The sequence below is a fragment of the Aegilops tauschii genome, chromosome 2 (assembly GCF_002575655.3).
Source record: "Aegilops tauschii subsp. strangulata cultivar AL8/78 chromosome 2, Aet v6.0, whole genome shotgun sequence".
In the NCBI taxonomy this organism is placed as follows: domain Eukaryota; kingdom Viridiplantae; phylum Streptophyta; class Magnoliopsida; order Poales; family Poaceae; genus Aegilops; species Aegilops tauschii.
In genome coordinates this window covers 596,096,869-596,241,047 of record NC_053036.3, presented here as the reverse complement: position 1 = coordinate 596,241,047, position 144,179 = coordinate 596,096,869, and the positions used below count along the sequence as shown (strand labels likewise).

The following is a 144,179-nucleotide window of genomic DNA, read 5'->3' as shown; positions in this document are numbered from 1 at the left end:
CGGGACTAAAGGGGGGCATGCGTACCGGTTTGTGCCACCAACCGGGACCAATGCGACCCTTTAGTCCTGGTTGGTGCCACCAACCGGGACCAAAGCCTGAAAAGAGGGCTTTGGTCCCGGTTGGTGGCACCAACCGGAACTAATGCCCACCTTTAGTCCCGGTTGATGCCACGAACTGGGACTAAAGACTTTGCTATATAAGTTCACACTTAGGAAATTTTCACTCTCACCTAGCAGTTGCCGCCCCGACGACGCCGACGCCGCCAGGCTGCCCCGACGCCGCCCGCCGCCCCGACGCCGCCAGGCTGCCCCGACGCCGCCCGCCGCCCCCGTCGTCGCCGTCGCCCATGCCCGTCGTCGCCGTCGCCCGCGCCCTCGCCGTCGCCCGCCGTTGCCCGCGCCCTCGCCGTCAGCCGCGCCCCTGCCCCGACGCGCGCCGCTCTGGCCCGTCCCCGTCGTCGCCGTCGCCCTGCCCCGCCCTTCGCTGCCGTCGCCCCCTACCCCGAGCGCGCGCCCACTGCCCCATCGCCATCCTCGCCGCCGACCCCGCGGTCCTCCTCACCTTGGTCCGGCCGGCGCCCTCCCTAGCATTTTTCATATATATGCTTGTTTTTTTATATATATGATGATATATATGCTTGTTATCATAATTGTTTTTGTTCATATATATATGTAATGATTTTTTTATAGAATATGATGTTTTTTTCATAGATGATCACATATATGATGTATGCATGGATGTGGATGAAATATGATGTTTTTTTGTTCATAGAACATGATGAAATATGAACAATGCATTAGGCAAAACCTTTACTTTTTTTCGAAATTTTCTATTTGAACATTTTTTTATGAATGAGAGGAAAAAGGAAAATAAGAAGAGGAAGAAAGGATAAGAAGAGGAGAGGAAGAAGAGGAGAAATAAATAAGAAGAGGAAAAAAGAAGAAAAAGAAGAGGAGAAGAAGAAAGGAATAGAAGAGAAGAAGAAAAAATAGAATTTTTCTATTTTTTCTTCTTCTCTTCTATTCCTTTCTTCTTCTCCTCTTTTTTCTTCTTCTTTTTTTTTTCTTCGATCTTCTCCTCTATTCCTTTTCTTCTTCTCCTCTTTTTATTTCTTCTTCGTTTTCTTATGTTTTATCGGGTCTGTCGTCGTCGATATACCCCTCTCCCGATAACTTCAACACGAGGGGGGTCGATATACCCCCTCCCCGATAATATTATTTTCCCATGTACTTATGTCGTCGTTGTCGATATAACCCCCTCCCGATAACTTCAACATGTGGGGGGGGGGGTTCGATATACCCCCTCCCCGATAACATTATTTCCCCATGTATGTATGTCGTCGTTGTCGATATATATAACTCCCTCCCAGATAACTTCGACATGATGGACGGTTGATATTTATACCCCCTCTCGACCGTGATAACTTATACCACGGGAGCACCCCCCGGCCCTCTCGCTCGACCAAAACTCTCGAGGACACCCAAACCCTAGAAAAAAACGATGTCGGTCTCCTACCCCCTCCCGCCGCGCCCCTACCCTTGAAGCGTTGCCGAGGCCACCCCAAACCCGGAATAAGCTAGGTATACGTTTGCACTAATATATCCACCTGCTGTCATGTTTGTGTAATAATTGCCATGTTGTAATATTTGCAGAAACAATGGAGCACGGACGAGACGAGCAAGCAGAAGAGGTGTTGGGGGACATAATCTTAGCCGGAGGTGATATCTTGTCGTATCTTGGAAGAACAGGGTGAAGAAGCAGGCTACGGTGATCGAAGAGTGGAGGAGGAAAGACATGATTATGATGGCTCCGGTGACCCAATGCTGGTGCAAGAAGGAGCCCGTGGTGACGGCTCCGGTGACCGAACAGAGTCCGGCCAGGTAAATATATTAGTTAAGCCTGTGCTGACTAGCTAATTGATGCATTCATTGTTTTGGTATGTACACATATTAATTAACACTCATCTTTCTTCTTTTTTCTAGCCCTCCGGATCGAGCACAACTTCGGTAAAGAGACGAGGCCCGAAGAGAAAGTTGCGCTCGGATGAAAGGTTTGAGATCACAGCAATCGCGCGCGACGGCCAACCGATTGAACCCATCCGGACAAAGGATGCGTTTGCTGCTCAGTGCGAGGTTCTAGTTAGGGACAAGATCCCGATCAGCATCCATCAATGGTATAAGCCTAAGAAGGAAGACCCTGAGGTGTCTTATGTCAATGATATGCAGAAAGATGATCTTTGGACTGAGCTGAAGGCAAATTTCACCCTACCGCCAGAGGAGGATCCGGAGAAGCCAGTTAAAGAGCAATTAATCAAGTCTCATGCTCTTAAGAAGATGGCAGACCTATTCAGGAGGTGGAAGAATGAGCTGAAAACGTTTGTCGACAAAGAAGAGACACCAGAATTCATCGGCTGGTATGAGAAGATCAGAGATCACTGGCCCGCATTTGTGGCCCACAAGACATCGGAAAAGAGTAAGAAGATGTCAGCGACAAACAAGAAGAATGCTGCGAAGAAGAAGCTTCACCATCGCACGGGGTCAGGTGGCTACCTCAAAGCCCGGCCTAAGTGGGCCAAGGCTGAGAATGATCTGCTTGAAAAAGGGATCGAACCACAGACAATGAACTGGACAGACCGTTGCCGGACTTGGTTCTTCGGGGCTGGCGGAACCTTGGACCCTGTATCAGGGAGGTACGTTTGGACGAACGAGCTTTTGAGAATACCAGTCAAGAAGATTCAGCAATATATCGATGCAGCCCAGGAAGGGACGTTCGTTCCAGACAGAGAGAACGACGAGCTCACAATGGCCCTCGGGAATCCTGAGCACCCTGGACGGACACGAGGCACGCCAGGCTCCGTTCCGTGGAAGGCTGGTTTTCCGGACGCAGGCGGTTACAAAAGCCAGGAGAGGAGGAAAAAATGGAGCAGACCCAAATTCAGAAGCTGCACGAAAGGGTTCAAGCGCTAGAGGAATGAGACGGCAATCGACATGCCGAAACTACCCCGCCATCTCAGCGGAGAAGCAGCGCGGCTTCCACTGAGCTGCTTCAGCCGGAGCATGTCTTGACGGCTCCTTCTAGCTACCCCGTGGATGCTATCACGGAGTCTCAACATTGCCACCTTATGGCGGAATGGCAGAACTTCAAAGTCAAGGCGGCTGTTGGCTCTGTTTTACCTCCTGAACCCGGCGCAACCTACCACTGCCGGCCGATTCCAGAAGGATATGCTAGGGTGATGGTGGATGAAATAACGGAGGGATTTGAGGACCTCCAGCTTGACCACCCTACCGGTGAAGGGGAGACTTGGCTGGGTTTAGCTCTGAAGACTCCGTGCCTATGGCGGAAGGAGCTCATTAACCTTCCAAACTGGACGCCTCCGGCGAGTAAGGGCACTCCACTGCCGCCTCCTCCTCCGGCGAGTGATCAGGGCACTCAGCCTCCTTCTCCGGCGCGTGGCGGCACTCCGCCTCCTCCTTCGGCGAGTGATCAGGGCACTCATCAGCCTCCTTCTCCGGCGCGTGGCGGCACTCCGCCTCCTTCTCCGCCCGCGCCGGCGTGCCAGAGCAGCCAGCCTCCTCCTTCTCCGCCTCGTCAGCAAGGGCGGAAGAGACCCGCCGCCGCTCCGGCTGCTCCGGTGCGTCATAGTCCTTCTCCTCCGCCTCGTAAGCATGGAAAGAAGACAGCTGCAGCCGCTCCGTCTGCTCTGCCGGCGTCTAGCAGTATAGCTGCCAGAGGCGGGAGGCAATACAGATTTGGTCCTTCTCTGAAGACTCCAGAGAAGTTACCATACGAGAGGACCGAGGAGGAGAACGCGAAGATCGTGCGAGCTGAATTGAAGAACTTCTTTGAAGGGGTGAAAGCAAAGAAACATCCACCTTCGGAGGAGAAGGTAGATCCGGTGAAAGCGAAGCGCACTCTGGATGCCCTGACAAAACCACCAAAGTCTCCGCCGAAAGGCAACTATGAGCGCATTATTGCAAAGACATTTGTCGAAGCGGAGCGGTTAGGAAGTACTGTCAGTGATCAAAGGTTAAAAGAACGACGAGCTAGGAAAAAATTTCCCAGCTCGGCGAACAAGCGAACCAATCGTGCCCCCCCGCTCAAGGTGTCTAAAGACATCGTCGCTAATGATCCGAGGATGGTGGCCGGTTATAGCAATCTTGGAGATTACCTGCCCGACGATGTACATTATGAAATCATGGAGGTGGACGAACACAAATACCATTACGGGAAGCCTCTCGTCAAAGATGAAAGATCTCTAACAACGATGATGCGAAGATTACATGATTGGTACATGAAAACCTGTAGAGAGTCTGATGGGATGAATACTTTGACGCTGAGAGTTAAACCGGAGCATGACCTCGTTGGAATTGAACTGCTGAATGTTCCATTTGAGGAGTTCTTCCAGTTTTTCAATCAAAAGGCCCTCGATAAATCAACGATCACTTGCTACTGTCTGTAAGTAGTACTACTTCTGTCATTAAGTCTCTCTATATAGGCCAGCTCTTTCATTGCATGTATTTATAATTATCCTCACTATATTATGCAGATTGAAGATCACCGAATTGAAGAAAAGACAAATCGGTGATATTGGGTTCATTAACACAAATCTCATAGATGCATATTCGGTTGAAAAACATGCCAAAGAAGCCGAGGCCAACTTGCTACGATCGTTGGTATTAAATCAAAACAAAGATATAATACTCTTTCCTTACAACTTCAAGTAAGTGTTACTGTCTTGTGCATATTCGGTTTCCCTTATTAGTCCAGGTTATGGTAATGTAACTGATGACTTATGCATGCATGCGCAGCTTCCACTATATTCTCCTAGAGATTAAGCTTGAGCAGGGAGTAGTAACCGTCTTAGACTCGAGACGAAAAGATCCCCAGGACTATGCGGACATGACTCAAATGCTCGAGAAGTAAGTTAAATCGATCATTATCCACCATATCAGCAACTTTGTTCATTTCCTGATATCAAGTAATTGTTTTCTTTGTCTGGCAGGGTTTGGAGAAAATTCACCACAAAAGCTCCGGGACTGCCGAAGAAGCTGCAATTTAGACACCCGAAAGTAAGTACTATAGTAGTATGTTCCGCACATCTCCTAGTGATTCAAGCGCTAGTTTCATCAATACCATTTAGCATGCTTGCTTATCAGTTAGATTGACCTCTATTTCTTGTAAAGTGGTTGTGGCAGGAACAAGGGAATGATTTCTGTGTATACTACGTTTGCGAGTCTATCCGCCACACGACCTGTGAGCGGGGCTACTCTGACGAACAATATGAAGTGCGTAAGCAATAATATTCACAATTTTATTTTATTACCATCATTTGTGTCGAGTTTCATTTATTCATATATATATGTATTGACCCCCTTCTTCAAATTAGATGTTTCGGATGCGGGATGAACTCCTAGCAGAAGATCGTATGCGAGCAATTCAAGAGGAATTGGCGGCATTCTTCCTTGACCACGTGATCGCTGAAAACGGAGAATACTATGTGGACCCTGTGTTCTTACAGTTTAATTAGGAGATTATATTGTAAGAGATAATTATTGTATATATATGTAGCCGGTAGTGTCAGATAGATATACGAGAACTTGTTGTTCGACCAATCTCTCGGAGAAGGAGAGGTGGTCGATATCACTTCTCTCTGTATGCATATGTTCATGACGATCTTCTGTTTCCTTCATTTGCTTACTAGCTAGCGTGTCTAGTCCTCTCCATACGTATATAGTACGTAGCGTCGACCAAGCACGGAGATAAGAGAGGACACTTCTCTCTATTAATTAGCTAGCTAACACAATATATGAAACACCTAAATTAACCCCCCAACCCCCCCCCCTTTCAAAAAAAACAAAAACCCCAGCCCGTGAAATGCTGACGCGTGGATGCCTATTGGTCCCGGTTGGTGACACCAACCGGGAAAAAAGGCCCTGCCTATTGGTCCCGGTTGGTGGCATCAACCGGGACCAAAGGCCCCCCTGCCTGGGCTGGCAGCAGTGGCCACGTGGAGGACCTTCTGTCCCGGTTCATGTAAGAACCGGGACTAAAGGGTTAGGGCTTTAGTAACGACCCTTTAGTCCCGGTTCGAAAACCGGGACAAAAGGCCCTTACAAACCGGGGTAAAAGCCCCTTTTCCTACTAGCGATAGCGCGCGAGTTCGTGCTGATGGTGTTTCTGCCATTGCTTTATGAATTGTTTCTAACAAATCCAAATGCTTGCAGTAAGGACCTGAGTAATTATCCACGTGGATTGTACTGATGTGCGATATTGCATCTATCACCGACTTCAAATAAATTGCGACGTTTCATTTAGTAGCGAACACATCATTGAAACATAAAGATAGTTGAATCATGAAGATTTGAACTTTTCAATCAAACTAGTAAACACACAATCCATCCCGAGGCTCATCCTTTTTCTCTGACGGGTGGGAACTGTTGTTGTGCTGCAGCACAACCACACAAGGATGGGCATTCTTTTTTTAGAGAAAAGACGCAACCGAGCCCGAGTATGGCTCAAGCCTTGCTCAATTTTAAATTAACAAAGCCATCAACCGGCGGGGATACAACTGCACCATCCAACGTAAGACAGAACAAACAAAAAACAGAAAGATACAAAGACATTGGAAAGCGACTAACTAAGCCTCAAGCGCTTCACGCACGAAGGATATACAAAGAAGCACAGAGCTAAATATGTCGAGGTCCTCAACCGCGATTGAACATTGAACATGAAGCATGCCGGCTCTGTAGAAAGAATGATGATGCACCGACAAGGTATGCCATCACCAAACACCAAGGACCTCAGCACGACACATCCATCCAACTCCATCTTCAAATGAGGCCACACCCTACTCGCCTGGATCGCGAGACGCCACACCATCAAAAGATCAGAAAGTTCCCCCAAGAACATGGATGGATGTCACCAGGTGGTCACTTAGAGCGGATAAACACACACCTGATGTGCCAACGAGCCTCTCCAAGAGCAGAATGAATGCCACACAACCCACGGCCAGACCATGCCAGAGGAAAAGCATAAGCTTAGATGCAGAAGGGCACGCCATATGCTGCCAACAAAGAACCCAATGGTGCCCACCACCACAAAGCTCTCAAGAAGACGCCTTCAAGAAAGGCACTGATGTCTCCATGAAGAAAAACAGTGCCCTCAGGAGTCATCGCTGTCACGGCCGGCCAGAGCCGACCAGGGATTTCTCCTGATCTGGATTCCCACCACTAGTTCTGCTTGCAGCCTGGGGGCTAGCGACGTTAGCGCGGCCAAGATCCATAGGAAACGATGCACACGGAGAAGGGAAGACGGGCAACCGCCAAATCTGGCCCCGTCAGCCGCCGAGACAGCCACGCCACGACCCCAACCCACCGGTGGTCCATCGATCGCCCGACAAGATCACCAGCACCACGCCAGCCCCGTCATTCATCGTAGAACAAGACGACCTCGCTGAAGGGGCCTCCGCCCCAGATCCAAGGCTCTTCACATCCGGACAGGAGCATCACATGCCCCGCTGCCACAATCCTTGGTTGTGTCTCAGGCTTGCCTGATGCTAGCCTCATATGGCTGCAAGGAGGGAGGGAGGAAAGAGTGCTATACCATCGTAAGGAGGGGATCACCCCCCGAGTCGCCTGAGAGGGGTGGGCGCACAGGGGGGGTATCCCTTCCCACGTGGGATGAGCATTCTCTGGAGTTTTCTTGTCTAGCAAGAGGGTGGAAGAATGATGCATGCTATCTTGTTCCGTGAAGTGGTTACTCGGTTAGTAGCCACTCTATGAAAACAATATTATCCCAGCTAGTGAATCATGCAAATAAATAGGAATATTCCCTGCCAATAGGTTAAAGGGGTGAATAAATGCAAGCATAATAATAATGGGCTTATGCATCATTTTATTGGAGAGTCTTAGTAACAAATTAATATAATTTGGTCCTATAATCTCCATCTTTTGGATATATAAGCCACAACAACCAGGGGCTAACAGGGCTTTAAACAAACGTAAGCGAACGGGATTAAGACGACTGACGATAGAGCCATTTGTGCCACCATTTTTTTAATAATTGAAGGTCGGTGCTAGGCGCTGGCCGGCCCAAACTTTTGGTCGGCCGCCTCCCAGCCATCAGATACAACGATTCATAGCCGCCCGATAAAGCCTCACTTCCACTAATAGCTTTGCCCCCCAAATCGTGTGAACACGCACAGATCGAAGCATGATGAATCTGCCCTAGCCGTCGGTTATCACCTGGCTCCCTCGCTGCCAATCAAACTCACCGTCAAGTCGGCGCGTCGGTTGTGGCCTTGCAACAAAAATCTCCTCGCACAGTGATACGTCTCCAACGTATCTATAATTTTTGATTGTTCCATGCTATTATATTATCTGTTTTGGATGTTTAATGGGCTTTATTATACACTTTTATATTATTTTTGGGACTAACCTACTAACCCAAGGCCCAGCGCAAATTGCTGTTTTTTTGCCTATTTCAGTGTTTCGCAGAAAAGGAATATCAAACAGAATCCAAACGGAATGAAACCTTCGGGAGAGTGATTTTTGGAACAAACGTGATCCAGAAGACTTGGAGTGGATGTCAAGAAAGAAGCGAGGAGACCACGAGGCAGGGAGGCGCGCCTGCCCCCTGGGCGCGCCCCCCTGAAGGAAATATGCCCTAGAGGCAATAATAAAGTTATTATTTATTTCCTTATTTCATGATAAATGTTTATTATTCATGCTAGAATTGTATTAACCAGAAACTTAGTACATGTGTGAATACATAGACAAACAGAGTGTCACTAGTATGCCTCTACCTGACTAGCTCGTTGAATCAAAGATGGTTAAGTTTCCTAGCCATAGACATGAGTTGTCATTTGATTAACAGGATCACATCATTAGAGAATGATGTGATTGACTTGACCCATTCCGTTAGCTTACCACTTGATCATTTAGTATGTTGCTATTGCTTTCTTCATGACTTATACATGTTCCTATGACTATGAGATTATGCAACTCCCGTTTACCGGAGGAACACTTTGTGTGCTACCAAACGTCACAACGTAACTGGGTGATTATAAAGGTGCTCTACAGGTGTCTCCGAAGGTACTTGTTGGGTTGGCGTATTTCGAGATTAGGATTTGTCACTCCGATTGTCGGAGAGGTATCTCTGGGGCCCACTCAGTAATGCAAATCATTATAAGTCTTGCAAACATTGTAACTAATGAGTTAGTTGCGGGATGATGTATTACGGAACGAGTAAAGAGACTTGCCGGTAACAAGACTGAAGTAGGTATTGAGATACCGACGATCGAATCTCGGGCAAGTAACATACCGATGACAAAGGGAACAACGTATGTTGTTATGCGGTCTGACCGATAAAGATCTTCGTAGAATATGTAGGAGCCAATATGGGCATCCAGGTCCCGCTATTGGTTATTGACCAGAGAGGTGTCTCGGTCATGTCTACATAGTTCTCGAACCCATAGGGTCCGCACGCTTAAAGTTCGGTGACGATTTATATTATGAGTTTATGTGATTTGATGACCGAAGGTAGTTCGGAGTGCCGGATGAGATCGGGGACATGACGAGGAGTCTCGAAATGGCCGAGACGTAAAGATCGATATATTGGACGACTATATTCGGACATCGGAAAGGTGCCGAGTGATTCGGGTATTTTTCGGAGTACCGGGGAGTTACGGGAATACGGGAAAGAAGTATTGGGCCTTAATGGGCCTTAGTGGGAAGGAAAGGCAGCAGCCAGGAGGTGGCGCGCGCTCCTCCCAAGCCCAGTCCGAATTGGACAAGGGGTTTGGGGCGCGCCCCCCTCTCCCTTCCTCCCCCCTCCCCTCCTTTCCCCCCTTCTCCTAGTTGGACTAGGAAAGGAGGAAACCTACTCCTACTAGGAGTAGGAATCCTACTCCCTTGGCGCGCCCCTCCTAGGGCCGGTCTCCTCCTCCCTTGCTCCTTTATATACGGGGGCAGGGGGCACCCCAAGGCGCACAAGTTGATCTGTTGATCTATTCCAGCCGTGTGCGGTGCCCCTCTCCACCATATTTCACCTCGGTCATATCGTAGCAGTGCTTAGGCGAAGCCCTGCGTCGGTAGCATCATCATCACCGTCATCACGCCGTCGTGCTGACGGAACTCTCCCGTGAAGCTCTGCTGGATCGGAGTTCGCGGGACGTCATCGAGCTGAACGTGTGCTGAACTCGGAGGTGCCGTACGTTCGGTACTTGGATCGGTCGGATCGTGAAGACGTACGACTACATCAACCGCGTTGTGCTAACGCTTCCGCTTTCGATCTATGAGGGTACGTGGACACACTCTCCCCTCTCATTTCTATGCATCACCATGATCCTGTGTGTGCGTAGGAATTTTTTTGAAATTACTACGTTCCCCAACAGTGGCATCCGAGCCAGGTTTATGCGTAGATGTTATATGCACGAGTAGAACACAAGTGAGTTGTGGACGATACAAGTCATACTGCTTACCAGCATGTTACACTTTGGTTCGGCGGTATTGTTGGATGAAGCGGCCCGGACCGACATTACGCGTACGCTTACGCGAGACTGGTTCTACCGACGTGCTTTGCACACAGGTGGCTGGTGGGTGCCAGTTTCTCCAACTTTAGTTGAACCGAGTGTGACTACGCCTGGTCCTTGAGAAGGTTAAAACAACACCAACTTGGCGAACTATCGTTGTGGTTTTGATGCGTAGGTAAGAACGGTTCTTGCTCAGCCCATAGCAGCCACGTAAAACTTGCAACAACAAAGTAGAGGACGTCTAACTTGTTTTTGCAGGGCATGTTGTGATGTGATATGGTCAAGACATGATGCTATATTTTGTTGTATGAGATGATCATGTTTTGTTGAAGTTATCGGCAACTGGCAGAAGCCTTATGGTTGTCTCTTTATTGCATAAGATATAAGTGCCAAATAATTGCTTTACTTTATCGCTATGCGATAGCAATAGTTGCAAGAGCAATAGTTGGCGAGACGACCATGTGACGACACATTGATATAGATCAAGATGATGGAGATCATGGTGTCATGCCGGTGACGATGGAGATCATGACGATGCTTTGGAGATGGAGATCAAAGGCACAAGATGATGATGGCCATATCATGTCACATATTTTGATTGCATGTGATGTTTATCTTTTATACATCTTATTTTGCTTAGTTCGGCGGTAGCTTTATAAGATGATCTCTCACTAAGATAAAAGTGTTCTCCCTGAGTATGCACCGTTGCCAAAGTTCGTCGTGCCGAGACACCACATGATGATCGGGTGTGATAAGCTCTACGTTCATCTACAACGGGTGCAAGCCAGTTTTGCACACGTAGAATACTCAGGTTAAACTTGGCGAGCCTAGCATATGCAGATATGGCCTCAGAACACTGGAGACCGAAAGGTCGAGCGTGAATCATATAGTAGATATGATCAACATAGTGATGTTCACCATTGAAAACTTCTCCATCTCACGTGATGATCGGACATGGTTTAGTTGATTTGGATCATGTGATCACTTAGATGATTAGAGGGATGTCTATCTAAGTGGGAGTTCTTAAGTAATATGATTAATTGAACTTTAGTTTATCATGAACTTAGTCCTGATAGTATTTTGCAAATAATGTTGTAGATCAATAGCTCGCGTTGTTGCTTCCCTATGTTTTATATATGTTCCTAGAGAAAACTAAGTTGAAAGATGATAGTAGCAATGATGCGGACTGGGTCCGTGATCTGAGGTTTATCCTCATTGCTGCGCAGAAGAATTATGTCCTTGATGCACCGCTAGGTGACAGACCTATTGCAGGAGCAGATGCAGACGTTATGAACGTTTGGCTAGCTCAATATGATGACTACTTGATAGTTTAGTGCACCATGCTTAACAGCTTAGAATCGGGACTTCAAAGAAGTTTTGAATGTCATGGACCATATGAGATGTTGCAGGAGTTGAAGTTAATATTTCAAGCAATACCCGAGTTGAGAGATATGAAGTCTCCAACAAGTTCTATAGCTAAAAGATGGAGGAGAATAGCTCAAGCAGTGAGCATGTGCTCATATTGTCTGGGTACTACAATCGCTTGAATCAAGTGGGAGTTAATCTTCCAGATAAAATAGTGATTGACAGAATTCTCTAGTCACCATCACCAAGTTAGTAGAACTTCGTGATGAACTATAGTATGCAAGGGATGACGAAAACGATTCCCGAGTTTTTCATGATGATGAAATCGATGAAGGTAGAAATCAAGAAAGAGCATCAAGTGTTGATGATTGACAAGACCACTAGTTTCAAGGAAAAGGGCAAAGGAAAGAAGGGGAACTTCAAGAAGAACGGCAAGCAAGTTGCTGCTCAAGTGAAGAAGCCCAAGTCTGGACCTAAGCCTGAGACTAAGTGCTTCTATTGCAAAGGGACTAGTCACTGGAAGCGGAACTGCCCCAAGTATTTGGCGGATAAGAAAGATGGCAAAATGAACAAAGGTATATTTGATATACATGTTATTGATGTGTACTTTACTAGTGTTTATAGCAACCCCGCGGTATTTGATACTAGTTCAGTTGCTAAGAGTAGTAACTCGAAACGGGATTTGCAGAATGAACAGAAACTAGTTAAGAGTGAAGTGACGATGTGTGTTGGAAGCAGTTCCAAGATCGATATGATCATCATCGCACACTCCCTATACTTTCAGGATTAGTGTTGAACCTAAATAAATGTTATTTGGTGTTTGCGTTGAGCATGAATATGATTTGATCATGTTTATTGCAATACGGTTATTCATTTAAATTAGAGAATAATTTTTGTTCTGTTTACATGAATAAAACCTTCTATGGTCATACACCCAATGAAAATGGTTTGTTGGATCTCGATTGTAGTGATACACATATTCATAATATTGAAGCTAAAAGATGCAAAGTTAATAATGATAGTGCACCTTATTTGTGGCACTGCCGTTTAGGTCATATTGGTGTAAAGCGCATGAAGAAACTCCATGCTGATGGGTTTTTGGAATCACTTGATTATGAATCACTTGATGCTTGCGAACCATGCCTCATGGGCAAGATGACTAAGACTCCGTTCTCCGGAACAATGGAGCGAGCAATTGACTTATTGGAAATAATACATACTGATGTATGCGGTCCGATGAGTGTTGAGCCTCGCGGCGGGTATCTTTATTTTCTAACCTTCACAGATGATTTGAGCAGATATGGGTATATCTACTTGATGAAACATAAGTCTGAAACATTTGAAAAGTTCAAAGAATTTCAGAGTGAAGTGGAAAATCATCGTGACAAGAAAATAAAGTTTCTACGATGTGATCGCGGAGACAAATATTTGAGTTACAAGTTTGCTCTTCAATTAAAACAATGTGGAATAGTTTCACAAATTCGTGCCACCTGGAACACCACAACATAATGGTGTGTCCGAATGTCATAACCGTACTTTATTGGATATAGTGCAATCTATGATGTTTCTTACCGATTTACCACTATAGTTTTGGGGTTATGCATTAGAGACAGCTGCATTCACGTTAAAAAGGGCACCATCTAAATCCGTTGAGACGACACCGTATGAACTGTGGTTTGGAAAGAAACCAAAGTTGTCGTTTCTTAAAGTTTGGGGTTGCGATGCTTATAAGAAAAAGTTTCATCCTGATAAGCTCAAACCCAAATCGGAGAAATGTGTCTTCATAGGATACCCAAAGGAGACAGTTGGGTACACCTTCTATCACAGTCCGAAGGCAAGATATTCGTTGCTAAGAATGGATCCTTTCTAGAGAAGGAGTTTCTCTCGAAAGAAGTGAGTGGGAGGAAAGTAGAACTTGATGAGGTAACTGTACCTGCTCCCTTATTGGAAAGTAGTTCATCACAGAAATCTGTTCCTGTGACTACTACACCAACTAGTGAGGAAGCTAATGATGATGATCATGTAACTTCAGATCAAGTTACTACCAAACCTCGTAGGTAAACCAGAGTAAGATCCGCACCAGAGTGGTACGGTAATCCTGTTCTGGAGGTCATGTTACTTGACCATGACGAACCTACGAACTATGAGGAAGCGATGATGAGCCCAGATTCCGCAAAAATGGCTTGAGGCCATGAAATCTGAGATGGGATCCATGTATGAGAACAAAGTGTGGACTTTGGTTGACTTGCCCAATGATCGGCAAGCCATAGAAAATAAATGGATCTTCAAGAGGAAGACGGACGCTGATAGTAGTGTTACTATCTAAAAAGCTAGAATTGTCGAAAAAAGGTTTTTTTGACAAAGTTCAAGGTGTTGACTACGATGAGATTTTCTCACTCGTAGCGATGCTTAAGTCTGCGCGAATCATGTTAGCAAATTGCCACATTTTATGAAATCTGGCAAATGGATGTCAAAACTACATTCCTTAATGGATTTCTTAAAGAAGAGTTGTATATGATGCAACCAGAAGGTTTTGTCGATCCTAAATGTGCTAACAAAATGTGCAAGCTCCAGCGATCCATCTATGGACTGGTGCAAGCATCTCGGAGTTGGAATATGCACTTTGATGAGTTGATCAAAGCATATAGTTTTATATAGACTTGCGGTGAAGCCTATATTTACAAGAAAGTGAGTGGGAGCACTACAGCCTTTCTGATAAGTATATGTAAATGACATATTGATGATAAGAAATGATGTAGAATTTTCCGGAAAGCATAAATGAGTATTTGAAAGGAGTTCTTCAAAGAAAGACCTCGGTGAAGCTGCTTACATGTTGAGCATCAAGATCTATAGAGATAGATCAAGACACTTGATAAGATTTTCAACGAGTATGTACCTTGACAAGATTTTGAATTAGTTCAAAATGGAACAGTCAAAGAAAGAGTTCTTGCCTGTGTTGCAAGGTGTGAAGTTGAGTAAGACTCAAAGCCCGACCACGGCAGAAGATAGAAAGAGAATGAAAGTCATTCCCTATGCCTCAGCCATAGGTTCTATAAAGTATGCCATGTTGTGTATCAGATCTATTGTATACCCTACACTGAGTTTGGCAAGGGAGCACAATAGTGATCCAGGAGTAGATCACTGGACAGCGGTCAAAATTATCCTTAGTGGAATAAGGATATGTTTCTCGATTATGGAGGTGACAAAAAGGTTCGTCGTAAAGAAGTTACGTCGATGCAAGCTTTGACATTGATCCAGATGACTCTAAGTCTCAATCAGGATACATATTGAAAGTGGGAGCAATTAGCTAAAGTAGCTCCATGCAGAGCATTGTAGACATAGAAATTTGCAAAATACATACGGATCTGAATTTTGGCAGACCCGTTGACCAAACTTCTCTCACAAGCAAAACATGATCACACCTTAGTACTCTTTGGGTGTTAATCACATAGCGATGTGAACTAGATTACTAACTCTAGTAAACCCTTTTAGTGTTGGTCACATGGCGATGTGAACTATGGTTGTTAATCACATAGTGATGTGAACTATTGGTGTTAAATCACATGGCGATGTGAACTAGATTATTGACTCTAGTGCAAGTGGGAGACTGAAAGAAATATGCCCTAGAGGCAATAATAAAGTTATTATTTATTTCCTTATTTCATGATAAATGTTTATTATTCATGCTAGAATTGTATTAACAGGAAACTTAGTACATGTGTGAATACATAGACAAACAGAGTGTCACTAGTATGCCTCTACTTGACTAGCTCGTTGAATCAAAGATGGTTAAGTTTCCTAGCCATAGACATGAGTTGTCATTTGATTAGCGGGATCACATCATTAGAGAATGATGTGATTGACTTGACCCATTCCGTTAGCTTAGCACTTGATCGTTTAGTATGTTGCTATTGCTTTCTTCATGACTTATCATGTTCCTATGACTATGAGATTATGCAACTCCCGTTTACCGGAGGAACACTTTGTGTGCTACCAAACGTCACAACGTAACTGGGTGATTATAAAGGTGCTCTACAGGTGTCTCCGAATGTACTTGTTGAGTTGGCGTATTTCGAGATTAGGATTTGTCACTCCGATTGTCGGAGAGGTATCTCTGGGCCCACTCGGTAATACACATCACTATAAGCCTTGCAAGCATTATAACTAATGAGTTAGTTGCGGGATGATGTATTACGGAACGAGTAAAGAGACTTGCCGGTAACGAGATTGAACTAGGTATTGAGATACCGACGATCGAATGTCGGGCAAGTAACATACCGATGACAAAGGGAACAACGTATGTTGTTATGCGGTTTGACCGATAAAGATCTTCGTAGAATATGTGGGAGCCAATATGAGCGTCCAGGTTCCGCTATTGGTTATTGACCGGAGACGTGTCTCGGTCATGTCTACATAGTTCTCGAACCCATAGGGTCCGCACGCTTAAAGTTCGGTGACGATTTGTATTATGAGTTTATGTGATTTGATGACCGAAGGTAGTTCGGAGTCCCGGATGAGATCGGGGACATGACGAGTAGTCCTGAAATGGTCGAGACGTAAAGATTGATATATTGGACGACTATATTCGGACATCGGAAAGGTTCCGAGTGATTCGGGTATTTTTCGGAGTACCGGGGAGTTACGGGAATACGGGGAAGAAGTATTGAGCCTTAATGGGCCTTAGTGGGAAGGAAAGGCAGCAGCCAGTAGGTGGCGCGTGCCACTCCCAAGCCCAGTTCGAATTGGACAAGGGGTTTGGGGCGCGGCCCCCCTCTCCCTTCCTCCCCCCTCCCCTCCTTTCCCCCCTTCTCCTAGTTGGACCAGGAAAGGAGGAAACCTACTCCTACTAGGAGTAGGAATCCTACTCCCTTGGCGCGCCCCTCCTAGGGCCGGCCTCCTCCTCCCTTGCTCCTTTATATACGGGGGCAGAGGGCCACCCCAAGACACACAAGTTGATCTGTTGATCTATTCTAGCCGTGGGCGGTGCCCCCCTCCACCATATTTCACCTCGGTCATATCGTAGTGGTGCTTAGGCGAAGCCCTGCGTCGGTAGCATCATCATCACCGTCATCACGCTGTCGTGCTGACGGAACTCTCCCGTGAGACTCTGCTAGATCGGAGTTCGCGGGACGTCATCGAGCTGAACGTGTGCTGAACTCGGAGGTGCCGTACGTTCGGTACTTGGATCGGTCGGATCGTGAAGACCTACGACTACATCAACCGCGTTGTGCTAACGCTTCCACTTTCGGTCTACGAGGGTAAGTGGACACACTCTCCCCTCTGTTGCTATGCATCACCATGATCCTGTGTGTGCGTAGGATTTTTTTTGAAATTACTACGTTCCCCAACACCCCCACCCTCGTGGGCCCCTCGCAGCTCCACCGACCTACTTCTTCCTCTTATATATACTCATATACCCCGAAAACATCCAGGAGCACCATGAAACCCTATTTCCACCGCCGAAACCCATGAGATCCCATCTTGGGGCCTTTTCCGGCGCTCCGCCGGAGGGGGAATCGATCACGGAGGGCTTCTACATCAACACCATAGCCTCTCCGATGATGTGTGAGTAGTTTACCTCAGACCTTCGGGTCCATAGTTATTAGCTAGATGGCTTCTTCTCTCTCTTTGGATCTCAATAAAAAGTTCTCCTCGATCTTCTTGGAGATCTATTCGATGTAACTCTTTATGCGGTGTGTTTGTCGAGATCCAATGAATTGTGGGTTTATGATCAAGATTATCTATGAACAATATTTGAATCTTCTCTGAATTATTTTATGTATGATTTGTTATCTTTGCATGTCTCTTCGAATTATCAGTTTGGTTTGGCCTACTAGATTGATCTTTCTTGCAATGGGAGAAGTGCTTAGCTTTGGGTTCAATCTTGCGGTGTCCTTTCCCAGTGACAGCAGGGGTAGCAAGGCACGCATTGTATTGTTGCCATCGAGGATAAAAGATGGGGTTTATATCATATTGCTTGAGTTTATTCCTCTACATCATGTCATCTTGCCTAATGCGTTACTCTGTTCTTATGAACTTAATACTCTAGGTGCATGCTGTATAGCGGTCGATGTGTGGAGTAATAGTAGTAGATGCAGAATCGTTTCGGTCTACTTGTCGCGGACGTGATGCCTATATACATGATCATGCCTAGATATTCTCATAACTATGCACTTTTCTATCAATTGCTCGACAGTAATTTGTTCACCCACCGTAATACTTATGCTATCTTGAGAGAAGCCACTAGTGAAACCTATGGTCCCCGTGTCTATTTTCCATCATATTAATCTCCCGTCAACTAGCTATTTCTGTCGCCGTTTATTTTGCAATCTTTACTTTTAATCTTTATCATAAAAATACCAAAAATATTATCTTATCATCTCTATCAGATCTCACTTTTGCAAGTGGCCGTGAAGGGATTGACAACCCCTTTATCGCATTGGTTGCAAGGTTCATATTTGTTTGTGTAGGTACGAGGGACTTGTGTGTGGCCTCCTACTGGATTGATACCTTGGTTCTCAAAAACTGAGGGAAATACTTACGCTACTTTACTGCATCACCCTTTCTTCTTCAAGGGAAAACCAACGCATGATCAAGAGGTAGCAAGAAGGATTTCTGGCGCCGTTGCCGGGAAGTCTACGCACAAGTCAAGACATACCAAGTACCCATCACAAACTCTTATCCCTCACATTACATTTTTTGTCATTTGCCTCTCGTTTTCCTCTCCCCCACTTCACCCTTGCCGTTTTATTCGCCCTCTCTTTCTGTTCACCTCTTTTTCGCTTGCTTCTTGTGTCCTGTGTGCCGTCATGGCCAGTCCTTTATCTACTCCTTTGTCTCCCGAGAATGAAGTTCATAATTTTAAATAAAGGGAGGGAGAAAATCTAAAAGATGCTTGGTACAGAATTTGCAATGCTCAAAATAGATCTACTAGGAAGCAATCTACTTCCGTTCTTCTTCGCAATTTTTATGTAGGCATCACTTCTTGGAATAGATAAATTCTTGATACCATTACCGGAGGGAATTTCTTGGGTAGCCATACTTTTGATTCTTATAATGCTATGATAGATTTGTTTGGCCCACCACCTCTTTTGGTTAATGGAACTATGCTAACTTTGGGACATGTGATGCAAAGGCTTGAAATTATAGAAAATAAAGTTGCCACTGTGGAATTGATTGAGAATTTGGGTAAAAAGATCCACAAGCAAATTACCCAATATGGATCTAAGGTAGGAGTTACTCTGAATAGTTTTAAAGAAAAAGAACCCATAGTTAATGAAAGAATAGAACAAGATTCCACTAGAATTGATAAACTTGAGGGTATTATTACCAACTTAGAGTCCACTTTTTCCGCCGTAAGAAATACTCCAAATCCTACTACTACCAAATTTGCCAAATTAATGTATGTTCCTAAAAATAAGGGTGAATCTTTTAGTAAGGAAATGCGGATCTCAAATCAATAAGTGTTCACCCCAATTTTTTTGCTATCATTAAGGAACCTTTTGCTACAAATGAATTCCTTGATTTCTTGCCTAGGAGTTTGATCATTAATAAAAAGAAGTAAACTCAAAGGGTTACAAATGTTCTATTGAAGAATTGCATGCCAAAGATGATAATACCTAGATTTATCCTTGCCTTTATGCCTAGCTAGGGGCATTAAACGATAGCGCTTGTTGGGAGGCAACCCAATTTTATTTTTGTTTCTTGCTTTTTGGTTCTGTTTAGTAATAAATCTTTGATCTAGCCTCTGGTTAGATGTGTTTTCATGTTTTAATTAGTGTTTGTGCCAAGTAGAACCTTTGAGAAGACTTGGGTGAAGTCTTTATGATCTTGCTGTAAAAAAACAGAAACTTTAGCGCTCACGAGATTAGCTGCCATTTTTTTTACTGGAGAGTGCTTTTAGGTTGATTATTTTTTCAGATGATTAATAGATAAATTCCTCACGTCCACCAATTTATTTCAGAATTTTTGGAGTTCCAGAAGTATACGTTTGATCCATATTACTACAGACTGTTCTGTTTTTGACAGATTCTATTTTTCGTGTGTTGTTTGCTTATTTTGATGAATCTATGGCTAGTATCGGAGGTTATGAACCATAGAGAAGTTGGAATACAGTAGGTTTAACACCAATATAAATAAATAATGAGTTTATTACAGTACCTTAAGGTGGTGGTTTGTTTTATTTCGCTAACGGAGCTCATGAGATTTTCTCTTGAGTTTTGTGTTGTGAAGTTTTCATGTTTTTGGGTAATTTGATGTATTACGGAACAAGGAGTGGCAAGAGCCTAAGCTTGGGGACTCCCAAGGCACCCCAAGGTAAAATCCAAGGACAACCAAAAGCCTAAGCTTGAGGATGCCCCGGAAGGCATCCCCTCTTTTGTCTTCGTCCATCGGTAACTTTACTTGATGCTATATTTTTATTCACCACATGACATGTGTTTTGCTTGGAGCGTCTTGTATGATTTGAGTCTTTGCTTTTTAGTTCACCACAATCATGCTTGCTGTACACACCTTTTGGGAGAGACACACATGAATCGAAATTTATTAGAATACTCTATGTGCTTCACTTATATCTTTTGATCTAAATAATTTTGCTCTAGTGCTTCACTTATATCTTTCAGAGCACGGTGGTGGTTTTATTTTATAGAAATTATTGATCTCTCATGCTTCACTTATATTATTTTGAGAGTCCTTTAGAACAGCATGGTAATTTGCTTTGGCTATAAAATTAGTCCTAATATGATAGGCATCCAAGATGGATATAATAAAAACTTTCATATAAGTGCATTAAATACTAAGAGAAGTTTGATACTTGATGATTGTTTTGGGATATGGAGATAGTGATATTAAAGTTGTGCTAGTTGAGTAGTTGTGAATTTGAGAAATACTTGTGTTGAAGTTTGCAAGTCCCGTAGCATGTACGTATGGTAAACGTTGTGTAACAAATTTGAAACATGAGGTGTTATTTGATTGTCATCCTTGTGAGTGGTGGTCGGGGACGAGCTATGGTCTTTTCCTACCAATCTATCCCCGTAGGAGCATGCGCTTAGTGCTTGTTTTTTGATGACTTGTAGATTTTTGCAATAAGTATGTGAGTTCTTTATGACTAATGTTGAGTCCATGGATTATACGCACTCTCACATTTCCATCATTGCTAGCCTCTTCGGTATCGTGCATTGCCCTTTCTCACCTTGAGAGTTGGTGCAAACTTCACCGGTGCATCCAAACCCCGTGATACGATACACTCTATCACACATAAACCTCCTTATATCTTCCTCAAAACAGCCACCATACCTACCTATTATGGCATTTCCATAGCCATTCCGAGATATATTGCCATGCAATTTTCCACCGTTCCGTTTATTATGACGCGCTTCATCATTGTCATATTGCCTTGCATGATCATGTAGTTGACATCGTATTTGTGGCAAAGCCACCATGCATATTATTTCATACATGTCACTCTTGATTCATTGCCCATCCCGGTACACCGCCGGAGGCATTCATATAGAGTCATATTTTGTTCTAATATCGAATTGTAAATAAATAGAAGTGTGATGATCATCATTAATAGAGAATTGTCCCAAATAAAAAAAGGAGAAAGGCCAAAAAAAGGAAAGGCCCCAAAAAAAGAAAAAAAAAAAGAAAAAAAGAAAAAAAAGGGACAATGCTACTATCCTTTTCCACACTTGTGCTTCAAAGTAGCACCATGATCTTTATGATAGAGAGTCTCTTGTTTTGTCATTTTCATATACTAGTGGGAATTTTTCGTTATAGAACTTGGCTTGTATATTCCAACAATGGGCTTCCTCAAATGCCCTAGGTCTTCGTGAGCAAGCAAGTTGGATGTACACCCACTTAGTTTCTTTTGTTGAGCTTTCATTCATTTATAGCTCTAGTGCATCCGTTGCATGGCAATTCCTACTCCTTGCATTGACATCAATTGATGGGCATCTCCCTAGCCCGTTGATTAGCCGCGTCAATGTGAGACTTTCTCCTTTTTTGTCTTCTCCACATAACCCCCATCATTATGTTCTATTCCACCCATAGTGCTATATCCATGGCTCATGCTCATGTATTGCGTGAAAGTTGAAAAAAGTTTGAGATTACTAAAGTATGAAACAATTTCTTGGCTTGTCATCGGGGTTGTGCATGATGAGAGCATTCTTGTGTGACGAAAATGGAGCATGACCAAACTATATGATTTTATAGGGATGAACTTTCTTTGGCCATGTCAATTTGAGAAGACATGATTGCTTAGTTAGTATGCTTGAAGTATTATTATTTTTATGTCAATATTAAACTTTTATCTTGAATCTTTCGGATCTGAACATTCATGCCACAATAAAGAAAATTACATTGAAGAATATGCTAGGTAGCATTCCACATCAAAAATTCTGTTTTTATCATTTACCTACTCGAGGACGAGCGGGAATTAAGCTTGGGGATGCTTGATACGTCTCCAACGTATCTATAATTTTTTATTGTTCCATGTTATTATATTATCTGTTTTGGATGTTTAATGGGCTTTATTATACACTTTTATTTTATTTTTGGGACTAACCTACTAACCCAAGGCCCAGTGCAAATTGCTGTTTTTTTTGCCTATTTCAGTGTTTCGCAGAAAAGGAATATCAAACGGAATGAAACCTTCGGGAGAGTGATTTTTTGGACCAAACGTGATCCAGAGGACTTGGAGTGGACGTCAAGAAAGAAGCGAGGACGCCACGAGGCAGGGAGGCACGCCTGCCCCCTCTAGGCGCGCCCCACCCTCGTGGGCCCCTCGCAGCTCCACCGACCTACTTCTTCCTCCTATATATACTCATATACCCCGAAAACATCCAGGAGCACCACGAAACCCTATTTCCACCGCCGCAACCTTCTGTACCCGTGAGATCCCATCTTGGGGCCTTTTCCGGCACTCCGCCGGAGGGGGAATCGATCACGGAGGGCTTCTACATCAACACCATAGTCTCTCTGATGATGTGTGAGTAGTTTAACTCAGACCTTCGGGTCCATAGTTATTAGCTAGATGGCTTCTTCTCTCTCTTTGGATCTCAATACAAAGTTCTCCTCGATCTTGACATATAGCGGCGGCTGTTCCTAAGCGTCCTTGGATCGATACAACCGCGTCCACATTGATTTTATAGATCCCAGGTGGATGAGGGATCCATTTATTTCCTGTTTCTTTGCCTCGTATATTACTTTGACGACCCTGCACATGTCCAAACCGGTCTATCTCAACCAAATCTACAAGAAAATTTGAAACCAAAAGGTGAGTCAACAAAGGACGCTCGTTGATTCTCGTGAATAAGCTTCTTTTTCGCCTTCCAAATAGGCCATAATGTCACAGTCATTTTGATCAACACATTATGTGATGGTGTCTCAATCATTGTGAGCAGCGAGGCCTTAGCATTTCATTCCCCATTCGCTATCAACTTCCCATGTTTGTTGATGCCTCACGTGGCCGTCCTTGTGGTAATGGAAAAGGCCCACTTTTGGGCCTACATAAACATGACAAAGTGGCATGGTCAAAGCATGACACACAAAGGCAAGGGAGCAACTTATCAAGGAATATCCTATTTGACGCACGTTGTGTCAAATTGTCGACCTTTCGCACAGACCCTACCGATCTAGCGATGACTTGGGCTGGCCCATTTAACATGTTGCAGTAGATCAAGTTTTGGGAACCTTCTAGAGTTTGCCAGCCGGGTTTCCCTAAATCGGTTTTTTCTGTTTCTCTTTGGTTTTTGGGTTTTTCTCTTCTTTCTTTTCCTTTTGCTTTTTTTTCTTTTTAGCTTCTTTTTTTATTTTCAACTTTTTTCCTTTTTCAAGTCTATATTTCTTTTTTTAAAATTTAAACTTTTGTTCAGATTTTAAAAATATGTTTCATTTTTTAAAATATGTTCACAAATTCAAAAAATATTCTGGATTCCAAAAAATATATAGGGATTTGAAATAATTTTCATGTATTTCAAAATTTTGTTCACAATTTAGATAATGTGCATATTTTCAAAAAAAATCCAGAATTGCAAAAAATGTTTGTGGTTGCAAATTTTGGTCTGAAATTAAAAAAATGTTCGATTTTGAAGAAGTGTTCAGGAAACTCAAAAAATGTTCATGGTTTCAATTTTTTGTTAGATATTTCATGAATTTCCATTTTCAAATTTTTTTCACAAACTTAAAAAATGTTCATGGTTTCAATTTTTGTTTGTAATTCAATGAAATGCTCCATTTTCAAATATTTGTTCAAAAATTCAAAAGAAATTCGTGCTTTAAAAATTTGTTCGGAATTTCATAATTTGTTCACAACTTCAAAACATGTTTCACATTTAAAAAAACATTTTCATAATTTTCAAAAAAATATTTCGCATATGCAAAAAAAAATGTTCTTGTCTATGAATATGTTCGGAAATTCAAAAAATGGACGCACTTTTTCAAAATATAGACTATGTTTCTGAATTTTTGAACAAATTTTAGGATCGAGAACATTTTTTGTGGAATTTTGAAAAAAAAATCAAAAACACAAAAAGAAACAGAAAAAAAGAAATCCTGGATCTACGTTTTTGTTGTTCTTATAGTCTTTGCGCTGGCATGTAATCACTAGTACTTATTATGTATGGTGGCTAGCCTGAAAATCTTGTTTGATGGAGGCCTCATGTTCGATCCTTGGTAAAGTTCCTTTTTTGCGAATTTATATAGTTGCTGCAGTAGTCGATCGCGTTCGCTAGTGGGCCGGCCCAGTCGAGGCCGGCTGTGCGTTTGCTCAACTGTCTGCCGCAATAAGCGGCAGGTAGGAGCTCCCACTTATCAAGGGGTTTACCTAAAAAGTAACTAAACAATGGGTACACCTTGCGCGGGGGGGGGGGGGGGGGGGGGGGCTACAAGGGCCACTTTTGCTGGGCCAAGACTCCCTGCCGCCGCCACATGTCGCGTGTTGGGCGCTCTCTCGGGATTTTTTTGCGAATTTATATAGTTGCTGCAGTAGTCGACCGCTGGCACATCTGCTCGCTTCGCTCATTCGCTAGTGGGCCGGCCCAGTCGAGGCCGGTTGTGCGTTTGCTCGACTGTCTGCCGCAATAAGCGGCAGATAGGAGCTCCCACTTATCAAGGGGTTTGCCTAAACAATAACTAACCAATGGGTACACCTTGCGGGGGGGCCTACAAGGGCCACTTTTGCTGGGCCGAGACTCTCTGCCGCCACCACATGTCGCGTGTTGGGCGGTCTCTTGGGATTTTTTTCTGTATGCGTTTTTCGGTTTTGGATTGTTATATTTTTTGGTTTTTCAATTTTTGCCTGATTTTCTCTTGATTTTGGACCAAAAATGGAAAACACGTATAAGAAAATGTTCCTAATGCATATAACAAATGTACAACGTATATAAAAAAAACTAGACATTAGAACATATATTGGAAAAAAATGTTAATCATGTACTTGTAAAATGTTGAATGTGTATATAGAAAATGTTCCTGATATATACGTAAAATATTGCATGTGTATGAAAAAAGTAGACATCAAAAGGTTTGTTTAAAAAAGGTAATCATGTATTTAAAAAATGTTAAACATGGATATAAAAACTATTTCTGATCTATACAAAAAATGTACAATGTTTATGGAAAATTGGACATAAAAATAAGTTTTAAGAAACATTAATCATGTATTTGAAAATGTCAAATGTATATATAAAAATGTTCATTGTGTATTTGAAAAATGTTGTCCGTATTAAAAAAGTGCACAAAATATTTATGTAAGAAAAGGGTACATCGTATATGTGAAAAATGTTCAACATGTTTAAAAAATAGGCATGTGTTAAAAAAACCAATGAAACCCGACAGACAAATAAAAAATAAAACGGAAGATATAAAGACCAGTGAAACAAAAATTTCAGTACAAACAAAGCAAAAAAGAAAAATAACTGAGAATACTGAGAAAAAACGACAATACCAAACAACACTCTGTGTAGCATGTGTAACTAGGCAATAAACAACAATACTCCAGGCTCATCCCAGCCGCACTTTTTTCCCGGACGCGGTGTCGAGGACACCAACCAAACTGGCCCTTTATCCAGCAGTTGGCCTAGTCTCGGTTCGTACTGCAGCAGCGTACGACGGCTGCTCGGATCGCCGATCCAGCGGAGAAAAAGAAGAGCTAATATCACTGGTAGTCATACAACTTGTGCTGGATGTTCAGTTTGGTGTTAAAACTTATAAAGTACGGATTTGTGGTCATCTAACTTGTTGATTGGTGCAAATACCGTGCATTCTACTATATCCAGCCGTACATCCTGCCTACATGCCATGCCAGCGGGCCACATGTCAGTGTGTAGGAGTAAATTTTTCCAAATAATTCCCTATATTTTTTTGTCAAGCAAAAAAAATCTTAACTTAGTGAACAGTGTTATATAAGAGAAAAGCTATAAATATCTTTTGGAGCAGAAGGATTCGAACTACAGATCTTCAAAAGCCGAGCACAGCAGGTAAACCAACAGGCCTAGCGCTGTATGTTGTTTCAGAAGAATAACAAACTTCTATTATATACCTAGAACACCTGGGCCTGCCAGCTCAAAAGGGCTATGATCAGTAGAGCCCATTTTCCACCTTTGATTTTTTTTTAGAAAATTGTATGTACATCATGATCTCAGTAATGATAGTATATTGATGGACTACAAAAATGTTTATATAATTTAAAGTAATCCAAATATTTGTAAAATTACAATTCAAAAATATTATACAAAACTTTAATGCTCATAGATGAGTGGATTTTTAACATAAAAATAAGGGAGCCGCTAGCCGTGACCAAAAACACTCTATTGTCTATACATACAGAAGATGATTTGTAAATCAAAAAGTTTCATATAAGCTTGAGGATTATAGAAAAATTATTTAGTAAAACATAAGTAATAAAATTACGTTCAAATATCTCTGTGTTGAAAATGTTATACATAACAAACAATGATTATTAAATAAAATATTTAAATAAACCTATGTATTATATTAGACACGACTGAATATTCATATCAACAATTTAAATTTTAAATTATGGATATGTAATTGCATGGAAATTGAACTATACAAATGTGCATATAATTATTGAAATGTTTGTAAAACTTAAATAATAATTTGGAATTTTAATATTACAAGTGTTATTTGAAATTATACAAACATTTTCGTTTTTCATAAATATTTTTAATATATAATATTTGTAAAATAATACATGACAGTTTGAGAGTAAGTTATTTCGTTTGTATTAACAATATTTATAACACAAATATTTGAACATTATTTTTCTGACCGAGACCATAATTTACATACTATCTACAAATTTCTAACAAAATCAAAGATGCAAAATGGGGTACACACATCACAGGCCATTTGAGCTAACAAGCCCACGTATTTCAAGATGAGGATATAAAACCTAGTTATCCGTAGCATGCATCTTGTGTCATTGATTGCGCTGGTTGACCACGTGTGCGTACCTTCTGAAGGTCACGAGTTCGAATCCCGCCCCCTCTAACCAAATGGTCATCTTGGTAAGCTATCAAAAAAATTGCAATCAATGATAAATGATTCCTCAAAAAAAAAAAATCCCGCCCCCTCTATATGACGATTTATCCTTTTTTCTCTGTCATTATTCAATGACATGTGGGCCTCACCTGAGCTTTTTGCGCAATTAAAAAATTCAGGGAGTTATCTAGAAACATTTATTCCAAGCCAATGCCACCCAGTCAACATGTACGTCCGGATATGGTAGAACACACTGTATTTGCACAGACACACCAAGTTAGATGATCACAAATCCGTATTTTTCAAGTTTCAGCACCAAACTGAACATGTAGTGCAAGTTCTATGACTCCCCGTCATATTACCTCGAAAAAGAACTCATGTCGATCTCGGCTTCTTATAGCTGCAGCGGAATCAATCTCCGATCTGGCAGATTGTGAGACTGCGACGGCGGACTGATGCAACCATAACTTCTCTCGAACTCAAATCTCGTATAAAAACTTGGCTCTGTATATCACTTGTTACACTATTAGAAAACAGGGCTTACGTTCGGGTCAGATAAGCCCATTAGTCCCGGTTCAGTCACGAACCGGGACCCATGGGCCCATTGGTCTCGGTTCGTGAGGCCAGGGGGCCTGCCGGGCCTCGTGGGGGCATTGGTACCGGTTCGTCTGGCCTCTTTGGTCCCGGTTGGTGGGACGAACCGGGACCAATGGGCCTCGCTCCTGGCCCACCACCATTGGTCCCGGTTGGTGGCTTCAACCGGGACCAAAGGCTGCCCTTTAGTCCCGGTTCATGCCACGAACGGGACCAATGATATGCCTAAATAAGTAGGAACAAAAGAAAATAAATAAGTAGAAACAAAATAAACTTTAATAAATAAGTAGAAACAAAATACACTTTAATAAAGTAAAATAAATAAACTTTAATAAAATAAATAAAAATAGCAATAGTAAGTAGAAACAAAACAAAATAAATAAAGCAAAAAAAAAAGAATTTTCATAAAATAAATAAAAAAAGCAAAAGAAAAAGAAAATAAATAAGTAGAAACAAAATAAACTTTAATAAATAAGTAGAAACAAAATAAACTTTAATAAAAAGGTAGAAACAAAATAAACTTTAATAAAGTAAAATAAATAAACTTTAATAAAAGAAATAAAAATAGCAACAGTAAGTAGAACAAAAATAAAATAAATAAAGCAAAAAAAGAATTTTCATAAAATAAATAAAAAAAGCAAAAAAGAAAAGAAAATAAATAAGTAGGAACAAAATAAACTTTAATAAATAAGTAGAAACAAAATAAACTTTAATAAATAATTAGAAATAAAATAAACTTTAATAAATAAGTAGAAACAAAATAAAGTCTAATAAAGTAAAATAAATAAACTTTAATAAAATAAATCAAAATACCAACAGTAAGTAGAAACAAAATAAAATAAATAAAACAAAAAAGTGCCACCTACTAGGTCACCACGGCCTGAATACGACTAGAAACCCAATCATGGGCCAGGATTCAGGCCCGCAAAAGGCCCAGTAGGCCCACATGCACATACTAACAGGTTAGGCCCGAAAGCCTGCAGTTGAGAGGAGCTCGAGAGGGTGGGCGCAGCCGCGCTTATAAACCACTCTCGAGCTCTCTCAACTAGCGAGGTGGGACTAAACTTTTGACGCGGGCAGCACAAGGCCTTTGGTCCGGTTGGTGCCACCAACCGTGACTAAAGGGTGGCATTGGTACCGGTTCGTGGCACCAACCGGGACCAATGCCTCACTTTAGTCCCGGTTGGTGCCACCAACCGGGACCAAAGGCCTCTGCTTCCCGCCCTTTGGGCTGCTGAAAAAAGACCTTTGGTCCCGGTTGGTGGCACGAACCGGGACCAAAGGTAGGCATTAGTCCCGGTTGGTGCCATGAACCGGGACCAATGCCTTTGCTATATAAGCCAACACTTAGTAGTTTCTCCAAAATCCATCACTTTCTTCTCCGCCCGACGCCCCCTACTCCTCGTCGCCGTCGCCGCTGAGCCGTGCCCCGACGTCGTCAGGCTGGTCCACCTCGCCGTCGCCTCCGCCACCGACGCCGTCAGGCTGCTCAACTTCGCCGCTGCCGACGCCCTCGACGCCATCTGCCCCGACGCCGGCGCCGCTCCCCGCGCCCCTGCGCCCGCCCCGACACCGCTCGCCGTGCCCCGCCACCCCCTGTGAGCACCTGCCTCGCTCCCGCACCCCTGCCCTGCCTCGCGCACCTGCGCCCCTGCCCTGCCCCGCCGGCGGCGCCGCCATGTCCCTCTGCCCGGCCCTAGCTTTCCTTTATTTTTTTGTTATATATATATATGCTATTTGTTTAGATGTTTTTAGATGTTCTGATATGCTGTTTTCAGATGTTTTTAGTTGTTCATAAAAGAAATTTATATGTAGTTATGTATGTGTGAGGGATCATATATGTATTAATTTTTTTAGATGTATTTTTTTATGTATGTATGTATGTATGAGGGATCATATATGTATTTTTTTAGATGTATTTTTTGTATGTATGTATGGGGGATCATAGATGTATTTTTTTCAGAATTTTTATCGTGCATAGACCGATTTTAGACCACGGGAGCACCCCCCTATCGTTGCAAAAGTGCTAAGTGATATTAAGAAGGAAGAAGAAGAAAAAGAAGGAGAGGAAAGAGGAAAATAAGAAGAGGAAGAAGGAGAAGGAAGAACGAGAAGAAGAGGAGAAAAAAAAGAAGAGGAAGTAGAAGAAAAAAAAGGAGAAGAATCTTCTTCTTCTCTTTTTTTTTCTGTTTCTTCTTCTTCTTCTTCTTCTCTTTTTTTCTTCTTCTCCTCTTTTTCTTCTTCTTCTTCTTCTTCTTCTTCTTCTTCTTCTTCTTCTTCTTCTTCTTCTTCTTCTTCTTCTTCTTCTTCTTCTTCTTCTTCTTCTTTTTATCGGGAACGAGGGTGTCGAGGATCGCCGAGGGGTCGAGGGTCGGGAACTAGGCTAGAGGGTCGCGAGGGTCACAGAGGGGTCGAGGGTCGTCGAGGCTGGTCGAGGGTCAAGGGTTTGAGGGTCGAGGGTTCGAGGGTTCTAGGGTCGAGGGTTCGAGGGTTCTAGGGTTCGAGGGTCGTCGAGGGGCCGACGGTTCGAGTGTTGGAGGGTCGTCGAGGGGTCGAGGGTCGAGGGTTCGAGGGTTCTAGGGTTGAGGGTTCGAGGGTTCTAGGGTTCGAGGGTCGAGGGTCATCGAGGGGCCGAGGGTTCGAGGGTCGAGGGTCGTCGAGGGGTCGAGGGTTCGAGGGTTCTATGGTCGAGGGTCGAGGGTTCGAGGTTCGAGGGTCGATGGTTCAAGGGTTCGAAGGTCGTCAAGGGGTCGAGGGTCGTCGAGGGGTCGAGGAACGCCGAGGGGTCGAGAGGTTGCCTAGTGTCAAAGTATTGAAGAAATCCATGGCTTCATCATTAGCCGGAAGTAACCAGGGCATGATGGTACGTAGTTCTTCAAAGTTATTCTGGAACGGAGCCCCGGATAGGATAATCCGCCTTTTGGTACAAATTTCAGCAAAGGCCTTCCAAATAGCGATATTCGGAAGGCTCTTGCTGTACTTTGTACCAAAAAGCGAATTATCCTATCTGGGATTCCGTTCCAGAATAACTTTGGAGAGCTTCGTACCATCATGCGCCTGTTACTTTCGCCTAATGATGAAGACATGGTTTTGTTGAATCCTTTGACACTAGACCCTAGATGCGCTGCCGAGGCCACCAAAATTTACCAAGTTAAAAGAGCATTGTCGTCGAGGCCACCCCGAACCCTTTAAGCATTGCCGAGGCCACCCCAAACCCTAGAGAAGTGTCGAGGCCATTAATTAATATAATTCCTTGTTGTGATTAGCTATAGCTAGGTCTACATTTGCCACTAATATATCCATCTGTCATGTTTGTATAATAATTGCCATGTTGTAATATTTGCAGAAACTGTGGAGCACGGCCGAGACGAGGAAGCAGAACGGGTGTTGGGGGACATAATCGCAGCCGGAGGTGATGTCATGTCGTATCTCAACGAAACCGATGGTCTGGAAGGAGAGGGTGAATCAGGCTACGGTTATCGAACAACAGAGGAGGAAGGACATGATTATGATGGCTCCGGTGACCGAATGCTGGTGCAAGAAGGAGACCGTGATGACGGCTCCGGTGACCGAACAGAGTCCGGCTAGGTATATATATTAATTAAGCCTGTGCTGACTAGCTAATTGATGCATTCATTGTTTTGGTATCTACACTGAAAGGATCGAGATGGACCTAGAGGGGGGGGGTGAATAGGTACAATTACAAATTTTAATTGTTACTTAGCAATTTTAGGCAATAATGCGGAATATGAAGGTGAGCCTAACAATTGCAAGTGTAGTACTAAGATCTAAGCAAGATAAGCAAGAAACACAAGTATGTAAGTAAGCAAGCACGATATGATATTAGTAAGTGCTAAGAGACAAGTAACCACAGGTAGAGAGTTAGGGTTAGGAATAACCGCAACTCCGGGAGACGAGGATGTATGCCGATGTTCACTTCCTTGGAGGGAAGCTACGTCACCGTTAGAGAGGTGGATGTTACCACGAAGGCACACCAACGGCACGAAGGCTCACCCTATTCTCCCTTTGAGACAACACCATGGAGGCGTTTCTCAACCACTAGTGGTAGACCTTGGGGTGGTCTCCAAACCCTCACAAACTTTCCGGGGGTAATCACAATGGTCGATTCCTCTCCGAAAGACTCCTACCGCCTAGGAGTCTCCAACCTCCAAGAGTAACAAGAACGATGGGGAAAAGCTCAAGACTTGCTGAAATCACGAATTCCTTTGGTGCAAAGAGGGGGAAGGAGTGGATCTATCACTTAATCGGACAACTTCTCTCAAATGTTCTCAAATCCCTTGGGGATCTGAGATTTGGTGTGGAGGAGTGAGAGAGAGAGTGAAATGTGTTCTAGGGTTTGTTCAAAAGTGAATGGTCAGCCCTCTCCCGTGGGGAAGAAGGGCTATATATAGTGTGAGCAAGAATATGGCCGTTGTAGTGTAAGTGAATGGGCAGGCCGGACATCCTGGCAGGGAGCCGGACATCCGGCCTGGCAAGGTACGTGGAACAGAACCAGAATCAGAACAGAAAACAGAGGAGCCGGACATCCGGGGGCCAAGCCCGGACATCCGGCATGTCAGGAAGGCCCAGATATCCGGCAGATGGCCGGACATCCAGCGCGATCACTAACAGGTAAGAGAACCTCACAGTTCTATGGGTAGAGGAGGCCGGACATCCGGGATACAGCCCGGACATCCGGCATATCAGGAAGGCCCGGACATCCGGGGAAAACCCGGACATTCGACATGCAGCACGGCACAAAAGTGCATTCTGGATGGCTAGGCCCGGATATCCGGCGTGAGGCCCGGACATCCGGCTTGAAGCCCGGACATCCGGCAGCCAAGAGACGGAAACCTGAAAGTTTGAGCATGTGCATGTATGGAAAGGAGGTTTGTGGCACGATCAAGCCTTTAACTAACCCTATCGGTCCCCTCTTAATAGTGCGGGATCCTATACTCAAGAAAACGAATATGAAATCACTTTTTATGCTTCATCCTTGAGTAAAATCACTTTGTATGCTCTTGATCCACACACTTTGATGAACCGGGGACTAACACCTGAGATTTACTTAACAGCCATTGTTAGTCCCCTACATGTATATTGTCATCAACATCAAAACATGATGTAAGGGCATGATTGCTCTTTCAATATCCCCCTTTTTGTTTGTTGATGACAACCATACATGTAGTATCATAGATGCAATAAATAATCTCAGCATTGACAAATATGAGAGCAAAGAGTACAAAATATGTTGATGTTTCTATTTGCTTTTTAGCTCCCCCTCATTATGAGCATGAGATGAATATGTTAGGATACACAATACATAGACTAAAAACATGTGAGAGACATGCACATATGAAACCACTATAGCACATAGACTAAAAACATTTCATAGCCACAAGATAATAACATAGTTTCACATGATCAAGATCAAGTACCATAGGTAGCAACATTAACAAGGCCGAACAATAGTAGCTAACACAAATAGCCAACACATCTTAGCATGACCCTACTAAGATACTACTTCTCCCCCTTTGACAGCAACAAGTAAAAAGGGGCGAAGAACTAAATGGACTCGGTCACTCCTGGCGGATGTCATCATCATCACTAAAGAACTCAGGGTACTCGTCACAAGACGGGAAACCGAAGGTGGAAGTGGATGGAGCCGCGGGAATAGGATCATCATCACTCACGGGGCTCCCACGGACACGGAGACGCTGCTTGAGCTGATTCTTGGAGATGATGAGGCGCTTCTGAACATCATGATTTTGCTGACAGCTGAAGGTGATTGCTTTCATGATAGCAGACTGAGCCTTGCCGAAGAACGAGGCAAGGCGTCCACGAGGAGCAGACGAGGAAGATGGAGCAGAGGAACCAGTTGGCGAATTCCCACTAGCAGACCTCCTAGGCTGAGTGGGAGCAGCAGTTTGGGCACGAGCCACCACACGCATGTGAGGAGGAGGCGTCCAAATAGAGTGCACAGCAATCTTAACCACCTCAAAGGGAGCAGTGTGATCAATCAGTGCCTGAATAAATGGAGCATGAGGAAACTGGCGCGACGGTATGAAGCTGCAAAGACGAATCTCATGCCAAATGAAATGGGCTGTGTCCAATGGCAGAGTGGGTTCGTCAAGCATTCGAACCATCAAGTCAATACAGTAGTTGCGAGCCCTTGAGCGATCTCCCTTCTTAGGATAGAGGGTGCAAAGTACACACTGATAAAGGATGAAGTAAGGAGCACGGAAGATGGATACCTCATTGAGAGGATATCCACGTTCCTCTTCAGTGAGCTGAGAGGTAGGCTTCACCAGAGGCAGGCAAGCATCAATCCCTTTGGGCTTATACTCTGGATCCATACTGTGAATGCAATGTCCAACTCCAGAGAGGCCCAAAATCTGAACAAACTGATCATAGGCGATACTCAGTGTAGTGTCATCGGTCATCCATGTGAGAGTGTTGTCTGGAACAAAGAAACAGGTGGCATAGAACTGAAGAATGGCAGCTTCATTCCAATCACACCTGAAGGTCATTGCAGGACCTAGGGTCATATCATCAATGATCTTGACCGGATTGTTAGGAAACATGGCTGGATGGTCGCGTAGGAATTGGAGATCCACGTATTTGTGAGGAGCAAGACCTCGACCATGAACAAAACTGGAGTAGAGATCCTGCTGCATACGAGTCCGGAACCGAGGATCCTCGGCATCAGCCACCATCTCATATTGATTGACATCCCGACGAAACGCAAGGTATTGAGCCGCCCCCACAGTGGTGACGTTGTGAGTGGGGCGATCCCCGCTGTCAGGAAGCTCCATGGAGATGCGACGGCCATGAACAACGGGCATTGCAGACCCACGAACTTGAGGCACCGGCGCCCTCCTAGTACCAGGCTTGGACTGTCCAACCGAATGTCTTGGTGCACGGTCATCCTCTTCCTCCCCAACATAGTCTGCATCATCTGGATCCGAGGCCAACGGACTAGTGGATGGTGCCTGCTTCTTCTTCTTCGTGGCGGTCTTCTACTTCTTAGGCCGAGCATGCTCATCGGAGTCGGTTGAGCCTTGCCGGCGAACAACTGGAATGGATAATGATAGGTCTTGATGAGAAGAAGCCAACAAGTATGAACACGGATAAAAAAAATTTAAACAATGGGATGAACATTTTTGATCATGACCATAGAACAAGTCCGGTGGAGATAAAAAATTGTGACATGTCCATGATTTAAATTGATTAGCCGTGTACATAGAAAGATTTTTAGGCTTACGCACGAGACACCAAAACTCTAGAGAGATAGAGACGCTAAGATATGCATGAGAGAATGAAACCCTAAGATTTTTCGGTCACCATAAGAGTAGAATGGAGGAGAGGTAGCATCCATACCCCGGGAGGAAGGCTCGGGCCGATTGGGACCGCAGTCCTTGGTTCGCGCCATGAGGAACTCCGGCGGTCACTCCCACAATGCACCGGTCCCTCCCGAGGGATTCTGTCAGGACCCCGATTCCAAGTCACATCGATCTAGCCGGTAACACCTCATATCACTTTGCGGCCTCACGCACGGTATTCCCACGGGTGTCGCCTTACCATGGCCCGGGACCGTTTGCGCCTTTTGGCTCAGGTATATGATAGTGTCGCTAGCATCCATATGACAGAGAACCCGGGCTGACATGACTAGTCGTGAACCCAAAGTGGCACTAACTTACGGGGACAGGCATATATGAATCAACATCGAGCATGTCGGTCAGCAGCGTGCGAATCCGGGCTGTAGCACTGGGCTAACAGGACTCCGGGAACCCAGGCTGTAGCAGGTTAGGTAGGATGCCAGATATCACCGCGTGACATCTCCCCGAAGGGACAGACACAGGAACGAAGTGAATCACGTGCCGGCCAGTCTAGGTGTTCCGGAGCAGTAGTGCTGGGCTAGCAAGACTCCGGTAAACCGGGCGGTAGCAGACTACCATGGCTTAGTGGAAGCACCAGACTACATTTCCCCATAAGAGAGGCTACCAAGGATAGACAACTAGGTTGTCGGATACCACACATACCAAGCATTTCAATCATACACACAATATGCTCGATATGTGTAAATACAACATGGCATCACAACGAAACTCTAAGACTCAGAGTATTTATTCATTAGGTCCCAGGAGCCAAGTATTACAAACATGGGTCTCATGACCCCAACTTACAGAGCATACAAGCAACAAGCACATGCGGAAGCTTAACTTGTCTGAGTACAGACAACTACAAATGAAGAAGGCTGAGAAGCTTGACTATCTACAAGACCCTGCCGAGGGCACAAGATCGTAGCTGAGGTTACAAGCTAAACGTCGAAGTCCACGTGGAACTACTAGCGAGACTGAAGTCTCTCTACAAAACATAAAATAGGCAAACGTGAGTACAAATGTACCCAGCAAGACTTACATCAGAACTATCTACATATGCATCAGTATCAACAAAGGGGTGGTGGAGTTTGACTGCAGCAAGCCAGCTTTGACTCAGTGGCTATCCTATACTACGACTGCAAGTAACTCTTTTGGGGTGGCGCACACGAGTCCACATATTCACCATATCAATACACCACTATGGATCCGCTCCCTTCTTCCTACGAGATCGCCATCCATAGCACTCACGCTTATCCTGCGTATTTTAGAGTATCCACTTTCACTTGTCTATGAACTGTACAGGCAACCCAGAAGTCCATTACCGCGGACGCGGCTATTTGAATAGATTATGTTAACCCTGCAGGGGTGTACTTCTTCACACACGCTCTCGCCACTTACCACCATGTACACGTTGTGTATCTTGGCAACCTTCAAGCGGAAGCCTGGCGAGGGAGTCGGCCACGACCTGACTAACCACACAAGTCTCTAGTCCAGGTTTATCGCCGAGGAGATCCGGCCGGGGTTTCGCTCACAGCCCCAAACGATGTGTGCAGGGTTCCCGAGACACCAAACGGGCGCTCGGTACACCGGGCCATGGTGTATCTACCGCATCATAGCCCACCCCTAGGGTCAGCGCTACGCACGGCCTCCAACACATATCCTACAAACACCAGAAACTAGTTGCAACTCCTGGATAGAGATCAAGGCGATTAATAAGTCGAGAGAGTCAATTAAGGATCCCAATGTGTGGTAGTAGCTGTTCATGGATCACAAACACAAAACTCAGTTCCTGAGGACGGTTTCAATGAGACAACCCACCATGTACTCCTACATGGCCTCTCACCGCTACCTTTACCAAATCGTGTTCACACACTTAGTTCTCAACAGTAGGACATGTTCACACACCTCCGATTCATCCCCGATGAATCAGACCTGACTCAACTCTAAGCAGTAGCAGGCATGACAATCAAGCATGAATGAGTAGGCACATCAGGGCTCAAACAACTCCTACTCATGCTAGTGGGTTTCATCTATTTACTGTGGCAATGACAGGTCATGCAGAGGAAAGGCGTTCAACTACCGCAGCATGTAACAGTTGAATCGTTGTTGTCCTAATGCAGTAAAAGAGAGCAGAAGCGAGAGAGTGGGTTTGTATCAGAATGAACAAGGGGGTTTTGGCTTGCCTGATGGAGTGGTAGTAGGATACTGCCCTTCAGTCGGATAATCGTAGGTATCCTCGGAGGCAGAACCTACCACGAAAGATACATCGAACACAATCAACACATGACGATATGCAACAATATGATGCATGCTATGACATGGCAATATGAATGTGTTTTGGGCTAATGCAAGCTAGAACAGATTGAGATGAGTCCATTTGAACCAAAGATTCAAATGCAAACCCATTTTATGAAGTCATAAAGGTGCATTAACTTGTTTCGTCTAAACAGCAAGGTTAGGTTGCTCTAAGATGCATGAAACCAGTACAGATGGATAGATTGGATTTTTCTGATCTTTTCATATATAAATCTTTGCATTTGGAGTTACAGATTAATTAGTATGAATTTTTGAAGTTTGTAGTATTTTCTGGAATTTCCTGTATAAGAATAAATCCAGATAATACTTATTGCGTCAGCATTGCGTCACTGTGACGCCAGCAGTCAACGGGGCCGGTCCAGGTCAAACCTGACCGGTGGGTCCCGCGTGTCAGTGTCATTAGACTAACTAATTTCAGTTAGTCCTAATCCTAGGTTAATTAGCAGGGCGGGCCCCACGCATCAGTGATGCAGGGTGGTCAAACCCTGGTCAGACGGGGTCAAACCCAGTCAAACGGGGCTAACCCCACGGGCGACTCGACGCCGGCGAGGCCAGATGCGGCGACGGATTGCGGGATCGTTGCCCCGGCGACCAAACGTGCGGCGGACAACACCTATGCGAAGCCCAGGCTCGCGCGCATCCAGTGGTGCCCTCCGTTTCACTGGGGACGGACTAGATCGACGGCGGCGACCACTTGGCGGCGGCCGGAGTTCGGAGGGGAGGGGAGAAGGGGCTACGGTGCACGGCAGGGGTCGGGGTTAGTCACGTTCATCTCCTGGAGACGTACTGACCACGGTGGCATGCTCAGTTGCAGGTGCCCGTAGGTGTAGCCGCGGTGCCGACATGGCCGGCGGCGAGGTGCTTCGGCTGTGGTGGGAGAGGGGCGCGAGAACGGAGGAACGGAGTGAGGGGAACGGAGCAGAAGCTCACAGCGGACTCGACTTCGAGCTCGGGGACGCACTGGAGAAGGCGGGGCGGCGAAGACGATCTCCGGTGGCCGGAGATGAAGACGACATCGATGGAGGCGCTCCAGGGCCTCCCGAGGCGCGTGGCTGGACGGAGAGGTAGCCGGTGACGTGGTGGAGCTTCTGGGCATGACGGAGGGGCGAGGGGACAGCGGTAGCTACGGCAACGGTGGCCGGTGGCGACGGCAGCGCTCGGGCGGGTCGAGAGAGAGGGATCCAGGGAGGAGGGAGAACGAGAGAGAGTGAGAGAGGTGCGGGGCGTGCGTGGCTGCACCAGGGAGGGCCAGGGCGAAGCGGCAAGCAGGAGGTGGCCGTCGGTGGCCGCGCGCGTGCTGGCGCACCGCGGGCACACGCCCGTGCCTACTGGCGCGAGGAGGAAGACGACAGAGGGGCTGCGGTGGTGGACTGGGCCAGCTGGCTGGGCCGCGAGCTGGTCTGCATGGATGAGGACAGGTACTAACTCTCTCTTTCTTTTATTTATGTTTTCTATTTCTTCTGTAACTTTGTGGCTTTTCTAAAAATGCTTAGGCACTTTCAAAAATCACCAAACTGCTCATGCCCACTGTTTAGCATATAACCAACATGGAACATTTCAGTTTAGGATTATTTGGACATTTAAAATATTTTATAGAATTTAAATGTCCAAATTCAAATACTTATGATTTAATTCAGTGACCTTAGGATGACCTAGAAAATTGTGCACCATTTTTGTCAGAGGTTTAAGACCAAGGCAAAGATGATGAACATTTTGGAAGGGCATTTCAGGTTCATTAAAAAAAGATTTTAGTAAACCCTAGTTGTTTTTAGGGGGGGTGCTGGGGGTTCTGTCATCCCCATTTCAACTTTCTGTGAAAAGTAAACATGATGCAACACCAGATGCTAGCACTAGGCATTGTCAGAACTAGGGATGTGACAACTCACCCCCACTAAACAAGAATCTCGTCCTGAGATTCAAGTCGTGAGGTAAGAAGACAGAGGGGACACTAGGTATCACAACTTCATTATCCAACTATCTTCTCGAGGTTGTTGATTTAAATTGATCTTGACGTCTTTGCTTTCGAGATCTTCATCCAACATGATGACGACAGAAAGAAACTCTACAGGAATCGATCTTCTTAAAGATCGAGCAACTCACGATCAACTCACGGAATGAGACGTTGAACATCTCTTGAGCTGAGACACAAAGTTCACATCAGGGTGATGGAAATCAGACAACGAAGATTCAAGTTGGTAGGCAGCAATTCCACGCTTGAGTAAGATGGTGCAAGGTTTCAAAGTTGCGAGGAGATAACTGTCATGAACCCACAACGGGGCACCTTGGGAGAGTGACACGTAGAATTATTCCCTTAAGTGGCAAAAGAATTACTTTTGATACAAAGATCATTGAAACTCTTCATACCAGCCTGAGGCAAATCACAATTGATCGTTTGGCTGAGTAAGAAGGGATGGCATACTCAGACTAGAATGGATGATGTGGGGTACCTTGTTGAAGACAACGCAAGGGATGATTTTGCTTGCGCGTACTCTCAAGAACTTGAGCATTTCCATATTCATCAAAGTTCTACCAACATCCGTGTCAAGGATCCTGGCAACACGACATACTACCATGATGAATAGTGATGGACGATGCAGATGCAAAGGAAGACAACATCTTCTCAGATTTCACCTTAGTGAGGCCAAGGAAACAAAATCTGGATGATCGACCGAGGGACATTTAGCACTCCGCTTCTAATGTTCTCCTTGATGTACTAGCGTAACCCATTTATAGATATGGCTTGGTATCTAGAACATCAAGTAAAAGGTCGGACTTCGGGAGCACCAGAATCCATAAGGAACAACTACTTGAGTAAATCTTATGAAATCCTTATGGGGAGGTGGCCAACTTCCTCAATCAAGATACTACAATGATAGATCTTCCGGCTGGGTGTGTCGGCCACGACATCCACTTTACCGGGTTACAGAGGGACCAATATTATAGTTCTTGGGAAACCCTCCAACCATCATATCTGCCTGAGATTCAGATCTGGTTGGTGTCAGGATATTCCAGACTCATCATGTCTGAAAGGAAGGATTGCAACACAAATCGACGAGATGACGTTGCAAGATTCTCAAGAAATGAACTACGATAGCAAGCTCCAAAACATGAGCGGGTTTTGCTACAACATGTGAACACGCTGTCCCAGACAAGCATGACCACATAGTAGTCTTATAATAACAATGCTATCGGGTTCATATGTGAAACCATCATCGAGGATATCAAAGTCTTGTGCACTTAAATTAGACTTCTTTACCTTGAACAAATCACTCAGTGGCTTGTGTGCTAGGAATTCATATGGAACAAAGATGATCAGTCTAACATACCACAGAATACTTTGCACGTGCATGGCTGACTTGGGATGATTCCTGAGGAAACAACATTGACTTTCTCGAATTCTCAGCGGCAACTTGCATCTAATGCACGTGAACTTGGAGAAAGTCACTTCTTTCACCAAAGCATATACCTCATGAGCGGAACACGAAGGCAATGCTTACAAAATTTCCAATACTAGCTGGATGTTCAACACGAATCATGGAAAAGATAACAATGTTGCTGATGGGCTCAACAACAATTCATCCAGGTTTCCATATAAGTGGGGTTCCACAACTATGTGAACAAGGTGATAGCATTGGTCAGACCCAAAAGATATAATGGTGTATGCTCGAGGGAACATCCACGAGTAAGACAACATTACGAACATCGTTGGTTCTGATTTGATTTGATGATAGCCCATACTCAAATCAAAGATTGGATAAGATGATAGATCCATTAACTGATCACGAGGGTCAATCGATGAAAATATCATCTTTCTTCAACACACACAGATATATCCCTTTGAAAATGAAGTAAATCAGGCAACTTTTATCCTCCAACTCTCCAAGTTGTTGTTCAGCTTAACCAACTAGCTCAGGGGCACCCGACACAGATTCTTGGAGAAGGGGTGGTTACAAGGAACCAACTTGATCATGAGCTCAACATAGCGGTAAGGGAATAGACTGGTGATACTTCCGAGAAGATATTCAGGAAATCACGAACCACCGGTATGTTACTAAGCTCGAGAACAACCTTGCTTTTCAGGGCAAATGATATGATCAAGGGAGCGAGGGATTGACACAATCCTAACTCATTGATCGAAGAGTGCACCAGAAATAAGGACTAGGTATCACGATCAATCTTAGGATGATGATTTAACAACCAACACGCTAAGAATGAGAATATTGTCCATTAACTACCAAGCAACGGAGTTGCTAGGAGTATTGATTTCACACATCATGACTCACTTGCCGGCATTCCGGTTGCAGCAACACGGGAACCGAGGAATGAACAATGATGGCGAGAGGTATCACTGTATCAAGATTTCATAAGATGATGTGCAATTCCCATGACATTCTTGACATAAGACGGTAATACTTCAGGGTAGAACAGAATCAAAAGTTGGATTGGCATTTTGATCTGCGATACACAACTATTTTGACCCAACCCTTCATATGGATGAGGTACTGGAGTTTGTTTCTCCTAGTCATTCTGAATTAGAATGGCTTGACGGACCACAGGAATAATAAGCATCGATAACACGGATGCACAATTACTCCTGACTATCAATTGATAGACGACGGCCGGAATACAAATGAAGAGGGACAACTCAAGGGGACATATATCTTTCTGAGTTGTGGATGCATAGATTAATATGCCGAACCAAGTTCAACAGGTTCCTTCCAGATAACCCATGCAGAAAGGTAGAACTGGCAGAATCACAATTATGAATGGAGAACTCCTCAAGAGTACTCTGATTGTGATCTTTTGGTTCAAAGAACTTCTGCCTTAATGGTTCATGGTATTGGAGGAAGGATTTACCATGGACCTTGAGGACTATCGCAAAGGTTACTAATATCCTAAAGGAACTAGCAAACACTATCAACATGAAGTAAGTAGGGTGAATTTTGGGCTCAAAAACCCATGAGTAGAATACCTACTACTAAGTAGCATCACGGGATGCTTTCGAGAGTAATGGCCAGAATCATCACACTGGGGATACAAACCATTGCTAGATTACTGAGTGGTTCTCTAAGACGACTGGGGTCATAATAATGGCTTCAACATATACGCCGAGGCAACGGAGTACCTCAACAGACCGTTTGGTGTGCTTAATCTGGCCAAAAAGGACATCGGAAACGGGAAGAAGGGATTTGCAAATGCATCAGACTATTTAGAGACCTGGGATGACTCGGACAGCATAACGGCTGTAAATGCTCAAAAAGATTTGAGACATCATGGAAAATGGTGGCACAACCACTTAACATCACAATATCAAGGTTCTGAGATCACCTAACAACACACAGAAGTAGTAGGAACTGAAATGAAGCTTAAATCCAACAGTCCTATGAGTCTATGGATTAGTAACACGTGATCCTGAAAGAAAGATGAGAAGCCTAGTTCTTAAACCCCGTAGAAGAGAAGAGGTTGATTCAGATCAGAAGGGCATAAGGTATAAGGAGTAAAAAGAGCCTTACGTTCCCTTCCACAATCAATTCCCTTATATAACTAAAGCATTTCTAGACTCAACTTCGACCAGTTTGGCTTGGTAATCCTACAGGCAGTCAGGCTCTGATACCAAAGCTGTCAGGACCCCAATTCCAAGTCACATCGATCTAGCCGGTAACACCTTATATCACTTTGCGGCCTCACGCATGGTATTCCCACGGGTGTCGCCTTACCATGGCCCGGGACCGTTTGTGCCTTTTGGCTCACGTATATGATAGTGTCGCTAGCATCCATATGACAGAGAATCCGAGCGGATATGACTAGTCGTGAACCCAAAGTGGCACTAACTTACGGGGACAGGCATACATGAATCAACATCGAGCATGTCGGTCAGCAGCGTGCGAATCCGGGCTGTAGCACTGGGCTAACAGGACTCCGGGAACCCGGGCTGTAGCAGGCTAGGCAGGACTCCGGATGTCACCGCATGACATTTCCCCTAAGGGACAGACACATGAACGAAGTGAATCACATGCCGGCCAGTCTAGGTGTTCCGGAGCAGTAGTGCTGGGCTAGCAGGACTCCGGTAAACCGGGCTGTAGCAGACTACCATGGCTCAGTGGAAGCACCAGACTACATTTCCTCATAAGAGAGGCTACCAAGGATAGACAACTAGGTTGTCGGATCCCACACATACCAAGCATTTCAATCATACACACAATATGCTCGATATGTGTAAATACAACATGGCATCACAATGAAACTCTATGACTCAGAGTATTTATTCATTAGGCTCCCAGGAGCCAAGTATTACAAACATGGGTCTCATGACCCCAACTTACAGAGCATACAAGCAACAAGCACATGCGGAAGCTTAACTTGTCTGAGTACAGACAACTACAAATGAAGAAGGCTGAGAAGCCTGACTATCTACAAGACCCTGCCGAGGGCACAAGATCGTAGCTGAGGTTACAAGCTAAACGTCGAAGTCCACGTGGAACTACTAGCGAGACTGAAGTCTCTCTACAAAACATAAAATAGGCAAACGTGAGTACAAATGTACCCAACAAGACTTACATCAGAACTATCTACATATGCATCAGTATCAACAAAGGGGTGGTGGAGTTTGACTGCAGCAAGCCAGCTTTGACTCAGTGGCTATCCTATACTACGACTGCAAGTAACTCTTTTGGGGTGGCGCACACGAGTCCACATATTCACCATATCAATACACCACTATGGATCCGCTCCCGTCTTCCTACGAGATCGCCATCCATAGCACTCACGCTTATCCTGCGTATTTTAGAGTATCCACTTTCACTTGTCTATGAACTGTACAGGCAACCCAGAAGTCCTTTACCGCGGACGCGGCTATTCGAATAGATTATGTTAACCCTACAGGGGTGTACTTCTTCACACACGCTCTCGCCACTTACCACCATGTACACGTTGTGTATCTCAGCAACCTTCAAGCGGAAGCCTGGCGTGGGAGTCGGCCACGACCTGACTAACCACACAAGTCTCTAGTCCAGGTTTATCGCCTATTTGGGTTCCATCTGCGAGGAGATCCGGCCGGGGTTTCGCTCACAGCCCCAAACGATGTGTGCAGGGTTCCCGAGACACCAAACGGGCGCTCGGTACACCGGGCCACGGTGTATCTACCGCATCATAGCCCACCCCTAGGGTCAGCGCTACGCACGGCCTCCAACACATATCCTACAAACACCAGAAACTAGTTGCAACTCCTGGACAGAGATCAAGGCGATTAATAAGTCGAGAGAGTCAATTAAGGATCCCAATGTGTGGTAGTAGCTGTTCATGGATCACAAACACAAAACTCAGTTCCTGAGGACGGTTTCAATGAGACAACCCACCATGTACTCCTACATGGCCTCTCACCAGTACCTTTACCAAATCGTGTTCACACACTTAGTTCTCAACAATAGGACATGTTCACACACCTCCGATTCATCCCCGATGAATCAGACCTGACTCAACTCTAAGCAGTAGCAGGCATGACAATCAAGCATGAATGAGTAGGCACATCAGGGCTCAAACAACTCCTACTCATGCTAGTGGGTTTCATCTATTTACTGTGGCAATGACAGGTCATGCAGAGGAAAGGGGTTCAACTACCGCAGCATGTAACAGTTGAATCGTTGTTGTCCTAATGCAGTAAAAGAGAGCAGAAGCGAGAGAGTGGGTTTGTATCGGAATGAACAAGGGGGTTTTGCTTGCCTGATGGAGTGGTAGTAGGATACTGCCCATCAGTCGGATAATCGTAGGTATCCTCGGAGGCAGAACCTACCACGAAAGATACATCGAACACAATCAACACATGATGATATGCAACAATATGATGCATGCTATGACATGGCAATATGAATGTGTTTTGGGCTAATGCAAGCTAGAACAGATTGAGATGAGTCCATTTGAACCAAAGATTCAAATGCAAACCCATTTTATGAAGTCATAAAGGTGCATTAACTTGTTTCATCTAAACAGCAAGGTTAGGTTGCTCTAACATGCATGAAACCAGTACAGATGGATAGATTGGATTTTTCTGATCATTTTTCATATATAAATCTTTGCATTTGGAGTTACAGATTAATTTCTATGAATTTTTGAAGTTTGTAGTATTTTCTGGAATTTCCTGTATAAGAATAAATCCAGATAATACTTATTGCGTCAGCATTGCGTCACTGTGACGTCAGCAGTCAACAGGGCCGGTCCAGGTCAAACCTGACCGGTGGGTCCCGCATGTCAGTGTCATTAGACTAACTAATTTCAGTTAGGCCTAATCCTAGGTTAATTAGCAGGTCGGGCCCCACGCATCAGTGACGCAGGGTGGTCAAAGCCTGGTCAGACGGGGTCAAACCCAGTCAACCGGGCCTAACCCCACCGGCGACTCGACGCCGGCGAGGCCAGACGCGGCGGCGGACTGCGGGATCGTTGCCCCCGCGACCAAACACGCGGCGGACATCACCGACGCGAAGCCCAGGCTCGCGCGCATCCAGTGGTGCCCTCCGTTTCACCGGGGACGACCTAGATCGACGGCGGCGACCACTTGGCGGCGGCCGGAGTTCGGCGGGAAGGGAAGAAGGGGCTATGGTGCACGGAAGGGGCCGGGGTTAGTCACGTTCGTCTCCTGGAGACGTACTGACCACGAAGGCATGCTTAGTTGCAGGTGCCCGTAGGTGTGGCCGCGGTGGCGACATGGCCGGCGGCGAGGTGCTTCGGCTGTGGTGGGAGAGGGAGCTACGGCGCGAGAACGGAGGAATGGAGAGAGGGGAACGGAGCAGAAGCTCACAGCGGACTCGACGGCCTTGACGGCGAGCTCGGGGACGCACTGGAGACGGCGGGGCGGCGAAGACGATCTCCGGTGGCCGGAGATGAAGAAGACGTCGATGGAGGTGCTCCAGGGCCTCCCGAGGCGCGTGGCTTGACAGAGAGGTAGCCGGTGATGTGGCGGAGCTTTTGGGCACGACGGAGGGGCGAGGGGACAGCGGTAGCTACGGCAACGGTGGCCGGTGGCGACGGCATCGCTCGGGTGGGTCGAGAGAGAGGGATCCAGGGGAGGAGGGAGAACGAGAGAGAGTGAGAGAGGTGTGGGGCGTGCGTGGCTGCACCAGGGAGGGCCAAGGCGAAGCGGCAAGCAGGAGGTGGCCGTCGGTGGCCGCGCGCGTGCTGGCGCACCACGGGCACACGCCCGTGCCTACTGGCGTGAGGAGGAAGGCGACAGAGGGGCTGCGGTGGTGGACTGGGCCAGTTGGCTGGGCCGCTAGCTGGGCCGGCCAGGTGGGCTGCATGGATGCGGACAGGTACTAACTCTCTCTCTCTCTCTCTCTCTCTCTCTCTCTCTCTCTCTCTCTTTTATTTATATTTTCTATTTCTTCTGTAACTTTGTGGCTTTTCGAAAAATGCTTAGGCACTTTCAAAAATCACCAAACTGCTCATGCCCACTGTTTAGCATATAACCAACATGGAACATTTCAGTTTAGGATTATTTGGACATTTAAAATATTTTATAGAATTTAAATGTCCAAATTCAAATACTTATGATTTAATTTAGTGACCTTAGGATGACCTAGAAAATTGTGCACCATTTTTGTTAGAGGTTTAAGACCAAGGCAAAGATGATGAACATTTTGGAAGGGCATTTCAGGTTCATTAAAAAAAGATTTTAGTAAACCCTAGTTATTTTCAGGGGAGGTGCTGGGGGTTCTGTCATCCCCATTTCAACTTTCTGTGAAAAGTAAACATGATGCAACACCAGATGCTAGCACTAGGCATTGTCAGAACTAGGGATGTGACAGATTCACACCACAACCCAAGAAATGGATTGGATAGAATCGTAGGTCGGGAGGAGGAGAAGCCGTGAGCAGGAGATCGGGGCCGGAGGACGAGGGAGAGAGCCGGGGCGGCGCCGGAGCACAGCCCGGCGGCGGCGGCTGTGTAACGCGATGGGGAAGAGGAATGGGATTGAATGGGGAAAAACTGCCCCCAACTCCCGAGTCCCTCCCCTGTTATGTGTGGCTGCGGGTGATGGGCCCGACATCCGAGGATAAGCCCGGATATCCGGCGTGTGAGGGTCAGGCAGCTAGAGGATCAGGGCCCGGATGTCCGGCTAGAGCCCGGATGTCCGGCCACTGGACAACAAGTCCAGGCAAGGGAGAGATTTTAGAAGGGGCCAACGAATATGATTTGATATAGACTCCGCCAAGGAGTTTTTAGAGAATTTTAGAGGTGAAGACCCGAGTAATACTAAGGCCATACTAAGATGTAATAACAACCCAACCAAAAATAATAACGAAAGGACACACAAGCAATATACCAGCGGTGACCGAGGTCACCATGTTTGAGCATATGGAATATAGTGCCGCAAAGATGTAGACTTTGGGCGCATAGTCACGACTCCATCATGTTAAAGCACCATAGTCCGAGAACCATGATAACTTTGAGAGTGTTTGTTCTATTTATGCATTATGTAGGGTGAGAATATTCATGAATTGAATGTCTCCCCCTAAATATATGCCTACATCAAGACAAGACATTAAGTTCATGCATGAATGGGTACTAAATTTCACATAATATTGTCAAGCTCCAAGATACCAAGTTCACGCCTAAGTTGACAAAACCTTGCTTTGTCCAATGGCTTGGTGAAAATATCTGCAAGTTGCATATCTGTGCCAACATGAGCAATGTCCATATCACCCTTCTCCACATGATCTCTCAAGAAGTGGTACCTAATGTCAATGTGCTTGGTGCGGGTATGATCTTTGGGGTTCTCAGCAATATTGATGGCACTTTCATTATCACATAGAAGAGGCACATGTCTATAGGTGATACCGTAATCCTTCAAAGTTTGCCTCATCCATAGTAATTGAGTTGCACAACTGGCGGTTGCAATGTATTCAGCTTCGGCGGTGGAGAGGGCAACACAATTTTGTTTCTTAGAGGACCAACTTACCAAGGAGCGTCCAAGAAATTGACATGCACCGGAGGTGGACTTACGATCCACTTTGTCTCCAGCCCAATCCGCATCCGTGTACCCAATGAGATCAAACTTAGCATCCTTGGGGTACCATAGACCCAACTTTGGGGTGTGAACAAGGTATCTAAGAATATGCTTAACCGCCTTATGATGACTTTCCCTAGGGGAAGCTTGAAATCTAGCACACATGCATACACTAAACATGATGTCTGGTCTAGATGCACAAAGATAAAGCAATGAACCAATCATAGAGCGGTATTTAGATGGGTCGAAGGGGATACCGTTTGTGTCTTCAGTGAGTACAATTTTGGTTGGCATGGGTGTCTTACATGGGCTAGCATCAGACATGCCAAATTTCGCTAGGATATCCTTGAGGTATTTTGCTTGAGACAAGAATATTCCTTCTTGAAATTGTTGAATTTGAAACCCGAGGAAGAACTTCAAATCCGCATTGAGTGACATTTCAAAATTCTTGGTCATTGAAGCCGTAAACTTCTTGCACAAATGAATGTTAGGAGAACCAAAAATGATATCATCTACATAGATTTGGCATAAGATCAAATCACCTTTGTCCCTCTTAGTAAAAAGAGTGGGATCGATCACCCCTCTCACAAAACCATCATCGAGTAAAAACTTCTTAAGATGATCATACCAAGCACGAGGTGCTTGTTTGAGGCCATACAAAGCCTTATGAAGTTTATACACATAGTCTTTGTGATCGGGGTCAACGAACCCAGGTGGTTGTGATACATATACTTCTTCTTGTAGAGGACCGTTAAGGAAAGCACTCTTCACATCCATTTGATGTAATGTAAAGCCATTGAAAGCAGCATAAGCAAGTAAGATGCCAATGGATTCAAGACGGGCAACAGGGGCAAAGGTCTCACCAAAGTCCAAACCTTCAACTTGTGAGTACCCTTGTGCCACTAACCTTGCCTTGTTTCGGATGATTACACCATTCTCATCTTGCTTGTTCTTGAAAATCCACTTTGTTCCAATGACGTTGTGTTCCGTAGTTGGCCTCTTGACTAATGACCACACTTGATTGTGCTCAAATCTATTCAACTCTTCTTGCATAGCAATGAGCCAATCGTTGTCCATCAACGCTTCTTGTACCTTGAGAGGCTCAACACTAGACACAAACATAAGTGAGCACAAAAGTTTGTCAATTGTTTATGAGTGACTCTACCTTCCGATATGCCGGTGAGGATTTTATCAACATCAACACGACCGGCCACTCAAGGCACGATGGAGGTTAAGGTTTCGCGAGGTTCAACTTCGTGGCCATCATCCACGTCCTCAACATATGGATCATTAATGTGTGGTGGAAAATCTTCTTCTTCATATTGCATTTGTTGAGGTTCATTGTCAATGATTGCACTTTCTTGTTCTTGCCCTTGAGGATGATCTTGTTCTTGATGATTATCATGAAGAGGAACTTGATCATCATTTTGTACTTGGACTACGGGCATTGGTTGAGTAATAGGAACTTGTGTTGGTGTAGATGTTGAAGTAGCTTGATGATGTGTGAAGCTTCCATCTTCTTCTTCATCATCATGAGGTTCTTGTTCCATTGGAAGAAGTGCACCGACACCCATGGTCAAGATATCTCGAGAGGAATCTTCTTCACCTACATCACTTAGATCAACTTGCTCCCCATGGGAGCCATTAAATTCATCAAACACCACGTCACAAGTTTCTACAACACATCCATTTGATTTGTTGTAGACTCTATAGGAGTGAGAGTTTGATCCATACCCAAGAAATATGCCCTCAGTTGTTATGGATTGAAATTTCCCTAACCGTTCTCTTTTCTTGAGGATGAAGCATTTACACCCAAATACGCGAAAGTACTTGACATTTGGCTTGTTCCCGGTTAGGAGCTCATATGGAGTCTTTTCCAATATAGTGCGGAGGAAGAGCCGGTTTGATGCATGACATGCGGTGTTGACGGCCTCGGCCCAAAAACTATGTGGTGACTTGTATTCATCCAACATGGACCTTGCCATCTCCACAAGTGTGCGATTCTTCCTTTCTGCTACACCATTTTGTTGGGGAGTGTATGGAGCTGAATATTGATGCTCAATCCCTTCATCACTAAGAAACTCTTCCAAGATGTAGTTCTTGAACTCAGATCCATTATCACTTCTTATTGCCAGAATTTCTTTGTCAAACTTGCGTTGTGCTTGCTTGGAAAAATCAATGAAGGTGATCTTCGTCTCGTCCTTGGATTTGAGGAAGAAGACCCATGTATATCTTGAGTAATCATCCACAATGACAAGCCCATACTTTTTCCCACCAAGACTATCCCATGAAGGAGGCCCAAAGAGATCCACATGAAGGAGCTCCAAAGGCCTTGAAGTAGACACAATATTCTTGGGTGGGTGCTTTGATTGATGTTGCTTCCCGGCTATGCATGCACTACACACACGATCTTTCTCAAAAGAGACATTTGTTAGTCCAAGGATGTGATTACCCTTTAAGAGATCTTGAAGATTTCTCATGCCGACATGGGCTAGCCGGCGATGCCATAGCCACCCCTTGTCGGCCTTGGCCATTAGACAAGTTGCATGGAATGTGCTCTTTTTCGAGAAATCAACCGTGTAAAGGTTGCCATCCAACTCTCCAACAAAGGCCACTTAGAGAGTATCTCTCTTAAAGACTTTCACACCCGTTAGTCCAAATAGTGTATCATAACCAACAGAAGCCAATTGACGAACAGAAAGCAAATGATATTTAAGGGATTGGACAAGCATGACATTTGCAAGAGGCATGTCATTTGTGATAGCCACCTTACCCAACCCAAGTACCTGTCCTTTTGATCCTCCACCAAACATAATGCTCATAAATGGTTGAATAACTTCCATGAAATCGTAGAGCAATTTGCTATCTCCGGTCATATGATTGGTACATCCACTATCAATCACCCATTTTACTCCACCGGAGAAGGCAACCTACACACAATTTTTACTTGGTTAGAGGCACCCATTTTGCAATGGGACCTCTCAAGTTAGTCACAAGGGTCTTAGGTACCCAAATAGCATAAAACCGAAATGCATTTCGAGGACCAATAAACTTTGCATAAACTTCTCCATCCTTAGTCTTACGAAGTACATAGGATGGAGGCATGAACTCTTTTGGCTTGTTGAGAGTGGGCATGCCCCTTGTGGCCTTCCCACTAACAACCTTACCTTTCTCCTTGTGCCCTTCTTGTACAAAAGTTTCTTTTAGAGGGGTGGTGCACTTTTGAGAGGACGTCTTCTTCTTGCTTGTGCTTGGGTCAAACCCGAGTCCCTCTTTGGCAAACACTTCATTGTGTTGGCTCAACACCTCATTAAGGTTCTTTTGCCCTTGAGCACATGTCATGAGCCCTTTCTCGATTTGAGCCTTGAGAAAACGATTCTCCTCAAGAATAGATGCTAGATCACTACTAGAGTTAGTAGAACAAGCATCAACATTGATAATAGGAGAAGAGTAAGCCTTGGCTAGAGTTTCAAGATAAGTAAGCTTGAGTGTCTCAAAACTCTTTGTAAGAAGGGTGAGCTCTTCTTCCTTAGTCTTGAGGGACACGGATAGGAGCTCACAATCCTTAGAGAGAGAAGCATTAGACTTCTCAAGCTTACCTTTATCATTCATCAACTCTTCGCAAGAGTCAATAGCCTTTTTCAAGGAGGCAAGATCTTTAGTATGAACATCAATGTTTGCACCAATTCTTAAGCATAGTTCATCATTTCGTGCTTCCTCATATTGGACTTTCCGCTCAAGGATTTCATATTTTTCCTTTTCCTCGGTGACAAGGGTTTCGAGTTCCTTGATGGAAATGGTGTGCTTACTCACCATCTCCATAAGCATACGAAACATAGTGAGCTTCTTTCCTTTAAGGGAGCACATGAACTTATTTAGTTTAGCAAGCATAGGATCATTTATATCCTCATCCTCATAATTATCCTCCGCATCCAGATACTCATCACTAGGAGTAGGAGGAGTGAAAAGAGGAGGGTTTGATCGTGGGGTTACCTTGACCTTGTCAGGAGAGTGTTGGTCCTCTCCATCTTCTACCACGGCCTTTGCCATGAGGCACTTGTGAGCGTTGCCCTTGTAGTCCTTCATGTAGTTGTAGGTGACAACATCACCACTCTTGTTGACTAGCCTCAATGTGTTTTGAGAATCTTGAGCAACTCCGGCAACACCACTAACATCATCGGGATCGGATTCTTCTTGAGCAACCATAGCTTTCCCATCTCTCTTCTTGAGCTTGGAGTTCAAAGGATTTGGCAACTTCTTGGGAAAGGTCTTGGGAAATCTTGGTTTATCCTCTCTCTTCTCATAAGGGCACTCGTTGGAGAAGTGGTTGGTTTCTTCACAGTTGTAGCATTTTCTTACTTTCTTCTTTTGAAATCTCCCCTTGAATTTTCCCGCGCTAAACTTCTTGACAAAGAGAGCCATGTCTTCATGTGAAGGGCCCTCATCGGATTCAACCTCATCACCATCTTCATCATCATCATCATCATCATCATCATCATCATCTTCTTCTTCTTCTTCACTTTGCTCATCTTCACATACATGCTTGGCCTTCAATGCAAGATTGATCTTTGATGTTGGAGTACCATGCATGGCAAGATGTTTTGTAGCATTTGCCTTCGACTCTTCAAATAGTTGGAAAGTGGATATGATGTCATCTGTAGTCATTTACTTGAAGGCATGGTGTTGTCTTATGTCCCACACCATTTGATGGTGATACGGGGCAAGAGCATGAAGCAACTTGTCCACAAGGAACCGCTTAGTCATGTTGAATCCATCTTGTGTCTTGTCACACTCACATGACTCAATGTCAGCGGTGAGAGTCATGAGACGGTCAAGGAGTTGATTGGGAGTTTCACCTTTCTCCATACAAAAGTTTTGCAATTGCCCCTTGGCAATTTCATATTGAGCACTCCGGAGGGTGGAGGTACCGGTCTTGGATCTTATAATACTTTCCCATAGTTCCTTGGCACTTGTGATGTGTATGAAAGGTCTCCTTTGCTTTTCAACCATACCTCTCCTTGTACACATGGTTGTAGTGTCATTGAGATTCTTGTCATAAATTTCTCTTGGTGTAGGATTCTTTGGATCAACCACATGGTAACCATACTCCAAGATCTCCAGCATCTCATCATTTCCATATCGAAGATGATCCTGCATAGCAACTCTCCACAAAGCAAAATCGGAAGTGGCATCAAGTAAAGGAGGTTTGCCTTGAGGGTTATATTTAGGTTTCTCAACTTGGGGTCTTGCATAAAGCCAAGGAACACTGGAGTGTTCATTGTTAGGAGGTTGTTGACCAAGTAACGGAGTAGGCAGAGTTGGCCTCGAACCCGCACCACCCGAAAGTGGTGCAAGCACCGTGGACAACGTGGCTATTATCATTTGGACCAAGGCCTCAAGAGAAGCATCATGCTCCTCTTTTTGCTTAGCAAGGGCCCGTTCCAGATCCTCAGAAGTAAAGGACTTGACTTCTGACGAAGCGTCGCCTTTATCCTTCGGATCTACAACACGGGGAGTCCCATCGGGGTTCATCTCGCTCTAGGGCAGTTAAGCCACAAGAATAGAGCACGAGGCTCTGATACCAATTGAAAGGATCGAGATGGACCTAGAGGGGTGGTGAATAGGTACAATTACAAATTTTAATTGTTACTTAGCAATTTTAGGCAATAATGCGGAATATGAAGGTGAGCCTAACAATTGCAAGTGTAGTACTAAGTGCTAAGCAAGATAAGCAAGAAACACAAGTATGTAAGTAAGCAAGCACAATATGATATAAGTAAGTACTAAGAGACAAGTAACCACAGGTAGAGAGTTAGGGTTAGGAATAACCGTAACTCCGGGAGACGAGGATGTATGCCGATGTTCACTTCCTTGGAGGGAATCTATGTCACCATTAGAGAGGTGGGTGTTACCACGAAGGCACACCAACGCCACGAAGGCTCACCCTATTCTCCCTTTGAGACAACACCACGAAGGCGTTTCTCAACCACTAGTGGTAGACCTTGGGGTGGTCTACAAACCCTCACAAACTTTCCGGGGGTAATCACAATGGTCGATTCCTCTCCAAAAGACTCCTACCGCCTAGGAGTCTCCAACCTCCAAGAGTAACAAGAACGATGGGGAAAAGCTCAAGACTTGCTGAAATCACGAATTCCTTTGGTGCAAAGAGGGGGAAGGAGTGGATCTATCACTTGATCGGACAACTTCTCTCAAATGCTCTCAAATCCCTTGGGGATCTGAGATTTGGTGTGGAGGAGTGAGAGAGAGAATGAAATGTGTTCTAGGGTTTGTTCAAAAGTGAATGGTCAACCCTCTCCCGTGGGGAAGAAGGGCTATATATAGTGTGAGCAAGAATATGGCCGTTGTAGTGTAAGTGAATGGGCAGGCCGGACATTCGGGCAGGGAGCCGGATATCCGGCCTGGCAAGGTACGTGGAACAGAACCAGAATCAGAACAGAAAAGAGAGGAGCCGGACATCCGGGGGCCAAGCCCGGACATCCAGCATGTTAGGAAGGCCCAGATATCCGGCAGATGGCCGGACATCCGGCGCGATCACTAATAGGTAACAGAACCTCACAGTTCTACGGGTAGAGGAGGCCGGACATCCGAGATACAGCCCGGACATCCGGTGTGCAGCACGGCACAAAAGTGCATTCTGGATGGCTAGGCCCGGATATCCGGCGTGAGGCCCAGACATCCGGCTTGATGCCCGGACATCCAGCTTGAAGCCCGGACATCCGGCAGCCAAGAGACAGAAACCTTAAAGTTTGAGCATGTGCATGTATGGAAAGGAGGTTTGTGGCATGAGGAAGCCTTTAACTAACCCTATCAATCGCCTCTTAATAGTGCGGGATCCTATACTCAAGAAAACGAATATGAAATCACTTTTTATGCTTCATCCTTGAGTAAAATCACTTTGTATGCTCTTGATCCACACACTTTGATGAACCGGAGACTAACACCTGAGATTTACTTAACAGCCATTGTTAGTCCCCTACATGTATATTGTCATCAACATCAAAACATGATGTAAGGGAATGATTGCTCTTTCATACACACATATTAACTCTCGTCTTTCTTCTTTTTTCTAGCCCTTCGGATCAAGCACAACTTCGGTAAAGAGACGAGGCCCAAAGAAAAAGTTGCACTCGGATGAAAGGTTCACGATCACAGCAATCGCGCGCAATGGCCAAACGATTGAACCCCTCCGGACCAAGGCATTTATTGCTCAGTGCGGGGTTCTTGTTAGGGACATGATCCCGACCAGCATCGAGCTATGGAATCAGCCTAAGGATGAAGTGCTTCAAGTTTCTTTTGTCAAAGATAGATAGAAAGAGGATCTTTGGAAAGCGCTGAAGGTAAATTTCACCCTACCGGAAGAGGAGGATCCGGAGAATCCAGTTATGGAGCACTGATCAAGTCCTTTGCTCTCAAGAAGATGGCAAATCCATTCAGGAGGTGGAAGAATGAGCTGAAAGCAAAGTTTGTCGACAAAGAAAAGACACCAGAATTCATCGGCCGATTTGAGAAGCTCAGAGATCAATGGGACGCATTTGTGGACAACAAGACATCGGAGAGGAGTAAGAAGATGTCAGCGACAAACAGGATAAATGCTGCGAAGAAGGAGCATCACCATCGCACGGGGTCAGGTGGCTACCTCAAATCCCGGCCGTTGTGGGCCAAGGCAGAGAATGACCTGCTTGATAAAGGGGTCGAACCAGAGACATTGAATTGGCCAGACCGTTGCCGGACTTGGTTCTTCGGGGTTGGCGGAACCTTGGACCCTATAACAGGGAAGTGCGTTTGGACGAGGGAGCAACTACGAATACCCCTCACGAAGCTTCAGGACTATATCCTGCATCGTAGGAAGGGACGTTCGTTCCAGACAGAGAGAAGGACGAGCTCACAATGGCCCTCGGGAATCCTGAGCACCCTGGACGGACACGAGGCACGCCAGGCTCCGTTCCGTGGAAGGCTGGGTTTCCGGACGCAGGCGGTTACAAATGCCAAGAGAGGAGGAGGAAAGTGGAGCAGAGCGAACTGCAGGAGCTGCACGCAAGGGTACGGAAGCTAGAGGAACGAGATGCAGTTCGAAGCAAGCGACCTGCCGAAGCTACCCCCGAAGCTACCCCGCCATCTCAGCGGAGAAGTAGCATGGCTTCCACCGAGTTGCTTCAGCTGGAGCCTGTCTTCACGGCTCCTGCTAGCTACCCCGTGGATGCTATCACGGAATCTCAACATTGCCACCTTACGACGCAATGGCAGAACTACAAAGTCAAGGCGGCTGTCGGCTCTGTTCAAAATCCTGAACCCGGCGCAACTTTTCACTACCGTCCAATTCCAGAAGGATATGCTAGGGTGATGGTGGACGAAATAACGAATGGATTTGAGGAGCTCGTGCTTGACCACCCTACTGGTGAAGGGGAGACTCGGCTGGGTTCTGCTCTGAAGACTCCATGCCTATGGCAGAAGGAGCTCATCAACCTTCCGAATTGGACGCCTCCGCCTCCTCCTCCTCCGGCGAGTCAGGGCACTCCGCCTCCTCCTCCGCCTGCTCCTCCGGTGAGTGATCAGGGCACTCCACCTTCTTCTCCAGTGCGTGGCGGCACTCTCCCTCCTTCTCCGCCTGCGCCGGCGCGCCCGACCAGCCAGCCTCCTCCTTCTCCGCCTCATCAGCAAGGGTGGAAGAGACCCGCCACCGCTCCGGCTGCTTCGGTGCGTCGTAGTCCTTCTCCTCTGCCTCGTAAGCAATGAAACAAGATAGCCGCAGCCGCTCGGCCTGCTCCGGCATCTAGCAGTACAACCAGAGGCGGGAGGCAATACAGATTCGGTCCATCTCTCAAGACTCTACAGAAGTTACCATACGAGATGACCGAACAGGAAAACGAGGAGATCTGTCAAGCCCAAGTGAAGGACTACTTCGAAATGCAAAGAGCTAAGAGACATCCACCTCCGGAGGAGAAGATAGATCCGGTGAAAGCGAAGCACACTTTGGATGCCCTGCAACGACCACCACTGTCTCCGCCGCAAACCAACTATGAGCGCATTACTGAAAAGACATATAAGGAAGCGAAGCGGTCGGGAAGTACTTGCAGTGACAAAAGGTTACAAGAATGAAGAAGTGGGAAAAAATTCCCCAGCTCGGCGAACATGCGAACCAATCATGCCCCCCGCTCAAGGTGTCTAGCGATATCGTCGCTAATCATCCGGGGATCTTGCCCAGTACCAACCTGCAGATTACATGCACGACGGCGATGCACATTTTGATATAGTGGAGGTGGACGAATTCAAATACGAGTACGGGAAGCCTCTCGTCAAAGATGAAACTACTCTAACAACGATGATGCGAAGATTCCATGATTGGTACATGGAAACCTGCAGAAAGTCAGCTGGGAAGAAAATCGATACTTTGACGCTGAAAGTTAAAGAGGATTAGCACGACCTCGTTGGAATTGAGGAGTTGTCTGTTCCATTTGAGGAGTTCTTCCAATTTTTCAATCTAAAGGCCCTCGATAAATTAACGGTCACTTGCTACTGTCTGTAAGTACTACTTCTGTCATTAAGTCTCTATATATAGCTTAGCTCTTTCATTGCATGTATATATAATTATCCTCACTATATTATGCAGATTGAAGATCGTCGAATGCAGAAAAGCTGAAATGTATGATATTGGGTTCATTAACACAAATCTCATAGATCAATATACGGTTACATTTCATGCCAAAGAAACCGGGGACAACTTGCTACGATCATTGGTAATAAATCAAAACAAAGATACAATACTCTTTCCTTACAACTTCAAGTGAGTGTTACTGTCTTGTGCATATTCGGTTTCCCTTAATTATTACTCGAGTATAGTAATTAATGTAATTGATGAGTTATGCATGCGTGCGCAGGTTCCACTATATTCTCCTAGAGATTAAGCTTGAGCAGGGACTAGTAAACGTCTTAGACTCGAGACGAAAAGATCCCGAGGACTATGCAGACATGTCTAAAATGCTCGAGAAGTAAGTTAAATCGATCATTATCGCACCATATCGGCAACTTTGTTCATTTCATGATATCAAGTAATTGTTTTCTTTGTCTCGCAGGGTTTGGAAAGTATTCACCGCACAAGTTTCGGGACTGCCGCGGGATCTGCGATGGAAATACCCGAAAGTAAGTACTACTAGTTAGCTAGTTCCGCACATCTCGCGTTGATTCTAGCTACTTTCATCAATGCCATTTATAATGCTTCATTATCAGTTTGACTGACCTCTATTTCTCGTAAAGTGCTTGTGGCAGGAAGCCGGGAATAATTACTGTGGATACTACATCTACGAGTTCATCTACAACGTGACGGCCAAGAATAGGCGGGGCTACTCTAAAAGACAATATGAAGTGCGTAAGCAAAAATATTCGTAAGTTTATTTTATTACTATCATTTCTGTTGAGTTTCATTCATATATATGTATTGACCCCCTTATTCAAATTAGATGTGGGAGATGTGGAATGAACTCCTACCACAAGATCGCATGCGAGAAATTCAAGAGGAATTGGCTGGATTCTTTCTTGACCACGTCATCAATAAAGCCTGAGAATACCATGCATGTGGAAGTTGAGTTCATATGTTAGGGTATTGTAAGAGATCTTACACATTGTATATACATATGTAGCCAGTACCGTCAGTAAGATATACGAAAACTTGTTGTTCGACCGATTTCTCAGAGAAGGAGAGGTCGAGCACTTCTCTCTGTATATGTTCATGACGATCTTCTGTACTTAATAGTTTCCTTCATTTGCTTACTAGCTAGCTAGCGTGTCGAGTCCTCTCTATACGTATAGTACGTAGCGTCGACCAAGCACGGAGATAAGAGAGGACACTTCTCTCTATTAGCTAGATAACACAATATATGAAACCCCTAAATTAACCCTACAAAACCCCCCAAACCGCCCCAACCCCCCCCCCCTTCAGAAAAAAAACAAAATAACCCAGCCCCTGAACTGCTGACGCGTGGAAGGCTTTCGGTCCCGGTTGGTGGCACCAACCGGGACAAAAGGTCCCCCTGCCTGGGCAAGCGGCAGCGGCCACGTGGAGCCCCATCTGTCCCGGTTCCTGGGCGAACCGGGACTAAAGGTATAGGGCTTTAGTAATGACGCTTTAGTCCCGGTTTGGGAACCGGGACAAATGGCCCTCACGAACCGGGACGAATGGCCCTTTTTCTACTAGTGTTAGATAAAACGAGAACGTCTGATCCTAAAAATATGGAGGCCCCCGCGTCGCTCCTCACGAGCGACTCTTGTGGCGACCAGCCTCGTCGGCGCTGCCCTTCTCTTCCTCCCCTTTCCTCCTCGCCGCGGCTAGAGAGGGCCGAAGGGCAAGCCCTCAAGGCTCCCAAGGACGACGGCGGTGTCGGACGACAGCGCGATCAAGGGATTCATCGAAGGCGCGGTTGCGAGGCGGCAACATGAAGGCATGGTTGAGGCATGATGGTGGGCGTGCTCGGGCCGGGCGTAGTGCTCCGGTCGGGAGGCGCGTTGTTGTTTTGGCGGCCGATGCACCCCTGATCTAGCGACGGCTGCACTTCGCGTGGGCATGCATCGGTGATACGGATCTGCTTTTCGTGCTCTAGATCTGGCCATGTCAGCCTGTGGGTGTCGGTGGTGATGTGCTCTGCCATCGGTATTGGTCCGAGTGTTGACCACTCTGGCGTGCAGCAGCGGCCTCACTGCGGATTGCGGTGGCAACTGAAAGTCTTCGCGAGGGTTCCCTTTCAGATCCGGTGATTGTCTTCGACGATGAGATGCAACCTATGAACGACGGCTTGACGCAGAGGGTATGGTCATTCAGCGGTCGCGGTCGCAAATCGCATGTAGCTGCTGGGATAGCGGAAAAGTGGCAGTGACAACATTTGAGTGACTTTGATGTGGTGCTACTCAAGCACCCGGTCTCGAGCTCCGAGGGTGAAAATCTAGGTCGCTGCTAGCGGAAAAGTGGCGGACTCGAGTCGATATTTTTGTGTTGCTACCTTGTTGAAGGCATTGCTCGGATATGCTCGGACTGACTCTTCAGGACGAAAACCTAGAATCTGACCTTTGGTGGTTAGATCCGGTGATGGCGGCGCTTGAGCGGTGCTTCCATCTTGAAGGCGTTGATATTGAAGAACATCACCGTCCTTGTTGTGTCATGAGATGATGTGGTGCGGATAAGGTTATTGTTGTAGTTTATCAATCGTTGATTTCGTCGCTTAGGTTTTTTTCCTCGCCCACGCATAACTTTGGTCTTAGATGACTTTGCTATTTGTCGATGTTCTTTTTTGTGTGTGTTGGTGTTGGCTGTGTGCATCCTACCTATGCAGAGGCCCATCATTGTGTTTGTGTTCTCTTGATACTTCATTTTGTGTCAATAAAATCCATTATTTATTGAAAAAAATAAAACGAGAATAAATGAGACACGAATTTAACGTGGAAAACATTTGCAAAAAAACCCACAGATACACGAACACGCAATTCACTATGACAGATGAATATTAGAAGCACAAGTCAACAGACCGTCTTTAAGTGCAACTAAATGTGGTATATATGAGGGATAAAGCATAAGAGTCCTTGAAGAATAAGTAATCAAGTTGTACTCATACGCGTAATAGAATAGAACAAACTTGGACAAGAAAGAAGGATGTACTTACTTAGTTTGATGTAGCAGCTTCTATAGAGCAGACAATATGGGAAAATAGGAAGAACTTGAAGAAAAAAATCAAGTAAGATGCAAGTAACAGCAGAAAAGAATTCGTAGCCTCAAGCAAATCTATGTCGCTCACTCAGTCCCAACTCCTCCATAAAGACTTCCGATGAACATAATAGAACAAAGTCCCGTGTTTTGCCACAGAACAATGGCTAGTTGCTAGAATTACTATTTTCCCCTTCCCTTTCCTTATCTCCCGCTCCCCACCAACAATAAAGTGAAACTTCTTATAAAGCCAAATTGCATAGTCTGCCTCTTGAAAGGAAAAAATGTACTACAACATGAAGTGATGTTTGACACAAAGCCTGGCAAACAAATAAAGATTAATTTGGTCAAAACTAAGGTCAAATTCTACCTGACTCCGTAATATTATTCCTCATACACAATTAATCTTTTACTCTAATGTGTTAATACAAAACACTTAAGAAATCACTTACACAACAACATAACCATTAATAGTGATAGAAGAAGATTGCTTGAGAAACTACATGTTGTAGATATTCCCACCACTTTGTTTGATTTGCAAAGATTCATCTATATTTAAACAGATTAAACTTTCAAATTAACACTTCTGAAATAAAAAGTCATTTTCATAAGGTCTAGAAATCCAAGATTTACACAAAGAGAACTAACTTAATTTGATTTATAGGTGAAGGAATTTTGCTGGAACTATCACATTGCATCAGATGATTATACTGTGAGCAAAGTATGTATATATATATATATACTACTGCTTGAACTTTGCGGCCATTGAGAAATATAAGCAGAGTTAAGTGCAGTTACATGTAACATGCCTGTGCGTTGCAACGGGAGAAAAACATATAATGATATGCAACCGGAGAAACAATATATCTAAATCTCATACTAAAACATGGAAATATGACGTAACTTACGAAGCTTATTTTTTTCCGATTCTCCCAAAATTAGTACCTGAATAACACATTGAATAAGGGCAACAGGTCATAGAGAAGTCAAATGAAAAACAAACTGAATTTGCTGGCCTAATACATGCATGGAGCTTCTGAAGAATCAGAGGGCCCCAATGTCTCATTTCCTGGATCTCCTGCAAGGCTACAACAATCAATAGAGGATTTTGCTTTTCTTATATTGTAGTAGTCAACTTCACTCGCTCTAGCGCTCCGCCCTCGCTCCTCGCTCCGCCCTCACGCCGTCGGCCACTCCTGCCACGGCGGACACCAAAAATCGCCGGGAGATCTGCTACGTCCATCATCATGTCTCTGGATAACCTCAAGTTCGATCAAGGCCAAGCTTTTGAAGAAGAAACCTGGAAAAAGCAGGGTGTTCGTACCAACTTCACAGATGAAGAAGGACAAGAGGAATTTCTTTTGGTGGCGGAGTTCACCAGATCTAAGATCCGTCTTATGGAAGAATCTGTGGGTACAATTCTCCTTTCATGTTTTGGAGGCAGGGCATCACTCTATCGAGTGCAACAACTTCTCAACTGGACATTTAAGTTCTCTGTCTCCTCCAAAGAAGTTGGATATTCTATCATCAAAGGAGGTAACATCTCGGTTGCTGAATTCAATCTCAATTTCCTTCTTTGGGGTAGTGGAGGCCCCAATTCCAGTTATGAGTTAGATCTTTATCTCAAAGAGAAAGAGGATCAATGGACATACATTTTCTGCAAACATCCTAGGAAATTATATGCTCAAGCTCTTACCACGTGTGCTGTTTTCCAAGATCATCAGGCTCCTCCTACGATTAATCCAAATCGTAAATCATCTTTAGAAAATTCAAATTCCGCTTATGCAGGGAGGAGTAACGGTCTCCCTAATCCAACCCAAGGTTTTAATTCTCAGTTTAACTCCGCGTCACACGCCCCCACCAATCACGTCATTACCCGTGGGCTGGCCATGCATGGGCAACCATTAACATCTCCGACGCCATATTGTGTTCGTTGCCTTACGCAAGGGCACTACAGGCCAGATTGCACTAACAGGATCAAATGCAGGAATTGTAAACTCTAGGGTCACATAGCCCGGGACTGTTTTTCGGCCCCTCAGCCCACCAACTCCACTTCTGCTCAGCGGCCCACAGCTGAGAGATCGGCCCCGTCACCTTCCTTTGAACAGTGGAGGTCTGGCTCGATTCTCGCGACCAAAAAGGCAGGCCCCACAGTCAGCGCCACTAATCGAGGCAATCCGGTGAATCCAACCAATTCTACCTCTCAGCTGGTTGGTACTAGCCATTACGCTGCCGCTCTGCCTTCCTCTTTGCATCTTCCCAACGCCCCGCTCACTCTGCTCCACCGCACCTCCTCACAGGCCACCACTATCATTCATCCGTCCTCGTGCTTTAGCATGGCTTCCTTCCCCTTCGATTCCACTCCTTTCATCCCTCCAAATCATCAAGCCATTGAAGTTGAAGGAAGACCAACAAGGATTAGGTTGTTGGCGGGCGCATCTGCTCCTGGGCATGAAGAGTGGGTGATTACCACAATTGTCCCGATGCCAAATCTGCTAGTTCCGTTCAACAACATCCGCGAGGTAATCTCAGAATTTCTGACACATATCAAGCATATCGGCTTTTCTGAGATCAACCCATGCCCATTTGGGCAGGCTTTTGTCAAGCTAGACAGTGTATTTGATAGAGATACTCTGCTGAGAGATAATCCCCACCCTTTCAACGGATGTTCATGTGATTTTTCAAAAGCACAATGAAGGTTTAAACTGGAGAAATTTGACCCTCAACAGAGAAGTTTGGCTTCTCCTTTGTGGTTTTCCTTTTGACAAAAGATGCATGCATGAAGTTGCAAATGCTGTTAGGTGCTTTGGCAAGTTAGTACACTGGGACATAGTTAAGAGCACTAAATCTAATCTGCTTGTCAATGTCAGAGTTGAGGAACTCAGAGATATTCCTGCCAGTGTTGTGATTGGAGAGGGAGATGATTTTCAGACAGGATCTTGGACTGTTGAAGTTGTTATTCTGCAGCAGAGGATATTGGGACTAGAGGCACCTGATGAGGACCCCATCCCACCTGATGGTAACCCACATCCCATGCCACTGCAAGAGCATTTCCATGCAAACCAACACAGCCATTTTGTGGGACCTCTCCAGCACCATGGGCATCATTTCATTCATAACAATCATGTTCCAGACCATAATCATATGGATTTGCTGTAACACCCCAGATGTAACTTTCCATATTTGTAACTCCAACTCTTGCCATTTTCGGCTATGTGTTATGATATTCCCTTCATGGTCGGGTTTTGTTTTCCGTTTTTCATTTTGTTCATATCATGCATATCATATCATGTCATCATGCACATCTCATTTTGCATACGTGTTCGTCTCATGCATCCGAGCATTTTCCCCGTTGTCCGTTTTGCAATCCGGCACTCCCACCTCCTCCGGCGCACCCCTCTTGTTTTCTTTTCGTGAGCGGGCGTTGAACATTCTCGGAATGGACCGAGGCTTGTCAAGTGGCCTTGGTATACCACCGGTAGACCACCTGTCAAGTTTCGTGCCATTTGGACGTCGTTTGGTACTCCAACGGTTAACTGGGCAACCGCAAAGTCCTTTTGTGTGTTGCAGCAAAACCCCTCTCTAAACAGCCCAAAACCCCTCTAAGTCTCTTCCATGCTCTAGGTCGTTCGATCACGATCGTGTGGGCGAAAACCGCACTCCATTTGGAGCCTCCTAGCTCCCTCTACCTATATATATGCATCCCTCCCGAAATACATTCGCAGTCCAAACCCTAAAAAAACTCCTCCCGTCGCCGCCGGACACGTCCGGTTGCCGCCGGACGGATCCCGCCGCCGCCCCGCGCGAATCGCAGCGTGCCACGTGGCGGGCCGTACGCCGGCCGCAGGCCCCCGAGCCCGTCCCCGAGCCCGCGCGCCCCGCCGCCGCCTCCCTCCGCCGCTCCCGCGCCTCCACTGCACGCCGGCCGGCCCCGCCGCCTCGCCGTCCTCGCCGCGCCGCCGCCTGGCCGCCGGCGCCCCTCGCCGTCGTTCCCGCGGGCCGCGCCCACCGAAGCCCGCCGCCCGTCGCCCGCGAGCCCCGCCGTCCTCCTCGCCGGCGCCGCCGCCTCCTCTCCTTCATCCCGCGTCGCCGGAGCCGCGCCGCGTCCTCCCTCCTCTTCCCCAGCGCCGGCGACCACGAGCGAACTCCACTGCTCCAGATCTCGATCCAGTCAACGCCGAGGTTGACTTCTCCTTCTCCCCTAAAATCTCCAAGTCCTGTGATTTTTACGAGATATGGCCCTGTTCATCGCATCATAACTCTCTGCATATAGCTCCGTTTCGTGCGTGTAATATATTGAAATGTTCGTCTCGTGATGCTCTACATTTTGTTCCATTGCACCATGTTCATTTGAGTCCATATTTATGCCCAAATCTCTGGTGCAAGAGTGCTAGTTGCTGTTATCTGCTGTTACTTATCAGAACTTGAGTATTTGTTATTTTTGTTGCATTTAATCTGTGCATCTTATGGGCATGAGCTCTACATGTGTTTTGTTGTATGCCATGCCATATTTACAGAGATTTATGCCATGTATTTTTGTGATCTCTGTGGTGACTAGCACAAGAATGCAAACTAGGCCTCGTGATGTTTCTGATTTCAGGGACTTAGTGATTTCTCTAAGTCTCTGTCTGCTGTTATTTTGTTGCTATGTATCCATGTGGCTACAGAGAGATCCGTGCTTATTTTGGTGATGTTCAGTAAGGATGTTTTGTAGATATTGTTGTAATTGATTCATTCATGCCCTTGTGTGCAATTATGGAGTGCCATAGAATGATTCAATCTTGCTCTACTTTTGCTATAAAATGTTTCTGGCAGATTCTTAACATGATATGCAATTTTGCCAAGCTTGTTCTAGTTGTTTCATACATGCTATGTATTTATTCGTGCCATGGATAGCTTCATAAACATGCCATCTTACTGTAGGTATGCTTGTTTTGTCATGCATTGCTTTGTGGTGAGTGCATCAAGCTCACGAAGATGCCTTCATATTGTTGTTTCCGTCATTCTCTGTTTTCTGCTAAGTCTGAAACCTGATAACGAAACTTGCTATGTTTACATGGTTTCCATCGTATCTTCTGGTCCTTTTTGGCTTATGGTCAGTAAGGGACTTTTGTCATATACATTTAGTATAATACTGCCATGCCTTGTTTTGCCATGTTAAGTTCCTGTAGCATGTTCATTTCATGCTCTGAACATTGCTACCTGATGCTGTTTCAGGCATGTCCAGTAATTTCACTAAGTCTGTGAACCTGTTATCTTTTGCACTTTTGCCATGCTTGTTTGAACCTGTTATGTTGTGATCTAGCCGTAGCTCAGTGTTCATCTTTTGTCAAGCATCTCCTGAAGATTACTACCATATGCTTTGTTGCTATGTTGGAGTGCTTTAGCATTGTTACTTGTTGCATTCTATGTGCTATCATGCTGTTAATCGCAGATTCGTGTCATTCTTGTTTTGCTTGCCATTTGCAAACCGTGCATCCGTTTCCGGTGATCTTTATATCGATTTCGACCGAAATCATCTCTTCTTTCCAGTGGCATGCTTGGTTTGCCAAGTTACTGCATTGTTCATCATTTTCCTTCCGGAACACGCATATGCATCGCATATCATATCTTGCATATCATTCATGTATTGCATCATGTTGCCTGTGCTTTCCCCGTGATTGATTGTGGTTCCGGTTGCTTGTGTTCTTGTTTTGGGTAGATCCGGGAGACGAGTTCGTGAACGAGGAACCTGTTGAGTACGCTTACGAGGATCAAGCTTTCGACAACTCTGAGAACCTTGCAGGCAAGATGACCATACCACTACTAGGAAAAGGGCTATAGATGGAATGGCCACTAATGGCGCACCAGACATGTGGTGCGCCATTAGTGTGAAATACACTAATGGCGCACCAGACACACGGTGCGCCATTAGTAACAATTTTTTTTATTTTGCCAGACATACTAATGGCGCACCAGGACATAGTGCGCCATTACTAGTTGTAACTAGTAATGGCGCACCAGCAACATAGTGCGCCACTACAATATTTTTTTATTTTTTACTTTTTTGCAAAACTACTAATGGCGCACCTGGGGCAGTTGGTTGATACGTGGGACGCCGCAGAGAAAGAATATTTCCCTATGAGAGCCGCACTGCTCACGACGGTGCACGACTATCTCGGTTTCGGATATCTCGCGGGGCAGGTGGTTTCGGAGACAAAGAATATTTCCCTCCCCCGCTCCACCGGCCGCCGCCACCGACCCCCGGCCCACACCCTCCCCCACTCCACCGTCGCCGACGACCCACCGCACCCTCCCCCGCTCCACCGGCCGTCGCCGACGACCCCCCGCACCCTCCCCGGCCCGCTCCACCGTCACAAATGAATGCAACTAAATTTGCAAAAAAGCAAATTTGATTATATTTTCAAATAACAAATTTGATGATATTTTTTAAAAAATCATTACTGTTTTTATAAAAAATATTACTGTTATGATTTAAACAAGTTTGAACATATTTAAACACAAATAAATATCAAACAGCATTTTAAATGCATAAAAACAAAAATTGGGGAGCCTGGGAATCGAACCCAAGACCTCCTAGTGTGTGTGCTGCGTGCTGACCAGTCGGGCTAGTGGGCGTGTTCTGATGGAGATAGGGTTAGGTGGAATATAACCTGACCTGTCGGGCTAGTAAGTAAAACAAAATTCTAATGGCGCACCAGGGGGAGGTGCGCCATTAGAATCGACGTACTTATGGCGCACCAGGGGGAGGTGCGCCATTAGAATCGACGTACTTGTTCCCCTCGCACTGTGGCCTCCCTCCCTCCCTCGCCAGATCCCCCACTCGACACCAACCGTACGCCGCCGCCCCCTTGCTCCGCCCCCTCCGTCCGCCGCGCCTGCACGTCGTCCGCCGCTGTGGTCTTGCGCTGCCTCGACGCCGCCGCCCCGACCCCCGCCGGACTCCACCCCCGCCGCCCCCACCACTGCAGCTCCCTCGCGCCGCCGCCCCCGCGCCCGCCGCTCCTTCGCCGCCCCACCCAGCACGTACGTCCCCTCCCTCCCTTCACCCATCCCCCTAGCTTCTCCTCCTCCTCCTCTCACCACCCGTGCCTTCTTCTGCTCGGAAGGTCAGGAAGGAGGCCAAGGACGCCGACGACATCACGGGCCCCTTCCTCTGGATCGCCGCCCGCAGCCTCCTCGACGCCGGCGTCCTCTAGGTGATTCCTCCTCTCTCCTTCCCTCCTCCCCCCTAGGTTTCTCTCCCCGCCGGCGTCCTCTAGGTGATTCGAGGTGATGCCCCTCACCCCCAACATGTTGTACTGAATTTCTAGGAAAATATGTGATGATGCAGTGTGTGTCAGGTTCAAAACGGAAAGAGAAAAGAGCAGGGTTTCTTCAAGTACATGATAGTATTAGTTTTTATCTCAGTCCTTGTGGTGATGTTTTTGTGTTTGGGGTTAAACATATGGGGTACAAGTACAATGTGGCATCAACAATTTGCAAGGGGCACCATAGACTCATCATTTGCCAAGAACAGATGTCAGTCATTAGCTTGGCATCATGTAAGAAAATGGCCATAATGTGCCCTGATAATGATGTATTTTGTCATAAAAATATATAGTGGACTGCCATGATAATGACATGGTCCTCGTTAGTTACATGTATAGGCTTAATTGAGCTATGGAGTTCTTGTTACCTTGTCTGTCTGTCCTCGTTAGTTACATGTATCTCTCTGTTTGTGTTTCTGCGTAACAGGTTCGATCGCGGTTGGAGAAAAATTGTGGCGTTTGCTGGCTCCAAGAAAGTGATACAGGTATATACATGTGCTCTGCTTACTTGTTTGGTTTGCAATAGTTATCATCTGACAAAGTATGCTTAGTTGTTTGGTTTGCAACCCATATTTTATGGTTGATAATACATTTTCCAGATTTGCTTGGTTGCAATCTTTTATCTGAACGCGGTCATTATAAGTTTATAGCTTTCCCACTGTCAGGCTTGTTCCAATAAGTAGATGCACTTGCTCCTTTCTTACATATTTGTGCAATAGTTATCATCAAGTCTACTTCCATGTTGCTGCTAGTAGTAACCTGACAGCACAGCCATACTTAGACCTTCAGAAGGTTAATCTTCAGTTTACTTGACTTTTGAGCCTGCTAGTAGTAACTTGGCAGCCATTCAAGGATGTCTTGGTTGTTCACGAGGCCATCCAATTGTTGTTATGTGATGACCTGATTTCTTGTCTTCCAATGGCATTTGACATTGTGATGACCAACTCATTGATTTGTCATACCCATACTAAACAAAGGTTAGGTTCAGAGATAGTGCTGCATTGTTGAGTTTTACTCCTTTTGATGTAGTAAATTTATTGACTGGTGTTTATCTTACCCTGTTCCATTCAGTAGTAAATCATTATTGGCTTGTATAGATGTCAGCATGCTCCCTTTCTACTCATTTTGGAGAACCTGTTCTTCACTTCTAAGAGTTGTTGTATTGACATGGCAACCTTTGTATCTTCCTGTAGTATGGAGTATTAAATTGCCCCCTAGGGTATAAGGTTTCATTTGGATGTTCTCCCAGAACAAAATCATGACTTGTGACAATCTAAGGAAAAGGGGGATGGCAAAACCCCTAGAGTGTGTTCATTGCAAAGAGATACAAACTGTATATCATTTATTTTTTGAATGTATTGTAGCTAGTAAAATCTGTGAAGATGTTGAAATGCTTTTCTAGGTGCCAATCATTAACTTTGAATCTATTGCTAAGTTGTTGCTTTGCAATAAAAGATACATTCACTTGAATGCAGTGTGCTTTTTTCTTTTCCAAAGGAAAAGAAAATGTGGTGTATAACAAATGTATTATTTGGTGGAAATTGAGATATCATATTAATCATTGACAAATTGGCTTTGAACAAATAATCTTAAATCCATGCATACCTACACAATTCATCTATTTGCAATGTGATGTTGTAAGGGTACTAATTGGTCTCTTCTGCTGCTTATCAGAGATGGGGGGAAGCAGCCACCGCCGCTCTGCCTCACCGGAGTACGAGTTGGATGCTTTCGAGTTCTTCAGTGTCATACTTGGGACTTCAGTATCAGCCACGAGGCAGGTATATAAAACGAGAGATCTCCCCTTCACCCATCTCATTATGATAACTCTGTTGTGTTTGCTACATCACTCCTTGTCCCAAATTGCAGAGGCTGCCTGACACTTTTATGAACATGTTGGGTGAAGATCCGCCACATAATGTGAAGCTCCGACAGGCCGGCGGCGGGGTTCGCAGGCTGTGGGACGTGGAGTTGGTGATCGAGGAGGGCCACATGTACCTGTGCCGTGGCTGGGAGAAGTTCTACAGTGCCTACGACCTGCGGACCGGGTACTTTCTTCTCTTCAGGTACGACGATGACGCCACAATGCTCATCGTGAAGGTTTTCAACACGACTATGTGTCGCATGCGCTACGCTGACGACGAAGATGCCAGTGCGTTCTGCCTCTTCTTATTCCTCTACATTTGGCTTTGTCTCACATCGATTGTTAACGGCCATTGTTGCATTTGGACAGGCAATGGGAGCAGCAGCAGCGACACTGGCTACAGCCAAAGCAGCAGCGATTATGGATTTAGCGAAAGCAGCAGCGATTCTGGCAGCAGCAAAGACAGCAAGAAGGATGATCCGGACTGGAGTGGGGGAGAAGAGGAGCAGAGTGGGGATGAGGAGCTGCAGGATGACGATGGGCATCAGGCTGAGGATGACCTAGCGCTGGTGGTGGCTGACCAAGGGCAAGAGATGGTGGTGGCTGACCATGGGCAAGAGATGGTGGTGGCTGACCATGGGCAAGAGATGGTGGTGGCTGACCATGGGCAAGAGATGGTGGTGGCTGAGGATGACCTAGCGATGGTCGTGCCCGTCCTGCCTGAAGGTGGCCTCGCGATGGTGGTGGTGCCTGACAATGACCACGCACCGGTGGTGGCGCCGGCGATCCCACAGCTGGGCGACATGACCACGCCAATTGTGGTAGAAGACTACATCCCACAGCTGCCTCCACCGCCTCGCCGCTCTTGGCGCATCAGGCTGAGGAAGGAGAAGGAGAAGAACAATGATAACTGAACTATGTGAAACTTTTGAAATATGGTGTTGGATGGATAACGGTGTTGGATGAACAATGTGAAACTTTTGTAATATGTAACGATGGAACTATGTGTTGGCTATGTATGTATATATGATGAAACTTGTGTGTTGGATATGATTTTTATATGGATGCTTGTTGTATATATATGTGTTGGATATCTCATATGTGAAATAGTGACCTGAGATTAAGAAAAAATGATTTTTTTTTAAAAAAAATGTTACTAATGGCGCACTTCCATCTGGTGCGCCATTAGTATACCAGTTACTAATGGCGCACCTTTGGGATACTAATGGCGCACCCCTGGTGCGCCATTAGTATACCAGATACTAATGGCGCACTTGTGGTGCGCCATTACTAAAATATTCTAGTGGCGTGGTGCTAGTGGCGCACCAGTAGTGCGCCATTAGTAGGCAAAACTGGTGCGCCACTAGTAAGCCTTTTTCTAGTAGTGTACCCTCGAAATCACTTCTATCTTTGCTTTGCTAGTTGTTCGTTCTATTGCCATGCTGCACTACCTACCACTTGCTATATCATGCCTCCCATATTGCCATGTCAAGCCTCTAACCATCCATTCCTAGCAAACCGTTGTTTGGCTAAGTTACCGCTTTTGCTCAGCCCTTCTTATAGCGTTGCTAGTTGCAGGTGAAGATGAAGTTTGTTCCATGTTGGAACATGGATATTTTGGGATATCACAATATCTCTTATTTAATTAATGCATCTATATATTTTGGTAAAGGGTGGAAGGCTCGGCCTTATGCCTGGTGTTTTGTTCCACTCTTGCCGCCCTAGTTTCCGTCATACCGGTATTATGTTCCTTGAGTTTGCGTTCCTTACGCGGTTGGGTGATTTATGGGACCCCCTTGACAGTTCGCCTTGAATAAAACTCCTCCAGCAAGGCCCAACTTTGGTTTTACCATTTGCCACCTAAGCCTTTTCCCCCGGGTTTTCGCGAGCCCGAGGGTCATCTTTATTTTAAACCCCCGGGCCAGTGTTCCTCTGAGTGCTGGTCCAACCTAGAGCACCGTGCGGGACCGTCCCTTGGCAACTTGGGTTATGTTGGTACCTGTACGCTTCGCTTATCCGGTGTGCCCTGAGAACGAGATATGTGCAGCTCCTATCGGGATTTGTCGGCACATTCGGGCGGCTTTGCTGGTCTTGTTTTACCATTGTCGAAATGTCTTGTAAACCGGGATTCCGAGACTGATCGGGTCTTCCTGGGAGAAGGTTTATCCTTCGTTGACCGTGAGAGCTTATAATGGGCTAAGTTGGGACACCCCTGCAGGGTATTATCTTTCGAAAGCCGTGCCCGCGGTTATGAGGCAGATGGGAATTTGTTAATGTCCGGTTGTAGAGAACTTGTCACTTGACTTAATTAAAATACATCAACCGTGTGTGTAGCCGTGATGGTCTCTTCTCGGCGAAGTCCGGGAAGTGAACACGGTTTGAGTTATGCATGAACGTAAGTAGTTTCAGGATCACTTCTTGATCACTTCTAGCTTCGCGATCGATGCGTTGCTTCTCTTCTCGCTCTCTTTTGCGTATGTTAGCCACCATATATGCTTATTGCCTGCTGCAGCTCCACCTCATTACACCATCCTGTCCTATAAGCTTAAATGGTCTTGATCTCGCGGGTGTGAGATTGCTGAGTCCTCGTGACTCACAGATTCTACCAAAACAGTTGCAGGTGCCGACGATGCCAGTGCAGATGATGCAATCGACCTCAAGTGGGAGTTCGATGAGGAACGTGGTCATTACTATGTTTCTTTTCCTGATGATCAGTAGTGGAGCCCAGTTGGGACGATCGGGGATCTAGCATTTGGGGTTATCTTATTTTCATTTGATTTTGACCGTAGTCGGTCTATGTGTGTGTATTTTGGATGATGTATGAATTATATTTATGTATTGTGTGAAGTGGCGATTGTAAGCCAACTCTCGTTATCCCATTCTTATTCATTACATGGGATTGTGTGAAGATGACCCTTCTTGCGACAAAACCACAATGCGGTTATGCCTCTAAGTCGTGCCTCGACACGTGGGAGATATAGCCGCATCGTGGGCGTTACATTTGCAATTGGCTCTGCAGCAACCTGTCAATCCCAATCAGCAGGACCTGGAACTAGATAAGGATAAAGAGAACATGCCAGGTTGGGGACACTGGGCTTTGCCACAACAAGGACATGAGATTGTTTTGGAAAATCAACCTGGTGAATTCTTGGAATTAAATGATCTGATGGATCCTCTACCAGAGGAAGATGCTACTGCTCTGCAACATCTGAATGCAGTGGTGGACAATAGTAGCATCACTTTATCTATGGCACCTACTAATAGTAGTTTGCCATATGCAAAATCTACTAATGGGCCACTGAGACCAGCTGAACCACAGTTGCCTGACCTTAATCTGCAGGCTGCACCTGTTCTTCTTCCTCCTGTACCTCTGATTCAAAATAGGGTCAATGCACATGTCCCACCATGCAGAACTGGTTACATGGAACCTAAATATTTGCTGGAAGCAATTCTTGCTGATAAGAGCCCGATTTATTACTCTACTTCTGACCCAATGCAACAAGAGAGTGTACTGAAATCCCCAGAGATCTCAATAGACATAGACCCCATGCTACAAGAAAGTGAATTGAAAGCTTTGACTACAACAGCATAACCAAGGAAGGAAGTCAACCCTTCATCAAAGAGTACGAACAAGGGTAGTGAACAAGGAGGCAGGGACATGAACAACACTGATGCTCAACCACAACAAGCTCTACCACCTCTTGACTCTCAGGTGGACACTGGTGAGATTTCTGAACACTCTCGGTCTGTTCTTGCTGCACCACCTGGTTTTCCTACTCCTAAGTACCTGGATGTTAATCAAAACCTTCTTGTGGGTTTTGTGCACCTTCCCTCAGATCTTCCAGACCCAGTCATTATGGAAAAGGAAAAGACTGAACATATCAACACTTCTTCTCAGATGCTGCTCTACTGGGATAAGAAGGTGCTGAAATCTGGAAGCAACATTTTGCACTAAAAGCTGACAGCAAACAGATAATTCAGGTCCCCATTGAGTGGGTCAACTTTTTATCAGTGGCCCTCCTTTCACCTGATAAGTTTGAATGGGCAAAGAATTTTATTACCTCTCAAATTTGGAACTATATTGTACAAGGATTTGAATCAAAGTTACTCAAACCTTTTGCCATCCCTGATACTTATATCCCTTTGCATGGTACATGTTGTGCTTTGCAGTCTGCACAATCTACTGAAGTTGATCAAGAAAATGAGGCAGCCCCACTCTACAAGTCTTCTGAAGAAAGGACTGCCTTTTCTACCTCAGCTATTCAGAAGAACAAGAAAAGAAAAGAGAAATTCCCTCTAGTGGAGACTGAGGTAAGGAGAAGTTGCAGAATTAAAGCTCTGAACAAAGGATTTAAAAGACCTACTTGCACTGATAGAAATTGTCTTGCCTGTCATGCTCTACCTCCTCCTATCCCTGGAAAAGTGGTTAAAAACTTAAATGTTTCATTCTGCAAGGTTAATGCTAAAGAGACTACAGAGAACATTCTGAAACTGGGACCAAAGAAGCTCAAGAACAATAACTCGAAAGCTGTGGAGACAGGACAGAAGAGCAAGACCTGAAGCAAGAACCAGAGCTAGCTCCGTAGTCATACCAGGCTGTATTTGTTCTTCTCTAAGGGTAGTTGCTGGAAACACTGTTGTTATGGCTAAGAACATGATTGCTTTTGTAATAGTGGTAGAACTTGACTGGTTTCTCCTCAGATTTCTGTGTATGCCACCTTATGTTATTCTGAGTATCCTGTCTTTGTTTCATCCATGGCTAAATCTTGGAATATATTAAACTGGAATGTGAGAGGGCTGAATGATGATAAGAAACACACTGCTATAGCTAATATTGAGCAAGCTGCCTGCTCTATTCTGTGTCTGCAAGAGACTAAGAGAGAACTTTTTGACAGTAATTATTTGAGGAACTTCTTCCCTAGACAGCTTAATGAATTTGATTATGTCCCATCTGTGGGGGCATCAGGGGGACTTCTTGTGGTTTGGAATGATCACCTTTTCTCTGGCACTACCATTGAAAAAACTGCCTACTCTATCTCTATTGAGTTCACTTCCAAACACAATGGTGATAATTGGATCCTCACTACTGTGTATGGACATTGTCAGCATTCTGATAGATTAAACTTCCTGGACTGGTTTCAGAGTGTTAATATATTGGATTTCACCAATTGGATGGCGCCTGGTGACTTCAATTACATCAGATATCCTCAAGATCGCAACAGGGAGGGGGGCAATGTTCAAGATATGTTGGCTTTCAATGAAGCCATTTCACAGCTTGCACTTATTGAAGTCCCACTAAAAGGTCGCTCATATACTTGAAGCAATATGCAAGAGGCACCATTACTGGAGAAACTTGACTGGCTTTTCACCTCTGAGGAATGGACACTTACCTATCCTGACACTACAGCTCTCCCATTGGCCAGAACCACCTCGGACCACACCCCATGTGTGATCAAAATTGGCACCACTATCCCAAAATCCAAAATCTTCAAATTTGAGAACTATTGGATTCATCACCATCAATTTAAACAGGTGGTCAAAGGTATTTGGGAACAACAAGTCTCTGAAACTGACAGTGCCAAGATTATATCTGCTAAATTCAAGAGACTTAGAAAGGGGCTTAAAAATTGGTCCAGGAACATTTCTGATCTTAAAGCTATCATCAAGAATATCAATGAAGTTATTTATGTCTATGATACCTTGGAGGAGTTCAGGACACTATACATTGAAGAAGCAACAGGCAGACAGATCCTCAAAGATCATTTGAATCAAATTCTATCTTTTCAAAAGATGTACTGGAAGCAGAGGGAAACCATCAGAAATATTAAAGTGGGGGAAGCAAACACCAAATTCTTTCAGGCTAAAGCTACAATCAAGCACAGATTTAGCTGTATCTCCATGCTCAGGGATGAAGAGGGCATGGAACATCATGACCACCACCCTAAAGCTGCCATTCTTTTCAGCTGATTCAACCTTCTCATGAACTTCAAGATTTAGAAAACCCTTTCACCAACGAAGAGATTGATGATATTATCAAACAGATGCCAAGTGATAAATCACCTGGACCAGATGGCTTTAATGCAGCTTTTCTCAAATCTTGTCGGGACATCATAGCCCCAGACTTCTACAATTTGATCAATGATTTCTATTCTGGCAGGGTCAACATCCAGAGCATCAACTACTTCTATATCACACTCATACCCAAGATCAATTTTGTAGACTCTCCTAGTGCTTTTAGGCCCATTTCTCTGCTTAACCGCACTGTCAAAATTCTGACCAAACTTCTTGCCAACAGACTGCAAAAGGTCATGCCCAATTTGATTCACATCAATCAATATGGTTTCCTCAATAAAAGATGTCTCCAAGACTGCCTGGCATGGTAATATGAATACATCCATCAATGTCATCAATCTAGAAAGGAGATTATTCTATTGAAGTTGGATTTTGAAAAATCTTTTGATATGCTCAGCCATGATACTATTTTTGAAATCTTAGCAGCATATGGGTTTGGGCAAAAATGGATTCAATGGATTAAACAGATTTACAACATTGGGTTTTCTTCTGTCCTCCTAAATGGGATTCCTGGAAAGCAGTTCCTTTGTAAAAAAGGAGTTAGGCACGGAGATCCTTTATCTCCCCTCATATTTGTGTTGGCTGCTGATATTCTACAAGCTATGATGAATGAGGCTATGCACAACTCCCTCATTGAATCACCTCTCCAACATGTTACTTGCCCCAAATTTCCAATCATACAATATCCAGATGACACAATTCTGGCTTTGCCAGCTGATTCAAGCCAACTTCTCCAAGTCAAGAACCCGCTTCTCCATTTTGCAGCATACACTGGACTCCAAGTGAACTACTCCAAATCAGCAATGATTGCCATTAATACTCCAGAGCAGAAGATGCAAGAGCTATCTGCCCTTCTGGGATGTCAAATTGGGAGTCTGCCAATTAAATACCCGGGGCTACCTCTGACTATTTACAAGCCAAGAGTTGAGGATTATTTCCCACTTCTGAAGAGAATTGATACTAGACTATAGCGCTGGTCCACCATGCTCTCATTTGGAGATAAACTCACATTGATCAAGTCAGTTTTCTCCAGCGTGCCGACCTTTTACATGAGCACTCTCACCTTTCCACCTACAGTCATTCTGCAAATCAACAAATATCTCAAGAACTGCTTCTGGAGGAAATATGGCACTGAAGCTAAGGGGCAACCCTTGATTGCATGGGACAAGGTTTGTAAACCAAAAAGCCATGGGGTCTTGGCATTATTGATATTACCACTCACAACAAGACTCTTCTCATGAAATTTCTCCACAAGTTTCTGAACAAAGAAGACACTCCATGGGCGAAAATCATTTGGGAAGCATACTACTCCTCATCACTGCGAGGGGATAGATTGGTAGGCTCATTCTGGTGGAAATCTATTTTGAAACTGCTACCAGTCTACAAGGACAACTCCATATGCAAACCTGGGTTTGGAGATACCATTCAGCTATGGTTTGATAACTGGAGACAAGACAAGATGAAAGATTCATACCCTGAACTCTTCTCATTTGCAATCAATAAGGATATCACCCTGCAACAGGCACTTTAGAATGAGGACCCAGCTTCCTTTTTCCACAGACCTCTTACAGTGGAAGAACATAGGCAATTTGAACATATGCTAGCCATCCTTCAAGACTTACCCAGAAGCAACCAACAGGACAAATGGGTCTACACATGGAGCTCAAGCGCCTACTCCTTGATGAAGATGTATAAATGCCTTATGGGTCCATCGACATGCCACCATCTACTGAAATCGCTATGGAAAACGGCAGCTATGCTCAGACACAATATTTTCCTTTGGCTCCTCCTTTATGACAGAATCAACACAAGGAATCTTTTGAGAAGAAAAAGTATGCATCTTCAATCCTATAAATGTGTCCTATGTAGTGACCAAGCAGAGGAAACTGCACTTCACCTATTTTGGGACTGCCCATTTTCTCTTAGATGCTGGGACACTATTGCACTTGACAAAGAGAGAGGCACTTCCACATTAGATGAGTTTTGTCTGACCTTAATGAAGCTCCCCCAAGGAATTGCATTTGATATCATATTGTCAGGCTGCTGGGGCATTTGGAGTGTACGCAATGACAAGATCTTCAGACATGCTGCTGTGCATATACAGAGTTGGAAATATTATTTGAAGGAAGGAATGATCAGAGCACAATACAGAGCTAAAATGACCAAGGCCACCAAGATTCAGCGATGGATAGATAGTTTTCTTTAATTTTCTTTATGATGTTCCCTATAACTGGTATTTGTTGAGCTACTTATGTAGACTCTTGATGTATATATTTTTGCTATTTTAATGAAAATACCGTAGAACGATTGTTCTACGGTCAGCAGGTCAAAAAAAACTATAGCAGCGAAGACCACCGTGACACTAATATTATTATATCAGCCAAGATTTCAAGATTAGACCAAAAAAAAGTACCTTCAGTTATTGAAGGCACAAATTATTAGTTTTGGGAATCCTTGGATTGATAATTATATTTGTGGCCCATTGATCATGTGGATGGAATAAGATGGAAATGACACACACTGAAGTAATTCTCAGGTAAATTTCGGGTTAAAAATAACTCTTAATCTTCATATAAATTATATAGAAGGAAATATCATGAATATGTATGCAGAATTGCAGACATATGTTCTCAATTAGCAAAATAAGCAATGCAATTTGGAGTCAACAGTGGTGTCAGCCCATATTGTAGTACACAGATAAAGTAATTGGTCCCATGTTCTAGTATAGAAAATAAAGTAATCTTCAGAACTGATGTGCCACTCTTATCCCACGAACTGCATTTGACAAGATAATTAGTAAAAGAACCAAGCAGATTCTTTCTGGTGAAATAAAATATATTTTCATGCTTAGACATGTACTGAACCCTATATGTTTAATTCAATCGTGCATCATGTTTTCTGCTAACCCTGCTACATCCCTTGGCAACGTTTCAACTTTATTAAATCGTCAGGAAAGTAGTTTAGACTCTGAAAGAGGACGGGAAGTACCATTGTTTCCACCAGAACATTAATATACGTTAGGCATAATTTCGCATAAAAGAGTGAGAAAAATGGTTTCTTGGTCACTATAAAATATGAGTCTCAAAACCATTAGAGTACCAGGTTTGTGGTTTTTGACATTCAACTCCCCTTAAACATACTGGTGCTTCTGTTCTGCTAACTGTACATGCTTTGTTTCTGTATCAGTATTGATACATCTGTAGCATGTGACATGCTTTCACTGTTCTGATGTTTCTCCTATCCTCAAGCTTTTTAGTAAATTTTATTTGCACTAATAAACCCAGCAGTCATAAAAAAACTGAAAGATTGAAAGACACGTATAAAGATGATCTTATAAAACTTGTTCAAAGTATTCCTCTTGGCAACATTTTCTCTTAACTCGGTAAAATACGTTTCCAGTTGTACACATATGGTGCAAGCAGTGTGAATACTTTAAGGTGGAATGATAAAATCACAAGTGCTTCTACATTTAATCCTACAAAAACAATTCAAGATATGTTTGTACTGAATACGTTAGATGCCAATACCAAGAGCATACCAATTTATCAAGAAGGGTAGTGAATTGTGAGCAGAACACGCTGGAAAGACAAAGCCCTTAAGATGTCCCTTTGAACATGAGATGGGGATCGTTTGTATTTACTAAATAGGTTTTGCTCCTGCCATTTACCTAACAAATGATTCAAGTTCCCCAGTTGCATCCAATTTTTTTAAGTAAAGATGTCAGATGTTAAGTTACTCACAGGGAATACAAATCTGCATCTCAAGCTCAAAGGTGCGGCACGCAAAATTTTGTTCACTCATAGTCACACAATTTTTACAGAATTCATACAAACAATTGGTCGAATGGCACTCTCATTGAACAAGGCGTTATCAAACACAATCATAAGCACATAAAAAACTCACCTACGTCTATCTCTCTGAACCAACAAAGACATCCAAAATCCCACAACAATTCCACCATATTGCCCAATGCCATGCAGCAGCCAGCGCCACTGCGTGCCCCCGCACAACCAGCAACAAAAGTAGCCCACCTAATGAGACATCGCAGCTTCAAAATGTTTGGGATGGATGGCAAATAAGCAGAAACGTTATGTACCTTCAACATGTAAAGCAGTGGGTACGAAATACTGCATGCACTGTCCAGTAGACACGAACTGCCTAGCATCATTTATGCACATAAAATCCCAGTCACACATATGCAGATCTTCAATTGTAATTAGCGTTCATGATCCAGGGGTCAGTGGAGAAACATCCCTATCACATACTTCCTGAGTAGACATTAGAGTAAATCAGTAAATCTCTTTGAATTAATTGCATACATACCTGGCCGTCGTCTCTGATTGATGCGCAGGATGCACCTTGGCTGTTTCCCAGACCACCACCTCCTTGCTCTTCACCTCTGGTCCACGGGCGGCCTCAACGCCAAGGAGTTCGCGCTGCTCCGCTCCATCGTGGCCGCGCACGCGCCCAGCAGGCTACTTGTGTTCGGCCTCTCGCCGCGGTCAACTCCGGGAAGGGCGCTGCCACCGCCTTCGTCACCGACAGCGCCGAGGACGCGGGCAGTGTAAAGTAGGGTCTAGTCTACATTGTAATTGTACACGAATACACATATACATGTAATCTGTTCATCTATATAAAGAGACGTGAGGTGGATGTTAACCCCCACACAAAACCCTAAACCCTGTCTTTTAACTTGGTATCAGATGCCATCCCGCGCCGCCGCGAGTCTCCTTCGCTGCCGCCGTGCTGTCCGTCTCCAACCCCGTCCGTGCGATCACCTCGCCAGCGGGAGCTTCGGTCCCAGCCGCGTTCGCCGTTCCGGGGATCTCGGTCCGCCTCGACCGAACAACTCCATGTTATGGGGGGCATCGCCAGCACCGTCCTCGCCGGCGCCAATCTCCACGGTCATCTCGACGGCACCACGGTGGCACCAGAGAAAACGCTCACCGTGGGCACCGGCGACGCAGCGACGTCCACCTCCAACCCTGCGTACCACCACTTGTGGACTCAAGATCAGAAGGTCGAGGGCCTTCTACTCACATCCATGGACGAGGATATTGCATGCCAGCTTAGTGGCTGCGAGTCGGCACAGGCGGTGTGGACGGCCGTCGGTGCCATGTTTGGCACGCAGCGCGAACGCCCGTCACATCCGGCGTCAATTGCAGATGCTGAGGAGGGAGGAGTTATCCGCTCCTGAGTACATGCATAAGATGAAGGCACTGGCCGACACCATGCCCCAATTCGTGATGATGAACTCATCGACCACATCTTCACCAGACTTGGCTCCGCCTACAACTCCATCGCGGCCTCGCTTGTTGTGAGTACTGCACCCATGCCCTACTCCACCTTCTACTCGCTCGTCCCGTCGTTCGAAGCGCTACAGGCCCAGCAGAGCATGGCGGAGGGATGGTCTTCCTCTGCCAACACCGTGACCTGCCCGGGTTCCTACGACAATGGTGGATGTGCGCCCTACTCGGAGCCCTACCCCTCTTATGGTGGGGTCGCCCAGCTGATGGGAACAGCCAGCGAGGGCAAGGCTGCCAAGGTGGCAATGGCGGCAATAATGGCGGCCGCGACCGCAACCCTGGCTACGCCGGCAATGGCTGGCAAGGTGGCGGGGGCAACGCCGGCAACAACGGCGGTGGCGACCGTCATAATAATCGCTGGCACCCCAAGTGCCAAATCTGCAAGAACTGGGGTCATGAGGCTGATGAGTGTTGCAAGCGCTATGATCAGGACAACAATACACGCTCCGGCAACTCGGCCTCCACTAGCTCCTTCGACTATCCATGGGTGATGGATTCCGGCGCTACGGATCACTTGACTAGTGATCTTGAGCGTCTCCAGGTTCATGAGCACTATGACGGGAAGGACCAGGTTCAGGTGGCTAATGGTGCAGGTTTGTCTATTTCGCATATTGGTCATTCGCATTTAGCCGGTTCATCCCTAAAACTGAACAACATCCTTCATGTTCCTTACATCAGCAAGCATCTTCTTTCTGTTTAATGTCTTGTCTGTGATAATGACGTGTTTGTTGAGTTTCACCGTCGTTTTTTCTTTGTTAAGGACAAGGCAACCCGGCACGTAATTCTTCACGGTAGAAGTCATGGGGGCTCTACCCGATCCCATTCGCCCGTGCCTCGTCATCATCGTCTCACCATGCATCCACGAGTGTCAGAGTCTCGCCTTCACAATGATGCATCCACGAGTGTCTGAGTCTCGCCTTCACAATGGCATCAGCGTCTTGGCCATCCTACAAATAATGTGGTCACTTCTATTGTCCGGAGTCATGATCTCCCTTGTTCTAGTTCAAATAATTCACCGTTAGTGTGTGATGCTTGTCAGCGTGCTAAGAGTCATCAGCTACCTTATTCTATATCTCATCATGTTACCACTGTACCTCTTGGATTAATACATTCAGATGTTTGGGGTCCTGCTATTGCTTCTTAGGGGGGGGGGTATAAGTATTATGTTAGCTTTGTTGATGACTACACGTGTTTCACCTGGATTTATCTGCTTACACACAAATCTGATGTTGAGCAAGTTTTCTATAACTTTCAGGCTCATGTCGAACGCCTTTTGGATTGTAGAATCAAGGCCGTTCAGTCCGATTGGGGTGGGAATACCACAAACTCCATCGCTACTTTCAATGCACGGGCATATCTCACCGTGTGTCGTGTCCACATACATCTCAGTAGAACGGTATTGCCGAGCGCAAACACCGTCATTTGGTAGAGACCGGTCTTGCTTTGCTTGCGCACTCCTCTCTCCCCCTTCGTTTTTGGGATGAGGCTTTTCTTACAGCATGTTATCTCATCAACCGTATGCCCACTACGGTTCTCAACAAGGATACACCTTTGTTCCGTCTATTTCATGTTCAGCCCAACTATTCCTCACTTCGGATTTTTGGATGCGCTTGTTGGCCTAGTCTTCGCAAGTACAATGCTCACAAGCTTGAGTTTCGCTCCAAGATGTGTGTATTCCTTGGCTATAGTCCTCTGCATAAGGGCTATAAGTGTCTCGATCGCACCTCGGGTAGGATATATATATTTCTTGTGACGTAGTCTTCGATGAGACTGTTTTTCCTTATTCCAACCCAGGTGTTTCCGTTGATATTTCTACTCTTGAACATGCCATCCCTTTTCCATCTAATGAACCAGTTTTGGATGTCCATGTGCGCAAATATGACATGTTTTATTTGTTACCTAACCCGCCATCTGCAGGTGATGTTGCATCCTTTTCTCCCCAGGTGACTGTCGTTGATCCCGAGCCTGGTGTCGCGCCCGACGTGCATGTCACGCCCTTTGATGCGGCCCCTCCTGCATCTCCGGCTGGCCCACCCGCATCGCCAGTTGGCGTGTCTGTGTCCTCTGGTGGGTCGTCGGCGGATTCTTCTAGGCTGCCTCCATCGGTCGGATCCTCCGCTCTCTCTGGACCGGCCCAGCCCACTGCTTCGTCCCGGCCCGTGTCGCCTGTCACCGAGGAATCCTCAGCTGCGTCATCTCTGGCCAGGTCCTTGTCACCGCCGCCAACTTCTACCGGCAGCGTAGCTCCCGGTCATGCCATGGTCACTCGTCATCATGATCATACGCGCAAAGAGAAAACTTACACAAATGGCACTGTTCGGTATGATTCCCGTCGGCATGCATTTTTCGCCGCGCCGGTTTCTCATCGTGATGCTCTTGGTGAACCCGCTTGGCGTGCTGCCAAGTCTGAGGAATTTGCTGCTCTTCGTCACACTAACACTTGGGTGTTGGTGCCACGGTCTCCCGGGATTAATGTGGTGGGTTGCAAGTGGATATTCAAGAGCAAGCATCGTCCGGATGGATCTGTCGACAAGCACAAAGCTCGTCTTGTTGCTCGCGGTTTTACTCAATAGCAGGGGATAGACTATGGAGATACTTTCAGCCAAGTGGTGAAGCTTGCCACAGTTCGTCGTGTTCTCTCTCACCCTGTGTCTCGCTGATGGAGCCTTCGACATATTGATGTGAGTAACGCCTTCCTGCATGGTTACTCAGCCGAAGATGTCTATATGCAGCAGCCCCAATGCCACTTATCCCTCTCATGTATGCAAACTCCAGAGGTCCATATATGGTCTCAAGCACTCGCCCCGTGCCTGGTATGCTCGGTTGAGTCAGCGGCTTTCACAGCTTGGTTTTGTTGCCTCCAAAGCTGACATGTCTCTGTTCATCTTTTCCCATGGAGCTATCCAGATATACATGCTGGTGTATGTTGATGATATTGTGATTGCTGGCTCTACCCCAGCTGTGGTGGATCACCTTGTGCAGTCGTTGTCTGCTCATTTTCCCATCAAAGACTTGGGTCGGCTGGAGTACTTTCTTCGATTGGAAGCGTCCTTTCATTCTGGGGGCATGACATTGACACAGAGAAAGTATGCGCTTGATCTTCTTCATCGAGTCAACATGGAGAACTGCAAGTCCACTTCCATTTCGCTTGCTACGTTTGTGTAGCGACCCGACCTCAGACGGTCAAGCCTCTGTGTTTCTGTGCCATCCCTGGATCAGTATGCTGGCACACACAATACATCAATGTATATATCAAAGTGCAATCAAATGTATAAATAACGTAAATCTGATATATACCTCATAAGTCACAGCGGAAACAAATAGTCGAGTGTGGAGTCCCATCAACGCCATCGGCAGGTTGAGTGTAACCGTAACCCTGTACCGCACTCTTACTCGTCGGAAGAAAGTATCTGCAACATGATACATTGCAGCCGTGTAGGTCAGTACATTGAATGTACCAGCAAGATCATAACATGAGAAAACAGATGATAAAACTATACTATATGCAATATGGCTTTGTGGCTCTGTGTCTGAGTTTTGTTTTGCATAAAAGCTGGTTTTATTTTTCCTACATCAAAGGAATATCAGGAGTCTGTACTACAGAGTTTTCTATCGTGTCATGGTTCCGCTAACCGATGTCTCATAGCCCAAAATCATCATAAGTTGCCCACAATTATGTTATCAGTCCGGTGTTGAGAGTTCCGAGATAGATCCAAGTCCAGAGGCTCAAATTGTCCGTAACCGGGGACACGGCTAATCGATTAGGTTTTAACCCTCTACAGAGGGTTGTACACTTTACCCGCAAGATTCGATCCCTCTCTTTATGTTCTCGCACTTCAGGGTGTTTGAGAACAAGATGACCGAAACATGGTCTTCCGAAGAGTTCCCCTGACCACTGTCCAGTGCTCATCCAATACTACCATAGTTCTACATCTGCTAGCACCATCCCAGCCAGAGTCACAACTAAGGTCAACCAAGCCAGAGCCCATAGTGACTTGCGGTTGCACAGGTAAGCTTCCAGGCATGAAGTATTCTTCCGTCTCTTTGAGCCTGGGTGAAGCTTTCCGCAAGATGTCATGGCGCTTCTCCATGCATCCCGGCCAATCCACTGGTTTCTCCAGGGTGCCCGTCAACCGTCCTTCACCCAGTAGTGTGTATTGAATTCTTGTCTCGAGTCTTGAAGTCTTGAGGCCTTGAAGATGCAGTCCTTGCACATGCCATCATGGAGTTGTCGTCATTGACGTAGAGTCCTCCATTCTCACACCACTCCCGAGCACTCATACCAACCCCGTCTACTATAGCATAGCATTAAAATAAATAACGTCCCGGGCTTGGTAACAGGGTGATGGGTTCCTACCTCATGCATACTACTCAACTACAAGGATTCAATATCACTACTGGAGGGATTGTTGCGAAGATGACACTAGATGCAATAAAAACATAGGTATAAAAAACATGGTCAAAGTGAACTTGCGTGGTCAGTTGGTGAAGATATTATCGCTCTCAAAAACTTGATAAACTAGTCGTCATTCTCCGATGAAATCTATACAAGCAAGGATAATATTCACATAAGCAATCATTCTAGCACTCAATCATGACAATCAAAATAACAACGAAATCGAAATAGGATCGAAGGTAAAACCAAATAAAACTCCAAATCACTCAAATAAACTTATAGGGCTAATCTTTCTCAAAAAAAACAACTCTACTTAACAACAAGTAAAAAGCCTAAAACAAAAATACTTAACACAAGGTAAAAATAATTATTCACTAAGTAACATAAAGTATTTTTCCTATAATAAAATTCTAACAAAACAATAAAATAACACTATTTCTATTGCTAGCAACTAGTCATACAACAAACAACACCTAGAACCTCAAGAATACTAAGTCTAATAAATCCTAGAAATTACCTACTGTTAAAAAATAGAATATATGACACACTGGTGAAAACTAGCAAAATAAACTAATTAATAATAATTAAACTACAAACAGTACTAAAAACAGAGTAAACAGTACTGTTTACAATAAAAATCTAATCTAACTAACTCACTAACATGCAAACTAAACACTAATACGTAGCTAGTATAATAATTAACCAGTAGCAAAAAGAATCGGTCAAACATAATATTCCTAACTCAAAATAGCTCAAATCTAGTGATTTGAGAAAATTCATACAATCACAAATTTAAACTGATCAAATATAAAATACAATTGAACTAACAGAAACTTCATAAAATTTGTGATCCAAGGCAGTTGGAATCACTCAAAAATACCTCGTAGATAATTAACTGCGGATTTTACAAGATTGAAACTATTCTGTTTTAAAAACAGAACGGAAAAAAAGGCAGGTCGGGATTATTGTAGCTGTTCCGGCGAGGGGCTCGGGCGGAGTGGCTCCGGTGGTCCTCCGGGCGAGGCGAGGGGACGGGCGGGGGGCGGCGGAGCTGGGCGGAGCGGCTGGTGGCGGGGAGGGCCGGCGGCGGGTGGGGCGGAGCAAACGACGGCGGCGGCTCCGGCGAACTCCGGCGGGGCGGCGCGGCGACGTGGGGCGAGGAGAGGAGGGACTAGGGGGGAAAATGGGTGCGGGAGGTGGCCATTTATAGGGGGGGAGGTCGGCTTGGAGGAGGGGGCGAGGGATTTCGCGAATCCCGCGATTCCGGCGATGCTCCGGCGGTCGCTGGAGATCTGGAGCATCTCGTCAGGAGGAAAGAGATGATTGGGTACGGATCGGGCCGGATTTGGCGCAAGAAAAACAGTACCTTCCTTTTTTTGAATAACCCGTGAAGAAAAAATCATTTTAGAAAATAAAATGAAAATAAAATATAGGAGTATTATATATAAAAATGATCAGAAAAATAAGCCCAATTCAATGGGATATTTTCCAGGGGAAAATAAAATACTTTTTGAAAAATCATTTTTTTAATTCAAACAAAAATCAAAGTGACTTTCAAAACTCTATGGAAAATTTATTCCAACATTTTTGGGGTGTCATGTTACTCCCTCTCAACACTTTTGTTCAAGTTTTACTTGTCAGAAAAGTTTTTGAATAAAATTCAAATGCCACTTTGAGTTAAAAACAAAATTTAAATCACAAATTCAAAATGAAAACTTTCTTTACTTCCCACTCTCTTTCATTGAAGAAATCATGAGGATCATTGAGTAGCATGAAGTTTGAAATATTTCCAAATTCAAATATTTTCAAAGAGATTTTTTTTGAAAGTCCTTTTATTCCCTCTCCACAAAACTTCAAAAGTTTAAAATTCCAATCAATTTCACTCAATCAGTCACTCAACAATCAATCAAACAATATATATTTTAATTATTATACCATTCCAAAATTTAGAATTTTGGGATGTTACAAACTACCACACTTAAAATGAATCTCGTCCTCGAGATTCGAAGAGGCTAGCAAGAAAAGGTTAGGGGTTGGGGGTCTTCTAGCAAATATTTTGGCCGGAAAGGTCAGGGGTGCTACCACACTTAAAAGCAAGGTTACAGTTCCACTCAGATACTTCCTCTGGAGTGCCGACAATATCTGTCTCTTCACATATCTTACAATAGCTCCTTCATTAACGCTCTTCTGCCAGAAGCATAGAGTTTTCCTCAAAATCTTGGGTCGCTTCGTCAAAGATGAAGTTCGTCCGAGACTGGATCTTAGCTGATAGGTCTGCGTCCATTCTAGACAACTATCGAAATACTCATGGTAGTCTACCATTAATGGTTTCTGCAGAAAAAGGGCATTGGCTTCATTCTCACCGTATAATCTACGATTGGCAACAGCTGCCATGTACATGGGTTTATCATCATACCATTCTATAGCTTAAGCAAGGCTTCAACAAGCGTCATCACTTTACTATGGGTAAGTCTCTCAGATTTACCATTCCAAATATCAGGAGCGAATGATAAGAGTAAGTTGGTATGGTGATCAATCCATTCCGCACCCAGATCATTACCCTGTACAAGGTTTAGCGAATCTCGTATTTCTAACACTCGGGCATCCTCACGAGCTTTGCAGAAATTTCTCTCGTCCTCGAACTGGGTTCGGGTAAATCCATTGATTCTGCAAGCTGAACAAAACATCTATCGTTCTTCACAATCTCGGGGTTTACGTAACATCCTATGTAACGTCTGCTGATCAAATCACAGCTTCTTCCAGAATTCTTCCTTCAACAAGATTGTGCTTGTGCCTTGGTCAAATCCCGGGCCTCTGGGTTATGGGTCCACTTCAGTGCTTGCATAGTGTTAACTCATCCGTGGAGTTACAGTTGTTCCATATTCCAACATTAAACCTCCTTTAAATCCAATAGTACTTCATTTTGTCATACTCTTAGGGTAACCATCATAATCAAACTCCAACTTATTTCGTCCGGCTCCTTTCTATGGACCGTCATGAACAACACCTTTTTTTCTTCATTGATCATGTGGCTTTACGGAGTACTACCACACTTAAAATGAAATGCACTAGTTCATCCATGAATTATATTATTTTCATATCAAATCTTTTATTACATCCTTAACCATTTTTCATGAATCCAAATTCCAAAAAGTACTTTATTACAAATGCTGCCATCCACATGGTTTGGTATGGTCAAGCATTACTTCCAACTTTATTCATTTTTTCCTCCTTGCGGATTCTTCAGTACCACTGGAATTGTGCGACATGCTCCTTGAATTCTTCAATCTTCTGTTTCATCATAGTGGCCTTGAGCTTCATCTCCATCATCTCTGCATGCACTTCTCTTAGGTATTCCTGAGTATAACGGAGTCTTGCTTCAAGTATTTCTCCGATCTGACGTATGGCTTCCATGGCTGCTTCACGAACAGCGTCAAAGAAAGTTGCTTGTGGTACACGTGACATGAAAAAGTACTGCCCCATCATCTTTGGGCAAACTCCTTTCATACGGTGGAGGTGTACCTCCACGTACCAAAGTTCCACTCCCTTTTGCATGAAGGGGTAACCTTTGTAGACTGCATCCCCTTCAAGCTGAATATGCTTCATCATGTCCTTCAGGATTTTTGGGTAATCATAATCACTTGTCAGGGTCATGATCGTCTCCGGGCCCTTGAGGAAAGACTCATAAAGGGTCGTCATCTGCAGTTGTAAAAAAAAATGATACTCAGAATAAGGTACATATCTCCTTGGGTACACATTCATATCATCCAAACAAAACTTCAAACTCAATTTCCAACATCCAGTTTATGCATCACAACTCATTTTCTTCCATGTTCACCCAGAATATTAATTTCCAAGATAAAACATAACAACTCCTTAAAGCCTTTCAGCATATGACATATCAACTTTATTGAGTCATGAATTATTACAATCTTTGATTAATCTATTACATAACTCAACTCTGCATTCTCATGAAAATAAAAGCGTTTTCCATACTACACTTATTACTGATATCAACATCTCCACTACTCAGCTCCAGTTTTCTCCTGATCTGAACATTCCCTAGCAAAATGTCCTGCTTCCTTCCAACGAAAACAAATAACTTCCGACATGTCCCGGGGCTTCTTGGTGATGGTGCCTGCTCCTTGAGTTCCTTGCTTCCTTTTGAGACAATGATTGGCATAATGCCCGACGTCCTTACATTCAAAACAGATAATATGACTCTTGTCCCTCTTTGCAGAAATTGGGTTGTTCTGAGGGTGTCTTTGTTTTCTCTTCCTGGGTTTGTTCGTTCTAATCAAACCTTCTATTCCCTATGGACCAAACTCTATTGCTTCCGTCGGGAAGTATCCCAGATACTCTTTTCTTTCCTTGGTGCAATACTGTGAAAAATGTCCTTCTTCTCCACATGAATAGCAGGCATTGGAGTAAAATCTGTTGAGGCCTTCTCCATCAGGGTCTTCAACACATTCCTTCATCACAGATTCTTTCATAACTTCTCGGAGGGCTTCTTTCATTCCTTCTTCCTGCTCCTGAATAGTTTGTTGCACCGTGGGGTAAATGTGACACTGAGTCGGGTAGTGGGTGGTTCCTTCACACAAGAAACAAGTCACCTGACTAGTTGGGCATTCCTCAGCTGGATGTTTCTCCTCACAATGAGGGCATCCATCCTTGTGTTCCTCCTGGGTGTGTCCTATTTCTCCGCAAATCTTGCAGGCATAAGGTTTATTTCTTGGTGTATCATGGTGCTTCCGGATAAGACGAGATCTTGTCAGAGTCTTCTTGAATTCTTCCCAAGTCTTTGCTCCATTCCATCCCTGTATGGCTTGATGCATCTGCCACCATGTTGTAGCACTTCCTTCAAAGTACTAAAGAGCGTACGATACTTCATTCTTCCTTGAAACCAAATTGCTCCCGAAGTGATTCTCCATGTTCCGAATCCATAGCTCTGCCTCCGGCTGAGTCTTCGGTCCAAAGAATATCAGTCCAACTTCATTCATCATCTATGGGGTCCAAAAGTTTTGGGATGAGATATGAGAGAGGTGGGGAGGGATACACACAATACAAACAATAGTTTTGAAGAAACGGGTTTTACTTTGTGGCTGTCGGAAAACATCAAACAAATGATAGCTCACAAATCGTCGCATCTAACGTAAGTGTATAACAGGGGTTTGGTCCTCTAACGGTCAAATAATTCTTCTGATTCTTCAAGTCGTCGGAGTCTTCAACTGGTGTAGCTTCAACTCTTCTAATGCATGGTCAAATCCTCTTTACTCTGAAGAGGCCATCAATTATCCGATATCTTATCCTTCTTGGAGCGGCTTCAGTTGATTCATCGTGTGGTCAAAGGGAAAGGGCATCTTCTAACTATTTTAGGTAAGAGGGAATGTTTGATAAAATCGAGAAAGGATGAGAAGTAAAGGATCTTTTTGAAAATAAAGTTTTAGAGATTTCCTGTCCTAAGGGCTTTCCTATTTCCAGGGTCACGTCCTACAGTCAACATGTGCTCTGATACCATATCTATAGCGACCCGACCTCACACTGTCAAGCCTCTGTGTTTCTGTGCCATCCCTGGATCAGTATGCTGGCACACACAGTACATCAATGTATATATCAAAGTGCAATCACATGTATAAATAACGTAAAACTGATATATACCTCATAAGTCACAGCGGAAACAAATAGTCGGGTGTGGAGTCCCATCAACGCCATCGGCAGGTTGAGTGTAGACCGTAACCCTGTACCGTACTCTTACTCGTCGAAGAAAGTATCTGCAACATGATACATTGCAGCCGTGTAGGTCAGTACATTGAATGTACCGGTAAGATCACAACATGAGAAAACATATGATAAAACTATACTATATGCAATATGGCTTTGTGGCTCTGTATCTGAGATTTGTTTTGCATAAAAGCTGGTTTTATTTTTCCTACATCAAAGGAATATCAGGAGTCTGTACTACAGAGTTTTCTATCGTGACATGGTTCCGCCAACCGATGTCTCATAGCCCAAAATCATCATAAGTTGCCCACAATTATGTTATCAGTCCGGTGTTGAGAGTTCCGAGAGAGATCCAAGTCCAGAGGCTCAAATTGTCCGTAACTGGGGACACGGCTAATCGATTAGGTTTTAACCCTCTACAGAGGTTTGTACACTTTACCAAGATTCGACCCCTCTCTTTACGTTCTCGCACTTCAGGGTGTTTGAGAACAAGATGACCGAAACATGGTCTTCCGAAGAGTTCCCCTGACCACTGTCCGGTGCTCATCCAATCCTACCGTAGTTCTACATCTGCTAGCACCATCCCAGCTAGAGTCACAACTAAGGTCAACCAAGCCAGAGCCCATAGTGACTTGCGGTTGCACAGGTAAGCTTCCGGGCATGAAGTATTCTTCCGTCTCTTTGAGCCTGGATGAAGCTTTCCGCAAGATGTCATGGCGCTTCTCCATGCATCCCGGCCATCCACGGTTTTTCCAGGGTGCCAGTCAACCGTCCTTCACCCAGTAGTGTGTATTGAATTCTTGTCTCGAGTCTTGAAGTCTTGAGGCCTTGAAGATGCAGTCCTTGCAGATACCATCATGGAGTTGTCGTCATTGACGTAGAGTCCTCCATTCTCACACCACTCCCGAGCACTCATACCAACCCCGTCTACTATAGCGTAGCATTAAAATAAATAACGTCCCGGGCTTGGTAACAGGGTGATGGGTTCCTACCTCATGCATACTACTAACCTACAAGGATTCAATATCACTACTGGAGGGATTGTTGCGAAGATGACACTAGATGCAATAAAAACATAGGTATAAAAAACATGGTCAAAGTGAACTTGCGTGGTCAGTTGGTGAAGATATTATCGCTCTCAAAAACTTGATAAACTAGTCGTCATTCTCCGATGAAATCTATACAAGCAAGGATAATATTCACATAAGCAATCATTCTAGCACTCAATCATAACAATCAAAATAACAACAAAATCGAAATAGGATCGAAGGTAAAAACCAAATAAAACTCCAAATCACTCAAATAAACTTATAGGGCTAATCTTTCTAAAAAAAACAACTCTACTTAACAACAAGTAAAAAGCCTAAAACAAAAATACTTAACACAAGGTAAAAATAATTATTCACTAAGTAACATAAAGTATTTTTCCTATAATAAAATTCTAACGAAACAATAAAATAACACTATTTCTATTGCTAGCAACTAGTCATACAACAAACAACACCTAGAACCTCAAGAATACTAAGTCTAATAAATCCTAGAAATTACCTACTGTTAAAAAATAGAATATATGACACACTGGCGAAAACTGGCAAAAGAAACTAATTAAAACTAAATAATAATAATTAAACTACAAACAGTACTAAAAACAGAGTAAACAGTACTGTTTACAATAAAAAGCTAATCTAACTAACTCACTAACATGCAAACTAAACACTACTAAGTAGCTAGTCTAATAAGTAACCAGTAGCAAAAAGAATCGGTCAAAAATATTATTCCTAACTCAAAATAGCTCAAATCTAGTGATTTTAGAAAATTCATACAAACACAAATTTAAACTGCTCAAATATGAAATACAATTGAATTAACAGAAACTTCATAAAATTTGTGATCCAAGGCAGTTGGAATCACTCAAAAATACCTCGTAGATAATTAACTGCGGATTTTACAAGATTGAAACTATTCTGTTTTAAAAACGGAACGGAAAAAAGGCAGGTAGGGATTACTGTAGCTGTTCCGGCGAGGGGCTCGGGCGGAGTGGCTCCGGTGGTCCTCCGAGCGAGGCGAGGGGACGGGCTGGGGCAGCGGAGCGGCTGGTGGCAGCGGTGGGTGGCGGGGAGGGCCGGCGGTGGGTGGGGCGGAGCAAACGGCGGCGGCGGCTCCGGCGAACTCCGGCGGGGCGGCGCGGCGACGTGGGGCGAGGAGAGGAGGGACTAGGGGGGGAAATGGGTGCGGGAGGTGGCCATTTATAGGGGGGGGCGGCTTGGAGGAGGGGGCGAGGGATTTCGCGAATCCCGCGATTCCGGCGATGCTCCGGCGGTGGCTGGAGATCTGGAGCATCTCGTCAGGAGGAAAGAGATGATTCGGTACGGATCGGGCCGGATTTGGCAAAAAAAACAGTACCTTCCTTTTTTTGAATAACCCGTGAAGAAAAAATCATTTTAGAAAATAAAATGAAAATAAGATATAGGAGTATTATATATAAAAATGATCAGAAAAATAAGCATAATTCAATGGGATATTTTCCAGGGGCAAATAAAATACTTTTTGAAAAATCATTTTTTTAATTCAAACAAAAATCAAAATGACTTTCAAAACTGTATGGAAAATTTATTCCAACATTTTTGGGGTGTCATGTTACTCCCTCTCAACACTTTTGTTCAAGTGTTCTTTGTCAGAAAAGTTTTTGAATAAAACTCAAATGCCACTTTGAGTTAAAAACAAAATTTAAATCACAAATTCAAAATGAAAATTTTTCTTTACTTCCCACTCTCTGTCATTAAGAAATCATGAGGATCATTGACTGGCATGAAGTTTGAAATATTTCCAAATTCAAATATTTTCAAACAGAAGCATTTTTTTGGAAAGTCCTTTTATTCCCTCTCAACAAAACTTCAAAAGTTTAAAATTCCAATCAATTTCACTCAATCAATCACTCAACAATCAATCAAACAATCATATATTTTAATTATTATAGCATTCCAAAATTTAGAATTTTGGGATGTTACAGTTTGAGAGTCTCTCACGTGACAGTGGTGCTCTACTGGGTACTGATGACTCTTTCAGGTATCGCAGTGTGGTTGGAGCACTTCAGTATTTGACACTCACTCGTCCCGATATCTCCTTTGCTGTGAACAACGTGTGTCAGTTCCTGTCGCAGCCTACGGAGGTTCATTGGGAAGTAATTAAGCGTATTCTAAGGTTTGTCAAAGGTACGCTAGACACGGGGCTACGAATTCGTAAGTCCAGATTTAATGGTGTCAGTATATTCACAGATGCAGAGTGGGCAGGCTGTGTTGATGACAGGCGTTCTACTGGTGGCTTTGTTGTGTTTGTCGGTGTTGGGGAACATAGCATGCAATTTCAAAAAATTTCCTACGATCACGCAAGATCTATCTAGGAGATGCATAGCAATGAGAGAGGGAGAGTGTGTCCATGTACCCTCGTAGACTGAAAGCAGAAGCGTTATGTTAACGCGGTTGATGTAGTCGAACGTCTTCACGATCCAACCGATCTAGCACCGAACGTACGGCAGCTCCGAGTTCAGCACACGTTCAGCTTGATGGCGTCCCTCGAACTCTTGATCCAACAGAGGGTCGAGGGAGAGTTTCGTCAGCACGATGGTGTGATGACGATGTTGATGATGTGATCCGCGCAGGGCTTCTCCTAAGCAGTATGATGATACCATCGGAGGAGTAAATGGTAGAGGGGGGCACCGCACGCGGCTAAGACAATGTCGTGCCTTTGGGGTGCCCCCCGCCCCCGTATATAAAGGAGGGAGGAGGAGGCCGGCCAACAGGGGCGCGCCAAGGGAGGGGGGAGTCCTACTAGGACTCCACTCCTATTAGGATTCGCCCCCCTCTTTTTTTCCTTCTTATGCAGGTGGAAAGGGGGAAGGAGAGGGAGTAGGAGAAGGAAAGGGGGGTGGCGCCCGCTTTCCCTAGTCCAATTCGGCCTCCTCCCTTGTGGGGGGTGCACCAGCCCCTTGTGGGCTGGTTAGCCTCCCTCCCATGGCCCATATGCCCCATATCTTCCACCGGGTGGTCCGGTAACCCTTCCGGTATCTGGTTTGTACCCGATACACTCTGGAACCCTTCCGGTGTCCGAATACCACCTTCCAGTATATCAATCTTTACCTCTTGACCATTTCGAGACTCCTCGTCATGTCCGTGTTCTCATCCGGGACTCCGAACAAACTTCGGTCACCAAAACACATAACTCATAATACAAACCGTCATCGAACGTTAAGCGTGTGGACCCTACGGTTTCGAGAACTATGTAGACATGATCGACACACATCTCTGATCAATAACCAATAGTGGAACCTGGATGCTCATATTGGCTCTTACATATTCTACGAAGATCTTTATCGGTCAAACCGCACAACAACATACGTTGTTCCCTTTGTCATCGGTATGTTACTTGCCCGAGATTCGATCGTCGGTATCTTCATACCCAGTTCAATCTCGTTACCAGCAAGTCTCTTTACTCATTCCATAATGCTTCATCCCACAACTAACTCATTAGTCACATTGCTTGCAAGGCTTATAGTGATGAGCATTACCAAGAGGGCCCAGAGATACCTCTCCGATACACGCAGTGACAAATCCTAATCTCGATCTATGCCAACCCGACAAACACCTTCAGAGACACCTGTAGAGCATCTTTATAATCACCCAATTACATTGTGACATTTGATAGCACACAAGGTGTTCCTCCGGTATTCGGGAGTTGCATAATCTCATAGTTAGAGGAACATGTATAAGTCATGAAGAAAGCAATAGCAATAAAACTTATCGATCATTATGCTAAGCTAACGGATGGGTCTTGTCCCTCACATCATTCTCTAATGATGTGATCCCGTTCATCAAATGACAACACATGTCTATGGTCAGGAAATATAACCATCTTTGATTAATGAGCTAGTCAAGTAGAGGCATACTAGGGACACTTTTTTTTGTCTATGTATTCACACATGTACTAAGTTTCCGGTTAATACAATTCTAGCATGAATAATAAACATTTATCATGATATAAGGAAATATAAATAACAACTTTATTATTGCCTCTAGGGCATATTTCCTTCAGTCTCCCACTTGCAGTAGAGTCAATAATCTAGTTCACATCGCCATGTGATTTAACACCAATAGTTCACATCTGTATGTGATTAACACCCATAGTTCACATCGCCATGTGACCAACAACCAAAGGGTTTACTAGAGTCAATAATCTAGTTCACATCGCTATGTGATTAACACCCAAAGAGTACTAAGGTGTGATCATGTTTTGCCTGTGAGAGAAGTTTAGTCAACGGGTCTGCTAAATTCAGAGCCGTATGTATTTTGCAAATTTTCTATGTCTACAATGCTCTGCATCGAGCTACTCTAGCTAATTGCTCCCACTTTCAATATGTATCCAGATTGAGACTCAGAGTCATCTTGATTGGTGTAAAGCTTACATCGACGTAACTCTTTATCACCTCCATAACCGAGAAATACTTCCTTAGTCCTCTTAGGTAACTAAAGATAACTTTGACCGCTATACAGTGATCCACTCCTGGATCACTATCGTACCCCCTTGCCAAACTCATAGCAAGGCACACAATTGGTCTGGTACATAGCATGGCATACTTTATAGAACCTATGACTGAGGCATATGGAATGACTTTCATTCTCTTTCTATCTTCTGCCATGGTCGGGCCTTGAGTCTTACTCAACTTTACACCTTGTAATACAGGCAAGAACTCCTTCTTTGATTGATCCATTTTTAACTCTTTCAAAATCTTGTCAAGGTATGTACTCATTGAAAAAACTTATCAAGCGTCTTGATCTATCTCTATAGATCTTGATGCCCAATATGTAAGCAGCTTCATCGAGGTCTTTCTTTGAAAATATCCTTTCAAACCCTCCTTTATGCTTTCCAGAAAATTCTACATCATTTCCGATCAACAATATGTCATTCACATATACTTACTAGAAATGCTGTAGTGCTCCCACTCACTTTCTTGTAAATACAGGCTTTACCGCAAGTCTGTATAAAACCATATGCTTTGATCAACTCATCAAAGCATATATTCCAACTCCGAGATGCTTGCACCAGTCCATAGATGGATCGCTGGAGCTTGCACACCTTGTTAGTACCTTTAGAACCGACAATACCTTCTGGTTGCATCATATACAACTCTTCTTTAAGAAATACCCATTTAAGGAATGCAAATTTGACATCCATTTGCCAGATTTCATAAAATATGGCAATTGCTAACATGATTCGGACGGATTTAAGAATCGCTACAGTTGAGAAAATCTTATTGTGGTCAACACCTTGAACTTGTCGGAAACCTTTTGCGACAAGTCGAGCTTTGTAGATAGTAACACTACTATCAGCGTTCGTCTTCCTCTTGAAGATCCATTTATTTTCTATGGCTTGCCGATCATCGAGCAAGTCCACCAAAGTCCACACTTTGTTCTCATACATGGATCCAATCTCAGATTATATGGCCTCAAGCCATTTCGCGGAATCTGGGCTCATCATCGCTTCCTCATAGTTCGTAGGTTCATCATGGTCTAGTAACATGACTTCCAGAACAGGATTACCATACCACTCTGGTGCGGACTGTACTCTGGTTGACCTACGAGGTTCGGTAGTAACTTGATTTGAAGTTTCATGATCATCATCATTAGCTTCTTCACTAATTGGTGTAGGAATCACTGGAACTGATTTCTGTGATGAACTACTTTCCAATTCGGGAGAAAGTACAATTACCTCATCAAGTTCTACTTTCCTCCCACTCACTTCTTTCGAAAGAAACTCCTTCTCTAGAAAGGATCCATTCTTAGCAATGAATATCTTGCCTTCGGATCTGTGATATAAGATGTACCCAATAGTTTCTTTTGGGTATCCTAAAAAGACACATTTCTCCGATTTGGGTTCGAGCTTATCAGATTGAAGCTTTTTCTCATAAGCATCACAACCCCAAACTTTAAGAAACGACAGCTTAGGTTTGTTGCCAAACCACAGTTCATACGGTGTCGTCTCAACGGATTTTGACAGTGCCCTTTTTAACGTGAATGCGTCTGTCTCTAATGCATAATCCCAAAACGATAGTGGTAAATCGGTAAGAGATATCATAGATCGCACCATATCTAATAAAGTGCGGTTACGACGTTCAGACACACCATTATGCTATGGTGTTCCAGGTGGCATGAGCTATGAAACTATTCCACATTGTTTTAAATGAAGGCCAAACTCGTAACTCAAGTATTCACCTCCACGATCAGATCGTGGAAACTTTATTTTCTTGTTACAATGATTCTTCACTTCACTCTGAAATTCTTTGAACATTTCAAATGTTTCAGACTTGTGTTTCATTAAGTAGATATACCCATATCTGCTCAAATCATCTGTGAAGGTCAGAAAATAATGATACCTGCCACGAGCCTCAACACTCATCGGACCGCATACATCGGTATGTATTATTTCCAATAAGTCATTAGCTCGTTCCATTGTTCCGGAGAATGGAGTTTTAGTCATCTTGCCCATAAGGCACGGTTCGCAAGTATCAAATGATTCATAATCAAGTGATTCCAAAAGCCCATCAGCATGGAGTTTCTTCATGCGCTTTACACCAATATGACCTAAACGACAGTGCCACAAGTATGTTGCACTATCATTATCAACTTTGCATCTTTTGGCATCAATATTATGAATATGTGTAACACTACGATCGAGATTCAATAAACCATCAACATTGGGTGTATGACCATAGAAGGTTTTATTCATGTAAATAGTATAACAATTATTCTCTGTCTTAAATGAATAACCGTATTGCAATAAACATGATCTAATCATATTCATGCTTTAACGCAAACACCAAATAACATTTATTTAGTTTCAACTCTAATCCCGAAAGTATAGGGATTGTGCGATGATGATCATATAAATCTTGGAACCACTTCCAACATACATCGTCACTTCACCCTCAACTAGTCTCTATTTATTTTGCAACTCCTGTTTCAAGTTACTAATCTTAGCAACTGAACAAGTATCAAATACCCAGGGGTTACTACGAGCACTAGTAAGGTACACATCAATAACATGTATATCAGATATACCTTTGTTCACTTTGCCATCCTTCTTATCCACCAAATATTTGGGGTAACTCCGCCTCCATTGACCATTTCCTTTGTAGTAGAAGCACTTAGTTTCAGGCATAGGTCCAGCTTTGGGCTTCTTCACGGGAGTGACAACTTGCTTGCCATTCTTCTTGAAGTTCCTTTTCTTTCCCTTTGCCATTTTCTTGAAAGTAGTGATCTTGTTTAATCATCAACACTTGATGCTTTTTCTTGATTTCTACCTTCATTGATTTCAACATCACGAAGAGCTCGTGAATCGCTTTTGTCATCCCTTGCATATTATAGTTCATCACGAAGTTCTAGTAACTTGGTGATGGTGACTAGAGAACTCTGTCAATCACTATTTTATCTGGAAGATTAACTCCCACTTGATTCAAGCGATTGTAGTACACAGACATTCTGAGCACATGCTCACTAGCTGAGCTATTCTCCTCCATCCTTTTAGGCGAAGTACTTGTCAGAGGTCTCATACCTCTCGACACAGGCATGAGTCTGAAATACCAATTTCTGCTCTAGGAACATCTCATATGCTCCGTGGTGTTTCAAAATGTTTTTGAAGTCCAGGTTCTAAGCCGTAAAGCATGGTGCACTAAACTATCAAGTAGTCATCATATTGAGCTAGCCAAACGTTCATAACGTCTGCATCTGCTCCTGCAATAGGTCTGTCACCTAGCGGTGCATCAAGGACATAATTCTTCTGTGCAGCAATGAGGATAAACCTCAGATCACGGACCCAGTCCACATCATTGCTACTATCATCTTTCAACTTAGTTTTCTCTAGGAACATATCAAAAAACATTGGGAAGCTACAACGTGAGCTATTGATCTACCACATAATTTGCAAATACTATCAGGACTAAGTTCATGATAAATTGAAGTTCAATTAATCATATTACTAAAGAGCTCCCACTGAGATAGACATTCCTCTAGTCATCTAAATGATCACATGATCCATATCAACTAAACCATGTCGATCATCACGTGAGATGGAGTAGTTTTCAATGGTGAACATCTCTATGTTCATCATATCTACTATATGATTCATGTTCGACCTTTCGGTCTCAGTGTTCCGAGGCCATATCTGCATATGCTAGGCTCGTCAAGTTTAACCCGAGTATTCTGCACGTGCAAAACTGGCTTGCACCCGGTATGTCAACGTAGAGCTTATCACACCCGACAATCACGTGGTGTCTCGGCACGACGAACTGTAGCAACGGTGCATACTCAGGGATCATCTTATAATGCTACCACCGTACTAAGCAAAATAAGATGCATAAAAGATAAACATCACATGCAATCAAAATATGTGACATGATATGGCCATCATCATCTTGTGCCTTTGAGCACCATGTCCAAAGCACCGTCATGATCTCCATCGCCATCGGCTTGACACCTTGATCTCCATCGTAGCATCATTGTCGTCTCGCCAACTATTGCTACTACGACTATCGCTACCGCTTAGTGATAAAGTAAAGCAATTACATGGCGATTGCATTTCATACAATAAAGCGACAACCATATGGCTCCTGCTAGTTGCCGATAACTCTGTTACAAAACATGATCATCTCATACAACAATTTATATCACATCATGTCTTGACCATATCACATCATGTCTTGACCATATCACATCACAACAAGCCCTGCAAAAACAAGTTAGAAGTCCTCTACTTTGTTGTTGCAAGTTTTATGTGGCTGCTACGGGCTTCTAGCAAGAACCGTTCTTACCTACGCATCAAAACCACAATGATTTTTCGTCAAGTGTGCTGTTTTAACCTTCAACAAGGATCGGCCATAGTCAAACTCGATTCAACTAATGTTGGAGAAACAGACACCCGCCAGCCACCTGTGTGCAAAGCACATCGGTAGAACCAGTCTCATGAACGCGAACATGTAATGTCGTTCCGGGCCGCTTCATCCAACAATACCGCCGAATCAAAGTAAGACGTTGGTTGTAAGCAGTATGACTATTATCGCCCACAACCCTTTGTGTTCTACTCGTGCATATCATCTACGCATAGACCTGGCTTTGATACCACTGTTGGGGAACGTAGCATGCAATTTCAAAATTTTCCTACGATCACGCAAGATCTATCTAGGAGATGCATAGCAACGAGAGGGGGAGAGTGTGTCCACGTACCCTGGTAGACCAAAAGCGGAAGCGTTATGTTAACGCGTTTAATGTAGTCGAACGTCTTCACGATCCAACCGATCTAGCACCGAACGTATGGCACCTCCGAGTTCAGCACATGTTCAGCTCAATGATGTCCCTCGAACACTTGATCCAGCAGAGGGTCAAGGGAGAGTTTCGTCAGCACGATGGCATGATGACGGTGTTGATGATGTGATCTGCGTAGGGCTTCGCCTAAGCACTACGATGATACTATCGGAGGAGTAAACGGTAGAAGGGGGCACCGCACACGGCTAAGACAATGTTGTGCCTTTAGGGTGTCCCCCTGCCCCCGTATATAAAGGAGGGAGGAGGAGGCCGGCCACCGGGGCGCGCCAAGGGAGGGGGGAGTCCTACTAGGACTCCACTCCCAGTAGGATTCGCCCCCCTCTTTTTTTTCCTTCTTACGGAGGTGGAAATGGGGAAGGAGAGGGAGTAGGAGAAGGAAAGGGGGGTGGCGCCCCCTTTCCCTAGTCCAATTCAGCCTCCTCCCTCGTGGGGGGCGCACCAGCCCCTTGTGGGATGGTTAGCCTCCCTCCCATGGCCCATATGGCCCATATCTTCCACCGGGGGGGGGGGGGTCCGGTAACCCTTCCGGTACTCCGGTTTGTACCCGATACACTCTGGAACCCTTCCGGTGTCAGAATACCACCTTCCAATATATCAATCTTTACCTCTCGACCATTTAGAGACTCCTCATCATGTTCGTGATCTCATCTGGGACACCGAACAAACTTCGGTCACCAAAACACATAACTCATAATACAAATCATCATCGAACGTTAAGCGTGCGGACCCTACGGGTTCGAGAACTATGTAGACATGACCGAGACACATCTCCGATCAATAACCAATAGCGGAACTTGAATGCTCTTATTGGCTCCTACATATTCTACGAAGATATTTATCGATCAAACCGCACAACAACATACGTTGTTCCCTTTGTCATCGGTATGTTACTTGCCTGAGATTTGATCATCGGTATCTTCATACCTAGTTCAATCTCGTTACGGGCAAGTCTCTTTACTCGTTCCGTAATGCTTCATCCCGCAACTAACTCATTAGTCACATTGCTTGCTGATACGTCTCCAACGTATCTATAATTTTTGATTGTTCCATGCTATTATATTATCTATTTTGGATGTTTAATGGGCTTTGTTATACACTTTTATACTATTTTTGGGACTAACCTATTAACTGGAGGCCCAGCCAAAATTGCTGTTTTCTTGCCTATTTCTGTGTTTCGTAGAAAAGCAATATCAAACGGAGTCCAAACGGAATGAAACCTTCGGGAGAGTCGTTTTTGGAACAAACGCAATCCAGGAGACTTGGAGTGGACGTCAAAGAAGCAACGAGGCGGCCACGAAGCAGGGAGGCGCGCCCAGGGGGGTAGGCGCGCCCCCACCCTCGTCGGCCCCTCTTGGCTCCCCTGACCGACTTCTTTAGCCTATATATGCTCATATACCCTGAAAACATCCGAGAGCACCATGAAACCCTATTTCCACTGCCGCAACCTTCTGTACCCATGAGATCCCATCTTGGGGCCTTTTCCGGCGCTCCGCCGGAGGGGGAATCGATCATAGAGGGCTTCTACATCAACACCATAGCCTCTCCGGTGATGTGTGAGTAGTTTACCTCAGACCTTCGGGTCCATAGTTATTAGCTAGATGGCTTCTTCTCTCTCTTTGGATCTCAATACAAAGTTCTCCTCGATCTTCTTGGAGATCTATTCGATGTAATTCTTTTTGCGGTGTGTTTGTCGAGATCCGATGAATTGTGGGTTTATGATTAAGATTATCTGTGAACAATATTTGAATCTCCTCTGAATTCTTTTATGTATGATTTGTTATCTTTGCAAGTATCTTCGAATTATCAGTTTGGTTTGGCCTACTAGATTGATCTTTCTTGCAATGGGAGAAGTGCTTGGCTTTGGGTTCAATCTTGCGGTGTCCTTTCCCAGTGACAGCAGGGGCAGCAAGGCACGTATTGTATTGTTGCCATCGAGGATAAAAAGATGGGGTTTATATCATATTGCTTGAGTTTATCCCTCTACATCATGTCATCTTTCCTAATGCGTTACTCTGTTCTTATGAACTTAATACTCTAGATGCATGCTGGATAGCGGTCGATGTGTGGAGTAAAAGTAGTAGATGCAGAATCGTTTCGATCTACTTGTCACGGACGTGATGCCTATATACATGATCATGCCTAGATATTCTCATAACTATGCACTTTTCTATCAATTGCTCGACAGTAATTTGTTCACCCACCGTAATACTTATGCTATCTTGAGAGAAGCCACTAGTGAAACCTATGGCCCCCGGGTCTATTTTCCATCATATAAGTTTTCGATCTATTTTATTTTGCAATCTTTCCTTTCGAATCTATATCATAAAAATACCAAAAATATTTATCTTATTATCTCTATTAGATCTCACTTTTGCAAGTGGCCGTGAAGGGATTGACAACTCCTTTATCGCGTTGGTTGCAAGGTTCTTATTTGTTTGTGCAGGTACGAGGGATTTGAGTGTAGCCTCCTACTGGATTGATACCTTGGTTCTCAAAAACTGAGGGAAATACTTACGCTACTTTGCTGCATCACCCTTTCCTCTTCAAGGGAAAACCAACGCATGCTCAATAGGTAGCAAGAAGGATTTCTGGCGCCATTGCCGGGGAGTCTACGCACAAGTCAAGACATACCAAGTACCCATCACAAACTCTTATCCCTCGCATTACATTATTTGCCATTTGCCTCTCGTTTTCCTCTCCCCCACTTCACCTTTGCCTTTTCTTCGCCTTCTTCCCGTATGTCTTTTTGTTTGTGTTTCCACGTGCCTTCTATTTGCTTGCATCTTTGCTTGCTAAAAATCTATTGATATGGATCCACTTAAAGTGTTCTACTTGGATCATCTTCGATCCTTATGCGCTCGTGCTGAAACCCCAACTAGCCTAGTTGATGGGAAATCTTTAGATGAGCATGCTCATTTTGTGCGTCACCATTTGTCTGAAAAGGGGAGACTCTTACGGGATCAAATAAACAGATTGTTGTGCTATGCTTGGAATCTTTGTGAAATTTATGATTTTACTTGTTGCTCGAAGAACCCTAAAAAACACCTCCCCTACCTATGTGAGTTTAATGATAATGAAATCTTATCTTCTGATGCAAAGGGTGTTTATAGTTACTACGATATCGAACAAATTGAAGAATTTGTTGCTTTTAAGGGTGCTTATGAAGTTGCTTCTTTGATTGAAAAGTATGATAATACTCTCTACGAATCTGGAAATTTTGACATACTTAAATATTGCTATGAAAATTATGCTCATAATGTGTATGTCAAAGAATTTATTGAGAGAATGACCGTTGCTTTGGAAGAAAATAATGATATGCATAAATTTATAGATAATGATGATTCCGATGATTTGATTGAAATATCCCTTGACGAACATGATGCTTGCTACTCTTATGGCCATGATGCCAATATTTATGGAGATGAATTTGCTATAGTTCCTTATGTTAAGCATGAGATTATTGCTATTGCACCCATACTTGATAGTTCCTTGAATCAAAAGCATGATTGCAATGATGTTACTATAAATTCTCTTGATGTCAATTGTGCTAATAATATGCAAAACCCAAAGCTTGGGGATGCTAGTTTTGCTATGTCTACTACTTGTTGCAATGATCATGATTGGGGTGGTTCTTCTTATGATCTTGAAAATTTATTTAAGCCCCATGATGAATATGAGATTGATAATAATGTTTGCAATAGTATTGAAAGTGGGTTTGGAAGAGTGTCAACTTTAGATCCCACATATTTGGAGAATGTTCAATCTTATGAAGTTTTTGATAGAAGTGGGTTTGGAGAGGTCATGACTTTAGTTAATGTTAATCCCACTATTTTGGAAGAGTGTCAACTTCGCATGCATGTGGATCGTGTTGAAACTATTTTATGTGATAGATATTTTGTTGAATTTTCTTATGATCCCACATTTAATTATTATGAGAGAGGGAAATATGGTTTTAGAAATTTTCATGTTGCTAAATTACCTCTAGTTATGTTGAGATTGCTATTGTTTCTTTCCGCTTTCTTGCATATGCTAGTTTTTGCTTGCTATGATAATTTGTTTGCCTATAAGATGCCTATGCATATGAAGTATGTTAGACTTAGATGTGTTTTTCACATGCTTTATGATGCTCTCTTTGTGCCGCAATTCTTGTCTTCATGTGAGTATCATTGAAATCTCAATCCCTAGCTAAGGGCGTTAAACGATAGCGCTTGTTCGGAGGCAACCCAATTTTATTTTTGTTCTTTGCTTTTTTTTCCTGTTTAGTAATAAATAATCCATATAGCCTCTGGTTAGATGTGGTTTTATGTTTTAATTAGTGTTTGTGCCAAGTAAAACCTATAGGATCTTCTTGGGTGATAGTTAATTTGATCTTGCTGAAAAACAGAAACTTCTGCGCGCACGAGAATAATTTTAATAAATCACAGAAACATGATTTTTAGTTGATTGTTTTTGCATAAGATTAATAAACAAATTATCTAGGATTCCTATTTTGGTAGAGTTTTTTGGGTTCCATAAGTATTCAAAAGTTACAGGTTGCTACAGACTGTTATGTTTTTGACAGATTCTGTTTTTCGTGTGTTGTTTGCTTATTTTGATGAATCTATGGCCAGTATCGGGGGGTATGAACCATAGAGAAGTTGGAATACAGTAGGTTTAACACCAATATAAATAAAGAATGAGTTCATTACAGTACCTTAAAGTGGTGGTTTGTTTTATTTTGCTAACGGAGCTCATGAGATTTTCTGTTGAGTTTTGTGTTGTGAAGTTTTCAAGTTTTTGGGTAAAGATTTGATGGATTATGGAATAAGGAGTGGCAAGAGCCTAAGATTGGGGATTCCCAAGGCACCCCAAGGTAAAATTCAAGGACAACCAAAAGCCTAAGCTTGGGGATGCCCCGGAAGGCATCCCCTCTTTCGTCTTCATCCATCGGTAACTTTACTTGATGCTATATTTTTATTCACCACATGATATGTGTTTTGCTTGGAGCGCCTTGTATGATTTGAGTCTTTGCTTTTTAGTTTACCACAATCATCCTTGCTGTATACACCTTTTGGGAGAGACACACATGAATCGGAAGTTATTAGAATACTCTATGTGTTTCACTTATATCTTTTGAGCTAGATAATTTTGCTCTAGTACTTCACTTATATCTTTTTAGAGCACGTCAGTGGTTTTATTTTATAGAAATTATTGATCTCTCATGCTTCACTTATATTATTTTGAGAGTCCTTTAGAACAGCATGGTAATTGCTTTGGTTAAAATTTTAGTCGTAATATGATGAGCATCCAAGATAGGTATAATAAAAACTATCATATAAAGTGCATTGAATACTATGAGAAGTTTGATACTTGATGATTGTTTTGAGATATGAGGATGGTAATATTAGAGTCATGCTAGTTGAGTAGTTGTGAATTTGAGGAATACTTGTGTTAAAAGTTTGTGATTCCCGTAGCATGCACGTATAGTGAACCGTTATGTGATGAAGTTGGAGCATGATTTATTTATTGATTGTCTTCCTTAGGTGTGGAGGTCGGGATCGCGCGATGGTTAACTCCTACCAACCCTTCCCCTAGGAGCATGCGTGTAGTACTTTGTTTTGATAACTTGTAGATTTTTGCAATAAGTATGCGAGTTCTTCTTGACTAATGTTGAGTCCATGGATTATACGCACTCTCACCCTTCCACCATTGCTAGCCTCTCTTGTGCCGTGCAACTTTCGCCGGTATCATACACCCACCATATACCTTCCTCAAAACAGCCACCATACCTACCTATTATGGCATTTCCATAGCCATTCCGAGATATGTTGCCATGCAACTTTCCACCGTTTCGTTTATTATGACGCGTTACACCATTATCATATTGCTTTACATGATCTTGTAGTTGACATCTTATTTGTGGCAAAGCCACCATTCATAATCCTTTCATACATGTCACTCTTGATTCATTATCCCAGTACACCGCCGGAGGCATTCACATAGAGTCATATTTTTTTCTAAGATTCTTGAGTTGTAAGTAGATAAAAGTGTGATGATCTTCATTATTAGAGCATTGTCTCATGTGAGGAAAGGATGATGGAAGCAATGATTCCCTCACAAGTTGGGACGAGTCTCCGGACTTTACAAAAAATAAAAGAGGCCAAAGAAGCTTTAAAAAAAGGAAAAAATGAGAGAAAAAGAAAGAAGGGACAATGTTACTATCCTTTTACCACACGTGTGCTTCAAAGTAGCACCATGATCTTCATGATAGAGAGTCTCCTATGTTCTCACCTTCATATGCTAGTGGGAATTTTTCATTATAGAACTTGGCTTGTATATTCCAATGATGGGCTTCCTCAAATTTCCCTAGGTCTTCGTGAGCAAGCAAGTTGGATGCACACCCACTTAGTTTCTTTTGATGAACTTTCATACACTTATAGCTCTAGTGCATCCGTTGCATGGCAATCCCTACTCACTCACATTGATATCTATTAATGGGCATCTCCATAGCCCGTTGATACGCCTAGTTGATGTGAGACTATCTTCTCCTTTTTTTCTCTTCTCCACAACCACCATCCTATTCCACCTATAGTGCTATGTCCATGGCTCACGCTCATGTATTGCGTGAAGATTGAAAAAGTTTGAGAATACTAAAGTATGAAACAATTGCTTGGCTGAAACCGGGGTTGTGCATGATTTAAATATTTTGTGTGATGAAGATAGAGCATAGCCAGACTATATAATTTTGTAGGGATAACTTTCTTTGGCCATGTTATTTTGAGGAGACATGATTACTTTGTTAGTATGCTTGAAGTATTATTACTCTTACGTCAATATTAAACTTTTGTCTTGAATCTTTCGAATCTGAACATTCATGCCACAATAAAGAAAATTACATTGAGAATTATGCTAGGTAGCATTCCACATCAAAAATGTTGTTTTTATCATTTACCTACTCGAGGACGAGCATGAATTAAGCTTGGGGATGCTTGATACGTCTCCAACGTATCTATAATTTTTGATTGTTCCATGCTATTATATTATCTGCTTTGGATGTTTAATGGGCTTTATTATACACTTTTATACTATTTTGGAACTAACCTATTAACCGGAGGCCTAGTCCAAATTGCTATTTTTTTTGCCTATTTCAGTGTTTCGCAAAAAAGGAATATCAAACGGAATGAAACCTTCAGGAGAGTCGTTTTTGGAACAAACGCAATCTAGGAGACTTGGAGTGGACGTCAAGGAAGCAACGAGGCGGCCACGAGGCAGGGAGGCGCGCCCAGGGGGGTAGGCGCGCCCCCCACCCTCGTCGGCCCCTCTTGGCTCCCCTGACCGACTTCTTTTGCCTATATATGCTCATATACCCTGAAAACATCTGAGAGCACCATGAAACCCTATTTCCACCGCCGCAACCTTCTGTACCCGTGAGATCCCATCTTGGGGCCTTTTCCGGCGCTCCGCCGGAGGGGGAATCGATCACAGAGGGCTTCTACATCAACACCATAGCCTCTCCGGTGATGTGTGAGTAGTTTACCTCAGACCTTCGGGTCCATAGTTATTAGCTAGATGGCTTCTTCTATCTCTTTGGATCTCAATACAAAGTTCACCTCGATCTTCTTGGAGATCTATTCGATGTAATTCTTTTTGCGGTGTGTTTGTCGAGATCCGATGAATTGTGGGTTTATGATTAAGATTATCTGTGAACAATATTTGAATCTCCTCTGAATTCTTTTATGTATGATTTGTTATCTTTGCAAGTCTCTTTGAATTATCAGTTTGGTTTGGCCTACTAGATTGATCTTTCTTGCAATGGGAGAAGTGCTTGGCTTTGGGTTCAATCTTGTGGTGTCCTTTCCCAGTGACAGCAGGGGCAGCAAGGCACGTATTGTATTGTTGCCATCGAGGATAAAAAGATGGGGTTTATATCATATTGCTTGAGTTTATCCCTCTACATCATGTCATCTTGCCTAATGCGTTACTCTGTTCTTATGAACTTAATACTCTAGATGCATGCTGGATAGCGGTCGATGTGTGGAGTAAAAGTAGTAGATGCAGAATCGTTTCGATCTACTTGTCACGGACGTGATGCCTATATACATGATCATGCCTAGATATTCTCATAACTATGCACTTTTCTATCAATTGCTCGACAGTCATTTGTTCACCCACCGAAATACTTATGCTATCTTGAGAGAAGCCACTAGTGAAACCTATGGCCCCCGGGTCTATTTTCCATCATATAAGTTTCCGATCTATTTTATTTTGCAATCTTTACTTTCGAATCTATATCATAAAAATACCAAAAATATTTATCTTATTATCTCTATTAGATCTCACTTTTTCAAGTGGTCGCGAAGGGATTGACAACCCCTTTATCGCGTTGCAAGGTTCTTATTTGTTTGTGCAGGTACAAGGGATTTGCGTGTAGCCTCTTACTGGATTGATACCTTGGTTCTCAAAAACTGAGGGAAATACTTACGCTACTTTGCTGCATCACCCTTTCCTCTTCAAGGGAAAACCAACGCATGCTCAAGAGGTAGCACTTGCAAGGCTTATAGTGATGAGCATTACCGAGAGGGTCCAGAGATACCTCTCCGATACACGGAGTGACAAATCCTAATCTCGATCTATGCCAACCCAACAAACACCTTCGGAGACACCCGTAGAGCATCTTTATAATCACCCATTTACGTTGTGACGTTTGATAGCACACAAGGTGTTCCTCCGGTATTTGGAAGTTGCATAATCTCATAGTCAGAGGAACATGGATAGGTCATGAAGAAAGCAATAGCAATAAAACTTATCGATCATTATGCTAAGCTAACGGATGGATCTTGTCCATCACATCATTCTCTAATGATGTGATCCCGTTCATCAAATGACAACACATGTCTATGGTCAGGAAACATAACCATCTTTGATTAACGAGCTAGTGAAGTCGAGGCATACTAGGGACACTTTGTTTTGTCTATGTATTCACACATGTACTAAGTTTCCGGTTAATACAATTCTAGCATGAATAATAAACATTTATCATGATATAACGAAATATAAATAACAAATTTATTATTGCCTCTAGGGCATATTTCCTTCAGTTGGACCCAATCTTATATCTTGGAGGTCAAAGAAGCAGCCCACAGTCTCGAGATCTAGCACCGAGGCAGAGTATAAGGCATTGGCCAATGGCGCGGCTGAAGCCATATGGATAGACTCAGTTCTCACAGAACTTGGAGTTACACGGTAGCGCATGCCTATATTATGGTGTGATAATTTAGGGGCAACTTACCTGACAGCGAATCCAGTGTTTCATGCTCGGACCAAACACATCGAGATAGATTTCCATTTTGTGAGGGAACGAGTAGCTGCAGGTGCATTGGAAGTTAGGTTCATTTCAACAGATGACCAGTTGGGGGATGTATTTACTAAACCCGCCACTCGACAGATGTTAAACCGCTTTAGAACCAATTCGAATCTTGTATTTAGTTCAGATTGAGGGGGCATGTAAAGTAGGGTCTAGTCTACATTGTAATTGTACACGTATATGAATATGTATATACTTGTAATCTGTTCATCTATATAAAGAGATGTGAGGTGGATGTTAACCCCCATGCAAAACCCTAAACCCTATCTTTTAACTGACAGCGCGCGGGGCGTGCTCGTTGGGCGAGGCCTCAGCAGCTCGGCGGCCGTCCATGTTTCAAGGTACCCCGACCCGGCCGGGGAGGCGTGGGCAGTGCTGCCGCGCGCGAGGTCGAGCCCGGTGTGCTGGCGCCCGACGGGGACGGTGCGCAAGTTGGGCTGCCGGCTGGCGCTGACCTCCTTGCCACGGGAGGTGCTCGATGCGAGGTGGGACGTGGTCGTCGTCGATGGGCCGAGCGGGGCAGGTCCCGGGGAGCGGGGGAGGATGAGCGCCATATACACCATGGCAGCGCTCACGCGCGCGATGAGGGGCGAAGCGGTGGACGTGGTGGTGCACGAGATGAACCGGACGACGGGAAGATCTGACGCCACCGCCAATCTTCTCCACCCAGCAGGGCCATAGCCACCGGCCGACGAGCGCCTCACCGCGGCTGCTGGCCGACGAGCTCGCCGACGAGAGCCCCGCCGGAGCCATCCCCCCTTCGACCTTCTCTGCCACTGGTTGGATAAGATGTACAAAGGAGCGCTGGCGGAATTCTAATAAATTGAGGGGTCAATTTGTAAAATCGAAATGTGTTCCTAGATATCACTTAAAAGAGACTGCGGGTGCAATTTCTAGAAAACAGGAGGGCCTATTTGCAAAACAACCACGACGGGTGAACAGGCAGAAGCGATAGCAGCTTTATTATTAGATTAGAGAAGATAAAATAAAGATAAAGATAGCAGCCATCGTCAACAACTCCACGTTCAAAAGTTTGTATTGTACTCCCTCCGGTAGTAGTATATGTACCGTACAGTGCACATCAACCTTACCTATGTCACTTTAGCGTTAGCAGCCATGCATACAGCCGGCCGGCTAAGAGTCTTCATGCACAAAAATCTTACCTGCTGTCTAGCGTCAGCGATGAGCATGCAGGTCACTTTCAAGTTTCAACTGCTGGAAAACTCTTTGTCATTCACCACCAACCTGGGACTTGTTAGTTATCTGTACACAGTATAAATGCAGGTTCTCTGCAGAGTGGCAACATCGGGAGCAGTGAGCTAGCGAATCGTCGTTCTGTTTGGCAGGAGAGGTACTGATCGAGATGTCGGCGGCCGAGGGAAGGAAGACGGCGTGCGTCACCGGAGGGAGCGGCTACATCGCTGCAGTACTCATCAAGCTGCTGCTCGAGAAAGGCTACGCGGTCAAGACGACCGTCAGAGACCCCGGTTTGGTCCTTGTTTCTTCGTTTCTAGTTCTCTTTTTTATGTACTCCAGCAAATCTTCCATTCAGAGTTACGTTCTTTGGACTTTGCCATGTATTTATTTATTTATTTATTTGGTATATTTAGACTGCAAAACATGCCTTCCAAGTTCCAAATCAAAGTGTTTTGCATACTATCACTTGTGCTGAAATTGTTGGAAACTGTTTTTGATCCAAAATTCCCAAGACTCTCAAGATTTTGTATTTGTATGAAGATGACATGGAAAAGAACTCCCACCTCAAGGATTTGCAAGCACTTGGCCCCTTGGAGGTCATCGGTGCCCAACTGGACGTGGAAGGTAGCTTCGACAAAGCGGTTTCTGGCTGCGACTACGCCTTCCTTGTTGCTGCTCCGATGAACATGGATCCAGCAGATCCTGAGGTAAACATCCACCTCCCACAATCTTCGCTTTCATTTGCATGATTGTTCTTTGATCTGGCATCTGAATATCTGACGGTGATGTACGGAGTTGGGACTTGGAGACAAATTTATGTTGTCAGTTATCACATGATCTCTCTTAGGCAAAGAATTAGACTTGGGATCTTGTTCACTCTGATATCATGTCGGTGCTTAGAGAATTCCTTCTATAAGAATATACCTCCAAGGGCTAGTCTTGAATGATAGATGCTGTGGATCACTAGGCTAGATTAGATCAATGGTTTGCGGTGGTTTACCTTTACCATAGGTGGATGAACCCGCCGAAGTGGCCATGGTGGATGGCTACGGCGGTGATGGCAGAGAGTGCGTGAGTGGTGGCGGTGGAGCTTCCCATCGCTTCAGCGCCTCCCTCTCGATCGGACTAGGGTTAGGAGTGGGAAGCAGTGGCGGCGGCAAAACTCGTACCTTGTGCCGCGACAGGGGCCCACCAGCCTTGCTTGGGCTGGACGCCCCCGATCAGGGCGTGGGTCAAGGGTCCAATGGACCGTTGGGCCCATTGGGGAAGAGATCAATCTAACACTGAATGGTCTGAGTTTTTTTTTATCAAAAGCCAACAGTGCGCTCCGCAGCTGACAGAAAACGTGATGTCGGTCTTTTTTTGAAAGGAAGGATTACCCCCTGGCTTTGCATCTAGCGATGCACACATGACACAGCCATGATGGGGTATTTTTTGTAACTTTTTAAATTTTATATCGTTCTTTGTGTCTGGCGGCAGAAGGATATGATCGAAGCCGCCGTCCAAGGGACTCTCAACGTGATGAGGTCGTGCGTGAGAGCCGGGACGGTGAAACGGGTGGTCCTGACGTCTTCGGATGCCGCGGTGTCCAGGAGGCCGTTGCACGGTGGCGGCCATGTGCTGGACGAGGGCTCATGGTCCGACGTCGAGTACCTCAGAACAAACAAGCCACCAATTTGGGTACATAATCTTTTGTGTGTGCAGCTGCAAACTCTCTCCTAGACATTTAAATTCATGGAAATAAATCACGTAACGTTGGTGTCCGTTTTATGTACGTAATTTACATGGCAGGCGTATGCCGTCTCGAAGGTGCTTTTGGAAAAGGCGGCGAGTGAATTCGCGGAGGAGAACGGCATCAGCCTCGTCACCGTGTTGCCTGTGTTCACCTTGGGTGCGGCGCCGCTCTCCAAGGCCAAAACTAGCGTCCCCCTCACCCTCTCCCTGTTGTCCGGTGAGAAAGGCGTCCATGCTATAGCATTTCTCAGTTGTTTTTACAGCTCGGTCAGTGGTTGCCAACTGAGAGATGTGGCAACTGGCAAGCAAGCTCTCATTCCAATCCCGTGTTCTTCTGACATGGTGTCCTCTTGACATGTGCGTTTACCAGGCGACGAGACATTCCTGAACATGCTGATAGGCCTGCAATTGATCACGGACTCCATGGCGATAAGCCACGTTGAAGACCTATGCCGCGCCAAGGTGTTCGTGGCCGAGAATGAGTCCTCCTCCGGCAGGTACATCTGCTGCAGCCACAACACTACAGTCCTGCAGCTCTCCCGTTTCTTGGCAGAGAAGTATCCACAATACAATGTGCAACCTGAACGGTACTTGAGTCGGCTGTTTAAAGTTTGGACTGCTCGAATGCAGGCACGCAAATATTTATCTTTATGTGGGTTTAACAACATCCAAGTATGCTTATGTAGCTTTGATGGATCCCCGGAGAAGCCGAAAGTGTGTCTGTCGTCTGACAAGCTCATCGGGGAAGGGTTCGTGTTCAAGTATAATGACCTGGGTGAGATCTTTGACAACCTCGTCGAGTATGGCAGGACCACAGGGATTCTTCCCTACTGATATATACGCCAGCTGACGATCAGTATGTGATCGAAACAAAATATTGTTGTCTCAAATACGCATAAAGCCCCGTTCTTGTGTTTTTGGTAAAATAAGATGTTAGTACCCCCGATGTGTGTCAAAAAGCAAATTAGATAGCAAAAAATCTCGATCTCTGGGGGTTTTGTATCACCAAATAACTTTTAAGATTAAGAGCTGGCAGTTTCCACCCGCCTAAATATAATGTTCATAAAATTTGTTTATTGGTGGCATTATCAGTACGGTGATTAAAATGGAAGAGTACCAAGTATTCATGCACCTACCCTCAAGGTACACACGGTTCGGTTGAACGTGCCACTTCCTGTTGTTGCCCCTACGAGTGAATATAGAGGGCAATGAACAAACCGAAGCACGTGAAACCGAAACCAAACATTTGTGTTAACATCAGAGACCAACCTATTGTCATCGACTTTTTATGTGTTGGACAATGAACAAACACATATTGTCATCGACTTTATATATATATATAGGATGGTTAGAGTTGTTGGCCTATGTGATCTAGGTAGATGGAGCAGGGAACTCACCCGGTAGTCGACGATGGAGGTCATCATCATCATGCATCTCATGGGTGGAGGCCCTCTCCCCAGGTGAGAAGCTCTTCACGTTCATCTCTATGATTTCTATTTGGGCCGAGTAGTGCTCGGACCTGGGTCATGCTTTTTGGGCCGACACAAAGCATCGACAAACATTGTTGTTGGTGAGTAAGGGTACCCGCTCGAGAGGGTGACTTTACGGGTGCGACTAGGTCATATCATTGGTCAAAATGTCTAGGGACTCCCAAGTCCCGCGCCCCACTAAAACTGAGTAGACACTCATAAGAGAAGACACTACTAGGAAAAGGCTAATTAGTGACGCACCTGTTTTGGTCATTAATGTCGCACTACAGGTGCGCCACTATCATCACGCCACTAGTAACTAATACTAATGGCGCACCCCTGGTGCGTCATTAGTATACCAGACAATAGTGGCGCATCGTGGAGTGCGCCATTAGTATGTCAAACGGTGCGCCATTACTACGCCTCCCAGGGGTCATATTTACCTTGTGCTCTGGGTTACTAATGACGCACTTCTTGATAATGTGCCAGTAGTGTGTTTATTGCAGTGCGCCACTAGTATGAATATTAGGAATTTTTTTCTGATATTTGCACAGGTTACAAAATATATTACTGCACAGAATATAGACAGCACAACATATAAACAACAGATTTATCGAATACAATAGAAGATTAGTCTCCGAATACAATTTATCATATTAGTCTCCGAATTCAAAAGACCGAACAAAGTTAGAACATTACAAGTCTCGAGACCACGAGTAGCGAGTTTTTCTTCACATTACAAGTTGATATCGATCATCTAAACTACCATCACATAGAAGAGAGCTGCGGTCATCACGATGAGCATCATCACGATGAAACTGGTCTTCATCCGGTTCCTCCAACGCTCCCTCCTTTCTCCTGCTAGATAGCGCGCGTATCTAGCTTTCGCCTCCGTCCTAGTGGTGTACCCTTTGTAACTGTTACCGCTGAAACGGTGAACCTGTCTCCGACACTCCTCCGAGTCGTCGTAGACACCGGGAACCTTACTCTTGTACACGACATACGACGGCATCTCTATGCACTAGCCAAACAAAACGTTAGTAGCAATTCACAGACAATACATAATAAGCAATATATAAGTATGCAACAAAAGGATCGGAAGAGAAAAGCAACACATTAATAGCACGATTCATGGTCCTACTAATAAATAGCATCGATTACATATAAGTTGAACGACTAAACCAAAGAGACATACAAGTTCATTAAATTTTAATTACAACATGAGCTAATCGATATTTCAGAACTACATAGCATCACTACTTTCGACTCGACTCAGGGACCGGAGCGTGGATGAAGCCGCCGTCTTTCGTGATGGTCATGAAATCGCGGGCGTTGTCAGCCTGCATTTGTAGCGTTGTTTCTATCTCACTGTTGGACGATTGATATCTGAGGTAGAACTGCCCCGAGGTACGAAGGACATCTTGATGGATGATTTCTGCAAACTCCGACTGGATGCGAAAGAATTCTTGTCTGATGTCCGCGTCCTGGATTGCCGACAAGCGTGCGGCCCAATCTTTGAGATTATTTGGTAGCAGAAGGTGATTATGGTCCCGTATGATCGCCCGCATGTGATGGAGGGCGTAGTAGGCATCCTTCTGACCGCCAGGCGGCTGCTTGACGCAGAGGAACATCGTATTGTGGGTGAACACGTGCTTGCCGTACCTACGAATTGGCCTGCTGAAGGTGCCTCCAGATCTGGCGTAGCCGGGGAGAACATCATCAAGAACTTTCTTGATATTTGTGTAGTCTTTCTTCGACTGACGGTCCAAGTCGAAATACGTGGCCATGGAATATTTAGGGCTTAAGAGGATGAGTGTGCAATGTGTGTCACTGCACAAAACACAGAATGTTAGAAAAAAAAGAACGATCGAAATCTAAGAAATCATATGTTATGGGACGGTGAGGGGATGACTTACTCGGGAAAGTAAGGCACGAGGAAGTTATCCTTATCTGGGTTTGCCGGAATGACGCCTTCGAGGTATGAACTCGCGACTTGCCGGTCCCCAGCGCTGCCCAAGATCTTGGCACGCATGTAGAAGGGGTCGACTATCACGATGTCCGGGGTCTTGTCTCTAATGATCCGCATCTCCATACTCAGCGAAAATAGCCGAACGAAGGTGTAGTGCAGCGGATGAAGGTTAAACATAGTGAAGATGTCATCAAATCGCAGGACGATCATACCCCCGATGGCGCTATCCACAAAGCCCTTGCCCTCTGGCACCTTGGCCACGAAAATCGGGTATGCCACATCATTCTCGGAGAGACGCCGCTTCTCCAAAGAAAGAACACTGTCATGCAGACTCCGCATAGCACCGATTGCAGCATTGAGTAGATTAGTCGGTAGCATCGGCCTACCCGCCACATGCACCCTCCTTGAGATATCCTTAGGTGAAGGTGGCCCGTCCTGAGCACGGATCGTACTCGGTGCCGGCTGGCTCGCACCCTTGTTACTCTTCCTTTTCCGTCCCTTCTTCTTCTGCTGTAATGGGATCGAGTTCTGCTCAGAGACCGCCTTCTTGAGTGTGTTGGGGCTGATAATATTTTGCACCTCGGCTATCTGAGGCTCGGTGAAGGCGGCAGCTAGAGGCGTCTCCTGAGAACTGAACGCCAGACGACGCCTGTTGCAATTTGGTTTCTCTGCGGTATCAGCTAGATCGCGGTCGTCTTTTGCAGGGTTGGGTTCTTGAGAAGGAGGCCGCAAGAATTCGTCACCGTACCCATGTTCGTTGAAGTACTTATCGACGTTGGTGACTGTACCGTCGTCGTCGTCCGGATCCTGTGCCATATGCATGTCCGGATCCTGTGCCATATGCATGTCCGGCATGTCCGGTAGGGTTGCGGCGGTCTTGCCATGGCTTGGCGCCGGCACGGCTGGCGGTGTTGTCTGTGGGGTGGTGTCCCCCGCCCCCAAACGAATCTGGCTCTTCGGCCAAAGCAGGGGCCAGCTTAAGCAGGCGCTGAGGGTCATCACATCATCTTCGTCGGCCCCAGCGGGTCGAAACGGAGGTAACAAGTCGTCGCAGCCTGGCAGCACCCAAACCAGTTGAACCCTATACACAGTGGGTGGCATCGGATTACCGTGGAACACGGGGTTGCCCGGTTGAACGATTCTACCCTTGGCGACATCGATCAACTCGCCACCCACGAAGTGCAGGAGAGTACATGGAACGTCGGCGGCGCCCTGCGAAAACATGTAGGGCGTCAGGGATGCCCAGTCAAAGGCAAGGAGATGAAGTCATCGGCCGAGAGACTTAGTTACCGTGATGGCGTTGAGCTCGGCTAATGTCGAGGCACTGCCAACGGCGGGCGTGCAAGTGACGGAGGGGCCGCTTGCTGCCGAGGTGCCGGCCGGCGTATTCTTCACACACCCGGGTGCATTAAGCTGCAATGCCCCGCGCCGGCGCCGGAGACACCAATGGCACCGCCTGCGTGTTGTGTGAGTTGCTGGCCGTGAAGCCGGGAACCGGGGGCGGCCCCTGTTGGTCGCTCGCAATCCACGCCTGCAGCCCCTCAATCAAGGTAGGCACAATGGCGGTGATCGTCGCTCCCAGCTGGTCTCGCACTTGCTCTTGGACCATCTCCGGAATCCGCGCCACTTGTGCCTTGAGTTTTTGAACCTCGCGCGACTGGCTTTCCGAGCTGGTCTTTCTCTCCTTTCGCCCACCAGCGTTATAGTATTCCGACCATTTTGTGGACAAGCCTTTGCCGGCCACACGACCAGCTGACGACAGCTTACTGAACTTATCCTTGTTTTTCATTACGTTCAACGCCCTATTTAAGGTGCTGTCCCAAGGGGAGCTCTGAGACGACCCCGCGCTATTGCTTTCAGTCTCCTGCGGAAGGAATGTGAACCATTTAGAAATTTGGCTTCATTAATTAGAATGCAACCATATGGAGCTAATTACGCGGGGGTGTATTCCTTACTAGAACAAGCTCAAGCGCCTTGGTTTTCAGATCCGTGGTAAGCTCCTTTGTTACCGGGCCCACCTTGTACCGGGCCCTGACATAGTTCCTGGTCTGCTTGTCACGGTATTTCTCGATGCGGGGCGGTAGGCCTTGCTCGGCACGCTCCGTGTCCTCCTTGTCCCATATAGGTTCCGCCACTCTGTAACCGCCGGGACCGAGTTGGTGGACCCCTAAGTTCAAGTCCTGCATATCTTTCCCGCACTGACTTGATTCCGCGGTTGCATTGCTCTCGCACTTGATCTTGAACTCCTTGTAGTCATCTTTGCTGATCGAAGGATTTTTCTCCTTGATCTTCTCATAACTATCACCTTTTTCAATCATTCTCTTCACCGCGCCTCTCCAAGTAGCCAGGGCCGTGCTCATCTTCGTGAGGGCGGCACTGTTCACTTTATTTCCTGAGAGGCGTGTGTTTGCGAAATCACCAGGGAACTTGTATCGTTCGTGCAGCTTCGTGAAGAGGAGGTTGCGCAAATTCCCTCGGTCACGATGCCTTAGGTTCTTGGTGTTGATCGAGACGGTGCTCCGGAGAATGCACCCGAGCTGTCCCGCGTACCCCTTGACTAATTCTTTGGGCGCCGTTGGATGCCCCTCGGAGGACACTTCAGTAAATTCCTCCTTGACGGTGCCGAGCACATTCGGGCGCCGGTCATTCCGTTGCCTCTTCGGTTGGCTGCCATCTGTGCGTGCGCTTCCATCATCAGTGGTGGCATCCTCGGCGGCACCATCAGTGGTGTCATCCCCGACGCCACTAGGGGTTGTGTAGTCAGGATCGGTGTCTTCCGCGGCGTCCTCATAGCGGTGAGGTTCTTCCTCCATCTCCTGGGACAGCTCCCAGAATGCCTTGCCTGAACCGCCGGCCTCATCGTTGTGGGCCATGTTTCGCTCTAAATACGAAAAAAGTTTGGTCAAAAAGTTGGTTATTGTCAAGGAACAAGATCTCTAAGTTGACCGAATAACCTAATTCTCGAGGAATGTCGCCAAAAAGTTGGTTCTTGTCAAGGAACAATTGAGAGATGTTTGTGATATTTCCTAGGTGTTTTGGGATCAATTGAGAGATGTTTTGTGATATTGCCTAGGTACCCTTGATCTTCTTGTACAAATATTTTTGCTATATCAATCTCCAAAAAAGCATGTGATGCTGAATCAATACTCAATATATATAGGTGGTGCTCTCTTTATCACATTTTTATTGGAATATGCAACATTAATCTTCTTTTACTTGAATCAGGTGCACATATTTACATTCCTATTTCATGCTTACTTGTTTGGAACTATAGAATCTACCTTGGAATCTGCAAATCTCTTAGAATGTACTAAGAGATGCCAGATTTGTTGGGGGACTCCTATACTTAAGGCATATAAGACCTGGCATTGCCTATGCCGCAAGTGTGGTAGACAGATAGATGCTTGATCCTAGGAGTGGACATATGGATGCAGTATAGCCTATTTTGCCGTATCTAAGATGCAGTCCTGGGAAGGGGTTTAAGCAGCAATTAGTTGTGTCCAAATCAACAGCCAAAGTAGAGTATAGAGCTATGTCACTAGGACTTAGTGAAATATTATGGGTAGAAATCCTCTATCCGAATGAAGGTGCTAGGAAAAGGTCCTTTGAAGGTGTGGTGTAATACTAAATCAGCTATAAGCATAACAGTAACCCGATCCAACACGACAGAACCAAGTATGTGGAGATAGATCCTTTATTTATTAAGGGGAAGTTCTATGATGGTATAATTCAATTAAATCATGTAATATCAGGGAATCAAGTAGCAGATGGTCTAACTAAGGGTTTTGGAGTCAAGGAACATAATTTAGCTTGTAACAAAAGATGGGAACGATATCTATCTATCACCAATCTTGTCTGGGAGTGTTGGGCTGAGCATAACAGGGTGATAAGGAAGCATTAGTAGATTGCATCTTACATGTCCAGCTCTACTTTCTTGTGGCTTTTTATCCCACTGATTGGATATATATTGCATGTACACAGAATATCTCAGATAGAGGAATACAGCTAGTTGCCAATAATTGTCAAGGAACAATTTTGGAAATCTACAGATTAAGTACTAAGATACCCCGGCCCATGCATTAGTCGCAAGTACCCCATATGTCGTATTTTTTAGCAAAGTCATGCTAAAATTCATGAAAAATTTCAGCATGACCTTTGCTGAAAATAGGACATATGGAGTACCCGAATTTGCCGGAACGGAAGTTAATCGACATTCCGGCAAACTCAAGGGCCTCTTGGGGTACCTGCAAAATCATTGAACAAGTTTCAGTTCCAAGTTTGGCACTTGCTATCCGACACAAGCCACAGCCCCCTTGAACATTTAGCAAGTGCACGAAACAAACGCATGTTACAAGACAAAAAACAGATTGGCGCATCAATTGGAAGCCATCCATCATATACCATCAGAAAAAGGCTAGAGAGAATTGGGGAAACAAAGGTGAACCTCTCTCTTCTTGCACTCCTTGTAGTTGTCGAACTGCTGCTGGCACTTGCTCTTGTCCTGGTTGGTCTCCAGACCTGGAGACACGGCACATCATCAGAGATTTCATCAAATACACACGAAACAATAGACAGCTCGTTCTCTGATCACTAACAAAGGGAGCATACTTCCAATCAACATGAAAAGTGAAATACCAGGATGATCGAAGTTGTAGGACCCCCAAGAAACTGTATTCAGTGATCTTTCTAAACAAGCTACGGAACATACACTGTATTCAAACTTGCTGCCATTTAAGCAAGTTTTTGTAAGAAAACTGATTAGGACCCCCAAAAAACTTGCTGCATTTCAATCAGACCAAATGTTTCACTTAATTTTATGAGTTAACTGAATTTACATTTAATTCAGTTAACCAAAATTACACTGAATTTTACTGTCAATTAAAATTCAGTGAGTACATGTCACAAGAAAAGAGGAGCCACATCAATCCAATCTTGGTGCTGCTGCTATGAACATAACTAAACCCATATGTTTATAATCCAATCTTGATGAATACTATGAACCTAACAAGTTTTCCACCCAGCAACTAGATAGGATGGCCATGAATCCTCTCTCCCTGGAGCACCCCAATGCACACACTCCAGAAAATTCAAAAAATTCAGTAAACATACACTTCAGAAAATTCAGTGACCGCAGAACATAGACTCCTGAAAATTTTCAGAGATCTTGTACTCAATTTTACAGTGAACTTGCTAAAGAATCTCCCAAGTTTCGGTGATCTTGTACTGAAAAGAAGCATTTTGGAGTGGGGGCGAGAAGAGGGGGGAGCCGGACCTTGGCAAGTGGGGGGGGGGGCGACAGGACCCACGACGGCGAGGATCCTCCAAGATAGCGTAGCGGAGCTTGGCGCAGCTCCTAGGCATGACGACGGAGCATGGGGCAGTCGGTGGCCGCGGTGACGCGCGGCGGCCGCGCTCGGGGAGGCGGGGGCCGCGGAGGGTTCGGCCGGCTGGGCGCGCCGCGGCGGAGGGCCGGCAGCGGCGGCTTGAACCCTAGGTCTCGCGCTCGGGAAGGGCTCCGGTGGTGGGCTCGGGGAGGAGGCGGCGCTCGGGGGGGAGGGAGGGGGTGGGTGGTGCGCTCGGCCGATTCCGTTCGGGGGAACCGAGCAAGGAGACAGGGGAGGGTGCGGGGGGTCGTCGGCGGCGGTGGAGCGGGGGAGGGTGCGGGGGGTCGTCGGCGGCGAGGGGGATCTGGCGAGGGGGATAGCGATCGAGATGGAGGGGGATCTGGCGCGGGGGGCGAGGGGGAAAGGGATAGAGGGGGGAAGGTTAGCAATGGCGCACCTCCCAGGGGTGCGCCATAAGTACATCCATAGCAATGGCGCACCACCGAGGGGTGCGCCATAAGTACATCCATAGCAATGGCGCACCACCGAGGGGTGCGCCATAAGTAACTCTTTTATTATTATTATTTTTAGTTGCGCCTAATAATTTTTTAGAAAATGACGATAATTAAAAAGCATTTATGAATGTGAAAAAATATCATCAAATTTGTTATTTGAAAATATTTATGAATATGAAAAATATCATCAAATTTGATATTTGAAAATATCATCAAATTTGTTATTTGAATTTTTTTTAAAAAATATCATAAAAATTGGTATACCAATGGCGCACCTCCTAGGGGTGCGCCATAAGTACATTGATAGCAATGGCGCACCTTCTCCTGGTGCGCCATTAATAAGTTTTTAGAAAATGACGATCAAATTTGAAAACATTTATGAATGTGAAAAAATATCATCAAATTTGTTATTTCAAAATATTTATGAATATGAAAAAATATCATCAAATTTGTTATTTAAAAATATCATCAATATTTTTTTGGATTTTTAGTTGCATTCAGTTGTGAATTGGTAAAACATTTATGAATATGAAAAATATCATTAAATTTGAAAAAATATTCATGAATTCAAAAAGTGCCCATGAAATTTAAAAATATTCATGAGTTCAAAAAATATTAACAAATTCAATACTTTTTGTGAGTTAGAAATTCAATACCATAATAAACATAAATAAATATTCATGAGGACTAGAACAGAAGAAATATCATTTCAATATGTCGAAATACAATCGAGAAATGAAGACTACGATTTAAATACAATCGATCTTAGCTAGCTATCTTTTCACAATCTTCTTGCCCTTCTTTTTCGCAAATGGAGTTCTTGTGTTGAACGGACGTCCTTTAGGTAGGGTGGTCCTGCTTCTTCTTGTGGTGTATGGCACTTCATCGTCGTCATCATGTTCCATCTTCGGGTCGCCGTACTTGTCAAAGTCTTGCTCATTGGCGACTCCATCCATTCCGATGATCTTCCTTTTGCCTCTCCTCACGATAAAACGACTGGGCTTTGACGGGTCGGTAATGAAGAAGCATTGGTCCACTTGGGAAGCCAGTACCCATGGCTCATTTTTCGCGGTGACGTTTGCGCCCGCGGTCTTGGATTTGGCTTCGGGTATAACCATGGTGGTGAAATACCGGTCTTCTTTTAGGACGCTCTTGGCCCATCCGACACGGAACATCGGGACCTTCTCTCCAGCATAGCTCAGCTCCTAGATCTCCTCGATCCTTCCGTAGTATCTGTCCTTGTCGTTACCAGTGTAGGATTCCATCGTTACCCCGGAGTTCTGATAACCATCGCTCTTCATGTCCTTTCCCTCGGTGTAGAATGTGTAGCCGTTGATATCGTACGCCTCATAGGTCATCAGGTTGTGCTCGGCGCCCTGTGACAAGGCGAATATGAGTTTTTCTTCCGCGGAAGAATCCTCATGTAAAGGGTACGACAGAAGCTTCTCCTTGAACCAACGCGTGAAACATGAGTTGTGCTCTTTGATTATATCTCCGTCCGCCCTCTGTTGGCCTCGGTCATTGTACGTCTTCTCAATAAAGGTTTTGTGCTCTACCACCCAAGGATCGACCACGTCTATGTGTTGTAGCGCGACTAGGTTTGCTCTTTCAAAGTCGGCGAGTCGACCCTCGAAGTCGACTCATGTGAATGTACTTCCTCTTCATGCACAACCAGGGGGGGAAGGTTGTACATCCACACAAACACAGGCCAGGTGCTATGTGTGCTTCTCTGGCTGCCAAACGGATTGACTCCATCAGTGCTCGCGCCCAGCACGATGTTCCTTGGATCATCCCCAAATTCTGGGTGTTCGAAGTTCAACGCTTGCCACTGGCTCGCACCCTTAGGGTGACTCAGCATCTTGTCTTTTTTATTTATCTCCGGATCATTTCCGTCATCTTCTCGCTTCTTCTCCTCCCTATCCGCGTGCCAACGCAGGAGCTTTGCTAGCTTAGGGTCCGCGAAATACCGCTGCAGACGAGGAGTGATCGGAAAGTACCACACCACTTTTCGAGGAGCTTTCTTCCTCTTCTTGTATCGAGTGACGCCGCACACCGGACATATGGTAGACTCCGCGTGCTCGTCCCGATAAATGATGCAATTGTTCATGCACACATGGTATTTCACGTGTGGTAAATCCAGAGGACACATGATTTTCTTCACCTCCTCGAAACTGGTCGGGCACTTGTTCCCCTTGGTAAGACGTTCGTGCCAGAATGACATGTTCTCGTCGAAGCATGCGTCGGTCATTTTGTGTTTTACCTTCATCTCCAGAGCCATGAGCGTTACTTTTAGGCGGGTATCCTCGGGCCTGCATCCTTCATATAATGGAGTAACCGCGTCTATCTCCAGTTGATCCAGCTTGGCTTTCTCTCGGGCGGCAGCTCTTGCGTTATCCGTCTGCTTGAGAAGCAGCTCTTGAATATGAGGTCGTGCACCCAGCCCATCGATGGTCCATCGTCGTCTGCTCCGGCATCTTCATCTTCATGATCATGCCCTTCGTCTGCTCCGGCATCTTCCTCATCATCATGTCTGGCATCTTCTACATGATGACTGTGTACTGTATCTACTTCATGATCATGTCCTGGAGATTCTTCGTCTTCTCGCCTGCCCTCGCCGCGGTTGTCTTGCCGCCCTTCCTCATTTCTTGCCCGGCCCCCATGGACGACTTCATAATCATCTTCATCACCTTGCCACCAATAGCCATCCATGAAACCACGCAAGAGCAGGTGGTCCCGCACCTATACGGAATCCGGGTCCATAAGGCTCCTCAGCTTGCATCTTCGACACGGACATCTTATCTCTGTCTCGTTCTTTTGAAGCATCTCGGCCTTCATGGAGCTCAAAAACCTATTCACGATGCCTTAGGTCATCGTGCGGACCATGGTCGCCTGTGGGGTAGAGCAAAACGATATTTCAGAACCAAAAAAATTTGGCATGACTTTGCCTAAAAATAGGACCAAAAAGAATGCATAGTGCCAAATTCTCGCCGAAACGGAAATGAATCAACATTCCGGAAAAATATTGGCAACTATCGCATTTCAAATACCGGTACCTGGAAACACAAACATATATGCAACACCACAAACATATGCAACACCACAAACATACGTAGATCTAGCTAGGCCATAAAAAGTGCATGTGCACGTTGTTGGAGGGAGAAAAAAGTAGATCTACAACATAAAGAAAGCTTTCCCCTTACTTACCTATCAAAAAAAAAGGTAATTTAACCACTTAATTTGGGTGAATCTATGGTGCAAATGAGGTGAAGAGGAGGAGGCAGCCGAGACAGGCTTGGAGGAGGAGGTGGAGAGAATGAAGTGGGGAAAGTGAGTGTGGTAGGTGGCTGTCCAAAATATCTAGCTGGTCTCAGGTTACTAATGGCGCACCACCTAAAAATGCGCCATTAGTAACCCTGGTTACTAATGGCGCACCTGCCACGTGGTGCGCCATTACTAGTTTTGCAAAAAAAAAAAATTGTTAGTAGTGGCGCACCGTGGATGTGGTGCGCCATTACTAGTTTGAACTAGTAATGGCGCACTATACTCTGGTGCGCCATTACTAGTTTTGAAAAAAAAGTAAAAAAAAATTTGTTAGTAGTGGCGCACAGAGTGTGTGGTACGCCATTACTAGTTAAAACTAGTAATGGCGCACTGTGCCCTGGTGCGCCATTACTAGTTTTGGAAAAAAAATTGTTAGTAGTGGCGCACCGCGGGTGTGGTGCGCCATTAGTGATATGGACACTAATGGCGCACCTGCACCTAGTGCGCCACTGCTATATAGCAGTGGCGCACCACATATGCGGTGCGCCATTAATGCCCATATTATCTATAGCCCTTTTCCTAGTAGTGAGACCTAAGTTGCACTATCTCGAGGATCATTGCCGACAAGATCTCTTTGGGCACCCACCCCCTCCCTATTATCTTCCACAACACGAGTGCGCATAAATGGTGTGGGCGTGCTCTGCTTGAGCCCTGACACCACCGTCTTCAGTATCCGGGCGCTTCTACCGCGCCGTCCAACCACCCTTCTGGTTGCCGGGCTGCAGATGGTGCTCAACTCAAACACTAGGCCGATCTCACCCTTGTGGGGTCGCCACATGTTGACGTTGACCTAATCTAGTAGTTGCTCATAATGCCATGAGGTTTCATATGTGCTTCCTCAGAAAAATGGTTTCAGATGAGCTTTGCGGGCTTGGTGTTGTGCCTTGTGTATCTCCTCCCAGGAGGTTCAACACCTCGACCGGCACCCCTCATATCCAACCCAAATCCGGGGATGATATGGGGAGGCCTGGGCGCGCCCGTGGGCATCTGCCACATTGGACCCGACAAGCCAGACCCACCTCAAATTGCACCAAAGTTACCATGCCAACCAAATCCACCGTCGCCGTCCCGCGCCCATCCACCATTTCCCGTGTCCGTGCCCTCACCGTCGTCCACCCTTCCTCTCACATCTGCACCATCGGTCTCATCCACTGCCCTAGATGTCATCGCCGGTCACCTCCTCCCCCAATGCTACCATCGATGTTGTCTCCGCGTCGGCTGTGGGGCTCCCGTCAATCGAGCCGAGCTACAAGCCGGAGAACGTCGCCCAGTGGGACCGGCGAAGGAGGCAGCACGAGAGGGAAGTGATGCTGCAGGGAGTTCAAACTGTGGACCTTGAGGAGGAAGTGTTCCTTCTACTGCGCCTAACCCCCACAACCCCATCCATTTTTCCGCCGACAAGGAAGGCGCCTTCCACGCCGCTTGGGGCCGATGATGATCCGATGACCAGATGGGACATTTCGGACGGTTCTGCGGTGATGGAGGACAATTTTTGTGACTCACCGCAGCTCCAAAGGGTGGAAACAAGCACAGGTAGCAGTAGTGCCCGGTCTGCCCAGCTCTTGTTCGACGAAATGACGCGGCAGAACACAGTGCATTTTTGCTGCTTTTCTATCAATCCTTGCATATGTCATTGAATCATTTAGCAATTAATTGCACATACCATTAGTTTATTTGCAATCATGATAATTTTAGGACAATATCATGTCAAACATGATCAATGGTAATCAAGAACTTCCCCAATTGGACTATGAGTTTGGGGATCCAAATTGCCCTATGTTTGAAGTTGGCCAAACATCATCCCCCAATCCACATATGAAAAAGGCAAAGATACCCAAAGCAAGAGGTCCGACATTCACAACATTTGAGGATGTCTTGTTGGTTAGAGCTTAGTTGGCCACAAACATTGACCCTGTATGTGGCACAGAGCAAAGAGGAAGCAAGTATTGGGAGAAGATTTGGAAGCATTATCATGAACACAAGGAATATGTGGAACCAAATCCTATCATTACCACCCGCAGTGTGGCCTCTCCCCAACATCGATGGTCCTTCATTCAAGGGGTAGTGAACAAGTATGTATGCTACTATGCACAAGTGATTGGTTGCCCTCAAAGTGGGATGGGAGTGTCAATTCACGTAAGTTGAATTGCTTCATTTTGTGATCATTTGAAATTCTTGTTTTTTCTTGCATTCACATCAGTATACTTATTGTTTGCTAGATGGTGGTGATGGCCACTATGTTCCAACAAACGGAGAAGAAGTCATTCAGTTTTGGCCATTGTTGGGTGCTAATGGATGGCAAACCAAAGTGGACACAACTTGTGACGATCTCAAGGCCTGTAAGAGGAAGAATGATGGCTCAGACTCCCACCAACCAATTGGGTTGGATGACAATGAGGGAGAAGTTATAGGGGAGAATGGAAAAGCCACTATTCCAATGAATAACCAAAAAGTGATGGGAAACAAGTGGGAGAAGGGGAGGGCCGCCCATGATGCCACGTCGACAAAAAGGACCACCACATGGTTGGGCATTTTTTCCATAAGGGGGAACAAGAAAGAGGGGGGGATACAAGCTCATGTTGGATGAGCAGAAAGAACAGATGAATTTGGGACCAAGAGAGGGTGAACAAGAAGCTACTAATTTATAGCAACAAGTTGATAATTGATAGGGAGAAGATAGAGTTGGAGAAGAAAGGAGTGTGTCTCAAATGGGAGCTCGAGAAGGCCCAGACTTTTGAATCCATAGAGATTGAGAAGGAGAGGTTGCAACATGCTCGAGGCACGGAGGATTTGAGGAAAATGTTGGGGGACGCAAGCCTATTGTATGAGCAAGCAAATAAGTGCTTGTGGGCAAGAATAACAAGATCAATGAATGTAGGGAGTATGATGCAGCGAGAGCGGCAATGGCAGTAGCGGAATAGGGATGAATGAAGGCAAAGCAGATGACATTGATGACCTCGGCAAAGCAGGCGGCGCAGATGGCGTATGGCGAGTGATCCACCCAGTGAGTGATCCCTCACGATCGGACTTGGATTTCATTTCGGCATGTCCGGGTTGTTGAACTATGATTTTTTTTTTGCATTTTAACTATTGAATTTGGGATGAATTTGTGCTATATAATTCGCGCACATGGATTTCATAGATTTGAGGGTTTAGATTTGAGGCGTGTCGCTGCCCGACAGGCCAAATGAGGGGGCATCCGGTGTCCGCGGTCACACCGGGCACGTCCGCGAGCATATAGGAGGGTGGACTTTCTAAGTCTAGCTGTAGATGCTCTAATCCCAAAGTCTGCGAAGGATTTGAGTGCAAGTACAAGTCTTGTGATAAGATATATGACCATATGGACGAATCTTGAGAATCCTTCGGTACAGATATATAACTTGGAAACATGTTCGTGCATTCGAAAGGAAATAATTCATGGCACTTCCCTATAACATGTTGTTGAATGACTGCTGAGTAAACTCATCCACAAAATACCCTGCCAGAACACGAACACAACACAAAAAACATCTGATTGGTGCCGCCCAGCGGCAAGGAGGCACCATGTTCCTTGAGTCCAATCGCCATCCAGCAAAACACCCACAAGAATGCCGGCAAACCAGCAACAAGGAGCTAGAGGTGCGCACTACGGCATGGATTGAGCTACGATGGGTGTGGGATCTATGAGAGAGAATGAACGGCAGCAGTGAGGGGAAATGTTTACATATTTTGTACGAACGTAAAACCCATCTATTCATATCTATGAACAGAAAATATTAAACGAACCAAACATCGTTAGACCCCAAAATAAAACACATGATTGTACTGAGGTGAGATCCAAAAAGATAGAAACATCATACAACAGAATTGTGTAGCATTCACAATATCTCCTATCTCCTTTAACATGTTCCTCGCCTCATCTCATAAAGGATAGAAATAGCAAACCAAAATTCATGGCTCACTTGCCTATATTCATTGGCTACTCTAAAAATGTCCATATGGTTGTCATTCATTGTCGTCAGTCTCTTCTACTGCCATCCTTATCTGCAAAAAAATAATGCTTGAACTAAAGATTAAAATTATGAAATCTTTAAGTGAAGTATTATCATGGTGACATACGCACCCATACCCGTGCCATTCAGTCAAATACCTAGGCCCCCAAACATTTTGGAGGTAGTCCTGACTATCTAATAGTGTCCATTGTTTTAGATAGAGTTCTTGCAAGCATTTCTTTCATAAATTTGAGCCGTCCGATTAGAAGGGATTTGTATCCTTTTACTTTATGGAGACCATAAACCATATTTTTCATCAAAAGGGTGAAGAAAAACAAAAAGAGCATGTTGTCTGTTGATATTCTTGTGATGAATCAGATTAACAAGAGACATCATTACTAGGGATAATCCTAGTAGTGGTGCGGGGTAAAAGCCCACCAGTAGCGCAGGGGCCGCGCTACTACTAGCGTGCTACAGCTAACTGGTTAGTAGGGGCGTGGCCCCGCGCTACTACTACTTATATTAGCAGTAGCATAGATTTTACCCCGCGCTACTACTAACTAGTTGTAGTGCTGGGTAGTACTCCGCGCCACTAATAAATCTGTGTATTTAATTTCTGCATATTTATACTGTACATATATGCCTTATACAAATTTTTATACACTAGCAATGATATAACAACTCATCGTCATCGTAATGATATAACAACTCATCATCATCATCATAGTGATAATCTGATATAACAACTCATCATCATCATCATAGTGATATAACATCTCATCATCATCATAATGATATAATAATGTCTCACCACCATCATCATCGTAAGTTAAGCACTACTAGCTAATTGTTATCATCCTATGTAAATAACTTCCGAGCACATGACAAGTACTAGGACCTACTCTCACTTAGGTAAAATAGAATAAAACAGAAAAACTCCTCCATCTCCATTATGGAGCACAGAGATGCACCGGTCTCCAATTGTGGTATGCGCCCATTCACTATTTGTCTCCATCCTTTGATTTTGAGACATCCATTTGTTTGACATTCAGTCGAGTATGCATATTGGAAAGTGGTCCATGGTCGTACACAAACAATTGTCATCTCATCTTCAACATACATCAACGGAGGCAGAACATCATTCGGGAGCTTCTGTTGAAGAACATAATAGTAACATAGTTAGCAATGTAGTTTACTTAAGAAGAATGTATGAAAAAGATGGTCTAGTCACACAATAGTAAAAAAAATCTTACCGTGATATTTGCACGAATGATAGCATGTCTCAACTCGTGGATTAGTGGCATGTATCATGTATAATTTGAGCCAACTCCATAAATGCTCTTAAAAGTTAGAACATCATTAACAAAGGAGATAGGAAAACTCTTCTCCACCCAAGTTAACTATGAGGCAGTAGTGCGGTATCTTCCGTGTATCTCTCGAAGAAAGGAAATAAGCTGTCAATTATAAATAAACAAGTTAAGTAGGGGTGAATAACAACTATTTTTAAATAAGCAATATAGAATATTTAAAAAATTTGTTTAACAAACTCACATAGAGTTAGAATTGGAATCATGTCTAGATCCACCCAAATGTCTTTATCATGTTCTGGATCATCTTGAGGAATGCCAATATCTAAGTTTATTCTCATACCCTCCTCGAATCCGTAGGCCTTGCATAATCCTCTCCAATTTGCACATCAAAATGTGTGTGACCTACTTCATTTAAGATCTTAACCTCAGAAAGGAAACCACGTTTCGTCTTAAGGTGAGTTTTCTCCATATCCACCTTTTCCATCTCATCGAAAGAGAGCTTCTCTAGGACATAAGGTCTTGCATAGTAGGGATGCACTAGTAGAATTATAATTTTTTTGGAAATTACACGGTAAAGCCAAAATCTTAAGCCATGCTTATTTAAGAAGAAATATGTGTTACTGAATTTATATATCATAAAATATTCGAAGGCCTACTTAAGAGCGAGGAAGAAGCACCTATAATTTTCCAAGTGAGGATTGTCGCACATACCCCCGTCGTCGGTACAATCATCGCACTCGGGGATCCTATCATCGTCATCCATTTGTTGTGTTCATGATTGAAAACATTAAAAACCACTATTCAACATGGGTTAACTTTCGGTCTGTCGAGTCTCCCTTGAACAACTCTCATATCTGATGGTGTATATGGTGGACACTCCCTCACTAATATTTCGACCGTCGGTGATGGTGGCTGCCCCTCCTTCCCCTAGTACATTACGAAGGTCTAGCACAAGGAGAAGAGGGGGAAGCGACCCCCACGACAATATTTGGGATCCTTTCCTCAAGAACATCAATCTATCACACACGGAGCCCCATCAGATTGAAAGTCAACCCTATGCATCGATCAACATTACATATAAAAAATGCACACAAAACAAAATCGCATACTAGAAACACTCCTAGTTACTGCTAGGGTAGGGCACTCGATATTTCCTACTTTCTAGCACAAGTCATGCCAAAATTCACGAAAATTTCGGCATGACCTTTCCTAAAATAGGACATATTGAGCACCTGAAATTTGTCAGAACGAAAATGAATCAACATTTTGGAAAAACATAGTCCACTCTGAGGTGTTCCCTACAAAATCATACATATGTCCAAATAGACAAGCCATACATGTCCAAATATCCATTTTCTCCACAACAACACATGTCCAAAATCATACGCATTGTTGATCAAGTACAGCCTCTTCATCTTTAAGTCAGAAACATGTATACCTTGGTGGTCTTTTGTAGCTTGTTCTTGAGGCTTTGGTTATCCTTCTTCGTGCACGTCCTCGATTGTTCACACTAGTTTCTCTTGTTCAAAATAAAATATGAATTTATCCAAGTTGCAAGTCATACAATCAATGCCAAAATTGTCATATGCACTAAATGCAACATATCAGCAAGTTATCAAGTTTAACATGGCACGCAACAAGTTACATATTCAAATAGTAGACATAATTTAGTGCAATTTACATATATAACTTGTTTAAAATGGAGCTAAGGTTCAAACTTTACAAACTATACAAGTTCTGTACTTTTATGCCTACAACATCATCATGCACTTTTAAACTGGATGAAACAGCGGGTTGGCAATATTAGTTATAGTTGAAAGTTGCATAAACAGAAAGTAGACATGATGATGATCAATTTTCATATTAACACTTTGTCATATGAGGCATGGTTGAATTTATGTGAATTAAACAAAATGCCTAAACAATGTTAAAAATCTGCCAAAATAAAATTTACTAATGCCACGATAAAACTCTGCCTAAATTTCCAATGCCTTTTATGCTAACTAAAATACAATTAATTGGATATGCCATAATAAAACTCTGCCTATACTTCCAATGGTCACATATTAATACTACTACATGCCAACATTTGAAAAAAAATCAATACTACAAGACAACATTTAAAAAAAGTGAAGATGCTCCTGACCTTGCTCCGGCGACGGTGATGTGGGAGGGAGGGAGGGGGCAACGTTGATATGGGGAGGGAGGAAGAGGATATAGGTGACATGGGAGGGAGGGAGAGGGAGAGGGCGACAGTGATGATGTGGGAGGAAGTTGAGGAAGGAGGGAGGAGGGAGGAAGCGGGGGAAGGAGGGAGGAGGTAGGAAGGAGGAAAGAGGGAAGAGTGGGAGAAGGAGCTACAGCGGCGGCGGCAGGACGAGTGGTGACGGCAGTGAGCGAGAGTGTGAGGAGAGCAAGTGAGAGGAACTAGCACGGAGATGATAAAGAGTTGGGCTTAGTAGTAGCATAGGACGCGGCCCCACTCCACAACACTACTAGGGAAAACCCTAGCAGTAGCGCGTGTTTAAAGCCTATCAGTAGCGCGGGGTGCAGCGCTACTAGTAAGGCGCTACACCTAAAGGTTAGCAGTAGCGTGGGTTGGACCATGCTACTGCTATATCGACTTAGTAGCAGCACTTTCTACTATCAGCGCTACTGGTAATTAGTAGTAGCGCTTCTCCTAGCACGCGCTACTACTATTATTCCGTATTTCTTTTTATTTCATGTTGTATTCATACACCTTTATACAATTTTTCATACCGCAGCAATTTAGAGAATGATTTTACATCATAATGAGTTACTACATCACTGGGAGAAAGAACCGTGGACTAGTTTCAAGTGGATGGACATCCACTTGAATCCATCCACTTGAAACTAATCCGCGGTTCTTTCACCCAATGATATAATAAATATCATCATCATCATATCATATCATTAACAACTTATCATTATAATACATCATTTTCATATAACACCTCCTCATGATCATTGTTTTCATCAATGAGACATCACATACAAGTTGGTCACTAGAAATAATCACAACTACTCATCATCATCAACTCTCATTAACATATTGTACCTCATAGGACCTACTACATTCTCTTAGGACCTACTATATTATCTTAGGTAAAATAGCATAAAACAAGATAGCCCCTGACTCTCCATTATGGAGAATGGAGATTATCCTGTCTCCAACTCTTGCCTTTCGCACCATGTTGCTTCCAAGAACCTCCTTACGACTGTGAATACATTTTTTCCATTCTTTGATTATCATGTGTTCACCGGTTTTAGAAATCCAGTATGGACAGGTGAGATTCATAGGACGACCTGGCTGTATGTTCAAAACATCAAGGCGACCATTCTGATACATCAAATGAGGCACACAATCCATCGGGATTTTCTGTTGGAAAACATAGTAATAACTTCGTAGTTAGCAATGTAGTTCAATTTTAGAAGTATGCAAAAGATGCACGGATGTCGTAATAGTAAAATTTTTTACCAGGATATCTCCATGGAAGTTATCGTGGTTCAACACGTGCACTAGTGGCACGTATTGACCATAATTTGGAGGAGTTCGATAAAAGGCATTGTAATTCTCAATTTCAGTACAATATGCGACCAAATGATTTTTCTCCTGATAAATTAACTCAGAGCCATCAGTGTAGTTGGTTTTGTCAACCATCTTCCGCACATTCTTTGAAGAATGAAAGTAAGCTCTCAATGGAAATAAGGTGTCAACTATTTTGAAATAAACAATATAAATTACTTAATAACTATGTTTGAGGAACTCACATAGTGGTAGATTTGGAAACGTATCAACAAGGACCCAAATATCCAAATTGTCTTGGTCGATGTCAGGATCACCAAGATCCATGGTAACAAACATACCCTCTTGAAAATCATACATCTTGCAAAGTGCTTCCCAACCCGGGCAACCAAAATGGGATCCGCTCTTAGAATTGTATAGATTTACCTCAAAATCCATACCATGATGGGTCCTTAGGTTAATTTTCTTTGTTTCATTCCTCTCATGATCTTCAAAACCCATCCTCTCCAAGACATAGCGTCTTGCATGGCAAGGGATAATCTAGCCGAATTGTAAAAGACGAAAATTACACGTTGAAGTAGTAGAAGTCGAGCTTAATAACGAAAAAACACTTTGCGTCGTACCTTACCGTATCACAATCGAAGGCCTCCTTGAGCTTAATGCTGAAGCGCCGACCTTCGTCCAGGTGAGGCCTGTCGCAGAAACCCCGGTTGTCGCTGCACCAGGAGCACTCCCCGGGATCTTCTTCGTCCGACGACATTTCCTATGTTCATAATTCAAAGATTAAACTTGTACAATTAAATATATGTACTACAAAAACTAAATTAGATCATTATTATTCATCACGGGTTGACTATCGGTCTGTCGAGTCTTTTCTTGAAAACTCTCAGCTCACGTGGTGTATATATTCGACCGTCGGTGATGGTAGCTCCTCCTTTCGTTCCCGAGTGCATTACACCAAATTGTCTAGCACACGGGAACGAAGGAGAAGCTACCCCCACGACAACAGTCGGGATTCTTCGTCCTCTCATATATGGTGGAGACTCTCCCTCACTGATTCCTCTCTGACATTTCCGATCGTCGGTGATGGTCGTTACTCCTCCTTCCCCTAGTGCATAACAAAGGTCTAGCACCCGGAGAAGAAGGAGAAACGACCCCCACGACAATAGTCGGGATTCTTTGGCCTCGACTGACTTAAAGTCAACCCGAAATATCGTTTAATTATCTTTCTAGAAAATCCAGGCCACTCGATATTTCCTACATATTCTAGCCCAAGTCATGCCAAAATTCACGGAAAATTCCGGCATGACCTTTGCTAAAACAGGACATATCGAGCGCCTAAAATTTGCCGGAACGGAAATTAATCAACACTCGGGCAAAACATAGGCCACTCGGAGGTGTAACCTGCAAACATGACCAGCCACTTTGGCAACCACATATCCTATTTGAGCAACACAAGATATATATATACATGTTTTTATCTACATCATATCTTATAGGACTCATATTGACATGGAGATTTGGCTGGTCTCACCTCGAGGTCGGAGGGGGTCGGTGACGGGGACAACGGCGGGGATGATGGAGGGGCTCCTTGATTTCGGCAAAAACAAAAACCCTATAAGTTATCACTAATACATCCCGAATAGTATCATACATATAACATCACTAATACAACTAAAACTCTAGCGAACGACGGGTATCGACGACGAGGATGCGGGATAGGCATCGTCGACGTCGATGCGGGAATAATTGCTTAAACTAAAAAAATAACAACAAATGTGACCTGTTCAACTAGTTCTATTAATTCAACTAGTTCTTACTAAAAATAAACTTACTATAAATAGAAGTAAACTAGTTCTTTCTAAAAATAAAATAGTTCAACTAGTTATATTAATTTTCTTACTAAAAATACATTAGTTCTATTAATTCAACTAGTTCTTACTAAAACTAAACTAGTTCAACTAGTTTATTAATTTACTTACTAATTATTTTAAACACTTACTATTTTAAACACTTACTAAAACAGTAAAAAAAACTACATTATACAATAGTAAAAACTACAGTGAAAAACAGAAAAAAGAGATGGACGGAGGAGGAGGAAGGAGAGAGGAGGAGGGGGAGGAGGCCGGTGGGATCGGAGGAGGGAGGGGGCAGGAGGAGGAGAGGGAGGGGGCGGCCGGAGGAGGAGGAGGGAGGGGGCGGCCGGAGGAGGAGGAGGGAGATGTGGTGGGAGGAGGGCGGCCGGAGGAGGAGGGGGTAGGAGGGAGGGGAGGAGGGAGTACCTCGGCGGAGGAGCAGCGCGGCGGCGGCGGACGACGGGTTCGGCGCGGGCGAGAGCGAGTGAGAGGGAGAGAGTGAGTGAGAGGCTCAACCGCTCCAGGATAAGGTAAGTAAGTAGTAGCGCGTTTCAGAGATACGTGCTACTGCTACGGGAGGTAGCAGTAGCGCTGGTCAAGGGTACGCGGTACTGCTAAGTGGGGCTAGCCATCTGCGCCCAGTACAAATATAGCAGCAGCACGCTTTCGCAGAATGCGCTACTGCTAAAGTATTAGCAGTAGCGCGGTCTATTTAAAAACGCTACTACTAAGTAGCAGTAGCGCCTTGTTTTGTCCAGCGCTACTGCTAAGATGCTGTGTGTAAGGTTTTCCCTAGTAGTGCAACTAAGCCCATAAGTTGTAGCGCGGGGCAGGTAAGCCGCGCTGCTACTTGATGACCCACAAGTATATGGGATCAATTGTAGCCTTTTTGATAAGTAAGAGTGTCGAACCCAACGAGGAGTAGAAGGAAATGACAATTGGTTTTCAACAAGGTAATGTCTGCAAGTGCTAAAATTGTAAGTAGTGAAGTAGTTTGATAGCAAGATAATTTGTAACAAGAAAGTAATGATAGTAGTAACAAAAGTGCAGCAAGGTAGCCCAATCCTTTTGAGGCAAAGGACAGGCCAAAACTGTTGGGGATATGACTATTAGGTATAACCCGCCCAGGAGGGGCCGGGTTATACCTATGGCGGTTCATCAATATGAAGCCCATGAGGATATTGAAGATGGCGGTTCATGAAGCAAGGGCCCAAGGCCCAAGGGCGACTTAAGGCCCATAGGGGTAAACCGCCAAATGTATGACTTACACTATAAGGCAAGTGTATTTAGTCACCGAACCAGACACGTTGTCTATGAGCCGGCCGGGACTCCGTGAGCCATTGGGTGTCAACTTGTGTATATAAAGGGGCAACCCGGCGGCGGTTCAGGGCAAGAAAGAAGAGATCGGAAGCTAGGTCAAGCGTATTCGCTCCCTCGTAATAGAGACATAAGCAATACCACCTAAAACTGGATTAGGCCTTTACCTTCTCCTCAAGGGGCCGAACCAGTATAAACTCTCTGTGTCCTTTGTCCCGTTTAACCCCTTTAAGCTAACCTAGTTGCGATGGCTCCACGACTAAGTCCTCACACTAGGACATCTGCCGTGACTATTCCACGACAGTTGGCGCCCACCATGGGGCTAGCGCACGGTGGTTTCGAGTTCTTAAAGGGCAGCTTCGAAGGGATCAAGGGATACACTATGGGCCGGATGACCAAGAGTCGTCGCGGCAAGCTCTACATCGACGATGCAGGCTGGGGCCCCGAGGCCGGCTCAATTGAGTATGGCTACCGGGCCCCCTTCAGAGGAATTCACGTCTTCATCGGCAAGATCGGCGAGCCGGGCCCTGAGCCGGACATCTGCACTGACATCATCGAGACGGCTCAGCATGCATGACCCGCCCGAGCTCAGCCCGCCATGAAACGCACCTTCGTGGGATTCATCCATTGGGCGGAACTTGATGAAGGATCTATGTCTGGCGGTGAGACGGCCATCTATTTTGACGGTGAGTCGTCCACGGGTGAGACTACTTCATTGTATCAACTGCAAGATGGCAGACTTGGGGGTTGTTCCGATGGCGACAGTATTCCGGACCCCTATGAGCCGCCAAACATGGTTGCAATCTTCATGTCTGGTACACAGCCTGGGCAGAATTCTTCGACTGCAGCAGCAATGGTTTCCGGGTCAGCAACGAAGATTGTAGCCGGGGCAGGAGGCCATGTGCGCCAGCTGTCGGTGTCAAAACCGGCGGATCTCGGGTAGGGGGTCCCGAACTGTGCGTCTAAGGCTAATGGTAATAGGAGGCGGGGGACACAATGTTTACCCAGGTTCGGGCCCTCTCTATGGAGGTAATACCCTACTTCCTGGTTGATTGATCTTGATGAATATGAGTATTACAAGAGTTGATCTACCACGAGATCGTAATGGCTAAACCCTAGAAGTCTAGCCTATGAGATTATGATTGTTGTGGCTAAACCCTAGAAGCATAAACCCTCCGGTTTATATAGACACCGGAGGGGGCTAGGGTTGTACAAAGTCGGCTACAGAGAAAGGAATCTACATATCCAAATCGCCAAGCTTGCCTTCTACGCCAGGAAGAGTCCCATCCGGACACGGGAAGAAGTCTTCGTCTTGTATCTCCATAGCCTAACAGTCCGGCCAAAGTATATAGTCCGGCTGTCCGAGGACCCCTTAATCCAGGACTCCCTCAGTAGCCCCTGAACCAGGCTTCAATGACGATGAGTCTGGCGCGCAGATTGTCTTCAGCATTGCAAGGTGGGTTCCTTCTCCGAATACTTCAAGGTAGATTTTGAACACAAGAATCGTGTCCGCCTGTGCAAAACAAGTTCCACACACAGCCGTAGAGAGTATAATATTTCACGAGTCTAATCCGCTGACAACTTTTTGTGGCGTGACATTATGTCATCACTCGGCCATTATTTTGAATCGTTTTCTAGCCTGCCACTCCTCGTTTCGAGAGGCGGTTTTTATTGGCACGTCTTATCAAAGCAGAGATCGTGTCCCCTTTATTGCGGGATTTTCATCAACGCGGGCGTGGGTAACCCAACCGTTCTATTGGCATGATTCCTTGGGAATAGGCATGTTTTAAGGCCACAGAGGGGACATTTGATATTTGTCGCCTTTATAAAGGGGCTAAGGCCTATCCTTTTTCTTCCATGCTAGTTCTTTCCTCCACCTCCCACATCAAGTTCCAACACCCAAGGGTCAATCCAGTCGCTTCAAGCTTCCAGCCATGTCCGGACCCAGCCTTCAAGGCCGGTGGATGGCCTCTTCTGTCATAGAGGAAGATATCTCAAATCTCAGGGAGGCAAGATACTTGACTGCGGAAATCCTCCACAGGCTTCCTGCTCAAGGGCAGGTTATTCCTACTCCCAGATCCAATGAGAGGGTCGTGTTTATCTCTCACTTCCTCCGAGGGCTTGGGTTTGATCTTCATCCCTTCGTTCGAGGGTCATGTTTTTTAAGGACTAGATTTCACTACTAGGAAAACCCTTACCAGTAGTGCTGGTTTTTTGGCTATTAGTAGCGCGGGCAGGCGCGCTACTGCTACGGCGCTACATCTATTTTTTAGCAGTAGCGCTTGTTTGAACCAGCGCTACTGCTATCTATATCTAGTAGTAGCACGCCCTTGTCCATCGCTACTGCTAATACTAGTAGCGTGCCCCTGCAACCAACGCTACTGGTAAGGCAGCGCTGCTACTCCAATACCCCACGCTACTGCTAGTCTTTTCTTTTTTTATGTTGCTGTATTCGTATTTTTACATGTTTTATACAATTACAACATACACATACACTGAAACTATATGAAAAAGGAATGTCTCATCATCATCATCGAAGTGGTACAACATAGTCTCAACACAAATGATGTCGATCTCATCATCATCTCGAAATAGCGATACAAGTTAATGATCACATGTCTCTTACATTGTCACCGTAGACACATGTTTCATCATCTACCTAAACAATGACATACGAGATAAGAGCGATCACGATGATCAAAAGCAATATTATGTAGTAGTTTTTGCAGCGGCGCTGGTTCTGAATCCCCTGTTGTGCCATGAATCTCAAGTAAGTAGCTTCGGCTTCCGCTCTGCTATCAAACCCTTTCTGGCTTCCGCCGGAGAAGCCAGAGACCTGGGCCTGACACTCTCGCCACTCATCATACACACCCGGAACATGCCCTACATACACGGCATACCACTTCCTCGCCATCGTTGATCTATATACCTGTCAGAGATGCACATATATATATATATCATGAAGCGAATTGAACGAAACAGTTATGAAATAGAAGCAACATATATAGTAAACATAGTTAACAAATTTCATCGTACCGAAAGTAATTAACTAGAGCGCGGCACCATACATCTAATAGTTTCGTCGTACTAAGACATTCGAAGTTTCGTCATACAGAGAAAGTAACAAGTAACTAAGCAGACACATTGTTCTTAAGCTGTGTACTCTTCCCATCTGTCCATATCCGGGAGGACGGACCCAAGCTAAGTGAAAGGCGTCATGTCCTGACATTGTAGGGCAATGCGGGTTCAGACGTCAGCTCACGATATTTGGCCACCGTAGAACATCCCATTCTCTTCGAGGACATCTTTCATGATGATGGACACAATTTCCTGCTGGATCTGGTAGAAATCATTTCGAAGTCGATTATCCGGCACGGCTCCAAAGTTTTTGGCCCATCTCTAGATATGGGTATCGGATGAAGATTTCATTTGAAGTGGTTGCACATCCCTTCTGTACTCCATCATTAGATGGATGACGTAGAATCCATCGTTCTCACTTCTTGCCGGTCGCTGAATGCAACAGAAGTCGGTCTTGTGGCCGAAACAGACCCCGGCCTTATTTGTTTTTTTGCTTTGGATGTAGCCACCCCGCATGCTGAAGCCCATCATAGCTCTGTCCAGAACATACTATGTGTGTGTAATCTTTCTTCTGTATGTTCTTCGACGGGTCCAAATATAGAGCGGGGGAGTAACGAGGGTAAAGAACGATGAGAACAGCACGACACCCCCCGCTGCGCAGAATACATGATCAAGTTAGCCTCCATGCGTGCAAAGTAATTATTGAAATGCATGAAAGGATGTATGTGTTATAGTGCTATCCGCGTATGACTTACCCGGGATGATAAGGTAGGAGAATCGTTTCTTTGTCCTTATTGCTGACCAAGAATTCTTTGATGTACTGACTCGCATATTGACGGTTGGCATCATTGATTGACAAGAAGCCCTCATGCATGTAGTATGGGTCCGCGACCGCAAGACCGGTGACTTGCTCTCTCCTGACGATGTAGTTCATGTGCAGCGCATACAGGCGGACGAACGTAAAATCGAGTGTCCTCAGGAAGATGTAATCAAACCTCAGGAAGAAGAGGTCCGCGGGGCATGTGTGGACGTTCATCTTGCAACTGCTCGGCACATGAACCGTATAAAGTGGGTATCCTGGATCATCCGAGGCGAGGAGGCTTCTCTCTGTCGAAAGCACATGGTCATGGAGTCTCCTGAGATCCCCTGTTATGGCAGCTAGTGCATTCGCCGGTACCATTGGCTCTCCCACGACATGGATTAATGGTGCATGTTTCATCGGTACACTTTCAACCTTGGTCGAAGGCAGCTGGCTTCTAGAACCAACATTGCCAGCTTTATTGGATTTTATCGCCGTCGGTCTCTTCCTCTGCTTCTTCTTAGTGGGCTGAGGTGCTGGTGGGTTTGTCAGACCCTCCCTGTGCACCACCCCTAGTGTTGCCGGGCTCAGCATTGGACGACTCTGGCTATGTAGTTGAGCTTGGGTGGAACCGGCATCTGGAGGCGTGTCCTGCGAGGATTGCATGAACAAAGACTTCTTGCACTCCCGAGGACGTTCCGGCTCTGGTACATGCATCTCATATTCATATGGTTGACTCAGTGTTACTTCCATGTCATAGCCGGTATTAATATATTGGAGAGGATCCTCGGCCTCCTCCATGTCATCATCCATATCCTCTTCCATGGGGCAGATGGCATCATTTGCCGGAACGGTTGGCCCTCCTTCCTTGTGTCTCTCGATCTCAGCAAGCAGCACAGACAATGGTTGTACTTGTGTAGGAGGGGTTGTGGTCATACCTTCCTGAGGTCCCGTTGGTGTGCTCCTGGCCACCTCGACACGAAGAAGATTTT

The 144,179-nt window shown here is 44.7% G+C and overlaps 2 protein-coding genes and 2 pseudogenes across 3 annotated transcripts; 3 read left to right on the top strand and 1 right to left on the bottom strand.

Annotated features, from left to right (window-relative positions):
• The first annotated feature begins 75,327 nt into the window (after positions 1-75,327).
• On the top strand, positions 75,328-75,891 carry LOC141041318 (uncharacterized). The gene has a single exon (XM_073507456.1). It carries the CDS (start codon positions 75,328-75,330, stop codon positions 75,889-75,891), a length of 564 nt encoding a protein of 187 aa, XP_073363557.1.
• A 5,105-nt stretch (positions 75,892-80,996) lies between these two features.
• LOC109750088 (arabinogalactan O-methyltransferase 2-like) lies at positions 80,997-112,461 on the top strand (annotated as a pseudogene).
• A 626-nt stretch (positions 112,462-113,087) lies between these two features.
• On the top strand, positions 113,088-115,763 carry LOC109750081 (anthocyanidin reductase ((2S)-flavan-3-ol-forming)). 2 transcript variants are annotated; one of them, XM_020309039.4, is made up of 6 exons: positions 113,088-113,267; positions 113,518-113,684; positions 114,457-114,657; positions 114,769-114,928; positions 115,082-115,298; positions 115,398-115,763. In XM_020309039.4, exons 1-6 carry the CDS (start codon positions 113,144-113,146, stop codon positions 115,543-115,545), a joined length of 1,017 nt encoding a protein of 338 aa, XP_020164628.1. In that variant the 5' UTR covers positions 113,088-113,143; the 3' UTR covers positions 115,546-115,763. The 2 variants fall into 2 exon arrangements, with proteins under 2 accessions (XP_020164628.1, XP_073365749.1); XM_073509648.1 differs by having other exon boundaries at positions 115,082-115,763.
• Positions 115,764-116,425: 662 nt separating this feature from the next.
• Positions 116,426-119,938, bottom strand: LOC141041317 (uncharacterized; annotated as a pseudogene).
• Between the last annotated feature and the right edge of the window lie 24,241 nt (positions 119,939-144,179).

Bases quoted from the DNA above. Each gene is read 5' to 3' on its own strand.
- LOC141041318 (XM_073507456.1), top strand. From the start codon at position 75,328: ATGGCTAAATCTTGGAATATATTAAACTGGAATGTGAGAGGGCTGAAT.
- LOC109750081 (XM_073509648.1), top strand. From the start codon at position 113,144: ATGTCGGCGGCCGAGGGAAGGAAGACGGCGTGCGTCACCGGAGGGAGC. The intron at 113,685-114,456 runs GTAAACATCCAC...GTCTGGCGGCAG, and splicing joins TGGATCCAGCAGATCCTGAG to AAGGATATGATCGAAGCCGC. The intron at 114,929-115,081 runs GTGAGAAAGGCG...TGCGTTTACCAG, and splicing joins CACCCTCTCCCTGTTGTCCG to GCGACGAGACATTCCTGAAC.